A 144,179-nucleotide genomic window follows, 5' to 3' on the forward strand; every position below is an offset into this window, starting at 1 on the left:
GTGTATGGCGGTTCCCGACCCATACCGCCCTGCCCAGCAGTGCAGCCAAGTCCATCCCCACCATCTGGGGCTCTAGTGAACACCATTGTAGGGTTGGAGTGGATGCGGCCTGGGGGGTGTTGGACACACAGTTCCATATTAACCATTTTGATCAGTGTGTCTAGTGCTGGTTCTCACTATTGGCTCAGATCTGCATCTGTTTCCCTAACAGTCCTCCTAGGCCCGTGATATCACCTAGGAGCCCAGAAGAGTCCAATCCTTTCATTAGTGATCATGTGCCTAATTATACCATGGGGGTCCTATAGCTTTGACTTTTTTGTGTGTTTTGTGGGGTGCTGTAACCATCACAGCTCTGTATAAGGAATTTGACATTATTATTTGTGTTTTTTTTTTTTTTTTTTTTTTTTTTTTAATGTAGATTGTGAGCCCCACATACAGCTCACAATGTACATTTTTCCCTATCAGTATGTCTTTGGAATATGGGATGGAAATCCATGCAAACATGGGGAGAACATACAAACTCCTTGCAGATGGTTTTTTGCCCTTGGCGGGATTTGAACACCAGTGCTAACCACTGAGCCACCATGTGGCCCCTTATTATTTGTGTTTTTGCAATAGTGAAAAGGACACTTCCCACCTCTATAAAGTAGGGCTGGATCCCGCCATCATTTTATCACATCCACTTCCATGTAGTTCCAGCCATATTGATACATTGGCACAAGTATTTCACACCATGTCCAAGTGTTTGCCTTTCCTTCCTCTAGCTCTAAATATTAATTTGATAAAACTAAATTGTATTCAGACTGCTTATTTATAACTGGTATTCATACAAATAATATTCTATTATTTAATATCATATACTATATTATAATGTGCTATAATACATCTTTTATTATTCAAATAAGATATCCCATTCTACCCAGTTTTACCTGACTTTAGGTTTTCTTATCTACTTTCTGTACATGATTAAGGAGCTGCCATCTTGCCTGAGCTATTGTTAACAGCATTAAGAAATATAAAAGCAGCCACTTGGGCCATAGACACAACAGACTTCAGATGTTAATGGATGTCTATGGGAGAGGGCATCTATGTGACCTGTGCAGACGCCACTGTAGGGGATGGGGGATATGAGCTGAGTGCCCATTATCTAATGTGAATAGTGAGATACTGTGTTATCTATTTATAGGCGCTATCTCTCAATGTAATCCTGACTGTGGAAATGAGATGACTGATGAAATATGTCCTCTTATAGAATAGGAAGTGACATCTTGTCATTAACCTTAGTAGCCAAAGTGAAAACTGATGGGTTTTAGATTTTTTTTTTATATAGATAGTGACATAGAAAATAAAAAAAATACCAAAACAATGTTTAGCATAAAGACTTGAATATTAAAATAGGTAATTGTCTGAAAACACATTGCCTTTAAATTTTACATTGCCTAGCCCCAAACCTTAAAAACTGACCAGCCTGTGAGATACTGACTAATCTGGATGAACAATACATAGAAAAAAAACATGTCCTCTTTATATGTCATTATAATCCTCATAAAATACGCCATGCTGGAATGTAGGTAGTCGCTCTCTGACGCTGTCGTCCATGTTGCCCTGCTAAACGCTAGCCTCTGGCCAGCTCTCATGTTGTGTGTTGCGATCGGTGTGTATTGCACATTCATTGCTTCCTACAGTCATATGCTATAGATTGGATTATGGCTGGTAGACTTTCTTAGTCTTATTTCTCAGACATTTTACACATTTTCTTGCCCTTTTCCATTGCCCTTATTATTCCCTTGGAAAATTCAATGTTTCCACTTTACTGATTGCTTACATGAAACCATTAGTGAGAAGTCTTTTCTTATCTCCTGAGACATGACTACAGAGGATTGATGTGGATTACCAGTAAATGGGATCAGTAGAGTGATAGCATGTTATCTAAAAGTAAAATCTGGGCTTCGTCACAATGCAGACTGGTTAAGTGCTTTAAAACATTTTCTATTGGAATTAGCTTCCATGTGGCTAAATTGTTATTAACATCCAAAGTTTTATGGGCAGACATGGGATGTGACAATGGCTCACACTTGCTGTATTGTAGGCCAATGCTGGGGTAACTGTGCAGAACAAAGTGTTCTAGATAATTATATACAAGCAACACAATACAGTTTTATTTAACAATATTCCTGATTTGCCCATATTAGTATTAGACTTGGAAAGTTTCTATTGCACTGTCCTTAAGACTCCGCATTGTTGTACTTTTCCTCTGTTATTACTTTTGGAAGGAGATCAGTACATTTTCAGCTAAATATTACTGTTCTTCACAATAGAGTGTGCACCTATACAGTCTGACCACATCAGCTATAAATTTTGGGAAGACTAAGGCCTTATTCACGCAACAGTGCCGTTTTTGACGGTCCATAACAATGGCGTGAGTTTCCCTTTAGACAGCTGTTGTGTATTTCTTCTCGTTCTTCAGTTTTTGATGGCTGAATGTCATCCGTTTTGTAATGGTTTTTAATGGGCTGTTCAAAAAAAAAAAAAAGAATTTAACTTGTCTTTCTTTTTTGAGCCAACCCATTGATCCATTTTTTAAAGACGAAACTTGGATGCCAATCTGTTAGAAATGGAACCATTGATTTCTATTGGGCCTGTGTGTCCAAAAAGATAGATCATGTCAGTTATTTTTAACTGAAAGTTTTTTATTGTCCTCATCCCTTCTCGTTTTTAAATGGCCACTTTACAGCTGTTAAAAAAAATTCTATCGAATGGCCGATTTTCACTGTCGTGAATAAGGCCTAACAGTAAATCTAAAAAAATGCTAGGACTAGTAGTCTGCTGGATTTCTTCATAAGAAAATTATACAAACAGAAAAAGTAAAAAGTATTATATACAATAGACTATGCCAAATTAAGGGGGTTGTTGATAAGATGAATTGCCTCCCACCCGTCTCAGTGGTGATTGACGGGCGTGTACAGTATATCCAATATATCATGTCTCTGTAATTACAATTAATAAATGAATAGTGACAAGTTCTCTGTAATCTTTTCACTGATGATTTTGTATATGTAGGTAATGAGCGGGAGGAATATTCTGCATCACAATTACCAGGCTTATAGGGTATATATACACTGCTCAAAAAAAAAAAATAAAGGGAACACTCAAATAACACCTCCTAGATCTGGATGAATGAAATATTCTCATTGAATACTTTATTCAAACAAAATCACACAAAAATCATCAATGGAAATCAAATTTATTAACCAATGGAGGACTGGATTTGGAGTACCCCCTCCAAAAAAAAAAAATTAAAGTGGAAAAACACAATATAGGATGATTCAACTTTGATGGAATGTCCTTAAAACATGTCAAAATAAGGCTCAGTAGTGTGTGTGGCCTCCACGTGTGTATGACCTCCCTACAATGCTTGGACATGCTCCATATGAGGTTGCGGATGGTCTTCTGAGGGATCTCCTCCCAGACCTGGACTAAAACATCTGACAACTCCTGGACAGTCTCTGGTGCAACATGACGTTGGTGGATGGAGCAAGACATGATGTTCCAGATGTGTTCAATCGGATTCAGGTCTGGGGAACTGGCGGGCCAGTCCAAAGCTTCAATGCCTTCATCTTGCAGGAACTGCTGACACACTCCAGCCACATGAGGTCTGGCATTGTCCTGCATTAAGAGGAACCCAGGGCCAATCGCACCAGCATATGGTCTCACAAGGGGTCTGAGGATCTCATCTCGGTACCTAATGGCAGTCAGGCTACCTCTGGCGAGCACAAAGAAATGCCACCCCACATCATTACTGACCCACTGCCAAACTGCTCATGCTGAAGGATGTTGCAGGCAGTAGATCGCTCTCCACGGCATCTCCAGAACCTGCTTTCATCTGTGAAGAGCACAGGGCGCCAGTGGCAAAGTTGCCAATCCTGGTGTTCTGTGGCAAATGCCAAGCATCCTGCATGGTGTTGGGCTGTGAGCACAACCCCCATCTGTGGACGTCGGGCCCTCATACCATCCTCATGGAGTCGGTTTCTAACTGTGCAGACACATGCACATTTGTAGCCTGCTGGAGGTCATTTTGCAGGGCTCTGGCAGTGCTCCTCCTGTTCCTCCTTGCACAAAAGCAGAGGTAGCGGTCCTGCTGCTGGGTTGTTGCCCTCCTACGGCCCCCTCCACGTCTCCTGGTGTACTGGCCTGTCTGCTGGTAGCGCCTCCAGCGTGTCACGTTGCACCACAGACTGTCCAGGAGTTGGCAGATGCTTTACTCCAGGTCTGGGAGGAGATCCCTCAGGAGACCATCCACAACCTCATCAGGAGCATGCCCAGGCATTGTAGGGAGGTCATACAGGCAGGGGGAGGCCACACAAACTATTGAGCCTTATTTTGACATTTTAAGGACATTAGATCAAAGTTGGATAAGCCTGTAGTATGCTTTGGTTAATACATTTGATTTCCATTGATGATTTTTTTTGTGATTTTGTTGTCATCACATTCAACTTTGTACAGAACAAAGTATTCAATGAGAATATTTCATTCATTCATTCATTCATTCATTCATTCAGATCTAGGAGGTGTTATTTGAGTGTTCCCTTTATGTTTTTTTGAGCAGTGTAGTATGTGGCAAGGGAACTAAAAAATCTCTGCTCTCTCTCAGTACTGATGTCTGGGAGTAGAACTGCTACCATGATACACAGGTTTGTTTAAGGACTGAAATGGTAAAGGAAGAACATAATGTAAGCAATCCTGCAGCCTCAAGGGTGAGATATTGAGAAGTCTATTCTGTATTTACACTGCCCCAGTTGGGAATACTAGTTTCCCAATACCAGTATTAGAGAAGAATGAAACTCCTGAGAATGGAGTGGGCTATTAGATTTGTTTCAGTTGGAATCATTTCATTAGACATGAGTAGAGCTCCAGTTACAGTAACTGTGATGTATGACACTCCGAGGTCTCCATAAGCTCTTTGCCACTAAAGTTGGCCATACACATTAGATTTTAGATTGCTGAAGTGGCAGATTTGGGAGTGTCTGCTACTGATTAGTCATACATACCATAGTGTTTGGGGGGGGGGGGGTGAAGCTTACTAGGTGCTTTTCATAGTTCTCGCATGCCTAAATGTAAGCTCTGGGTTTAAGGAAATGTGATCACAAAAATATTGGTCTTCCCGTAGAATATGCCAATGGGTGTTAAATATTTTCTTGATCACACTGTGGGATTGGTTATAAGTGGTTAATAAGTGAATTCTCCACTTACCTTCTACCTCTGTCTCGGGGCCCAACACTGTACTTGTGGCAGAGCTCTCATCCGTTCCATTGCAGATTTGATAACATTTCTTGGGTATCCTTCTTTAGAAAACGAAGTAAATATTTTTTTTGTATATTCTGCATTGCGATATCCTTTTCCAAAAAGTAGAAGATTACCTGGATGCCTTTATTATATGGAATACTGTGGAATAAGGAAATGCTGAATCTTATAAATATGATGGAAGAATAACAATGTATTTTTGAAGATGATATTCTGAAAGGTTACTCGTCAGGGAATTGATTCCTGAGATAATCAGGCGACCAGATGGATTTTGGGCATCTTTATGTATTTTTGGGAGATGATATTACCGTATATACTCGAGTATAAGCCGACCCGAATATAAGCCGAGGTCCCTAATTTTACCACAAAAAACTGGGAAAACTTATTGCCTCGAGTATAAGCCTAGGGGGAGGGGGGAGGGGGGGAAATGCAGCAGCTACTGGAAAATTTAAAAAATTAAAATGGTCGGAGTTTTTGGGTGCAGTAGTTGGTGAGTACTGGGGAAGGGGAGGGGGTGTAATGGTTGTCTGTCTGCCCCTTCCCTGAGCTTGAGGTCTGTTTTTTCTTCCCCCACTTGGAATTCAGCCTGGCTGAATATAGGGTATCTGCAGTGCTGCTATTAACCCCTTCCCGACGGAACAGGAGCACTGCAGATCCCCTATATTCAGTAGACCGGGCACTTTCAGACACAGGGATACCTAATGTGTATGTGTTTCATAGTCATTTTCTACTTTCATATGTATTCTAGGGAAAGGAATGATTTAGAACTTTTATTTTTTTTTAAATATCCTCTTTTTTTTGTGTGCTATGTTATGGGAGATTCTATTCATTGATATTGTGGCTGGTCATAGCCCCTCCCCCCCCCCCCCCCCCCAACAAAAAAAAAAAATATTTTTTTTTCCCACTGACTTGAGTATAAGCCGAGGGGGCTTTTTTAGCACAAAAACTGGGCTGAAGAATTCGGCTTATACTCGAGTATATACGGTAGATTGCCATGATGTTTTTTATTTTATTAGTTACTAGCTGGTACTCGCGACTTCGTCTGCGGTGATTGTAGAAGTGGGTATATACAGGCACGGGTAAGGTTTTCGTACTGTGTATAAGGTATGGGATATGAAATGTAATTTTGTATCTTGTTTTTGCAAATTGTAATTCAGAGAATACGTGAGACTGTTGTGTTGAAGTTAATTTGTATTTGAGCTGCTATATATACGGTGTTGTGAGAAACTGTACATAATGACTTTGGGACAGAAGTATTTGAAGTTAACCCTTTCCTGCCGATGGCATTTTTTGATTTTGGTTTTTCGTTTTTGACTCCCCTCCTTCTAAACCCCATAACTTTTTTATTTCTCCGCTCCCAGAGCCATAAGAGTTCTTAATTTTTCTGGGACAAATTTTTCTTCATGATGCCACCATTATTTATTCTATATAATGTACTGGGAAGCAGGAAAAAAATTCAGAATGGGGTGGATTTGAAGAAAAAATGCATTTCTGTGACTTTCTTACGGGCTTTGGTTTTATGGCGTTCACTGTGCAACCAAAATGACATGTCCCCTGTATTGTTTCGTTACGATGCCGGGGATACCAAATTTATATGGTTTTATTTACATTTTGACCCCTTAAAAAAATCCAAAACTGTGTTAAAAAATTTTTTTTTGAAAAGTCGTCATATTCCGACAGCCATAACTTTTTTATACGTCCGTGTACGGGGATGTATAGGGTGTCTTTTTTTGCGGGACTGGGTGTACTTTTTAGTTCTACCATTTTCGGGAAATGTTATTGCTTTGATCACTTTGTATTCAAATTTGTATCAGAATCAAAACAGGGAAAAAACGGCGGTTTGGCACTTTTGACCATTTTTCCCGCTACGGCGTTTACCGAACAGGAAAAATATTTGTATATCTTTGTAGAGCGGGCGATTTCGGACGCGGGGATACCTAACATGTATGTGTTTCACAGTTTTTAACTACTTTTATATGTGTTCTAGGGAAAGGGGGGTGATTTGAATTTTGAATCCTTTTTATTTGTTTTTATTTTTTTTTCTCTTTTTTTGAAACTTTTTTTTTATTTATTTATTAGACCGCCTAGGGGTATTGACATGGGTGGGCGGTGTCGCGGATTGTCAGAGCGGTGGGGGTCGGCAAACATGGCTGCTCCGGAGCGTTATAGAGCGCCTCCTGGAGTATCGTTAAGGTGAGGGGCAAAGTGATAAAGTATATGTATATGTGATTGTGTGGGGTTAGGGGCGAGGCTGTAGAGGGCAATATGAATTTTGTGGCTTGCTATGGTCCAAAGTGTGTGAGATTGCAGAGATGGTGGTGTGAGTTTGGGTTTTGTGGGGGTCCTGGCACAAACGTATGTGCGCTATTGTGATGAAAAGTAGCCTATTGCGCAATCGGGTGTATTAACTATGTTTGTGGAAATTTTCAGCCAAATCGGTCGAGCAGGTTTTGCGTGATTGAGGAACAAACATCCGAACATCCAAACTCACAAACCCACAAACTTTCACATTTATAATATTAATAGGATTATTATCAATACATAAGGAATTTTAATATATCTCACATGATTTTATTCTGGTGTGATTAATATGTATGGTGACCTCTGTTTAGCCCGGTTACATTTACATAGCGAGATATTGGATTATTGGATATTTTACAATATGATTTGTATTGATCATTATATCAAGTGTATTTATTATGTGTACGTTTTAGGCGGAGGCCCCATATTGTGGAAACACAGCTTTTTTGTTGCAGATTTTGCTGTGGTTTTTTTAAGCCAAAGCCAAGAGTGGATTGAGCAGAAGGGAAAAGTATAAGGTCTGCCAGGATGAATGGGCCTAATCAGGAGGGAGTCTCGAGCCACGGACCCTACTGGCAGAATCCGCAGCAAGATCGAGCAGGACGTTTCTTTTTTCTGTAGAAAAACAAAAAGAGAAAGCACCGCGCAACACCTAGTGCATTATCACTTGGTAACAGAAGATTCTAATAACAAGTGTAGGGATAATCACCTTATTCAGCTGGGATATGTCACAGCCCAAATATAGCTAGAAAAATAACACAGGGTAATCTCAGCAGCAGATCCAGCCGTATAGAAACGTAACAGACCAGAAAAGTAGGACCAACTTCATATAAACTCTATTTGCCACAATATGAGTTAAGAAGTAAAAGATCCGCGTTTACCCTCAGGATAGTTGAATAATCGCCTTCATTTAAAAATCACAAACAGGGATCTTCATCACTACGTGTTACGGGACACCCTGGTCCCTTTTTCCAGTGCAAAAATAGATCAATGTGCTTCTTTTTTCTGCTCCCTGCTGTGATCTCTGCCTCCCAATGAAAACAATGGGAGGCGGATTCCGGGAGGAATATGCTCCGGATTCAGAGGTGAAATCTGCAGCAAATTCCTCCGTGTGAACAGACCCTAAGAGTTTCATATATATTTCCCATTTCTTATGTGGCCATTCTTGGCTTTAACTCGAAAAAAACAAAAAACAAAAAACAAAATCTGCAACAAAAAAAGTTGCGTTTTTGCAACATGGGGCCACAGCCTAATGGAGATAAGTAATATTAACATCCCCTCTCTTCCTGCACGTCTCGCAGCAGTCTGCTCTGTGAAAGGTGGTTATTCTGGATTTTGACAGGTGATCACATTAATGTGACTGGACTGTGTAGATTTCAGGAGACCAACAGATTATTACCTTTTGGAGTGGTCCACAGCTGAACAGGTAGGTAAGGAGTCATGGTGTAGAGCACCAAGGGGACAGACAAAAGCAAAGTCTGAAAATTTGCTGATGTCAGGACTGATGTCAGATGGAAGGCATATACTCAGGGCAGGCAGAGTTCATGCAGCATAACAGGCAAGGGAATTGGGGCTAGCAACACAGCAAGTCATTGTGCAGAAACACTCCAGGAAAGGATAACATGCTGGTGGGATAGACTGTCTTCATGACAGGCAACATCTGATTGTTCTCCCCATTTTCCACATTTGAAAAAACTAAAATACTTAAAAACTTGTAAAATTGAAATGCTTCCTATAAAATTGACCCTAGTGTTTGTGTATCCAAGAAATAGGAACAGCTGCAGCACTTGTCATAAAAAATCCATTTTATTTGCACTTCATCTGTTACACAATCCATCATACAATAGGGCTTGGATGTGAAGAGAAACAACAGCAAGGGCCTTTTTGCATCTGTTTGGTGCTTCTTCCAGACTTGCATTTGCCTTTGTTCTTACATCCAAGCCTAATGTATGATGTATTGTATAGAGATGAAGTGCAAATAAGATGGATATTTTATGGGGAGTATAAGCCGACCCAAATATAAGCCAAGGCCCCTAATTTTACCACAAAAAACTGGGAAAACTTATTGACTCGAGTATAAGCCTGGAGGGGGGGGGGAATGCAGCAGCTACTGGAAAATTAAAATGGTTGGAGTTTTTGGGTGCAGTAGTTGCTGGGTACTGGGGAGGGGGTGTTTTGGTTGTCTGTCTGCCCCTTCCCTGAGCTTGAGGACTGTTTCCCCCCCCCCCCCCACTTGGAATTCAGCCTGGCTGAATATAGGGTATGTGCAGTGCTCCTATTAACCCCTTTCCGACGGAATAAGAGCACTGCAGATACCCTATATTCAGTAGACCGCGGCGCACTTTCAGACACAGGGGTACCTAATGTGTATGTATTTCACAGTAATTTTCTACTTTTGTGTCTATTCTAGGGAAAGGAGTGATTTAGAACTTTAATTTTTTTTTAAATTTTTTTAAAGCTTCTTTTTTCCCCCACTATTTTATGGGAGATTCTAAACATTGATATTGCTGCTGGTCATAGACCTCCCCCCCCCCCCCCCTAAAAAAAAAAAAAAAAAGCAGAGTATAAGTCGAGGGGGGCTTTTTCAGCACAAAAACTGTGCTGAAAAATTTGGCTTATACTCGAGTATATACTTTGCTGTTGAGTACCAGAAGTCCCAGATATATTCTGCAGCCTCCTGCTGTAAAATTTTATATATTTATGTATCCAACAACAATGATGTCAATTTTATTTTTTGGATCTAGTGTTTGTGTATGATAGGAAAGTTATATTGTGACCCCTGTACAAGACATACCAGTGTGGTTGGTGAAAATCGCTAAAATAGTAGAAATATTTCCCAACTATCAATGGGTTAAGGAGATTACTTTGCATTTTGTTTATCACAAACATCTTTCTCCTCATTAGAATGAAACATTGTACTTTTACAGTTACTGACCTGAATCGCGGAACATATGTTTTAAGTAGACAGATAAATAAAAGAGAAGCTAGGTGTTTGGGAAAGTTGTGTGGCAGCGGCAGCTGTCAGTAAACAGCAGTAATTAAAAGCTTTACATGTTTAGCATTCTCTCTGCGCCGCTCACATTTACTTTGTTGAGAAAACCTTGTCAAATTAAGGAAAATACCACAGGGAAAAACAATCTTCACCATCCTTGATTTGATGCTCTTTAATCCAATAAACTGACATCTCTTTGATTCTTTCCAGGATTTTTTTTTCCTGTTTTTCTTCTGCTCAAGATGGAATATTGTTGATAATTATAGGTTACACAAGATTTAAAGAACAAATATATGAGGGAATTATCTGCACTCTGGTTACGTTTTATCATTCGGTTAGCCGTACTGTACTAAGTCACTGTCTCCCCAGTCACTGCTGTGCAAGTGGGAAAGTGTGTTGCAGTCGATTCGATGCGTTTAACCCCTTGGTGTTTGGCCGCTTACATGCATTCCTATGCCGGCGAGGTATTCGACGAATACAATTCGCTCAACACTACTGAGGATGTGTAAGCTGCCAATATTTATTGAAGACTTGAAGGGCACAGTATAGAGAAAGTGTTTTGTAGCAAAGAGGTGCGTATAGAGACATTCAGAAGAAGGTCTTATAAGTGTCAGCAATGAAGAAGGAGGTAGACGCCTGTCCATGTCCACAATTAATGACAATATCGAGTATGCACATGAACGGATTCTGTTGGATAGGCAAGTGATGTTGGATTATCTGAAAGAAGATTTTATAATAGTATCTCTGGAGCAAATATCAGAAATGGCAGGAACTGGCTGACAAGAGGTGTTGGGAGCAGTGGGCATGTGTACATGGCAAACAGACTCGAGACGTCCCAGAAAGACTAACAGTAGAGAGGATGGTTTATCTGCTGTCAAGCACAAGCTGCTCCCACAGTTTTCTTGGCCACCATTCAGACACAGGTGGTACTTTCATTACACACCCGTCTTTGGACCATTTTGAGATGCGTAGCAATAGGAAATCTGGTGTCATGGCACCCATTACATATCCTGCCATTGACAGCCAGCCACAATTTCTTTTGTCTGCTTGTATCCAGAGCAAAAAACCTGGTCTGCTATGGACTGGAACTGTCGCTTTTATGGATGAATCCAGGTTCTGTTAGCGATGACCATGGTCTTGAGTTTGGAGGTCTTGTGGCGAGCACTTCAATCCTCCCCTTGACACATTGCCACAACTGCTAGTGTGATGAATATGGAAGCATACAACAGCTGATGATCCCTAGCAGTGATATGAGAGACACTATCAGCTCAGTGTTATCTGCAGGAAATTAGAGATGAGCAAGTAGTATTTGATCGAATACCTCGCCGCCATAGGAATGCGTGTAAGTGGCCAAACACCAAGGGGTTAAGCGCATCGAATATTTGATGCGCTTAACCCCTTGGTGTTCAGCCACTTACACACATTCCTATGGCGGCGAGGTATTCGATTGAATACTACTCGCTCATCTCTACAGGACATCGTGTGTTGCGTCTCATGGCAGAGCTTCCTAATGTCATTTTTCAGAAGTTCCCACTTGCCCACACACAGCAAGCTTCTCCAAGAAGTATCTTTGGCCTGTCTGGCCACCAAATTTATCACCAATCATCAGTCAAAGAGTGTGCAGACTATACAGGCCCAGCTCCAACATTTGTAGGCAAATCTACCATAGGATACCATACAGAACCTATGTTTCCACGCCCAGCGTAGCCTTGTCAGCTTTGACAGAAATAGAATAATTACCGTATATACTCGAGTATAAGCCGAATTTTTCAGCCCAGTTTTTGTGCTGAAAAAGCCCCCCTCGGCTTATACTTGAGTCAGCAAAAAAAAAAAAAAAAAAAAAATTTTTTTTTTTTTTTTTTAAGGAGGGAGGGTCTATGATCAGCCACAACATTAATGTATAGAATCTCCCATAAAATAGTGCAAAAGAAAAAAAAAAGATTTTAAAAACATAAAAGTTCTAAAACACTCCTTTTCCTAGAATACATACAAAAGTAGAAAATGACTGTGAAACGCATACACATTAGGTATCCCTATGTCTGACAGTGCCCGGTCTACTGAATATAGGGTATCTGCAGTGCTCCTGTTCCATCGGGAAGGGGTTTATAGAAGCACTGCAGATACCCTATATTCAGCCAGACTGAATTCCAAGTGGGGGGGAAGAAAAAACCCAGTCCTGAAGCTCAGGGAAGGGGCAGACAGACAACCAAAACACCCCCTCCCCTTTCCAAACAACTACTGCACCCAAAAACTCCGGCCATTTTAATTTTTGAAATTTTCCAGTAGCTGCTGCATTTCCCCCCCTAGGCTTATACTCGAGTCAATAAGTTTTCCCAGTTTTTTGTGGTAAAATTAGGGGGGTCGGCTTATACTCGAGTATATACGGTATGTGATAACTCAATAGTTTTTCTTCTCAAAGCTCATACTCATCATGGCATATCTTCAACAAAGAATAAAGATGAGAGCGGACACATTTATTTTTTAGATTGGCAACATTTCCTTTGCAGTTACAGGCTGGCTCCCTCCCAGGTCTGTCATAATAATATAGCTATTGAGGCTGATCTATGACCAAAAAAAAAAATCAAAAGAGCCAAACCACTGTTTTTTGGCCATTTCACTTCCCATAAAATTTTGAATAAAAACTGATCAAAACATCAGACATTTCCCCCAAAAAAGTACATCTGGCCTCGCCATGGTGACTTCAAGAAATTTTTATTTTTTGCAAAGTTTTGGATTTTTTTAAGTAAAAAAAAAAAAAAAAGATATAAATTTATCCTCGGAATCGTATCGACCCATAGAAAACAGGTGACGTCATTTTAACTGCACAGTTTAAAAACATAAACAAAATCCTAAGAAAGTTGTAAGAACAGAGTTTTTCACCCCATTCTGATTTTTTTTTCAGCTTTTTTTTTCCATTTTTCTTTTTACATCATACGGAATATTAAATGACTATGAAATGCAATTTGTCTCGCAAACATTGAAAGGGTTTTTGGGATAATTTTTTTTTAAAAAAATCTTTGTTAATGCTATTAATGGGTTAATAAATGCACCCATATAACTTTAGCATGTTTTGAGTTATTTCTGGGTGTCTCTGGGAGCTCCTGGTATCTCCTGCTTTTGTTTACTTGCTTCATCTTCCTGCTATGTAACTTCCTCACTAACCCCTCTCACCTTACTACCCCCTCCTTCCTCACTCCCTCCTATCCATACACCCCCTTCATGTCTTTCTCTAGCTATCCCGCCCTACCTACTTAGCCTAACCTCTAACCCATAGTATATACTCATCCTTCCCATTTCTTCCTGTGAGACAGTCCATCCTCCTGTATCGATTCAGTCTGTACTGAAATGTATCACCACCGGATAATCAGAAAATGTCCCTGGGGTGGCTTACATGCCTCAGGAATATGGGTAAATATACATTTTTGATTAATAATGTTATTTAGATAGTAGGAGGGGGGAGGGTGTTTAGATTAGTGTAGGGATTTCCAGTTATCCCAGACCACCCCTTTAAGCCCTCATATAGCTCTGTAAAAGGAAAAATAAAAAAGGTATGGAGTTTGAAAAGCGAGGAGTCAAAAACTAAAGAAAGAAAAACGCCTTTGGTGGGAAGGGGTTAAAGCAAAGATACTCAATGAGATGTTTCAGCCAGAAGATCTGCAAGTCAAGCATGTTGTATGATCATCTTAGCACATAATCGCAGTAGAAGCTAAGAAAGGTGTGATAAGGAAACACATCTTCTAAATTTTAGAAAGGGTAGATCATCCTTGTAAGGCTGAGGCCCCAAGTTGTGGAAACACAGCTTTTTTTGTTGCAAGATTTTGTTGCAGTTTTTTGAGCCAAAGTCAGGCGTGGATTGAGCAGAAGGTAGAAGTATAAGAACTTGATATATATCTCCCATTCATTTTGTAGCCATTCTTGGCTTTGGCTCAAAAAAACACAACAAAATCTGCAACAAAAAAAGTTGCATTTCTGCGATGTGGGGCCTTAGTCTTAGGTGAAAAATCGCTGTGTTTTACAGTACTTGCAAAGTGGATGGGATTCATGCGAATCCCATGCCCACTTTGCGGAAAAAATCGCAGCATGGACACTGCTGAGATTTCCAAAACTGGTGCAGTTTTGAAAATTGCAGCATGTCCATTATATCTACGGAAACGCCGGTGGCTTTCCCATAGATATAATTGTAACAGAAAGTCCGTGGAGGAAAACTCAATGAACTTTCTGTTCAAAGCGATGCGGGAAGAACCGTGGCAGTTCCGGCCCATGGGGCCTTAGCCTAAGAAAGCATTATCCAAGCCTAATGTAACGTGTGTAGCATTCAGGGATGGACGCAGAAAGCTGAGGGCCCCTGTGCAAGAACAGTTATGGCCCCCTTATTTGTCAAAGTCTCTGTATCAAGAATCTTCCTCAGGTCTTTCAAACAATTCTTCACACAAAGTCTATTAGTTTAAGCATTTACCTGCAATCTAATAGACAGTAGAAAGCTAATATTGAGGTGATGGCATCGCCTCCTGGGCACCTGCACAGGCTACACCAATAGTATGTCTGTCCCTGGTAATCACCATAAGAATTTCTTTGTAGATCTTGTGAATGAAGCTCTGCACCTCCATAACTCAGGACCGTCAGAAGATAAGTAATGCAATTTATTTACAAAGTGATATAACCATTTATGTAGATCAATTTTATGTTTGTAAGATCTAAAATAATCCCGCGTGAGTTTGATGACATTAGACTGTTGTCAAGTAATAACATTGTGACCCTATTTGTGTACTTGAACCAGTTTTTCCTTCAAAGCACACAATCTGTAACACTAAGAACGTGAGCAGTTTAAAGAAATATACTTTATTATATTATAAAAGGTGCAAAACCGTTTTTAAGCATTACATTTCAGAACGTAATATAATATGGTTTTATATACTTTTCTATATCTGTAATTTTTTTTTGCTTGTTTCACATCTTAATTGAATTTACAACAATAGTGACAAATCCACTTTTACAGCGCAACAAAGTACATCCATTTGTGATAATATAACAAAAAGTCTTGCTAAAGTTATAATGCTGAACTTCCTAGCAGTGAAAAGAAGATGGCTAGACTAATGCACAAAGCACTTACATAATCTTAAATACTGTACTCGTTTTATTGTTAGACATACATTTAAAGGGAAATACAACTCATATTTCCATTTTAATAAAAGCGCCAGCAATTCCCATCATGAAAATTTCCAAAAATCAAAGTGCTATCAAATAAATAAATCTAATGGAAATTGCTAGAATACTGTAAGTTATTTGGTTTGCAGATATTCAGATTGAGTTGAGGACAAAGCACAATATATGCCAAATGCTAAACTGAAACAATCGGGCTTGAGTTGTGTATGGAAAGTCCTGTATTTATAGACTGAGAATTATAGTGCGCTTGCTTTTTGGTTAGTAAATTTTTTTTGCACTACAAAAAATTTACATTTGCTTAAGAATTAGTAAATGGTCAATTCTGAGCTGCAGTGCAGTTACTTTTGAGACGTCTCTTCAATATGTCGGAGACTAAATAATACAGGTATATAGTCAAGATCTTTGACTGATGTGGCATGATGGAAAAAATCTGATCCTTTTGATCTAGCTCTTTAAGGCTCCACGTTGCGGAAACGCAGCTTTTTTTTTGTTGCAGATTTTGTTGCTTTTCTTGAGCCAAAGCCAGAAGTGTATTGAGCAGAATGGAGAAGACTAGACTAGTTCACACGTGGGATTCCGTCTTGGCTGCCACGACGGGATGCCGATGCAGTGCATGGCATCCCATCGTGGCTTTCCGCTCTGGAGGGTGCTGTCGTGAGGCGGACGCCATGGTTGAATCAGAAGAAAGGGCAGCTCGCTTCTTTTTACCGCTAGTGGGACAAACCGCTAGCAGAAAAAAGAACGCTAGCAGTCTGCATCTGAGGAGGTGGATTTTGAGGAGGATTCAGGGCCAAAATCTGCCCCCTCTTGCCCCGTGTGAATAGCCCTATGAACTTCCTTTATATTGCTCATTCCTTTTGAAGCCATTCTTGGCTTTGGCTCAAAAAACCGCAACAAAAAAAGCTACATTTCCGCAATGTGAGGCCTTAGCACAAGTCAAACTGCACCAATACTAAACCCATGTTCTTTGGGTGCAATCCTCTGTCCATCAGACCTTCTATTCTGGCTGTTGATCAAAACGGACAATTATATTGGGGGCCACTCAATATGGCAAATGGAGTTGAAAGCTTGCCTCTGAAGGATTAGGATATGTATGTCTTGTTGTATCAATATAGCATCTTTGGCATAACTGGCACCCCAACCAATTACCTTATTGTGTTGAGACATCAAAACAGCCACAGTGCAAAGGCAAATGGCTTAAATCTAGCACCATCTGAATGCTGAGCTTTGTTGTTTAAAGGAAATGAGATTGTTGGCCTCAATTTTACATGAATAAACAGGTATGAGACAAACGCACATACATACACGTTATAAATATGTCCGTATATATTATAGGTACTGAACTTTTCCGGGATATCTGCTCTTAGGACTTGAATTGAACTTTAAAATGTAAATTCAAACCAGTAAGCACTTGAACGGAGCCCGATACACGCAGGAAATGTTATAGCTTAAGAGATGTATTATGGACCCAGCAGCACAATTGAGGTCAACTAATCTCTAGCATACAAAGGTGCAGTCATACTTGCAAAAAGTGCAAAGAAAGCTTTAAAGCATAAAACAACCACAAGCAAAACGTAGAATGTGTTGAGGATCTCTAGCTGTCATTTTTAAAGGTTTCGATTGTAGAGGAGACTTCCAATAGTGGACATTAGATATTACACACACCAGGAGTGAACGAGACAAGTAAGACAATAGGATGCTCATAACGTGACCACAGTTAACAGAAAGTTTGGTCTTTCCAATTGATCAAGGCCCCAATACCACTTTTATAAATATCTGTGTGTGTTATATAGCCCTGCGCTGGATTCAGTGCACATTCAGTACAGATATCAGTGCCGCTACATTCGGTACTGATAGCACTAAGCTGACTCATTGTGCTGGCGCTGAATTGTGAAGCCGGCCCCTCCGACCGTGCAGTGATATTGTTACCACAATTAACAGCTCCAATATCTCTGCAACCCGGATAGAGACTGGCAAAACTGACAGCTTTGCAATGGTATATAACATACACAATGTTAGGTGTCTTGAAAGGTCCCCTTTACAGATGTATACGGTGAAAGAGTTATAAATGTTATTAGGCCGGGGATATGCAACCAAAATATACAAAGCTGTGTATTAGAATTCTTCTTTATACTCCTAACAACTTTCAGTCCCCAAATGTATGCTGCATTGCTGACAGCTGACTTCACCCAAGATCATTAAAAACACAAATAATCTTGAGATAGTGTAATTATACACTCTGGAAACCTGATCGAAATCTGCAAGACCCAACTGAAAGTCAATACGATCTCTTAGGATTTCTTGGCTTCCATTTGAAAACAAATCATCATACCAGTTATGGCTCTAATAGTAAGAAATTCATGATAGGAGTGTGAATAGAGCCTAATTCCTATGTATTTTTTGTTGTAGAATCGATTGGGTTCTCTGTGGGGATTGAAAAAAAATATAACGTTTTTCTTTTTTATATATTTGTATTTATACTTGTAATATATTATATATATTTACAAATATATATATTTACATATGGAATAAATTCTCACCTTTTTAATTTATTTTTGGAGTACTGCTTGTTGTAATATATACAGATATATATATAATTGAAATTTCCCCACTGTGGGACTATTAAAGGATTATCTTATCTTATATATGAAATTTACCTTATGAAATTTGCATTGCCTAGAGTCCATCAGCAGTACACACATATGGGCTATTATTCCCCTAGATACAATTAGAAGAGACAGGTTAACAAGCAATAGTCATTATTTAAACTATTAAGACCCTCCTATAAGAGGAACCCTGCCCTACTCAACATCTGAAATTTCCCCAATGTGGGACTATTAAAAGATTATCTTATCTTATCAGTATGGTACCTAAGCAATAAGCAACAAATAGGGCTGGCGTGCGGTACTGTCTCCGGACTCCAGGAAAAGCAAATTTCATAAGGTAAATTTCATCTTTCCTGTTTGTCGGCAGTACACACATATGGGAACTTACAAAGCAATACTACTTGGGTGGGAAATTTGTTGAGTAGGGCAGGGTTCCTCTTATAGGAGGGCCTTAATTGTTTAATTAATGACTGTTGCTTGTTAACCTGTCTCTTCTAATTGTATCTTGGGGAATAATATCCCATTTGTGTGTACTGCCTCCGGGCTCCAGAAATGACGAACAGGAAATAGGAATATATATATATTTATATATATATTTTATATATATATATATATATATATATATATATATATATATATATATATATACACACAGTATAGATATATATATATATATATATATATATATATATAGAGAGAGAGAGAGAGAGAGATGTGTATAATATATATATATATATATATATATATATATACAGAGAGAGAGAGAGAGATGTGTATAATATATATATATATATATATATATACAGAGAGAGAGAGAGAGAGATGTGTATATATATATATAATACACATCTCTCTCTCTCTCTCTCTCTATATATATATATATATATATATATATATATATATATATATCTATACTGTGTGTGTATATATATATATATATATATATATATATATATATATATATATGTACACACATGTATGTATACACAGTATATGTTACTTTGGTGGTTAAGGCCATAATCTGGATAACTCATTAGATACTTTTCTGTACATGATCCCCTAAAACACATGAATCCACTATAACATATGAATATATGATTAAGGTCATAGCAAAGAAATTGACAATATAAAAGCAAGTAAGTTTGACTGCACCTTTTGCTATATATTCTTTAAATGACTTGCCCTTTTAATGAAATATTCCAAGTTTGGACACAGTAACATAACACGTGTGCATTTTCATAACCAGTAAAGAATACTCTGGTACAAGCACAACCCATGCAGTTTTACTTTTCTCAGCAGTAAGAATAAATGCGTTGTAATAAATAGAATTGTCATGCACTCAAAGCTCTTCAAAGGACGGGGATTTAGGAATTACAAACGAAATGATAAGCCGAGAACATTATCATTTGCCTTGTCAAAAAGGGAAGGGACAACTTCAGCTGAGAGCTCATGCCCATTTTGCATTGTTCTTTTATTGGGACACAGTTTTATACTTCCATTATTTAAAAAATGGGCGACTTGTGAAGCCCCATCGTATGGCACAGTAAAACTTCCCTCTCAGAACTTCTCATGCAAAAAATAAAATCTTATTTTTCCTCAAGTGTAAAGTTTGATACTGTAAACAACAACTACCGCCTTTACCTATAAGTATTAAACCCGCCACCAATTCTGTACATATTTTCTAATGTCTATACAGATTCTATATCTGTACTGTGTTATTGCGCACTGAGCACCATAACATCTATGACACCAAAAAATAGAAATACACAGCAAATACAAGTTCATTTAGGAAAAATAGTTCTACTACAGTATTGGTATCTGTAGCCAGAGAATAAAAAAAAAAAAAAAAATACTAGGAAAATTTATATTTTTCCCATTCTTGGAAAAAAAAAAACAGAAAAAATTTATTTTTTGCTACGTACATATATCATTTAATAACTGAGAGTCATCTCACCGTTATTTATTTGGCGAGCAGATAAAACCAATATGAGTTTAATAGAGAATAGCACAATAACATTTTTCAGTCAAAACTTTTTATACTAAAGAAATTATTGTAATAAATATTTTTTTTTTCACTTTATCTACAACGGTATAAATAATAACATCTTAAAAGTGCTGAATATTCAATTCACAATATTCAGTAGTCTCAGTGTAAACAGAATCTATTCTTCATCTATTTTTAATTTATTGTTTCTTTAAATGCTATTTTTTTTATTTTATTTTTAATACTAATATAAGTAAAATATTTGCATAGGGAGCGTATAATAGCCCTTTATATCCATTTCTCCTGATTTCTGTACAAGATACAAATGTAAAGTATTTATGGTACGCGTTGTCCACGGAGGTGAGATCATGCAAACGAAAATGTGACGCTTCAAGTAAAATTATTAAACCTGTATGAAAAAATAAAAAGAATTTAAAAATAAACTAAAAAAATAGAGGTAGTAACATGTCGTTAACAATAACGTCCGAAACAAAGTAAGGCCTAGTCTGCCACTTAAAAGTCATGCAATTAATATTTGAAGCCGTTATTGTGTTTCACCATCTTCGACAGTGAAAATCGAAACGCGTAACTGTATTCTATCGTTGCTTTACTTAAAATACTAGGTTTGTCAAAAAGTAAACATCAGCAGTCAAGTGTGTCGGTGTGCGCGGACCTAGAAACGCAGATCTACGCACACGTTAACCTATAAAAATCATGTTGAAAAAACCAGTGATAAAACCATAATTTAGACAGTACGAGTACAAGCAAAACACTGGTTTTCTGCTCTGTTTTTTTTTTTTTTTTTAATTTTGAAAAAAAAAAAAAAAATTTAAATTTGGTTTTCTTGCTGACCTCTACAACTTCCCCTGTTTTCAAGGAGAGGTACAATAAGCGAAGAAGCTGTGAGATTAACTTTTAAGTTTATCTGTCGAAAAGGTAACTTCTTAGTCGTACTTAAACCAAGCATTCAAAGCATTGTTCACACAGTATTATTCATTTAAAAGACAGATTTTTTTTTTTCATTAAAATGTTTCAAATGCTACATATAGGTAAACATTTTATTATATTTTATTCAAAATATTAAAGTATCAAGCTCTTTGTTATTTAATCTTTTTCCTTTTTTTTGCTGAAATACATTATGTTAGACAACACTGTTAAAACTGGATGACCAGTTTTATTAAATCATCTTATGTATATGACATCTGAAATGTACATAAATATGCTATTTTTTTTATAACAACAATAAACAATGTCAGCTCAGAGATTTGGTCATCCAGACATATATCCTTTATGTGGTTTGTGCTTCTTTGACATTGCAAACTCTGTAACAAAAATAAAAAAAGCCACATTTGGCAGTGAATATCTGTGAGTTATCCAACTTCTAGCTCTTGTGTATTGGCTTTGCAATATCCCTTGTCTTCTACCACTGAAAATAGTAACATTGAATATTATATTAGTCTCATCAATACACATCTGTCAAGTAGGAAAATGAAAACCGAGCCAAGGTCTCTTTCCGCTTTAGACGGAGGTCCACACAACATAGTGCTAAGTACATGTTTAATGTAATTGCCTATATATTGCAACGTGTGTGTGTGTGAGTTAAGGAGAATGTCTATTTGTACACATGCAGAATGAGATAAAACAATTTGTATTTTCATAGTCCATCAAATAGATCATCATGTCCTACACTCAAGTGAACTATGTAGAAAACAAACGTGGCAATTCCAGTGTTGTTTTTTTTTTCGTCCTCTTAAAATCAAGCATGAAAGACCTTGGGGAAATGGAGACAGAAAGTAGTTTTCTTGTATATTTTTCACAGTAGCCTGAGTAGTGCACAACTAGAGTTCTCCAGGAACTCAGTGTCTGATGTTATTAAACTACGTATTTGTTCTTCTGAGACAAAACCCTCATATAAGTTTGTCCAAAGATTTCAACTAAGAGTCATTGGTAGATTCTTCTGTACTCTCAAGAAGAGTCTTAAATAGTTGTGAGTTCAAAAACCTTGGAAATGAGTCTCTGTGCATCAGTGTATAAATCTGAAGTTGGGCATCTTCATACATGTGAGGTGTTGGGTCTAACAAATTCCTGTTGATCACTTCCCGGACTCTGGAGTCAAGACTGACCTGTGGATAGAGACAAGTTAGGGGCACTGGGTTTGCCATTAAAAGTAATGTGTAGGAACATACAGTTATCATTGTAAGAAAAAAGGTAAAGTGTATGTGGTTTATGTGGTCATCACTCATATGACCGGCTTGTACAATGATTTCTATCATAATATATAAGACCAAGGTTCAAGATGGACGCGCAACTCCAGCTACAAGTAACACAATCACAATATAGTCATAATTATTATTATTGTTTATTTACATAGCACCAATAATTCTATGGTGCTTTACATTTATATTAGTCGTCTGAATAAGTGACAGTCATGCTTACAGAAACTAATGTCTTGAAAAAGAATGGTTTCTGTGATGTGACATCACTTTTTTTGATCATATAGGCATGTAACACATAGGATGTTTAGTCCCGTTGAAATGAACTGGGCAATCGATATCATAGTGTTGAAAAACTCCTTTAAGACTATTAAGTGGCCAGGGCCTTAAAGGTTATCTATCATTAATGGCCGGTCAATGTATATATACTTAATCATTTATATACTGTGAGCTGCACTGCTCACTCGCCATAGAAAAACTGTAGTGGTGAGTGTAGGTATTGCAGCGCTGTTTCATAGATTTTAGTGGCCTAAGGCTAGATCATCAATGATAGAAGCCGGATAAGCCCTTTAAGGGCAATACAAGGATCTCTTTATTCAATTTACTCTGTGTAATGTATAAAGCTTTCTTGAAGAATAAATTGAAATATTGCGGACTGACACATTCGTATATAAACATACATTACACAAGAAATGGATCACTTTGTGGCTATGCTGTGATCACATTTACTGTGATGTTATTTAAGGCTGTGATCATTCTGCGACTTCACTGACTCTAAAAGCAGTCACTTTGCAGAAAAAAAAACCATACTGTAGATGTACCAATGTAATGTACTTGTCTCTGCTCCTCACCTGTATATTCCATTGTATTCCACTAAATGCAACAAGACCCCCATCTTCCATACACACAGTTATGGAGCAATTTTATTTAGGTCAAAAAAAATCTGTACTCTAGTGGAGGATTCATGAAAACCGTCTACAATAAGTCAGTGTTGCCAATAGCATATTTGTAGCCTATAGCAACTGAATACTGGGGCTCCAAGCACTGGGACGCACAGTGGTTATGAGAAAGGGGTCCCTGAAAATGAAATGGAGCAGTGATATCATGTGCTCTAGGGTCACATTCACACAGGAGAACCACTGAGTTCTTCAGTGGCTGGAATACCAGAAAATGGGTCTCCCAACACTACAGCACAACTAAGTGCAGAAACAGATAGAAAATAAATACATATCCAGTACTTACCTGTTACATCTCCCATGGACCCAGTATTAAAACTCCTGTGATCCCCTCCTATCCTGCTGCTGTGATGTCAAGTACATAACTCATAGAATCACTGCAGCCAATCATCGGCCTCGGTGTACAGCACATGAACACTGAGACCAATGATTGGCTGTAATTATGTACATGATGTCATCGCTGGTGGATTAGTGGGCACCGCTGGAGCAGTAGCACTGGAATATTGGATTATTTGAGAGGTGAGTTATGGTAATTTATTTTTTTTATTGTATAACATATCCTGTGCTTAGACAACTTACAGAAATTCCTGGACCACCACTATAACACATGATTTCTGATACTGCTGCATTATTTTAGCATTTATACCAGATCCTACATTCTTTTAAGTCAATAGCAGGCTTGTTGGCATTTGAAAGTACTGTTTCCACTAAGGCCTCGTTTACATCAGCGTTTGGATTCTGTCCGGGGGAGTCCGCATGGAGACCCCCATGAACAGAATACCAAAGGCAATTGCAAGCGCTGGTGCAGTAAAAGCACATGGACCCCATAGACTATAATGGGGTCCGTGTACTTACCGTCAGAACTACGTAGGCATCGTGCAGACAGGAAAGTAGTTCACCATCTACTTTCCTGTCCACATGATTCGTGCGAGCAGTGCGCGGCAAGCACACGGACCCCATTATAATCTATGGGGTCCATGTGCTTTTACAGCACAGTGCTTGCAATTGCGTTTGTATTCCGTTCGTGGGTCTCCATGCGGACTCTCCCCAGACAGAATACAAAAGTAGATGTGAACGAATCCAAAGCTGTTAATAATGGAGTTAAAAATTCCAATCCTTGCAGACAGGTAAACCTGCTTTTGGGCTTGTTAACCTAGTTAAGCCCTTGGGCCCTAATGCAAAATGTAGCAGGGCCCCCACTTATCATGTGTTATAATACTGGTGTCTTCTTATGTTGTAGAGAGGCAATTGGGCTCCCTGAGGATCCAAGGCCCGGTAGCAATATTTACCTCTGCACCCGCTACATCTACACTCTTGCTAGTTAGCATGCAGTCTTAACTCTTTCCTTTCCAAAGCAAATACTGCTTGAAAGTAATAGTTACACTTCTCACTGTCAATGGATCAATGAGGTGGGATATTATTATGACCATGCATTCACCATAATAGTGAATGTTTGGAAAGGGGCCACACGGTGGCTCAGTGGTTAGCACTGCAGCCTTGCAGCGCTGGAGTCCTGGTGTTCAAATCCCACCAAGGGCAGAAAACCATCTGCAAGGAGTTTGTATGTTCTCCCCGTGTTTGCATGGATTTCCATCCCGTATTCCAAAGACATACTGATAGGGAAAAATGTACATTGTGAGCTCTATGTGGGGCTCACAATCTACATTTAAAGAAAAAAAAAAAAAAATAGTGAATGATCGGATATATTGAGCTTTATGCTTTAGCTACTATTTGGTTAATTACAAAATAGGTTTTACCAGGAATGTACATTACAATCCAGAACCATTTTGGCATCACACAACTACACAACAGTAAGGGCTTACCTCTTTTGGTGAAAGAATGGAGATATAATCTTCATATATATTCCTAGCTTTTTCTTCAACAAGTTTCTTGTTTTGTTCATTCTTTAAATCTTCACATGCCAGCCAGAAAAGTAGATTTTCTTCACTGTATTCTGTGCGTAAAAATTCTCGGAAGAGATTTCGTCCTGCCGGACTCCTCATCATCTTGTCAAAATTGTGAGACCAAGATACAATTTCTTCGGTGGTTGGAATTTGGCTGGAAGTCAAAATGTCTTATTAGTACCGGTATATCCTTCTACAGAGAGAAATGGTTGTATGACAAAAAACCCAATAGTATTACAATATTAGTGCTGCCTAGATGAATCCTACAAAGATATCTATTGGAATTATATGGGCTTGGTATCGGAGCATCGCAGAATCTGCTGTAAACATAATAAACCATTGCATTTTCTCTCAGTCTGTTCATAAATTCGGATGGACGCACATGCCATAGAAGTAACCTATGCACCTCCAATGAGTGTATAGGAGAGTCCCTGATCCTGTTCAGAGTAGCTCTATATCTTTTTCCAATGGATTGTATGAACCTACACAGAATTCACCCTTAGAGAGAGGTTAATGAGAGTGACCCATTACATCTAATTATGTCCACAAACCCTCTTTGCACCTATGGACAGTATTGAAATAGGTACCATGATTTTCACCCCCCGGACAGTCAAGAAGTCTGATACATGCAGAGGTTACAATAATGCCTGTACAGGTCAATGACACCAGCCATTGATGTCTGAAAAGGCATTTTTAGGCCAAGGCCCCACGTAGAGCAAATGCCGCGATTTGGGCGTGGCGGAAAGCCAGGGGCAAAAACCACAGCTTTTTACATTAAATGTAATGTGGATGGGATTCTGGCTAATGCCATCCACACATTGCAGAAAATAATCCACATAGAAATGCTGCGATTCCAAAAATAGTTGCGTTTTTGTAAATCAAAACATGTCAATTATACCTAAGGAAATGCTGGCGTTTTTCGTATAGGTATAATTAAAGTATAAAATCCTCAGAAGAAAACTCAGTTTCTTCTGCAGTTTTTCCCACAGTGCTTTTTGGCTGCGGCTTGCAACGTTAGACCTTAGCCTCAAGCACTGAAAAACGTCTCAAGCGTATTAAGCGCCATTTCAGCATCTAAGCTCCGTTTCTGGGGCTTAAACTTACCCCATGCACTAGTGTCCTTAAGTACTTACAGGGAGAACTGCAGAACAGAGGAGCCATACTGCAAGAAGGTATATATTACGTTGCTGGAGCAGTGTAAACATGTGGACTCGTAGATATTGTTGCAGCAAAGGAATACGTCTAATGGTGTTAGTATGTCTTCTCTGAAGCCCTCCAAACCTCCTACCTGCGCCCTCCTACCTGTTGCTGGTACTGCTCTGGCGCTACATGACCACGCGAGCAGTACGGTGCCTATGACAACCAGGGGCCTTATGATGGCTCCCAGGCCTGTCACAGAAAAATAAGTATTGAGGCTTGCCTGTAGCCATCTATGGGACAAGCAATCTAATCAGGTTCATACTCCATGTGCGGGGCTTAAAAAAATTGAAATCCCTGCCCTTTCAATAGATCAGAGAGAAACACACAGAAAACGAATTAGTCATTCCCACATCCAAAAAATGGTCAAACCATAAAAATATAGGAACATTTATTCCATATAGTGGACACTGCAGCTGTAAAAAATATTAAAATTGCTATTTTTTTTTTCACTGTTTCAAGTGACCAAAACATCAGCTATTCCCCCCAAAAAAGACGCCTTAGACACCTGCATGAAACATGAAACAGTTACAGGTATTGGACTATAGTGACGAATAATATTTTGCATTTTTCATCATTTTGGATTTTTATAAAAGTATTAAAACTGTAGGGTGATCTCTGGTAACAAGGAACCTTATCCATTTGCCTTGTCTTGTATTATTTTTAATATATGCAAACTCCTCCTCTATTACACTTTACTCTTGTGCAATCCTGTTATATCTTACATTACATTACAGTTAGAATCCATCTAATTATGTAACATGATGAATCCTTTTCATATTTAATTCAAAAGATTTTTTATTGATTTTCAAATATATGGGGATGGGAACAGAAAGGAAAAGAGAGTAACATGCATAACACGAGCTGCACATGCTAAATTGCATCTTCAATAAACAGTAACAAGATAACAGTTAAACATCGAAATAAAACCTGAGCCTCAAGACGACCAATTGTATGAGAATAGATAGAAAGGGCAAGAGGTAGTATAGATTTCATGTTTCTAAATCAGGTCATAATACTTCCCGTATCTTTAGCATTAGCCCTCCAGGATTACATGAGTATCGGTAGTTGGAGATCTCTGCTAACATGAGTAATAAAGATCTACATACCGGTAAAAAAATATATGAAGTACTGTACAGATATTTCAGTGACTTGCATCAGTTCCTATCTTTAGCAGTAGGGTTGAGCTGATCTTGACTTTTCAGGATCGATTTTAAAATCCGATTTCCGATCATTTTTCATTCGAACCCGATCTCGATCCCAATTCCGATACCAATGCAAGTCAATGGGATTTTTTTATTAATCGGAGAGTGGATTTTAAAAGCAATCCTACCCCCTGGTGTCCACTTACCTCCAGAGATGGCTGGTCCTGTGCCCCGTGCCTTCATTCTTCACCTCGCTGCTGCTCCATGCTGCTTTTCTTCCTTCACTGCCCCCTCCCTGCCAGGTTAGGAGAGTGTGGGCGGGTACTGGGAGGGCAGACGTCACGTCTCCCCGCCCTGTACCCGCCCACACTCTAAGGCACAAGCCCCGCCTACCTGGCGCTTTAAACACTAACCTGGGAGGCGGGGCAGCGAGGCAAGAAGAAGGAGGGCACCGGAGCAGCCATCTCTAGAGGTAAGTAGCTGCTAGAGATTTAGTTTAGCCTTCCATTCGAATGAATGGAGGCAGCCGGCGCGCAGGAGGTTAAGGCTGTGTGTCGGCTGCTTCCATTCATTCCTATGGAACTGCAGCGGAGCCTTCACACTGAATATACATGGTATACTCAGTGTGAAGGCTAAGCAATGCATTGTGGGAAAAATCACCGATCTCGATCCCACATAAAAAGATCGTGTTCGGAACTCCGATGGCGATCGTGAAATTTTCTCGATCGCCGATCGGAATCCGATCTTTTCCGAACACGATCGCTCAACCCTATTTAGCAGTCTACGGGAGCCTTCACACGGAGTTATGCTCTGCTCATTCTCAATGTAAAACTCATTCAGAATGAGCGGCGTAAAAACAGATGCTATTGATTTCTATGGGTGCCGGCATACGTGTGTATTACATTGAAAGCAATAGGTGAAAAAGCCTCCCATTGATTTCAATGGGGAGCGCGCGTATGCCGCCACCCATAGAAATCAATGGGATCTGTTTTTACGCCGCTCATTCTGAACGAGTTTTACGTTCAGAATGAGCGGGGCGTAAACTCTGTGTGAAGGCTACCTTACATTAGTTTTCCAGCTATTTAATATAAACTGATTAGAAGCCAGAAGAGTCATATAAAAAAGCTATACTCATCTGTTTATTTGGCTGCTGCTCCAACACCACTGTTCTGGTGGTCCTTGACGGTCCTTGTTTACTGGCTTGCAGTGATGACACATGACCAGTGACTAGTTGCCGCACGAGTCACGAGCACATATATGTATGGCTCATCACTCTTGCATTCCAGCAAAACAGAGACTAAACAGCACTGAATTATCCTGAAGATTTATTTTTTTAAAGCATTCCCAGCTTGGTCATTTTTTTACCCTATCAGTATGCTTTTGGGGCGTGGAAGGATTGCAGAGTAACTGAGAGGAAGCCATTGAAGTATGGGAAGAACATATGAGCTTGTCCCATGTTGCTAACTATCGACCTGTCTTTAACCTCCATTTCATGTAAAAAATCTTGAAACGCTTGGTCTATTCTATTCTATTCTATCTCTCTTCTTGACCCCTTAAAATTGACTTCCGCACTCTGCACTCTACTGAAACAGCCCTCAAAAAACTGTCCAATGATCTCCTGATGGTTAAATCCAATGGTGACTTCTCTCTTCTTATTCTTCTGGACCTCTCTGCAGGTTTTGACACTGTTGACCATCAACTCCTCCTCACTATGCTCCACTCAGTTGGCCTCAATGACACTGCGCTCTCCTGGTTCTCCTCTTATCTCTCAAACCACATATTCAGTGTATCATTTGCGGCTCTGTTTCCTCCCCTCTTTCCCTTGCTGTTGTGGTTCTTCATGGCTCAGTCCTAGGCCCCCTGCTCTTTTCTCTCTACACAGCCCCCATTGGACAAACTATCACCAGATTTGGCTTCCGGTACCATCTTTATGCTGTTGACACCCAATTATACACATCCTCCCGTGACATCACCCCTGCATTAATACAGAACACCAGTGGTTGCCTCTCTGCTGTCTCAAATATCATGTCTTCGCTCTATCTGAAACTGAATCTCTCAAAGAATGAACTACTGCTGTTTCCACCATCTAATCTGTCCCTGATATATCCATTGCAGTCTCCGGCCTTACTATAACTCCTAGGTAGCATGCCTGCTGCCTCGGGGTTGTGTTTGACTCAGACCTTTCCTTCACCACCATATCCAATCACTCGCACTCTCATGTCATCTCCACCTCAAAAACATCTCCAGAATATGCCCTTTCCTTACCAGAGATACACTAAAGACACTTATTGTCTCTCTGATTCATTCTCGCCTTGACTACTGTAACTCCTTACTAATCGGTCTTCCCTTTACTAAACTCTCCCCTCTACAATCTATTCTGAATGCAGCGGCCAGGCTCATCTATCAGGCTAGACGCTCTGTGCCAGTCACTACATTGGCTGCCTATTCATTATAGAATAAAATATAATGCTGCACCTCCCTACATTTCCTCCCTCATCTCTGTCTACCGCCCAACCTGTGCTCTCTGTTCACTCAATGACCTAACACTTACATCCTCTATTATCAGAAAATCCCATCCTCGAACACAAGACTTTTCCCGAGTTGCACCACTTCTCTGGAATGCTCTATCGCAGACAATCATATTAACTCCCATTTCTACAGCTTCAAGCACAAACTAAAGACACATCTTTTCAGACAGGCCTATCACAGGTCCTAATGTAAACCCTTCCAAAGTTTGAATCCCTAAATCTAACCCTCCTCTGTTCACGCTCCCACATTATCCCACAGGATATGATGCCATTTCAGACTAACTTTATATATCTGCACGTTAAAGGACACGACTGATGAACTGTCCGCATGGCTAGCCGCGACGGGATGCCAATGCAGTGTACCGGCATCCTGCTCCTGATTAGACTGGAATGAATGTGCCTAATTGGGAGTGAGTCTCGGGCCACGGAATCCGTGGGAAGAAAGGGCATGTCGCTTCTTTTTCCCGCTAGCTGAAAAAAAAATCGCTAGAAGGAGAAAGAAGCAAGTGGCTCCCATTGAAATGGCCTATTATGCAGGCGGATTTTGAGGTGGATTCCGCCTCAAAATCTGCTTGCAAAAAACTCCGTGTGAACTAGCCCTTAGGATATAATGTTCCTAACAGCACAAGAGTTACATAATTCTTATGAATGTCCTTCCATGTATAGCTATAGAGGATACAACAACTAAAAGGCAAATTATTTTACAGCCATCTATAGTTTTACCAAAACTTCAAACAGATGATTGAAACAAAGGCCTATTTACAGTATGTCTCTTTAAGGAGAATTTTACAAAGAAGCAGCGTAATATTATATATAGAGTTAAAATAATTTAAAAGTAAAAAAATCTAAATTCCAAATTACTTTTTAAACAGGATTCCCAAGGCGATTCACAGGTTAAAATAGGGACAGTTTATCCTAAAATAGTCAATATCAGATTAGTGAGGGTCAAACACCTGTCACTCCCATCGATAGAGAATGGAACAGCAAGCAGACAGCTCCCTTCTCTGTGTGGTGGCCAGACAAGGCTATTGCAGATCAGCTCTCTGTAGTGACTACACTACAAAATGGGAGCTGAACTGTCTGCTTCGTACTGCATTTCCGTGTAACAGCTGCTAAGAACAGTCGATCAATGTGGGTGTTGGGTATCAGACCCCAGTGATTTGATATTGCCTTTAACATGTGTTGTAGTTCTGTAATGTTTCTATGAAGCTACAACCTTTCACCATTATCTTGGTCAGTTCTACTACAATAGTTCTCCTACCCCATCTCACACATAGGTTAAGGCCCCTCATGCCCTACTCACCAAACTACTGCTGCCAGTCCAGTGAAATATATACTTACCTTCTCTTCTTAAATGGCGCTGGCTGTGCGCTTCTTCTATTGTCCTCCCGGCTCCTTCCCTATGGTACTACTGAAAGCAAAATCTGGGAAGCTGAGAGGATAATAGAAGAGAGGCGCAGTCAGATGCCACATCAGCATTGTCTAGGAGGAGAAGGTGGGAGCTCCATGCCATATGGACGCTGTGACCCCCTATAGCTATGATACTCCTTCTTCAGTGATCACTTCCATGAGCATGCAGCTAACTGGTATACATTACATTCTTCTGCATGAGAATGTTTTCCCACCAATGATTTTCTTTCGGTGGGCACATAGCTTAAGGTCGTGCTTTGTAAACATATATTTGATTCCCAAGAAACGCTGAGTTTAAAATAGCTGTTCTTAAACAGCCTGATCTCTGATTTTTGGCTGCTTTTCTATATGAGGTTAAACTGAAATTGGTTAAAGGCCAAAATAAAGATGTGCTCTACCTTCCCAGAGCACGAGGATTTCCCAGACTCAGATGCTGTGAGAACTCGGAGGAATTCAGATACATAATGTGTGCCTCCACGAATTCCACACAATCCTGGTATGTACTACATTGTATGGCAGCGTGTGTTCACCAGAGGACAGGTGAAATTGATATCAGTAGATTCTGCGCCTCTAATTTTCTACATTCTAATTGTAATCAATAAAAAAATAAATTAAGTATAAAAAATGTATGTAAAAGATATAAAGAAGGGAACTTAAGAAGGGCCTAGACAATCTTAGTTATAAAGAAAGAATAAAAGAATTACCAGTACATTTTTTTAGAATTACATTTTTTTTTACATTTTTGGACAACCTAAGAAGGGACCTAAAACAAGTATGCTGTTCTTAAAGATGGGCGAGCTGGATTTGATCCAAATTTCTCCAAAAAGTTAGGGTAAGTTCACACGGGTTTTTTTGGTCCGGAACCTGAGGCGGCCAGACCAAAAAATGGGTAGCCGCAACTGAACCGGCATCCAGTCGTGCACTCCGCTCCAGATTAGGCCCAATGAATGGGCCTAGTCGGGAGGAGGGAGCGTCTTCAGGCCGGTTCGCCTAAATAAGCATGTCCGTTCTTATTTCAATGGGAGCTGTCTTTTTGATCAGGATATTGAGGCAAATATGGCCTCAAAATCCTGACCAAAAACCCCATGTGAACTTACCCTTAGTTTCCAACAATACTGTTACTTTTCTTTTAGGCAAACCGACACCATACCTTACTAAAACATCATCAAACAGATCTCTTCTTGTAAGTTCTGTAAGTTCTTGTAAGTACATGTGCCTCAGCTGAACGAGATGTATCCCTGACCCTATTCACTTCAATGGTAGTGCCAGAAGATGCTGTACTTCCATTGACGTGACTGGGAATGCATATGTGTCCCACTCAGCCCAGCTGCATTCATGGTAAAACACCCTCATTCTCAGGATCGTTGGGGGTCTCAGTGGTCAGACCCCCACTATTTATCTATTTACTCTCTATTCTGTAGATAAAGGGTAACTATCCTTAGTTTTATATCGCCATTAAAAAGTTGATACTACATACTCTACTGTTAGAAAATCACAGTGACCTACTGGAATCTCTGAGAAAGAATACAATCTCTGGAATCTCTAGATACAGTTACAACCACGTGGAAAGAAAGTGTTTCACAATTTCTATTGAAATCAGTGGCCTGTCTGTGTAATGTAGCAATGTAGCAGCCTTTAACATAAGAGCTTCAGGGTTATGTTGTCCGAGAAATAGGCCGCTCCAGTTGTATTATAGTAACATCATGGGGCAGATTTAATAAAACTGTCTAAAAGCAAAACTGTCTTAGGGTCCTTTCACACCTGCACCCGGCGTACAGTTTGTGCATTCTGCCTGGTTACCATCTTCAGCACCGGCGAAACTGGACAGGGGATGGAAACCCGGCGGAAAGTTTTAAAACCCATTCACTTGAATAGGTTTGTAAAGGTGACTGTCTATGTGCACTTTCTGCCTGTCCCAGACATAAAGTCCTGCATGTTTGCCTGGGCCTGGGAGTGACTACATCTTCTGCACCCCCTCAAGTTACACCCATGGGCACCATGCTATTCAGGTGAATGATTCAGAAGAACTTTTCTGCCAGTCTCCTGATTGCTTGGGATCCTCTGTTAACAGACATTTATCCCCTATCTTATAGATGGGAGATAAATGTCAATAATGGGAAAACGGAGATAAATGTCATTACTGAGAAAACCTTATTCGTTATCTAACATGATGCCTTGTCCTGAACTCTCTCACATCACGCTGACTTTTTAAAAGTTTTTATTAGGCTGCATGCACACGGAGTTACGCCGGGCTTGTAAAAATCCTCATTCACAGCCGTACACGCGAGCGCTGCGGAAGGCTCCCGAACACTTCCCATTCACTTCAATGGGAGCGCTTGTAACGCCGGCGTTACGAGCGCTCCCATTGAAGTGAATGGGAAGTGTTTGGGAGCCGTCCGCAGCGCTCGCGTGTACAGCTGTGAATGAGGATTTTTACAAGCCCGGCGTAACTCCGTGTGCATGCAGCCTAACACAGCAATAATATTTAATTTTTACAGCTACTTGTTGACAACCATTTTTTACATACACCGTTTCCCCACACAGGGTTATAAATTAGATGAAATGTATTACTGGTCAATACTTAAGTTTTTTTCCTAGTCGTACAGCAAACTGTCTTTTGCAACCTGTGTCAACCTTTCTTGTCAACGCGCTCCATGTAGCAGCCCCAGGCAACATCCAATATTTAGCGAGATTCAATAGAATGCCTGTCCCTGTCGGCTATGGATGAACCATACAAGGGATGCAAGACAGTTACTGCATAATTAGAAGGCAAAACGACTTTAATATGATGCAGATATTACAGTAAACAGGCAAAATATAAATAATTGAGAAAAATAGGATTCTATGAACACCATTTGCTCGTATTGACTTGTCATTACAGATGCATTTCATATGAGCTAGCAAGAATTTTGCCACTAGACTCCTGTAACCAAGAGCATGTGATGGGTTCAGCAGCGAACACTGCTGAATGCTCCGGCTGAGAACAGATTTTCAAGTCTTTCATCTCTCTGCACATGCCTAAGGGTTAACCTAAAAAAAGAACTAGTACGGGAAAATGCCCCTGAAGACTTGAATTATTAGAATTGTTGATATACTGCATAGTAGCATTGAAATAGAAACTCACCATTCTTCTACAACTTGTATATTCTCCAGCTTTGTTGTGTGCGACGTTCTTCCTGAATTTTCACCTCTATCTTCATTCCTAACAGTGAGGCTGCAATGTAGTACAACACTTTATTTTGTCTAGAGAAAGTTAAGCAATTTAAACAAAATCATTAAATGCACATTTATAGATTTCTATCCCCAAAGGATATTAATTCACCAGTTCAGCTCACCAGATATGACTTAAATAAAGCAAAAGAGACCGTATATGATTATAAAATATTGTTGCCGTGTTCCACTGTTGTTCATAGGCTGGATGTTTAATAAATAAAAATAAAATAAAATAAATAAATAAATAAATAAATAAATATATATATATATATATATATATATATATTCATTAGGGGGCATAACGAATATAAGGAGAATTAAGAATATAAGGGGTATTATTTATATAAGGGGGTGTTGGGTGCACTATGAATATAAGGGGTCATTAGAGGGATGTATAAATATACAGTATATACTCGAGTATAAGCCGACCCGAATATAAGCCGAGGCCCCTAATTTTACCACAAAAAACTGGGAAAACTTATTGACTCGAGTATAAGCCGAGGGCGAGAAATGCAGCAGCTACTGGAAAATTTCAAAAATTAAAATGGTCGGAGTTTTTGGGTGCAGTAGTTGCTGGGTGCTGGGAAAGAGGAGGGGGTGTTTTGGTTGTCTGTCTGCCCCTTCCCTGAGCTTGAGGACTGAGGGTTTTTTTTCCCCCCACTTGGAATTCAGCCTGGCTGAATATAGGGGATCTACAGTGCTCCTATTAACCCCTTCCCGACAGAACAGGAGCACTGCAGATCCCCTATATTCAGTAGACCGGGCACTCTCAGACACAGGGATACAGTACCTAATGTGTATGTGTTTCACAGTAATTTTCTACTTTTATATGTATTCTAGGGAAAGGAGCAATTTTATTATATTTTTTTAAAGCTTTTTTTTTTACTATTTTATGGGAGATTCTATACATTACTATTGCGGCTGGTCATAGACCTCCCCCCCACCCAAAAAAAAAAATATATATATTTTTTTTTGCTTGACTCGAGTATAGGCCGAGAGGGGCTTTTCAGCACAAAAACTGTGCTGAAAAACTCGGCTTATACTCGAGTATATACGGTAACTTGGATCATTTATATAAGGCAGCATTGGGGTATTAAATTAAGGAGCACTTGGGCTTTATTACAGGACTTTTCCAGATAATTTTTTATTGATGAACAGTCTTCAGGATAGTTCATCAATAAGAGATCAGCAGGCTTATCACACTTGGGACCTCCATGATCAGCTATTTGAAGGGACTATGGTGCACGGCAAGCAAGGTGATCCCTTTTCTGCTCATATTGCACGCTGTCTTGCTTTATAGTGATTGTGCAATGTAATTACAGCTTTGTTCTATAGAACTGTATAGGATGAGTCTGTAGTTACATTGCAGGCCACTATGAAACTAAAAATACAATGTAAACAGATAAGGGGTCACAGCGCTTGCACAAGTTCTGTGATCCCTTTAAAACAGCTGATCAGCGGGGGTCCCAGGTGTTTGAACTCCAGTGATTTTTTTTTTTTTTTATTGAGAAAGGAGCCAAAAATATCTCTGTTGCAAACTTTACAGAGACAAGTCACAGCTGGAAGAAGTGGTCATGGCAGCCCAGTCCAGACAGACAAAAAGGAACGATGAAACTCAGAGGCGTCTCCTGTACGTCATGAAATGTTTCCCATGCAGTATTCACTTAAATTGTTCGCAGAGCTCTGTGCAGAGTCTTTATTTACCACTATACAGTCACTGTATACTGATAATATTGGTATAGCAGAGTTGGGGTGCCACTTAGATGTATATGCCCCCCCTTCCCCCTGTGCTGAATTCTTAGCTAACGCCTCTGACCTCGGAGATCCTGCACGACTATCCGGTGGGCCCTACGATGTTTGCTTACTTCCCTGCAATGATAACATCCACATCTCTCATTGGCCTCAGCGGTCTGGTGCTGTACATGGAAGATTCATAGCTGAGACTAGTGACTGACTACGGTGCTTACATACATGTATCACATCTCATCACTGCAGAGAAGTAAGCAAAGACCCTCAGGGGCCACCAAAGTGTTGGAGCTGGGAAGAGGGGAGCTGAACAAGTAAGTATTGGTCATTTTATCAAATTCACTATTGTTTAAATCCTCAACATCCCCTGTAATGCTGTATACAGCCTATAGACAACTACATTAACTTTAGTGAGGCTGAGCTGCAATATCACACAAAAAAAATAACATGCATGTTTTTATAAAGTCACAAAACCCTCTAAGAAGTCTCCCATCACTTATAAATCCTATTCTGTAAGGTCCCAACATGTATATATCTCAGAGGGTCTCTAGGTCTTTTTTGTCTGTGTGATGTCATGGTCTCCATCTATGCTTTGTTCATTTGTAATCTGTCATCTGTATGAATACTCATATTGATTACTTATGAATTTATATTACAAATGACAGGCCAGATCATATAGCTGTATCTAGGCATCAAACTCCTGGCAAATATTGAGAACTCCACATAAAGGTATTTCCAGTAAGCAGTGAAATGGGCAAATTTATGCTTGCTCAAAATATCAGGTTATGTTCAAATAGGCGGTATTTTAGGAATATACATGTCTAACCAGTGTGCATGAACCTTGAAGGATGACACATTGAGCCCTTAAACGGGTTGTCCATGATGTTTTTTTTTTATGGCCAATAAACTTCTGATCAGTGGTGGGCCAACGAGCAACCACAACAATGAACAGCTGTTCGATGGTGGGTTCCGTACTATACAGTGCATGGAGCCTGAAGCATATGGTTCCCATGCCCTGTGCTCATGGTGCTGTTACTGCAGCTCTGCTCCCACTAAAGTCCAGATCTAATGGCTGGAAAGAAAAGAGGCAAAATACATACAAATTTTTGATGTTAAGTGTAATTAGTAGAAAAAAGTACTAGCCTCTATAATTTTTCTGGCTATTTATTGACCATTGTTTTGCCCACTTTAACTGTGAAGTTTTCAGAGCACATCATTACTTCCAAGATGATGCTTCGCAGGGCCTGCCCATATAATAATAATAATAATAATATTATAATGAGAAAAACTACATGATCATCTGAATGGTGTAACAATGTACAGCACTCCAAGGAAGGTCTGCTTCATGTAAGTTTAATTGCTTCATGTTCTTTCCAGACTGCTTAAAAGTGAATCTTGTACAATTGTAAATGGTCATTTTGGGTCAAGTACCCTTCATCATGCATAAATTCCTGGATACAGCAGGCAGGTAAAAGAAGTGGTAAAAAGTCTATCCTGGCCAATATTGTGCAAGCAAGGTGAAAGTAAATCCAGCCAAAGATAATATCTGCCTTTAGTTTGTATGTTCTGCATTGCTCGTGTGGGATACCTTGGGGTACTCTGGTTTCCTCCCACACTCTAAATACATACTAATGGAGAATTTAGATTGTGAGCCAAACTTGGGATGGCGAGTGATGACAATATATGTTAGGGCCCGTGCACATGGAGTTAAAGCGCGTGCATTTTAGCATAATACACGTGTAAAAATAACACTCCCATTGACTTCAATGAAATTTTTTACACGTGTAAAAAACGCGTCAAAAGACGCGCCAAAAACACAATATTCTATGCATGTGTATTATGCTAAAATGCGCGCGCGTTAACTCCGTGTGCACGGGCCCTAAAGCTCCATGGAATATGATGTCACTACATAACCAAATAACTACATAAGTAAGGAGAATAAAGAGAGCCGGTGATCCTTTGTAGTGATCATCTGATCTCTGTCTTTTCTCCCCCCAGTAAGTGCCAACCCCTTAAAGACTACAAGTCTGTGCAGAAGTAAATGTAGGGGACCGAAGAACAAGAACTGCGCTTCACCTGTTCAGATAGGTTAGATACACAGATTTATCATAGTTCACACACAACGCGTTTGAAGTCAAACGACCCTTTCTCAAGTGCATAAGAACTTTATGTAGTATTGTATTCAACTAATCCATATCAAACAAGCGTACTACTTTCACAAGAACCAGGGCTGGGTTTGCCCAATGTTGGAGAATATTCTACTATATAGCACCAGCCCATATAACCATTGAATGTAAGTATTTTCCCCAGGAGTAGACAGGCTCTGAACTCTGAACTATAATAAATCTGTGTATCTAACCTATCTGAACGGGTGAAGTGCAGTCCTTGTTCTTCGGTCCCCTACATTTACCTCTACACCATTGGTGATTGGGCACTGCAGCTGAACACCCTCCAAGGAGGAGCCCCCTAGTAAACGGTTCCATTGCCTTATTGACAGTTGTGATCTCTCACAACCTAAAAAGGTGAGAGTAAACACTATACTGAAATTATTCACCATTTTATTAAACCTACTACACCATATACAGCGCAGTGCCATCTACTTTTTGTTTTCACAAGTCTGTGCAGGTCATTGTGGGGTTGCCTCTGTCGCTAACTGAAGCCTTTCTGCTAATAACATTATATTAAGGAATTATTAAACGGGTTCTCCGCTTTCTACAATTGACGGCTTTTCCTTACAGGATATCAATATTAGATCTGTGGAAGTCCAACAGTCAGAATATGGAAGATCAGCTACTCCAGGACAGCCTGGTACCGGGTAATGCTGGTAAGGCAACCAGCTACTGACTGTCATTGTCATGTGATGTGGTAGAGGACAAGAAATCATACCACAACATTGACAACAAGATCTCTGATGGTAATGGTATATATATATATATACAGTAACAATAGAGATGACAACATATTGGAAGACTTATTTGTTACTTAGAAAACCTACAGATTTGCTGCCTTATCACTTTGCATCTTTCATTTTTTATGAGAATTCTAGGAAAGTTGCTATGGGCAAGAAGTCTGATTCTTCCTCTTCGTTTTGATAAATGAGGGCCACCATACTAATTCTACAGACCATAGAAATAAGAATATTGGATACCACAATGCATTTACTTGGAAGGAAGCCAGAAAAAAAACCATGTACTGCTCATTTGCTGGAAACATCACAAATACTAACTTATGTCTTCTGGAAATTGAGTGGGGTCAAGTTCAGTCCCTTTTTAGGAAATTGTAAAACAGAGATAAGCCAGAAGTGGGCATGGTAATAACTATAAATATATAAGTGGCGTGTATTTTTAGGATTCTTTAACCAATTACTCTGATTCTCCAATTTCTCAGTAGCAGGAAAGATGTATTATCAAATGTTTCTAAACTAATCCCAAAAAGCCTTACATGGTGTATACAGCATCAGAGCTCTATAAATGTATACTATCTATAATGTACACACCAAATGCTGCTATCTATAGAGTCTTTAGGATATCCATCAATAAGAGGGAACCAAAGTAATTGTCTTCCATCTTCCTCAATCCACGGACATGTAGCAGCAGAAATAACCATATTCAGATGTACAGAATAAAAATCTGCAGTGTTATTAGTTATTATAGTCGTAAACTGGCCATGACCATCATGTTGCTGTACCCAGTGATTTTTTGGGGGATGGCTAACCATATAATATGTCAAGGAGAGAAAGATCAGGCTATTGGATTTCATAATGTCCAATACTTTTTCTCAGGGAAGACAAACCTCTGCCAAACAAGTGTTTAGTCACCAGCTATCCCTAATGTGTATGGCTAATGTGTATGGCCCACATAAAGGGATCCTATCATTCAATCACAATTTTTTCTCATTAACACGTCGGAACAGCCTTAAGAAAAGCTATTCTTCTCCTACCTTTCGTTGTCTTCTCCGTGCCGCCATTCGCTTGAAAACTGAGTTACTGTCGGTATGTAAATGAGTTCTCTCGCAGCACTGGGGGCGTCCCCAATGCTGCCAAGGAACTTTCCAGTGTCGCCTCCATCTTCTTCTGGAACGAGGTCTTCACCGCGTCTCCTTCCGGCAGTGGCTTGTAGCTTCTAGACCTCGGGCCTAGGGCAAAGCTGACTGCGCATGTCCGCAGCCACAAGAAAAATGGCCACTGACACAGTATTTTAAGCGGCCATTTTCTCGTTGCCAGCGGGCATGCGCAGTCAGCTTTGCCCTAGGCCTAGAAGTTACAAGCCCCGCTGGAAGAAGATGCGGTGAAGACCTCGTTCAAGAAGGAGATGGAGGCGGCACTGTAGAGTTCTCTGGCAGCATTGGGGACGCCCCCACTGCTGTTTGAGCGCTATGGGCCCACCACCAGTGCTGTGAGAGAACTCATTTACAAACTGACAAAAAACAGATTTTCAAGCGAACGGCGGCACAGAGAAGACAATGAAAGGTAGGAGAAGAATAACCTTTCTTAAGGCTATTCCAACGTGTTAATGAGAAAAAATTCTGATTTAGTGATAGGATCCCTTTAAGTCTGGAAAAGATCAAATTTCAGCATATACTTAGATATTATCCCTTATATGATGTTGGCAAGCTGACAAGTAGTGGACATCCCTAGGATATGGCATTGGTATGAAATTGTTGCAGGTTGAACCACAAAGACCAAGCACAAAGATAAAGGGACCGAGACGCTTGACAGATTCTTCCAGAAGTTTTACAGATATCAAACCGTTCTGATTCAGGTATTGCAGCTCAACCTTATTAAAGTGATTTGCTTTTTCGTGGGGTTAAGACATCCATAGGGATATGGCATAGGGACATGGCACATCTGATTACACAGTATGTTGGTCTCATTATGGGTGCAGATAGTGGGGTGCATGTGCTGCTCCACTCTTTATGAGGTCAAGATGACCCAATAGGTCAGAAATGTGTTGACCAACTGTGACTTGTGCTATATCTGTATATCAGCTTTTGATGTTGGAAATAAAGCCTTAAATATATTTTAACTGGAGTGTTGGCAAAAACTTTTCCTTTTGGATTATTTATGGACACTTGCAGAGTGAAGTTCCTGTGCTCCTGGGGACGGGTGTGGGGGAAGACCTTTTTGCAAGTTGTTCTATAGTTAGATATTTTTTTTTATTAAAGGGGCTCTATCATTGGGAAAAGTCATTTTTAACTAAACATGTACTTGCATAGCCTTTAGAAAGGCTATTTCACACATACCTTTTGTATGTTAATCCCCTCAGTCGTTTTTGAATTAGCCCATTTTTATTCATATGCTAATTAGCTTCCAGTGTGCACTCCGGAAGTCTCAGCGAGCACTCCCTGCTATGTGTGTGTGAGAGCATGAGTAAGCAACAGCAGCCTGTGCTGTACAAACATAGCATAGGGTGCTCACTGCGGCTTCCGGGTGCTTGTGTGAACATATCGTAACAAGGTTTCCCAAGTAGTTTTAGCTATTCCCTCCATCATTGGACATGTTGGAACTGCAATGCTGTATAAACTGGGTTTGATCGCTCCCCTGTTGGCACACAGATATCCCACTGATAAAGGTCTAGTGGGACCGAAATGCCCAGGATATGTTTCCCTTTATTTACTAACCTTTCTAACACTGCTAATCCTCATCAAGATATGGAATAATTAAAAATTACTTAAAGAGGACCTTTCATGGTTTGGGGCACAGGCAGTTCTATATACTGCGGGAAAGCCGACAGTGCGCTGAATTCAGTTAAAGGGCTCAGGATGTATATGTTTATCTCAGCATCCTGTAGCATGACTTGGGGTAAGTGGGATACTGAGAACAACTGCAGTTATTATAGGAATTTTCAGATTTTGAGTTAAGCTGGAGCTGTTTTCTATATGACCAAAGACAATGAATAGCGTTTTCTTTATTGTATTTACCTGTATTAAGTAAGGTAGCAAATATACTGCAAGACATACCATGAGCAGCTGCAACAACAGCACCAGCAAAAGCAGCAAGTATTCGGCCTTTGGTTCCCACCAGGAGATTGTGGTACCGTTGAGGTTTCTTCATTTTGTGACTGCTGCCTCTTTCTCATTTCAGCTATTCCTCTGTAGCTGAAGGACAAAATGACATAAAAGCATTAAATCACAACATTTCAAGGGGTCCTCTGGTTTTATATAAATAAACATTACTGAAATGAGCACATGATGTGTCTGCACGAAGGAAGGGGTCCTCTAGTTCTATATATAAACTTTATTGAAATAAGCACATGATGTGTCTGGACTCTGTATTATATGTAGTTGTAGTAGCAGACGGCTGAGTGTTACATGTACGGTATGTGAGCAACAGAGGAGTACAGCTGTATACTAAAGAAAAGGAGCATTGTTGCTATATCACATCCTGTATATTAGTAAGAGCATTCAAAGAACTTAGGCTGCAAAACTTCAGCATGCGGGAGGAGACTTGTATTCACTGCAAAGTCTCCTCAGTGCCCTCAATATTAAGGAGGAGGTTGTTGGGGGTCCCCCATCTTTTTATAGGGGTTTTCTCCTGACATAACGCATAACCACATTTAAATTAGAAAGCAATTAAAGTTAAACATTCTTGCAAATATAAGTAGATAAAAGAATTGCTTTGGCCTGGTTCACATCTGCATTCGGTATTCTGTTCAAGGAATGGAATACCGAATGGCTTGGCTAAGCGGTGAGCTTATTAAAGCACACGGACCCCATAGACTATAATGGACATCGCACGAAACATGCGGACAGAAAAGTACTTCATGAACTACTTTCCTGTCCGTATGACTTGTGCGGACTCTGCGTGGAAAGCACACAGACCCCATTATAGTCTATGGGGTTCATGTGCTTTCACTGCTCACCGCTTGTCAATGCATTCAGTATTCCGTTGGGGAAGGGGGGGGGTCTTCATGCGGACTTCCCGGATGGAATATCGAACGCAGATGTGAACCAGGCCTTATCTTTAAAGATATTCTTGAATCATTTTAGTGGTGACAGCGGTGATAGGTTGCTAACAGATATGACCATGAATGCAGACACTTTCTATGGTCTGATAATTGTCAGCCATGATGCCTCATTGTGACTTATGCATGCAATGTCCTTGTCTGATAAGCTGTCTACAATAAGGAAATTATGGCTGGGTTTCAGCCCATACAAAATTCCTGGTTGTATCCACCTCCGCCTCAGTTTCCGGACCAAAAAACCCCATGTGAACCCGGCCTGAAACTTCCAACACATGGATCCCATTTGTAATTTTTTTGTAAAGTTTTTTCAGTTTTCTTTAAAAAGTGGGAAATTACAGGAAGTTTATTTTAGTAATACACTTTACTAATAACCGTCGTAAAACAGAGGTATTTGGAATCACCGTAACACAATATTTAATGTGATCACTGAATGGCATAAATGACACAACTGTTTATTATATGTAACCAGTAACCGCCTGGAGACCAATATTATTATATGGGGTCTGAGTATATTATTACAAACTTTAATCCCTGTTTATTTCCAAAGGAAAGGTCTCACAATTATAAATTGAACAGAAGATACACTTGTGCAATTTCATGTCTCGTTTTCCTTTAACTATGTTGAAAAATGTAGTTGACATATATAAAATTGAATTTCTGATGTCTGCTCTTTATTGATGGCTGGACCAATCTGCACCAAATCTGGCACATAGATAAATCCGGAGCCTCTGGAGATTTGGACTGGGTTTCAGCCAACATATTCATTAAAGGAAATATAGCACCACTGGCTTCCACATTAAGGAACTTCTTCCATATCACATTTCCCATATTAGCCTATAGAAGCTTACAGGTCCTTCACTCAATAACCTTACCAAAATACAGCATTATCAAGAGATTGCAGCACTCACTACTGTTCTCTGTTATCAGCCATTATCAGAAGAAAGCACGCACATGACTCGTATTAGCTAAAAAGAAGCTCACAGGTCCTTCATTCTTAATAGCCCCACTCACCATTATCAAAGGATTTCAGTACTCACTCACTGTTGTTCTCTGTTATCAGCCTTTATTAGAGGATATCACTCATTTGACTCTTATTAGCCAGTGGAAGCTTGCAAGTCCTTCATTCATGTCCTCACTGACATACACCAATTATCAGAGAATTTCAGCACTGACTCACTGTTGTTTTCTGTTATCAGCTAATATCAGAAGACAGCACTCACATCACCAGTATTAGCTAATACAAGCTTGCAGATCCTTCATTCTTAATAGTCTTTCTCACACACATTATTATCAGAGGATTTCAGCGCGAACTCACTTTTTTTTAATTCATTATTAGCCATTAGCAGAGGACAGCACTCACGTGGCCCAGTCATATTATTCAGTAAATGCAATTGAATAGTATAATATTTCAGTCTAGAAGTATAAGGCTGAGTTCACACGGGGTATTTTGGTCAGTATTTTGAGGTCGAATCCTCCTCAAAATCCTGACCAAATATACGGCTCCAATTGAAATCAATGGGAGCTGGTCAGTTCTTTTTTCCGGAGCCGTTTGTTCCGGCTTCCGGAAAAAAGAAGCAACATGCTCATTCTTCAGGTGGATTCGCCTCACGACATCTGCCTGAAGATCCCGACTAGGCCCATTCATTTGGACCTAATCCAGATCGGAGTGCCGCGACTGGCTGCCAATGCATTGCATCGGCATCCAGTTGCGGCTACCTGTATTTTGGACCAGAACCTGAGGCGGCCTCCGTGTGAAATTCCGGTCCAAAATACCTCATCTGAACCCGGCCTAACCGTTGTCATATATGGATCACAAGGACCAGAAAGGAAGCAAAAAAGCTAAGAAAAAGTGTGGGGAAGCGGAATTGGTGGCCATGGAGGAGGCAGGATTTGTGGCCACAAACATGGGCTGTATTATATCGGTAAAAAATCAGCTGGTGCAGTTTCCAGTATTTGCCCGTTTTATTTTTTACATTCGTAATCTGCCAGTAAAAAGTTGTACACTTTACTATATAACTCACTTCCATACCTTATACCCTGCCAACACCGGGTACTTTCTCTAGTCAATGCTTATATATAGGGGCATGAGATCACCAGACCACTTCTGAAAACAATGTCGGAACTTGGCATTAGTTTAGCTTTACTCTAACTTATTTGGATATGCTCCATAAAGTCACTTTGAAAACAGAACTTAAAAATCATTATCACATTGTGTTTCCATTCCTGAAAGAAATACAGATCTATTACAAATCTATTTGTACATGAATAAATATTTTACAAGGCGAAGGCAAATGACCAGAATGCTGTGTAACATTCTAGGTTTTATTTTGGCACTTCAGTTGGCAGCTTTACTCATTTCCCACACAGCAGGCACCCACATATTAATTATAAGCACACAACAAACTATTATGTCATCACAAAAATTACATTCCATGTCTTTGATTTTTTTTCATCATTTATTCTTTCTGTATAAGACCCAAGATTGGAGGGAATGAAATATGCCTCGCAGACCGGATTCATTGCCTCCAAATTTCAGCTGCTAATTACATCATTTTTTTCTAGCAGCAAAATGCTGGTTCGCTTCTAAAGAAACATTTGTTGAGCTGTTTTGTGGTTCTTATAAATAATGATTTGGGGTTTAATTATGATGATCTATAGCGAAGAAGAAATGCAATACACATATTTTTGGTAAATTCAATGCCTTTGTACATAGATCATGGAGCCCACAATGGTTTCTTTTTCCTCCGTCTGATGAATAAAAAGCATATGTATCCATCGTTATCAGTCTACTGTATCAGTATCTACAGCGGGTGTTACAATTTGGCCCCTGGATGGCATACAGTACACGTCTGGCTGCTTTAGCTGAAATAGATAAGGGGGCATTCACACTTGCGCCCCTGTGCGCCCTGTGTCAGTCCGCGGGGGTTTCCATCCTAAGCCCCGGAGAAACTGCATAGGGGACAAGTTCCCGGCGGTCAGTTTTAAAACCCATTCATTCACTTTGCAGAGCTGGTTAGTCTTTACTAGGAGTCCTGTTAAGATTTTATCTGCTCTCACTGCCCCGCCAGGCCTGGGGTATCCTCTATTGGGTCTACTCTTCCACCGGTTGGGCCCGGTCATCAGCACTGCACTAGCAAAACTGTAATGGAGCCCCTTCACACCAGCACCAGTGTTCTGAGGAACCGACAGAGACATTGGGCAGATTTACTAAAACTTTAATAGACAGTGCAGACTTGATCTTCTCCAGTTTAAGACTATCTAGTCCAATTTTGTTTGTTAGTTTACTTTACAACGACAAAATTGTTAAAAAGTTATTGTAAGCTTGACATACAATTTTACATATTAAGCCGCCCATCTTATCGGACATGGCACAGAAATTGACTTTTTTGCAATTTGCAATAGAATGCTGACTCTTTTTTTAATAGTAAACTTGCCCAAATTTCTTCTACATTATATGGAAAGAAATAATTCCCTCTATTCTCAGTCACTAAGGTCCGGCATTCCCAGCCCCTGTAGCTAGGCCAGACAGGAAAAAGGGAGGGGGAGTCACTGCTGAGAGTAGGATAGGAAAATATATTAGGATCAGGCCTGTCCTGCATTAAACTCTTCAGCTAGTCCACATAAAACTTAAAGTTGTCCGGGGTACCCTGCATAATGATCAGGACCATCTGCAGAGAAGGTACCGGTATATGTGTCAAATATATGTTTAATATGAATCTACTCTATATGTCTGTAATATGTGTGAAATATACATGCACTGTAAATATGTGTACTATTTTAATATATATATATGTAATGTAATATATACTGTAAGCTGATGGCTGGGCAGGTAATGGAGGGGAGTACATATCACCCAGACTACTAAGGTGGGTGAGATGAGAAAACTCCAGAAAGAATGTCTCTCAGCAGATAACTATTGTCTGCTGAGGGTTATTTCAGAGTTCCGGTCACTGGGCTGGATTTTTTAGGAATGGCAGGTAGGTTGGTAGTGGGACCTGTCATTCCACCCCTCTCTAGTCCACACTATGGGGATGTTCCGACAGCGACTCAGCTGCAGAGACTAAAGAAACTGGACTTTTGTGTCAATGCCACCCCACCTAGCAACCCCAGACCCTGACAATACTTAAATCTGTGTATAATGTCCCAAAATTATTGGGATCCTTATATAATACACCTACAGATTTCATGACGCTATATTGTATCTAAGACACCTTTCTCTCTTTCTCCTGTGGGAATTTTTGGCCCATTCCTTCAAAAGAGCATTTGCGAGACGCTGATGTTGGACAGTAGGGCTTGGCTTGCAATCTCCCTTCTAGCTCATCCCAAGGGTGTTCAATAGGGTTGAGATCAGGTCTGTTTGTGGGCCAGTCAAGTTTTTCAACACTAAAATCTCACAACCAGGTCTTTATAGACCATGCTTTGTACATTGGAGTAAATTAACATAAGTAGTCTCTGTGGGCAGGGAGTAGCGTCAGCCTAGTCACGCTGTCCCCTGACTAATCGCACCTCCTTGGCATGGCTGACATCTCTCTCACTCCCCGATGTTATAAGGGTGATATCAATCATGACCAGGAGTAGCAAAATCAAAGGTATAGTTGCTTTAAAGGGGTTGTCCCGTCACAAGGATCCTATCTATACTGCTTATTAATGTGAATGTAAGACTTTTCCTAAATACATTGCTTCAGCAAAACTGCTTTGTTTGGCCACTATATCACTTTATTCATTTTTTTTGTGGCCACAGCCCTGACCTAGCTGCTCCTGAGTCAAGTGATGTGTCTGCCTGCTCTGAGGGGGGAGGGAGGAGGGGCTAAGTGCACGGGAGCGAGCCTGGAGTGTGTGTGTGTGTGGGGGGTAGTTTACCCTTTGGGGGAAGGGGCCGCCAATACAGTGTTAGACGCCGGTACAGGTGAAGCCAGCAACATCGCTATGCTTCCGCCCTGCAGGCTTCATGCAGGGCAGAAGCATAGCGATGTTGCTGGCTTCACCTGTGCCGGCGTCTAACTCCCCAGCATCCGCTGTAATAGGCGGATGCTGGGGACTGTTAGACGCCGGCACAGGCACATCTCTATGCTTCTGCCCTGCATGAAGACAGCAGCGGCCGGAAGATTTTAGAGGAACGAAGACGGGTGAGTATGCGACGTGGGAGTACCCCTTTAAGTTAAAGCAATTCTCATTATAAATATGATTTGATAACTATAAATGCAGGGGGTAATGACATTCTGATTTACAATAATACAAGGTTCCTGCAGTAGTAAACAATGGTGCTACTACTGGATTGTCTTCTTGGAAATGACCATCAGATTCTCCTTATACTTATTTTCAAATCATGAAAGTCATGGTGTGTAAAGGGTTATTACCTTATTCATTTATTGCTTATAAAGAGACACTCAGTCACACTATGACTATCTATAACCATAAACAATGGTTACATTTAATGGCAATTCCTACAAGTGATTCCGATGGATTGAGAGTCAATAGTTATTGATCTGGATCTGACATATGCTTTAAACTGCTATTAATATTGGTAATGGTAGTTATCTCTGAATGGATAGACTTTGCTTAAGAAGAAGAATGTTAATATTTAATACAGTAAGAGTTATAGTTCCCATACACATCTGCAGTTAGACACCATTTTTTTATGTCCTACTAGTGCATGTTCGATTTAAACATATGGGGAGGAATTAAAGGGGTTTTCTTGCCAAAAATCATTTATCAAAAAAGGTCTCAGTGCTATTAGTGGGTTATATGTGCAACCAAATTCCTTTAGGGTGCATTCACACTACGGATACGCTGACTAATTCTGAACGTTAAAACACATTCAGAATCAGTGCGTATAAAGCAGATCCCATTCATTTCAATGGGAGCCGGCATACAAGCGCTCCCCATTGAAATGAATGGGCTGCTTTTTTTCTCTACGAGTGCCCCCAGTGAAGTGAATGGGAAGCGCTCGTGTGTATGGCTCGCTCGGCTCATTCCGAGCCGTACACGCGAGCGCTTCCCATTCACTTCAATGGGAGCGCTCGTAGAGAAAAAAAGCAGCCCATTCATTTCAATGGGTAACGCTCGTATGCCGGCTCCCATTGAAATGAATGGGATCTGCTTTATACGCGCTGATTCTGAACGTGTTTTAACGTTTAGAATCAGTCAGCGTATCCGTAGTGTGAATGCACCCTTAGCAGTGTTTTGAGAGATTTCTGGGTTTCTGTGGGAGCTCCTGGCACCTTCTGCATTTGTTTACATGTGTAGCTTCATGTTCTGTTTTCCTACAACTGCTATGATGCATTGCTCTTCACTCAGAGCTGACTCCCTCCTCCCTCCCTGTTTCTCTAGCTAATCCGCCCACTACTAGCCCTTCCTAACTAACTACCCCCCAACCCATCATGCTTACCTGTCTTTCCGGACAGGAAGTCAGAGAAGTATGATGTGGTGAGGGGAGTGGTTTAGTATTAATGACAATCTGTCGCCGGAAATGGGGAAAATGTGGTCACCGTCCCAGCGATCTAGGTAAATATAGCTTTTTGTGTGTGCAGGAAAGTGGGCTTGGTTATCCTGTCTCGCTGTCTGTACACCAGATATATCAAATGCAACTTTTTAAACAATAGCAAAAATATTGCCAGTAAGCAAGTAATATTCCAGCAAGTTCATGCAAATAAAGGAGAGTAACATCTCAGGACTTACAGATGTGCCAAATTTATCAAACATCATGTGATATTTGATCAATTTAGCACAAATCACACCATAGCAAACTCCAATAAAACTGGCTTTAAACATTTCCCTTACAAAAATCTCCCCCATGGCTTCGATACTAGACAATTTCAAGAAATGTCAATGTACTGTAAAAGAAGTAACAACTCTTGATACCACTAGACTACAGTACATTCTCATGTGTAACTACTGTACATAAACAATTTTGGCACAAATGTTATTAAAAATGGGATAACAATGGGTTCAGTACTGTGCCATACCATACCATCATATTAGTATATACAAAACAAATATATTTTTTTCTTCATTCAGATCCATATTCTTAGCCTTAAAGGGGTTTTCCCACTTCACCTGCTCACCAACTGTATGCTGTATGCTGTTCACTTTCTGGTTTTCTCTCTGGTGGGCGGGGTTTCACTTGCTCGGCTAGCTCTCTTCATAGCAGCACGTTTGCAGTCAGTAATGAGGGATGGTTGTAAATAACTTAGCACTGTATCACTGGAAGATGCACAATATGAAGCTGATGTAACAGAGCTGGATTTGATAGGTGATGAGAATCCCAAACTTACATGCTACAGGACCAAGAGTCAGCTTGCAATAAACTCAGTTTTAGGTCTGTGTTACATAAAGAGGTAACAGACTCCCTGTCTCAGCCCTTATCAGCAAAAATCAATTAGCCGACCTGATAACTGGTAACTGGAAGAGGGAGATAAATAGCTCAGAAATACAAGCTGGCTCCGAGCACTTAGCCCCCCCTTCCTCCTGAGAGCAGGGAGCTATGTCACTTGTCCTGGGCGGAGAGATAAGATCATCCCCAGGTGGTTATGGAAACGCAGAGTAAACAATGAAGTGAATAATCTCAGATAATAGCTGTAACATCTCTGCCTGTTCAGGTCTCTGTGCCACCCTCTGCTCGCATGCTGCGGAGCATGAGGTGTGTGCAGTTTGATAATTTGCTTAGAGTTTTTAGTTGCACTTTGTGAATACGGCTCTAGTTCTGTAATTGAATTTGCACCACACCCGTCTTCTGCCCTTGCTGCCTCTGTCCATTAAGTGGTTAAATTTTGTCTTGCCTGTGATTGACAGCCTGCCTTCCTGTCAGGTCCAGGGCAGGTTCATTCTCCTCTATTTAGTCTTGGGTCACATTCACACTGGTGCCTGTTATTGCCTTGTGCTAGTTTCCTCTCTTGCTGTTAAATTACTTGTACTCTTATCCTTGACCTCTGACTTTCCCTACTGACTATTCTTTTGGACTTTGATTTGACACTGCATTGCTCGACTGTTACCGTACCCTGGCTAGCTGACCTCCCTTTGTGTTGTTTGTCTTGTCTGCATTTTGTGTATCACATATATAGGAATGGATCGTCTTTGAGTTGCCACCTATTACATAGGATAGGGCCTGGCAATAGGAAGAGACAGTGGGGGGCTTCAGCTTAGGGCTCACTGTCCCTTGTGCCTCTTCCTCCAGGGTTCTCCAGCAGCTTCTGGGGAATTGTCATCTAGAAATTCCCTAACAATAGTCAAACAAAGTGGTTTTGCTGAAGCAATGTATTTAGGAAAAGTCTTAAATCCACATAATGTAGCAGTATAGGATCCTTGAGCTGAGACAACCCTTTTATGATATAGTATTATATGGGGTTTTACAATATTAAAATGTTCTCCAGGAGCTTTAAAAATTAAGTAAAAAATAATCCAAGGCTATGTTCACACCTTTGTTGGAAGCTCCATTTGGGAACCTCTGTTTGTCAACTCTATAAGGCTGGATGGGAGGCGTAGCACTGCAAAAAAAAAAAAAAACCCTCAACAGACTCCAATATAAATCCATGGAGCCCACTGGAGAGCTACATGTTATGTTCCATAATATAGAACATAATCTATATGTGTACTGTATTTAAAGGGGTTGTCTGAAATTTCTTTTTTATTGCCATAAATATGTGAGGCACATCTGAGGCCCCAAAACAGAATGGCGTAATTATGGCAGATTGGCGTATAAATACACTGTTGCATCCTTTGCCATTACTTGCTTTAGAACATAAATCCATGCGTTTTGCAGTAGTTTTGTGAATACACAAAACTAGGTGAAAAAGTTAATTGTCTAGATGACAGCCATCGTACACAATAATTTCTGACATGGCCTCTTTGCTAAAAGCCTTCAAAGTTTCTTAAGTGCAGTAAGAAATCCTTCAGAAAATTTACGGTGAAGTATTTAAAAATTTAATGACACGTATAAACATAAAAGGTCAGGATTTGAGATTTCTCAGTGGAACTGTGTAAATCCCCGCTCTCTAAGCCCTTGAATAGCATTAAGGCAAATATCATCCACATCTATTAATACAGACGTAAAATACTGCAGACCATTAAGCTTTTATTTTCCACTGTCATGAATTTACTAAGCTAAAAATTATGTCAAATTTTTTGTTATTGGCACTACACTGTTCAGTAAGTTAAGTACTCCGGGCATGATAAATGTAGAAGTGCGCATAAAACACACTGCAGAGTTACTATGCAATGAAAAGGCGACATCTCTCAAAATAGCTCTATATTTTTCTTTTATAGGGCTGTATTCTACTGGACATAGAGTTATGACTTATTCTAGTGTACTCACCCATACGGATGGCCTATTGTCTTGTACAATGCATGCGAAAAGTGTCGCTAACTAGATATTGTACAGAAGGAAATATGTTCTTGCAAATGTGATGCGGATCTGCCAGCCGAATATGATAGCGAGATAGATGGTGAAATCTGTGACATGTACCGTATATACTCAAGTATAAGCCGACCCGAATATAAGCCGAGGCCCCTAATTTTACCCAAAAAAACTGGGAAAACTTATTGACTCGAGTATAAGCTGAGGGCGAGAAATACAACAGCTACTGGAAAATTTCAAAAATTAAAATGGTCGGAGTTTTTGGGTGCAGTAGTTGCTGAGTGATGGGGAAGGGGAGGGGGTGTTTTAGTTGTCTGTCTGCCCCTTCCCTGAGCTTGAGGACTGGGATTTTTTTCCCCCACTTGGAATTCAGCCTGGCTGAATATAGGGTATCTTCAGTGCTCCTATTAACCTCTTCCTGACGGAACAGGAGCACTGCAGATACCCTATATTCAGTAGACTGGGCACTTTCAGACACAGGGATACCTAAGGGTGCATTCACACTGAGTAAACGCTAGCTTATTTTGTAAAGTAAAATTACACTTGTAAATTTTGCTATCCCATTGACTTCAATGACATTTTACAGGCGTATTTTTACAGGCGTATTTTTACAGGCGTATTTTTTACAGGCGTATTTTTACACTTGTAAAAAAATATCATTGAAGTCAATGGGATAGCAAAATTTACAAGTGTAATTTTACTCTACAAAATAAGCTAGCGTTTACTCAGTGTGAATGCACCCTTATGCGTTTGTGTTTCACAGTCATTTTCTTTTGTATGTATTCTAGGGAAAGTAGGGATTTAGAAATTTATTATTATTATTTTTTAAAGCTACTTTCCCCCCCCCACTATTTTATGGGAAATTCTATACATTGAAATTGCGGCTGGTCATAGACCCCCCCCCCCCCCCCCCTCAAAAAAAAAAATTAAAAAAAATAATGTTTTTTTTTTTTTTTTTTTTGCTGAATCAAGTATAAGCCGAGGGGGGCTTTTTCAGAACAAAAACTGTGCTGAAAAATTCGGCTTATACTCAAGTATATACGTAAAAAATATGCAAATCTATTCTCCTGGATGGAATTAGGAGAGCAGAGTGCACTCTGTACACTGCCCTATAGAGGGCAGCATCCTTAACATCATGAACGACTCAGTTATAAAGTCTTTTAATCATAATGTGCATATTTTTTACCCATAATCCCTAGCAGAGCAGTAATGACTTGTAAGTCTCCGTACTGCCTATGTAGGCAAACACTCTCCCTAATGTGGACCAGTGCCCCCTGACCCTGGTCTATAGTCTCTCACTCTGCTAAATCAGTATCCCTACGCTATGCTGAGGATGGCCCAATAGGCCGAAACAGCGCTGTCCATAGCTGGGAATCTGTTCCTTTTGGGACAGAAATACTGATTTAGCAATTAAATCCACATTATGATTAAAAGACTTTATAACTGAGTCGTTCATGATGTTTAGGATGCTGCCCTCTATAGGGTGGTGTACAGAGTGCACTCTGTTCTCCTAATTCCATCCAGGAGAATAGATTTGCATGTTTTTTACCCATAATCCCTAGCGGAGCAGGAATGACTTGTAAGTCTCCGTACTGCCTATGTAGGCAAACATTCTCCCTAATGTGGACGAGTGCCCTCAAGTATATACGGTAATTGACATCTGTCAATCACTTTACTTTAATCTTTTGATGTGCACTCATAGGGGAAGCTGTCACTTTTTAGTACTGCCCACTGGACTCCAAAGCATGGAAAGATAGGAATGAATAAATTACTAGCCCTACTGAATCTTTTCTTATATCATATATCTATATCAATTCGCTCAGCTCATGTAGCTCTAAAACATGGTGCCTGCAGATCAGACTGCATTTTTAATGCTTAGGTGACCATAAGCCATTCATGTTTCTGACCAGTTTATATTAAAGAGCTGGTCCCAGTTAATCAAACCACATACAAGCACTCTATCAGGACATCTAGTCATCGTAGAGGGGGTCAAGTACAGATAAAATTCCAAAGAACTGCAAAGAACTGTTCTCGTGTTGACGCCCTCCTCAAAAATAACAGCTGGTGACTGTGGGCTTTCTGTGCATCTGTGTAAAGGGGGTTCCGCGTGAACAAATTCCGTTGCGGCTGCCGCGACCGATTGCCGGTGCAGTGCACTGGCATCCCGTCGCAGCTTTCCGCTCTGGATTAGGCCCAAATGAAAGGGCCTAGATTGAAGGGTGCTGCCGCGAGGCGGATGCCGTGGCTGAATCAACCGCGGAATCCGCCTGAAAAAAGGGCAGCGGGAACAAACTGCTCGCAGAAAAAAGAGATGACCGGTCCCATTGATTTCAAAGGGAGACGTTTTTTTGAGCAGGATTTTGACGCAGATTCTACGTCAAAATCCTGACCATTTTGCCCCGTGTGAACTAGCTGTAAATGGTTGTCCTAAGGAAATAACCAAACTGCAAAAGTGTACCCACTCTTCTATAACCTCAGCAGTAGTTAACCAATAACATTGAATATCATGTTATGAGGTAAGCTGCAAATATATGAATGAAAGTTATTTTTATTTATAAATAGCATGGAAATCTGATTTTTATTTTTGAGGAATTTCATTTGCATCACACTATTCTATAACAGGTTTAGAAAGTGACATCTCATTTACTAACAAATATTGTCTGTACCACGACCATAAAGATGGCTGTTATCAGTAAGTAGGGAAAATGTGAATATGCATGGTTATTAGCAAGATCAGGATGTTCCTACTCCTCACAAGTAATATTATAGGGGTGTAATTTGTATCATCTTAGTTACATTCTGAGCCCTTTCATTATATGGAGATGTGTCATGTGATCACCAGCCTGACCTGTGCGTAAGACCTTTCCTATGTAGCTGACATACTATAAACTACAGGCTTACTGTACATTATCATCAAATTTCTCCTGGTAGCTCTAAGTTGCCTCCTCTTTCCACTAGGTTCCTCCCTTCTCATTCCTCTGTATTTCCCTCCAGTGATGCTAAAGACATAATTTCTGCAATATCTATGATCATGATTGCAGTGATATAATAGGTGAGTCCTTACAATGATTAGCCACAGAGTTATAAAACTCCCATAGATCACGTTGCCTGTCTTTGATATCTGTGTGCAGAGTTTCCAGTGAACTTCTATCAGATGCAGCTTCACACTGCTCCTCCTGTCTCCTGCATATAAAAGCTAATAAAGAAAAATCTAAAATATGCAGCAGGCGGGATAGATAGGCTAATGCTACACCACCTAGAGTACACCAAGACTGAGTTAGTGAGCTAGCTATCTGCTCTAAGGCCAGAGCATAGTGCAGTATGTTAAGGCTCTGCCCCTCTGTCTCTGCATGCACAAAGGTATACTAGGACATTTGGGCTGATTTAGGTGAACTATACTGTATGTAAGGGGAAGAAGGAGCCAAGATGTCAGACAACTCAAATGTGGCACATTAACTGTACAGCATAAACAAAAACCTCTACATCATTCTTTAATTTCAGACTGTACTACATTATACAGGGGAAAAAAGTTTACCAGAGTACTTCTATGATAAGCTTCAACTTTGCAATGTACTTCATTATTAGTCATCCCCTTTTCTGAACTGCAGCAACATATGCACTTCTGCTGCACATCTCAGCAACAGCAGTAAGGCGGGAGCTACATGATAACTCTGGTCGTAACGCCTGTGGTGTGGCCAAAGATCGCTGTGTTGCCTTCCAACGCCTTCACTCATGTTAATGAATGGAGTTGCATTGCAACCCAAGGGTGCCACAACTGTTGCAAAAAACTCCCCATAATAAAACCTTCTGAAATGTTATTGTGATACTTTGTATGTTTAACAAAATGGATTGGTGTGTCAGTGATTGGGACTGTAACCTGGAAGTGTTGGGGCTCTGTATCCAACCAAGGACATGGTTTATAATATTTGCGTGGGTTTCCTTCCATAGTCTAAGGACATACTTATGGGTAATTTAGATTGTTAGCCCTACTAAGAACAGTAAGCGATGATAACAGCATCAAACTGGCCCACCGGAGGATCCTTTGGTGAACCCAGGCTGGGCTGGGACCCGTCCATATCACTAACAGAAAACGTTCCAGGGAAGGTGTGTAAAAATAACAAACATTTATACTCACCTCTCCTGGGTGTCTGGCATTCTGGCATCATCTTCTAGCCTGTGGCTGATGTCACACATTCCAGATGTCACAGGCCTCAGAGGTTATGTCATTATTAGAGATGAACGAACACTTAAACCCCCCCCCCCCCCCGCTTAACCCCCTGCGTGCTAGCTGCGTCCATTCATTCCTATGGGTATGGGTATTCGAAACGGCAGTTTCGAATAGTGTTCGCTCATCTCTAGATTATGTCTGTGTGCCTCACGTCACCACTGAGGCCCAATCACAGGCCTCAGCGGTGACATCTGGGACGAGTGACGTCAGTCACAGACCTGAAGAGGAAATTGGCAGATACAGCGGAGCAACGCAAGGATGCCTAGGAGAAGTAAGGGAAGATGAGTATAACTGTTATTTTCCATCGCCAACCTGAGTTTAATAAAAAGCACCGAAATCAATCATACGCCTAAATTTGTCAAAACTAATTTTGAGGGGTTTGCCTGAAGTGGCTTGAAGCTCCTGAGAGCATTATTTACTTTGTGGGGCCATTCTGTGGAACATTATACTGGGGAACCCCCCTGGTGAGCCTATTATACTGTGTGGGGGACAAGCTCTGTGGAGCATATTATACTATGTGTGGCCACTGTGGGGTATTATGCTGTGTGGGATCTTTGTGGGAATCATATTATATTGTGTGGGGCCACTGAGAAGCAACATACTTGGAGGGGAACTGTGCAAAGCCTGTTATACTGTGTGGGGCATATTATATTGTGTGGGGCTGCGGATCAGCATATCATACTGTATGAGGCCACTGTGGAGAATTATACTGTGTTGGGACGTGGGCCCTGAGGAGCATTTTATACTGTGTGGGGCCATTGTGGGGCATTATATACCATGTGGAGCCACTGTAGGGGGCTCAGGAGATCATTTTATACTTAGGGTGCACTGTAGAGCATTAGATATTATGTGTAGCATTATAATGTGGGGAGGCTTCAAAGTTCCTGCTGGCAGCTCTGTATGCTATGCCTGCATCACAGCTCACTATGATCTTGCGCATATGTGTAGTGATCCATGGCCGTGTCATTCCCCATACAGTACTGTGTATGAACTGGCCACGGAGTTATTGGGGCATGCACAGTACTGTACAAGATGACGATACTGGGAAAATGCTCGGTAAGGCTGGAGATATATCTGCTTTGAAGTCTCATGCAAGAAGAACTCTTCTTTCTGATGGTTCCAGTATAAAACCGGCAGAAACCTGTTAGGGTAGAATTGTACGCCTGTATCTTATTTTCGGCCATGTAACTTGGCTGCCATAATTTTTCATGGCCAATTTTTCAGTAATCCCATAGACTTAAGTCTATAGGAAATCCCTGAAGAATTCATCAGAATAGGACATGCTATAATTTTTCTTGGATTGGCCTGTTAAAAAACACATATTAGGCTAAATGTATTTACATCAATGGGATTGTGTGTTGTCCATCAAATACTGTTGTGTGAATAAGCCCTTGAACTTTTCAATAAAATGACTCATAACACAATTCCAAGTAATGTATCAGTGTTCCTAAATGCAATGTATAAGAGTCCTACTGACAATATAGTTCTGTGCTACAGCCAAAATGAAAATCAGACAATTGTGAACATTTACGGTAGTTACAAAATACTGACCAGCTTGGAAGCAATGACAACTGCTATCCAGCTATACAGAGTAGCTCAGTCTACAGGAAGCTGGTTGTGGAGCTAAAGCTGGAATATTTTCAGTTAAGAAATGAAACTTCTTTGTCTACAAGGGTGGATACACTGTAAAACAAGATTTATGGAATGCTATAGGATTCTGTTTCAAGCGTTTCAAGTTTGAAGTTCATAATAAAAAGTTAATTTACTTAGAAATAATCATGCCGATTTATGTGAATTAAAAATGCAGGCATTCATGCACTATAAGTATATGTATCCAACCCAAATTCACCATAACTGACTTGCATAATACTTAACCCTTAAAGAGAATTAGATAAAAAAGACCACCATGCCAAGCACTACAGACATAATAATAGTATCTGGAATTAGCATACACATATCCAGCATACCATACTAATGTCTCCTACAAATTTAGCAGCTATAACATAGTCTAGAATAGATAGCTGTCCATCAACCCCAATTACAAAATGACAAATATATAAACAAAGGGAACAGCCTTTCCAATGTTCATATGATATCCTTCATGTGGGTAAAGTGAATGTGTCAGATGATGCCACTATTGGGAATATGCTCTCACCCTAATGCACCCTGGATTGTACCCTATACATCCCACATGAATGACAGGATAGTATCAAAAACTAGACCCTAGGTACACCTTACTAGGTAGTGTCCTGGATGCAAGGACTCACCAGGGAATCTAGGAGGAAACAGTGAGGCAGAGCCAGGCTTAGCCCCCCATAAAATGAACTTGGAGGGTAAGAAATCGTAGTCCTATCAGTTCATTCAATGCTACTCACTACTACCTCACAGTGGTGAGATGCGCTTGAAAGGATGGTATGTATACACATTCAGAATCCCATCAATGTTTTGTGGGTGAGGCCCAGCTAACACAACTTATCAGAGGTACAAGGCAGTTACCTTATTGGAGCAATTGGGTCTATCAGGGCAGTGGATATGAGGTAGGTGAGGTGGAGGCACATCCTTTTGGCTGTATGCCTGCAAAGGCCCATAACATAAACCATCTCCCGGACCTCCAACTCACTTAACAACTAAGCCTATGACGAATGGCCATACAGGGAATTTAGTCTCCGTACTGTCAGGAGGGCGGTGTCAGGCAGGAGCAGACAAGGGGTGTGACTCTGAGCTCTGACACTGGCTGCCTCTTACTGGAGCACTGAGTTAGTCCCCCTCCCTGCCTGAAACCTCCCTTCTGACATCACAGAGCTTAAATCGCACATCAGGTACCAAAGCTAACAAACTTGGTGCTCGGGAATGGTGGGGCTACAATAAAAATTCTAACGGCACTGGAATCAGTGGAGAGACACCTATTAACAGATGTTAAAAACTGGAATTGGTGGAGCTGGTGAAAGTTTCTCTTTAAGCTCTATGTATTTAGATGAGCACTCTAAGGGCTAGTTCACACGGATTTAACGCGCGCGCATTCTGGCACGTATACATGTGTCAGAATGTGAGCGCTCAAAACAGATCCCATTCATTTCAATGTGTCGGCTTACGGGCGCTACACAATGAAATCAATGGGAGGCTTTTAGCCTTCACACGGAGTAATGCTCCACGCATTTTGCCACATATTACACATGTAAAAATACACATGTAAAATGTGATAAGCCATTAGTTCAATGGCTTTTTTTTTTTAAATTCGTATAATATGCGTAATTTTGCACCCGCAAAATTATGCGCATTATACGCCTGTAAGCCGACACACTGAAATGAATGTGATCTGTTTTAAGCGCTCACACACCTATTCTCCGTTTCCGTGATGCCAGTGACATAACATGACATAACGTAGCACTGGAGATGCTGACTGTAACTAGGGCTTATTTTGGAGTAGGACTTATATTTCAAGCGTACTTCAAAAACCCTGCAAAATCAAGCTAGGGATTATTTTCAGGGTTAGGGTTTATTTTTGGCAACCTTATGTTACTCCCTTTATCAAGTGGTTTTAATTATCTCTCTGTCCTGTTCCAAGATCCTCAGTCTTCATTTCTGTCTTACTACAATTATACAATGTTCTACATGCAGGAAGATTCATTAAGTCATTTATTACCATGCTCAGGAAAACTTCACTACATGATACATTTCATTGGGGTAGCATTTTAGTACTCGTATTCTTAAGATCAGTGTTAGGAGCAGGGCCGGAGGCTCCGCAGCGCTGTGCATAGTCTGCTGGCCCTCTCCTTCCTGTGCTCGCGAGTCCCTGCTTCTGGGTCTCAGGAGGCAGGCCAGAACCTCCACAGAGTTGCACGGGGCTTGCCGGTCTCCTCCTTCCGGTTTTCTGCCTAGTGGCGGGCCAGAGCCTATTTACGGAGGGCTCTGGCTTCGGACCGCCACTGGCTATTCAGTTGTACTGTACTTAAGTGTCCTGGTAGTAAGCGTTTTTCCTGTCCTGCTTGCATGTGCTCTGACCCTCTTGCCTTGACCTCTGACCCTGCCTTTGCCTCCTGATTTTTGTACTGTGCCTGCTCCTGTTTATGACCCTGGCTTGCCCTTAGACCTCTGCTTCCTGAATACCGATTTTGTACTTCTCCACTGCTCCTGTTACTGATAAGGACTGCCTGACTTTCCCTTTGGATTTCCCACTGCACTGCGTTGCCCTCTTGTTGATGACCCAGACCGTACAACTACACGTTGACTCTCTGCTCCCACCTGCTGACCACCCGCCACAGCCTTCTGGATCCTTGACCTGCACCGCTACATGAAACATCTGCTTGTAAGAGATCTATTGTGATTTGTAGTGCGCTGTGTGTTTGACGTTTCCCAATCCGTACCGCTCTGCCCAGCATTGCCGCCAAGTCCATCTCCACCATCTGGGGCTCTAGTGAACACCATTGTGGGGTTGGAGTTGGTGCGGCCCGGGGGGTGTTGGACACACAGCACTGTATTAACTATTTTGACCAGTGTATCTAATACTGGTTCTCACTATTTGCTCAGATCTGCATCTGTTATCCTAACAATCAGTGAACAGACCCTTCCCATGTGTTGTCCCATCTGTCCATATCCCCAAGTGTCAAGGAGTTGTATGTCAGGCAGCAAGTCCAATGGGAAACCCAGCTCTGTACATAGTTTTTAAGATAAGATAAGATAATCCTTTAATAGTCCCACATTGGGGAAATTTCTGAAGTTTTTAGTCCTGTTTTATAGTATTTGCACCATCTCAATTTCCATGCGACATAATTTACATCTTTAGTCCATTCGAATGCATTAAAATTCTAACCTGGTAGAAATGACAGTCCTTTTTAAGGATACACATCTCACACTCACTTAGGATTCTGTCCGATAGATTTATTACTTGGACATTGTGATGTGTATTTGGGTCGGGTTGAGGCCCTGGTTTAAATTTTTCAACAATTTCTAGGGAATCATGCGACACCGAACATCTCTCTCTAGTACATCCTCGACCTCTCTGCCGAACCCTACTGGGTTTAGTTCTTACTTCAGAGTCAGAGAGGTGATCTCTCAGGGGACGATGCTCTAGTATCACTGTCTTTAAGGATTGGTTTTACAGATAGTCAGAAATAGACTCTATTGTCCTTAAAATCCTGTAAGTCCCTCATGAACTGTTTGTGTTTACAATCCTTAAAATGACATTGGAACCTTTCCAAATAATCTTATAGCTGACTCTTATTCACGGCAAGTCCTTGGTTTTATCTTTCTTCAAGTAGTAAGCAGCACACTGTGGCTTCCTTGTCCCATTTACTTAGTAAAGCCGTGCTCCTACATCTGGCTGCAGGGCTCAGTGTGATCCTGACTCCTTCAGGCACAATATTACGTAGAATTTAGCTTGCCAGACATTGAATTCCCCACCAGGAGACTATATGCTCTTTGTAGGCTTTTGTTAGTTCTTTTAAGTCTGTTTTGTATGATTGTATTTTTTCTGTATGAAAACTTTATCAGAAAAGACCTCCTTTGCCTCACTTAACCACTGTTACCGTATATATTCGAGTATAAGCCGAGTTTTTCAGCACAGTTTTTGTGCTGAATATGTCCGCCTCGGCATATACTCGAGTCAAGGTGGGCGGCCGCTGGAATTTCAAACTGCAGAAGTACTTTACGGTACTTCTGCTAGCAGGCCAGGAACTCAGTCTCCGCTCCCTTGCTCTCCAGACCCTGCCTCCCCCACCGCTCCATCACACGCCAGGTGACGTGGCCACATAAGCTCAGGCCCACACCCTATCTGTGTTCCTGGCCTGCTAGCAGCAGTACGGTAAGTACTTCTGCAGTTTGAAATGAACAGCATCGCCAAGCTCCTGCCGCCGCTGGTTTCCTGCAGTGGCAGGAGCGTGGCGATGCTGCGGGCCCCTGCCCCGTGTCTGTATGCTGGGTCCAGATGTCGGGTCTGTAACTATAATGGCGCCACTCTGCCGCAGAACGGTCGCCACAGTAACCGGCATCAGATTGCAGGCATGAGCTCTGTCATCTCCGCTGTAAGAGTTACAGCATCTATTGCACCCAAAAATTCCGGCCATTTTAATTTTTTAAAGTCTCCAGTAGTTGCTGCATTCCCCCCCCCCCCCCTCCAGCTTATACTCGAGTTAATATGTTTCCCAGTTTTGTTTAGATAAAATTAGGGGCCTCGGCTTATATTCAGGTCGGCTTATACTCGAGTATATATGGTATGTATTCAGGCCTACTTTGAGGAACCCTCCATACTAGATATAAAAAATTCAATTTGTGCTGCAATGATCATACAAATTTGTGTGGGCTCACCCAAAAATGCTAGGATTACTTAAGTAATTACTTAAAGTTTTATTTTAATGTAATGAAATGGGCAGTAGAATTCAGGCAATATTCCTGATACAAATGTCGACCTGGCACGAACAGATGTTGTACACGATCAGTTCTCAAAGGAACGGAACTAAAATTGATTCCCTTCAAATTTGTAATACATTTTTAACAATCCACATATATGATATATCCGGATATACACTACCCTTTAATAACTCAGTTTAGTAAAGCGGGAAGACACTAGGTGGCAATGTTAACAAAGTATCAATCCAAGCTCTACAGGTTTGTACCTCCGCATTTGGCCTGTTCTGCTTTTTAGTAGGTGAAAATACCTGAGCATTCTCTAATCAGCTTATATTAGCTAGCTACATGCAATGCAGTATTTCACTTATGGAGAGAATGGAAACATTCACGACTTCTATGGCTATCGGAAACATTTTTGGCCACTGGTTACACTAGTTGTTGTCCTATGGCATATGAAAGCCACAGAGCTGCTCTAAAAGGCAACACTTGCAAGGTTGGAATTGTCATAATCATGTATTACATTTGGGAAAAATAACTTCCGAGGGAGTCTGCCCACCAATACCAGCTGATCTCTGGGGTACCAGCAGTTGATCCCTAAATCCTGGGAACTGCCTTCAGAGGAAAGAGTGTTACCCTGCGTAAACAACCGTATGAATCCGACAATGTAATGTTTAGTGGTTGAATTGATCAAGTATCAGATTCAGAAATATTCTCTGCCTACTTAAAGTTATTGTATCTTCATGCTCTGAACCTTGGCTGGATCACTCTGTCGTGTTTAACTCCTTAAGGCACCATAGCAAAACTCCACATCATAGATTGTGCTACATAAAGGCACCTTGAAATTCAGGTATGTCAAAATGATTTTTCTGGTACAGAAGCTCTGCCTGGCTGTGACTGACAACAGGGCATCAGCAAAACCTCTCGCGTGGGCTGTTTTTTTTAAAGCTTTTAGATACCAGGGTGAAGAGTGACAGAGGGAGGGGGTTATTCTATCAACCTATTGCTATCCCCCTTGCAGAATGACCAAAGGGTGCTTATGAGTTACGATAGGTTCACACCCTAATGAAAACCTAAACCACTTAAAAAAAAACAGTTACCTACGGAAATCCGCAGACCCCGCAGACTATAATGGGGGTCTTCCGGATTTCCAACCGAGAAGGGCAAAAAACGCAGAGAGAAAGGCGCTGCTTGCAGGACTTTTCTCTCCACTTTTAAAATGGAATGGGGAACAGAATCACCAGGCAGAGAACAGGCGCAGGTGTGAACCTAGCCTTAGCATAATAATAGGGGCTATAACAAAAGCCCACAAACCTGCCATTGGACCTGCCTGTTAGGTAGCATGGAGTGTTCTAAAGAATAATACAGTAAATATAAATACTTAAGTAAATTAATTCTTCATTTAGAATATCATTTGTAAAAAAAAAACTCCTTTACATTAATATACCGATGGTCTGTCCTTTAGATAGACAATCGGGAAATCAAAATTTACAGGTCACCTCCGACGAATGTACAAAGATGCACCAAAGTGGTTACAGCCTATATTACTTACTATGTGCTGTGACATTGATCCATCACTTTCATCAGGTCCATGCCATACAGTGGTAGACCCAAGACTAAAGAGATATTGCACTTTCAATGCCCATTTTAAGCAAGTAAGCAATTCACCAAATGTTTGCGTGTTTTCATATTATTCACAGATTGCACATGATGAAGTGCTGTGGTTCTTTTTATTTTCCATTCAGTGATTATTCTTAGGATAGGACATCAATATGTCAAATTGTGTTCTGACTTCTATCCCGTGGATAGGGGATACGTGTCTTTAGTGGCAAAACCCCCGCATGGACCCCCCGAACGGACTACCGAACGCATTGGCAAGCGGTGTGCAGTGAAAGCACACGGACCCCATAGACTATAATGGGGTCCGTGAGCTTTCTGCACGGTCCCCACACGGAACATGCAGACAGAAAAGTACTTCATGATCTACTTTCCTGTCCGCATGACTCGTGCGGAGACCGTGCGGAAAGCACACGGACACCATTATAGTCTATGGGGTCTGTGTGCTTTCACTGCACACCACTTGCCAATGCGTTTAATAGTCTGTTTGGGGGGTCCCCATGCAGACTTCCCGAACGAATTGCCAACGCAGATGTGATCGAGGCCTTAAGAGAAAGAAAGTGTCATATTAACTAGAAAACTATCATCTTGTTCTAACCATTCCCAAATCTATAATTAAATAGCCAAAAGAAACATAAACTTTCAATAGATTACCAAAAAAAATGTGAAAGCATGGCTAGGACCGCCCATGACAAATTTGCCACAGAACTCTTCTTGCACTGCAATGGGAACCTTAGGTGGAATCTGCCGGAAGATCAAGCAGGAAAATTATTTTTTCCAGTAGCTGATTTTTTTAGCTAGTGGAAAATGAACTGTCTGCTTCTCGGAGAAATTTAGCTTCGGGTTTTGCTACAAAAATTCCACTGTGTGAATGATGGTTTGGCAGGGGCTACTTATGTTTTACTCAAGGCAAACTGCGGACAATATACGAGGTGTTTAATAAAGATGCACAGTGGAGCCGCATTGTTTTTAAAATCGTGGGCACAATGTGAGAATGTCGGTTTTGTATAATTAATTACATTAGGGGCATCATCATAATCAGAGGGCACAATGGAAGAAATTTCCTAATTAAACAGTGATTTTACTAACCCCACCAATATCTTTGGATCCAGAGCAACTACCTGAAAAGTAAATACATAGTTGGATTCAGCAGATAAGAAGCTGTATAAAGTATTCCTAGGAGGTTTGAGGACATGAAAGATCCTTTTTTAAAGTCTTGTTACAGAATTGTGATGGAAGTCTTGGGCTTGGCCACTCTTGTTTCTTGTGAGCTATTTGAAAACTTGCTTTTGTGCTCTTGATTACTGTCTTGATCTTAAAGGGGTTGTCCCATCACAAGGATCCTATCTATACTGCTAGTTTATGTGGATTTAAGACTCTTCCTAAATGCACTGCTTTATCAAAACTGCTTTGTTTGGCCGCTATCTTAATTTATTCACTTCATTGTTTACACTCCGTTTCTATGGCGCTTGGGATTATCTACTCATTTGTCAAGTGATGTAGCTGCCTGCTCTCAGGGGGGAGGGAGGGTCTGGGAGCAGCTCTAAGCTGTTTGTGTCTTTTATGTAGCGGAGCTTCTCAGAGAACTCCGGGATTTCTGAGCTCGGTTTAATTGAATTTGGCTGATAAGGGCTGATAGGGAGTCCGTTACCTTTGTATGTAATGTAAACTGACTCAAATCCAGCTCTGCTACATCAGCTTCACACTGTGGTAATTCATTTACAACCAATCTTGTGCAAGTGAAACCCCACCCACCAATGTGCCGAGAAAAGCAGGAAGTGTAGAGAGCACAACAGCCTGCAGGTTAGTGAGCAAGCGTCATGGGAATACCCCTTTAATCTCTTTGTTTGAGAAAATTGTAGATTGTTGACCTGACATCAGGGTTTTCTGGTAGAATACAGAACTAACAAGGTGTTCTGGCCATGGTAGGTCATCAGTATGTAACTTGTGGGGGTCCGACACCCAGACCCCGCATATATGAGCTGTTGCAATGGCCACCTGGGTTCCTTAATCTTCTAATAGGAGCAGTGCAGCAGCCCCATCCACTGTACAGCGGTTCTTGTATGTATTTATATTGCAGGGTACTTCTGTGGTACCACCAATGTTTAGTATCAATGTGTGTGATATGATTGTGGTCCCTAACGCGGGCTACATCCCTTTTTACTACTGCTTTTATGTCCAAACACAATAATAGTGTTCTTCAATGAAGTGGCCTCTCACACAGTATGATACCACCTTAGTGGTCCCTACCACTTTCAGTAGCCCATCACACAGTGTAATAAAGCCCCTCACAATATAATACATGCGAATAAAAAAATAATAAAGGGCAACAGTGTTCACCTAAGGCTATTCCCATAGAGCGGTCTGCAAGCGCCATTTCTCGGGCTGATTGAGGACGAAGGTAGAGATGAATTGGTACCTGCTTCCTGGGTCAGCAGGACACCATCAAAAATGAGGACAGGTGATAACATGTGGGAGAAGGAAAAAGCAGGCAGTAAGGAGTTAATATTTAAATAATGGTAAAAATGAACCTTTATTGAGTTTACTTATTAAAATAGAGAAGTAATAAAAATAAGTGTGTTGGCAGTGGATTAGGTAATACAAGAGGTCACCCACCACTAATATATCTGCAGGATAGAAGTGGCCAAGTCCTGCTGCATAGTATATCATTCTTCTATCACGCAATAGTTCCTACCGGCAGTGGTTTGGACAATACAAGGGGTCGCTCACTACTATTCGCTATTGTCACAGCCACACACTTATTTTTAGTGTTTTCACTTTCCTATTCTATTGAGTAACCTCAATAAGAGTTACGTTTTTCTATAATGTAAATACCAACTCCTTACTGCCTGCCTTTTCCCTCTTCCACATGTAATCCCCTGTCCTAACTGATATTAATGTGGAGGTGCACACGTAGGCAGATGACATTGGGGAGACAAGCTACAACTAAAACCAAAGCAGTTTTTAAAGAGGACCCTTCATGTCCTCCTGCACATGCGCTTTTATATATCGCTTGAAAACCTGTCGGCTTTCCCCTTATGTGCCCCCAGGCTTGAGATATTGGTGCCATTAGCTTCCCTAACAGTACTAATTCATAGATTTGTACTCGGGGGGGGGGGGGGGGGGGGGGGTTCCTCACAGCTCAGTATCATTCCTGGGTGGTAAGCAACGCCCCCTCTGACCATACAGGGCTATGGACAAATATTGTCAGGGGGAGTGTTCCTCACAGCCAAGCTAGACTGGCAGGAACGCCCTTCTGATAGTGGGCAGAGATCAGTGCCAAAACTAATGGCACCAATATCTCAAGCCCGGGGGGGGGGGGAAAGGGGAATGTCAACATTGACTGAATTCAGCTCACTGTTGGCTTTCAAGGGGTATATAAAAGCGCACTTCCATGGGGACATGAAAGGTCCTCTTTAACCCACAACATGTACCTTCATTTATACCTTCAGGTCTAGCCACAGTTTCAACCTTCTAAAGGTTTAAGGCTACAGAAGACTGTGATTCCAGGGGGTATGCTGTAGCAACAACCACCCAACTTTGGATGTTTTTTTCTTTAGAGTGCCACAAAGGAGCCCACTGAGGCTCTGTCATCCACATATACCTAGAGACAATCCTTACATTAATGTTTTGCATTTGCTTTGTTTAGAAATATCATTCAAAGCACCATCGGACAATATGCACTGGGCAGACACTCAATGACAAAAAATGTCCAACTGCAAAACTCATGCATGCAGATATATACTGTAAATGATTACAGGTGCGCTCTGGTTAGACACGCTACCTCTTGGTGAGAGATCATTGACTGCTGGACTAGACCTGCATCTACTGTGCACTCAAACACATTGTGTCCATTTGACAGACATCGATGGTTGTTCTGATGAACCATGTATGCTGTTGTGACTTAGCTATAGGACATATTCAGAGTAGTGTGGATGTAAGGGCATGCAAGTCCACAGACTCTAGGAGGCCTAGACACATCACCAGTAGAGAGGAATATTTGATCCACCAAGTATGAGCATCTCCTTGTCCACCATTAAGCCACAGAAGGCACCTTCATTATACACCTTGTCTCTGCCTGGTACAATTCAGCTTACCACAGCTTAGCTGAAGGAAATTTGGTATCACAGGCACTCATTTCAGTCCTGCCACTGACTACAAGCTGTCTCCTTTGTTCGAAGTGTTGTCCTGAATGGGAAGACTGGGCTGCTTTAGTCTAGAACCATATCATTTTAGGGACAAATCCAGGTTCTGCGTTCGATTTAACAACTATGGGGTTCAAGTCTAGAGAATGTGGTGAGGGCGTCATTCCTGCCTTTGCTATTGAGTGACACACTGCCCCAACTGCCCCAACTCCTCTTAATTTTCCACTGTGTGGACATAGCCTTACGGAACCTAAATCCCTCCATGCCGAACTGTATCCCATCTTCTATTCAGGCTAAAGATAGCCCAAAAAGGTGCTAAAGGGGCAAATGGAGATTGCAGATTCTTTTCATGTATCGCCATTGTTACTGTTTTGCCCCATCCATCCATGCAAAAGTGAAGAGGTCGATGTCCAGGCCAAATATCAAAGTCAACAAGGTCTATAAGCTGTGGTGCGACAAACACGGCAATGTACTTTGTAACAGTGAGATCACAGTTGTCCATGCAAATAGTGTGCGACACACGTTATATAACTCTGGAATGGTAGCCCGAAATACGGTGAAGAAGTCTCAACTTCAAAATCATCATAAGAAGCGTCGGCTTGAGTTTGCAAAAAGGTACGAAAAGTGGACAGTAGAAGTTTGAAAATGGGTGATTTGGTGCTACGGAATGAAAGTCAATACACTGGGCTCTGATGGGTGTATATGGGTCTGGAAAAAACAAGGGTAAAGAGGAGTCCAACCTCTGAGATACACAATGCTAGTGTAGAATTGTGGAATTTTGCCTCCTGTAAAGTCTACCTGCACAGTGGTGCATTCTGCCACCTGACTGAACAGTGAACTGCCCCCATCCCTACTCACTTTTATGGGAATTTCTAGCACATATGCAGTAAGGCTAGATGAATGGTCCACAGCTTCAATGGCACAATGCACATACCCTTGAAGCTGCATAATGACATGCTGGTGGTTTAGTGGCCCCAAACCAAGTGATGGGTTCCCTTTAAACGAATCTATTAACCAATCCTTCTACCAGCAGTCATATAATTGCATCCATTTACACATAAGTGTCATATTCAAAAAATCTATGAATAAAAAGCACCCACACGCTAACAAATCTATATCTAACACATTCTTCAGTTACTTTTAGTTTTTCACAGTTAGACTCCTATCACAAGAGGTATATACACCCTCACTTTTTGTGCTACTCTCTAATTATTAGTAGTCCATCATCGTAGCACTGCCTATGGGATGTAAAGTGCGGCATACAGCTATTCTTCTCTAAGAATCAAGTATATTCTATTTAAAGAAGGGATTATTTTATACTTTTACTTCACAGTGAGTTTGGTTTTGTATAATTTTACCTATTCATTTACTTTGTGCAGAGCAAGGTGTTCACATTCGCCACCTGTAAAATTTATGATAAAATGTTTTCATTTTCACTTACAATACTAATTCCCATTGCGCATATCCAGGATATTTCTTTAAACTAATGTTCATTTCCAGCTCAGAGGTTATAGTTCTTAGGCCGGGTTCACACGGAGTTACGTGCCGCGAGATTTGGCACGTAGACGCCGCGTGACCCTTTGCGTGCCGTACACGCTCCCATTCATTTCAATGGGAGCGGGGAGCGTATGCGCCGCGCTAGTTTGCGGCCGTGCATTTATTCACGGCCGCAAACTAGCGCGGCGCATACGCTCCCCGCTCCCATTGAAATGAATGGGAGCGTGTACGGCACGCAAAGGGTCACGCGGCGTCTACGTGCCAAATCTCGCGGCACGTAACTCCGTGTGAACCCGGCCTTACCCTTGACAAGCTCCATCCTGTCCTGCTAGCCCCAGTCTCATGAAAAGCCTGCTAAGTATGCCAAACCAACCTGGCACAAAGCTCACGGCCTGCCAGCCAATCAGAATTAAACAGTAGCCATAGTACCAGGCAGTAGCGTAACTAGGGATGGCGGGTCCTGTGGCGAACTTTTGACATCCCCCCCCCCCCGACCGACACCGAAGACCCCGACCAACCCCCCCCCATTCCTGCGGGCTCTATTATACCCCATATTGGCCCCTGCACACAGCATTATGCCCCATAGTGGTCCCTGCACACATTATTATGCCCCATAGTGGCCCCTGTACATACTATTATGTCCCATAGTAGTCCTTGCACATATATTATGCCCCATAGTGGCCACTGCACACACTATTATGCCGAAAACACCCATACTCAGACCCCAGTGTATAATAATCGGAGCCTGAGAGGGGATACCAACATAAAAACTGTTACTTACCTATCCTTGGCTCCGCTGCACTCCTTGGTGGCATCGGCCATCTTCAATGACGTCTGGGATGTCATATGACCTGGGACGCACGCCCCGGTCAAGTGACGTCAGTGATGTCACAGAAGTAGGCCTAAAGCCTGTCTGGAACCCAGAGAGTTAAGTAACACTGTTTTTTATGTGCCCTTACCTCTCCCAGGCCTTTGATCATTATACTCGGGGGTCTGGAAAGACTCCCGAGTACAATAATAGTGTTTGTGGGGCCCGTGGAGTCACTTACCGATCCCGGCCCCTGCCAGGATCGGTAAGTAAATAGGGCCCGTTACTGGCTGGAGTAACTCCAGCCGGTAATGGCCTATTAAGAAAAAAAAATGCAGCGGTAGCGGCTGTCGCCGGGCCCCTAATGTCCCGGGCCCTGTGGCAGCTGCTACCGCATAACTACCCCAGTAGTTACGCCCCTGGGTTTTGTCCTGCTGGTAAGCCTGTATAAATCTCTGGTTGTGGTATAAGTTATTGAACCACTATCCTGGTTCTACGTACCTACAGGGTAAGGGGTCTAATGGCAAATAATTGCCCCATAAAAATCCAACCTTGTATCCAACTGTATTGGAATCTGCTGTTGTGGGGCACAGGAGTCTACTGAAGGTATCTCCTTGATGAACTTTGCAAGATTCGTCTTGTGAATATTTATAAGGTTCTCCCGAACATGTTCAAATCAGATTTGCTAATATTATATCCTGGGGTTTCTTCATACTCCAGAGTATAATAGCATGGGTCCCCATCCTCTTTGGGCTTCTTCAGACCTCCTGAGTGATTTCAGGGACTGCTCAGGTCTGTTATTGGGCCTCATTGGTCACAGGGGTCTCACTGGTGTCATGGCATATAAACTCAAGCATCTTAACGATGCATGAACCATGTGACTGCTGAAGCCCAATCACTTCTCAGTGGTCTCTGACGATATTCAGTTGTTCAAATATTTTGGATTTTGCAAACTCAAAGTTTTGAAAGTTCAAAACAAATATTAGTTCAGTAATCTATGTACTTTTTTCACTTTATTAAAGTAAGGGCCACTGTGGGATATTAAACTGCATTGAGGGGCTACTGTGGGACATTATAGTGTACTGTGTGGGGGGTCCAATATGGGACATTATACTGCATGGAGGGCCTCTCTGGTACCATTATGGGCTAACCAACAAATATTATACTGTGTATGTTATCTGTGGCCACTTAGGGCTCGTTCACATCTGCGCCCGGTCTCCGTTCTGCAGGTTTCCGTTTCCTGCACAAAACAAAGGCAGGAGACGGAAACCTGCAGGACTCTTTCATACCCATTCATTTGAATGGGTTTGAAAGATGTCCGGCGGTGAGTGGCGGTGAGCGTTTTATGCTCTCTGCTGCGAAACCGTTTTTTTTAATCCGAACACAGAGTCGGACATGCAGTACTCTGTGTCTGGTTTTAAAAAAACGGTTTCACAGCGGAGAGCATAAAACGCTCACCGCCGCTCACGGCCGGATCTGGTCTGTGGTTTCCGTCTTCTTGCATGCAGAAGACGGAAACCACAGAACGGAGACCCGAACGCAGGTGTGAACCTAGCGTTAGGAAGAATATAGCAACCCTTCACAGAGTATAATGTCCCCTATACAGTATAATGTTTCTTGGGCAGCCCTAAATGATTTAATACCCCACCACACATTATAATACCCCCCAAATGTCCCCACACAATATTATGTCCATGAAGTGGTCCATCACACAGCATCATACCACCTTAGTTTCCCCTACATAACATAGTGTACTTTCAGTGTCCCATCGCACAGTATTATAATGACCCCTCACAATATAAGCTATCGATATAAGTTAACCTCCACTACCCCTCTGTCCCCTCTGACGTTACTGCTGCAGCCCAATGAAGTGCTGTGCCTATTCCATGGAAGTGAAGCTCTGCACTGAATCCGGGTGTAAGCCAGATGGATGGATCAATTAAAGGAGTGAAGATCAATGGTGCTATGTGACGGGCACTAAGGCTGCTTGATCGTTGCTCTATTTACTGTTGTGGTGGTGCCCAGACTGCAAGATCCAGCAACATCCACTGTCCCATAGAAGAGAAAAGCACGCACGGTCACGCAAGCACATTAGAGCTGTAGTCACATAGAGGCTTTAGGGGGCCCAAAGTAAGCCAATTTTGGCGGTCCTCTGACACTTACAGTCCTATGAAAAAGTTTGGGCACCCCTATTAATCTTAATCATTTTTAGTTCTAAATATTTTGGTGTTTATAACAGCCATTTCAGTTTGATATATCTAATAACTGATGGACACAGTAATATTTCAGGATTGAAATGAGGTTTATTGTACTAACAGAAAATGTGCAATATGCATTAAACCAAAATTTGACCGGTGCAAAAGTATGGGCACCTCAACAGAAAAGTGACATTAATATTTAGTAGATCCTCCTTTTGCAAAGATAACAGCCTCTAGTCGCTTCCTGTAGCTTTTAATCAGTTCCTGGATCCTGGATAAAGGTATTTTGGACAAACAATTCAAGTTCAGTTAAGTTAGATGGTCGCCGAGCATGGACAGCCCGCTTCAAATCATCCCACAGATGTTCAATGATATTCAGGTCTGGGGACTGGGATGGCCATTCCAGAACATTGTAATTGTTCCTCTGCATGAATGCCTGAGGATTTGGAGTGGTGTTTTGGATCATTGTCTTGCTGAAATATCCATCCCCGGCGTAACTTCAACTTCATCACTGATTCTTGAACATTATTCTCAAGAATCTGCTGATACTGAGTGGAATCCATGCGACTCTCAACTTTAATAAGATTCCCGATGCCGGCATTGGCCACACAGCCCCAAAGCATGATGGAACCTCCACCAAATTTTACAGTGGGTAGCATGTGTTTTTCTTGGAATGCTGTTTCTTTTTGGACGCCATGCATAACGCCTTTTTTTATAACCAAACAACTCAATTTTTGTTTCCAAAATGAAGCTGCCTTGTCCAAATGTGCTTTTTCATACCTCAGGCAACTCTATTTGTGGCGTACGTGCAGAAACGGCTTCTTTCTCATCACTCTCCCATACAGCTTCTATTTGTGCAAAGTGCGCTGTATAGTTGACCGATGCACAGTGACACCATCTGCAGCAAGATGATGCTGCAGCTCTTTGGAGGTGGTCTGTGGATTGTCCTTGACTGTTCTCACCATTCTTCTTCTCTGCCTTTCTGATATTTTTCTTGGCCTGCCACTTCTGGGCTTAACAAGAACTGTCCCTGTGGTCTTCCATTTCCTTACTATGTTCCTCACAGTGGAAACTGACAGGTTAAATCTCTGAGACAACTTTTTGTATCCTTCCCCTGAACAACTATGTTGAACAATCTTTGTTTTCAGATCATTTGAGAGTTGTTTTGAGTAGCCCATGATGCCACTCTTCAGAGGAGATTCAAATAGAAGATCAACTTGCAATTGGCCACCTTAAATACCTTTTCTTATGATTGGATACATCTGGCTATGAAGTTCAAAGCTCACTGAGGTTACAAAACCAATTTTGTGCTTCAGTAAGTCAGTAAAAAGTAGTTAGGGGAATTCAAATCAATAAAATGATAAGAGTGCCCATACTTTTGCACCGGTCAAATTTTGGTTTAATGCATATTGCACATTTTCTGTTAGTACAATAAACCTCATTTCAATCCTGAAATATTACTGTGTCCATCAGTTATTAGATATATCAAACTGAAATGTCTGTTGCAAACACCAAAATATTTAGAACAAAAAATGATTAAGATTAATAGGGGTGCCCAAACTTTTTCATAGGACTGTACATACTTTTTTCCTTACCAAACCTTTCATGTCCTATTTATTAGTTCATAGTTGTCCTAGTAAGGATTATAGCTCTAAAGACTTTAGATTAAGCTGGAAAATCAAGAGATCATGTAAGGGATTAAAAATACTCAAAAATGGATAAACTTGCTTTCCAAAGCAGTAACATTTTCAATAGCATTTGTCAGTGTCTAAATAATCTGCGGAAATCGAGTTAATGATAGAGATGGATGAACCAGTTCCTAATAAAGTGGATTTGACCCAAATTCCTGAAAAAAAGGTTTAATTTGTAACAAAACCAAAACTTTTGGGATTTGACTTGGACGTCCTGAGGTGACTGCTGAACATTCCTTAATAGTGACCGGAACGGCCATTCTCTAGACATTCATTAGGACTGTGTAGCAACAGCCTAATGTTTTGTTATGGCAACTATACACATATACCCTAACAAACAATAGGACTGCTATATTGTACTACTGCTATACACCACCCATTGTGCCGACACAGCAATCATCAATTCCATCTAAGTGACTTTGTTATGATATTATTAGCAAACGTCAAAAATTGCAGGATCTGGCTGACAACAAAGAGTAGCAGAATATTCTTTCTAAATCTCACACAACACTATGTGAAGACAGATGGACTTGTGCCGAATCTGGACCCAAGTTATCCCCACAGAAAGTATTATAAGAAATAAATGTTCTACAAACTGAAGTCAAACCAGAACCCACTACAAACTCACAACCTAAACCAGAGTTATAAACCAGAAGCGTGAATGTATCCAAACCAAAAGGTCAATCGATAGGTGCTGTCAGAGTCAAAATCAGAAGACAAGCAAATATCTAGTAATAGGCCAATGGTCAATAATACAGCAATTCAGTACAAACGATCTGAGTTCAGATCCTCACAAATTACGAACTAATAGCAGGCACCTGAGTGGGCAGAAACAGTTTAAATATCCCTCCTCAGCTGCTGGATGTCTGAAAACTGTAGAAGCTTCATATGTTGGTTTTGCTACCTTAAGGAAACAGCTGCTTGATATTTAGCATATTGAAATTTCTAACAGATTTCCAAAGAAGGGGTTAATTGCAGTCTTGTCATGACTGTTATTAACCCCTTTCGTGTAGGGACTTCTTCAAAAGGAGGAGTCCCAACATTCTGTTGCCCCTGAGATGAATCACATTGTGGTACATTTGTGGCCTTTGTGCGCCAAAAAAGGGATATTAGAGTTCATTGCCTAAAAAAACTCTTGTAACCCCATTTCAAGATACAAACCAGACAATAAGATTGGCTGGTTTACTGCAGGAGAGGAGGCAGCACTGGACTAAGAAGGGTAAGATAATGGTATTGTATTTATGTTTTACTAATGTGTTTTTTCTTTCCATTCTCCTTCTAAAATTACCATTTAAGCTGAGTTTTTCAGCACAGTTTTTGTGCTGAAAAAGCCCCCCTCGGCTTATACTCGAGTCAAGCAAAATACTTTTTTTTTTTTTTTTTTTTGGGGGGGGGGGGGGGGCTGGTCTATGACCAGCCGCAATAGTAATGTATACAATCTCCCAGAAAATAGTGAAAAAATAAGCTTTAAAAAAAAATATAATAAAAAAAATCAAATAAAAGTTCTAAATCCCTCCTTTCCCTAGAATACATATAAAAGTAAAAAATGACTGTGAAACACATACACATTAGGTATCCCTGTGTCTGACAGTGCCCGATCTACTGAATATAAGGTATCTGCAGTGCTCCTATTCCGTCAGGAAGGGGTTAATAGTAGCACTGCAGATCCCCTATATTCAGCCAGGATGAATTCCAAGTGGGGGGAAAAAAAACAGTCCTCAAGCTCAGGGAAGGAGCAGACAGACAACCAAACCCCCCACCCCCCCTTCACCAGCACCCAGTAACTACTGCACCCAAAAACTCTGACCATTTAAATTTTTTTAATTTTCCAGTAGCTGCTGCATCCCCCCCCCCTCGGCTTATACTCGAGTCAATAAGTTTTCCCAGTTTTTTTGTGGTAAAATTAGGGGCCTTGGCTTATATTCAGGTCGGCTTATACTCGAGTATATACGGTAATTGTCAGAAGTATTTTTTTTATTTTTAAATGTTTATGTTCCAGTTGTGTGAAGGTAGGGCCCAACCCGTCTTAGTAGAAGAATAGACATCCCACGAATATAGTGAACTTGATCACCGTTTATTCATAGGTGTGTACAGTGTAGATGATAGAGTTAACGTTTTCGGTCAGTAATAACTTCCAGAATACAAACCCCTTTCATCAAGGTTGGCCATACTCTCCTGATACTTGAGTCTGGGATTTCAGACTCAACACCCCTCCTCAGAAACTGGAGTTCAGTGTGATAGCTGTCAGTTAGAAAATAGCTCACAATTTCAGCCTGGATTAAGAAACATTCATAATTGGCTATGATGCATGCATATTGGCTTTGCTGTGCATGTACCTTTGTTTATAACTGTTCACATAACGTGTATATATAGTCATATCATATCACAGAGGACGCGACACAACATCCCCTTGGCTGTCAAAAGCATAATCGTTTACTATGTTTTACCTCCCCGTTAAGTTAATGGCATCCCAGAAAACTGCCCACTCCGCCTACACCTTGATCCAGTTGTCTTATAGCTGAGACATACACTAATGAAACACTAACCAAAGATCGTCTTGGGTAGGCCAAATTTTTGTACTGTAGTTTTAGTGAGCAAGTTGTATTATTAGTCTATTGTTGCAGCCTTACTTCCAAAGTACTTTCAGTTTGCACCATTTTTGGGTACATATAACATTTTGATTAACTTTTCTTAGCCCTTGTTCACATCTGCTTTTGTATTCCGTCCGGGGAGAGTCCGCATAGAGACCCCTCCGAACGGAATACAAACGCAATTGCAAGCGCTGTGCTGTAAAAGCACACGGTTCTCCATAGACTATAATCGGGTCCATGTACTTACCGCCAGATCTCCGCAGGGATCGTGTGGACAGGAAAGTAGTTCACCATCTACTTTCCTGTCTGCATGACTCATGTGGGCAGTGCGCGGCAAACACACGGATCCCATTATAGTCTATGGGGTCCGTGTGCTTTTACAGTACAGCGCTTGCAATTGCGTTTGTATTCCGTTCGAAGGCGTCTCTAGGTGGACTCTAACCGGATGGAATACAAAAGCAGATGTGAACCAACCCTTAACATATTTGAAGGGTCCATGTGAAAAATAAAAATGTAAGCCTGAGGACCCACATGATGTTTTACAGTCTCTGCAAATTGGATAAGATTTTAGTGAATCTCATCCACACATTGCAGAAAAATACACGCAGCAGGCATGCTGAAATTTCCAACCCCGTTGCAGTTTTGGAAATTGAAGCATGTTAATTATATTTACGGAAACATTGGCGGTTTCCCTATAGACATAATGGAAGCAAAATGATGCATTGCCGCCACGGTTTTTCCCGCAATCATTTTATACTGCGACCTGCTATGTGGGGCCTTAGCTTTAATGACATAGCAAATCTGACTGGCAAATGATGATGATTACAGAGCTACCATATTTATATTGGTTTTATCATGTTTTACTGCTTTAATTAAATAAAACACTATTTTCCAAAATAAACTATTTTCCTCGGGACACTATTTTGACATCTCTAATATTTTTAATGTTGTGTTGACTGGAGCTATGGGAGGGCAGTTTTATTGGTAAAATTATTTATTGTTATTTTTGGGGAGATGAGATTACCAGAACACATTAAATTGTGCATTGTGAGATATATACAAATCTATCTATCTATCTATCTATCTATCTATCTATCTATCTATCTATCTATCTATCTATCTATCAGCTTACGGGATAAATAACGTTATCTTTATGTAGTGCAGACTTATAAGCACACAAGGATAGCTATTATGTTTATTTTATTTTTACTGTCCCACAAGAGACTTGAACCTGGGATCTTTTCATCCCCAGTACAATGTACTGCAATACTTCTGTATTGCAGTACATTGCACACAGCCTTGCTATATGCAATAAGTAAAGGAGCCTGTTTACTGGACTCCTAGTTACCATGACAACCCCTTTAATCTAACCAATCTAATGCCTCGGTCCGGCTTGCGCTTGCTGTCTGTCGCAAATCTGCCGAAATTGCAGAAAAACAGATTGGGAACGGTTTGCACAGTCCGTTTAAAAACCCATTCACTTCAATGGGTTTTTAAAGCAACCCGCAGGTGTCCGTCTGCAGCCTCTCCACAGTGAATCTGCTTTTTTTGGACGGACACAAAGTCTCACATGTCCAACTTTGTTTCCATCCAAAAAAAAGCGGATTCACGGTTGGAGAGGCTGCAAATGGACAACTGTGGATTACATTAAAAATGCCCCCAAGTGTGAACGCCCCCTAATTGTGGGGGATCCTAGAGTCTGAAAGGGAAAGTGATCTCGTTCCCTAACCACCCAAACAGTGATCACTTTGATCATGGCACAAGAGGAATAAGGGTAAGTTTATACAGAGTATTTTGGTCTGGAACCTGAGGCGGAGGCTGCCTCAGGTTCCGGACCAAAAACCAGGTAGCCGCGACTGAAAGCCAGTGCACTGTACCGGCATCCAGCCGCGCACTCCACTCCGGATTAGGCCCAATCAATGGGCCTAGTCCAGAGGAGGGTGTGTCTTCAGGCCGAATCGTGAGGCAAAACGGCCTGAGGAATAAGCATCTCACTTCTTTTTCCGGGAGCCAGAACAAACCAGCTCCTGGAAAAAAGACCTGAGCGGCTCCCATTGATTTTAATGAGAGCCGTCTATTTGCTCAGGATTTTGAGGCGGATACGGCCTCAAAATCCTGACCAAAAAACTCAGTGTGAACTTACTCTTAGGTTGCTGGAGTCATAGTATTACACAGCCGGGACCTGGAAGCCATGTAGCAGTCACAGTCGTCATTTATATAGTGGGGGTATCTATACCAGATGTCATGGGTGGGTCTAACATTTAGTATAAGTGTCCATTCACACAGAGTAAACGCGAGCCCATTTTGGCAAAATACACGTGTAAAGAATACACGTGTAAAAATAAGACTCCCATTGACTTCAATGACATTTTACACGTTTATTTTGACGTGTTTTTTTACACGTGTAAAAAAATGTCATTGAAGTCAATGGGAGTCTTATTTTTACACGTATATTTTTTACACGTTTATTTTGCCAAAATGAGTGAGTGTTTACACTTCCTTTACTCTTCATACTCCTTTGGAAATCACTTTTGACTTTGGCTCCTTTGGCAGCAAACTCTACCACAAAAGTGCAGTTTTTGTGTAATGTGTAGCCTCAGCCTAAGGGCTAGTTCACACGTGCACAGAGGGGGCGGAATATGGCACGGAATCCAAGTCATAATCTGCCCCCTCACAATGGTGGTCTGTGGAGACCACTAGCGTTCTTTTTTCTGCTAGTGGCATATTGTCGCTAGAGGAAAAAAGAAGCGAGTAGCCCTTTCTTCAGGCGGAATCCCCAGCTGATTCGCCTCACGGCAGCACGCTCCGTACTAGGCCCATTCATTTGGGCCTAATCCAGAGCGGAAAGCCGCAACGGGATGCCATGCACTGCACCGGCATCCTGTTGCGGCAGCCGCAACGGAATATGCACATGCGGAATTGCATGTGAACTAACCTTAAAGTGGCCATACACATTAGATAAAACTAGGCTTGAAAAGCCATTGGATATATGATCACATGATCACTGTCATACTAATGCAGCCATACACGTTAGTCCATATTACCCATTACGGCTTGTTTCACTTTAATAACTATGAGAAATAATTCATGTATTCAACTGTTCATCTTTTTGGAGTGACAGAAAAAACGTAAATTATAGAACTAACATTTACAATTAGTTATAGAACGGACAGTTTCTATATCTGTTAATTTTGACTGACACATGGACCAAATAGAAATTAATGGATCCATGTCTAATGGATGTAAAAAAGGATTGATATTCAAGTTACGTCTGAGAGCACATGAGTGGCCAGGGAAAAAAAAAAGAACAATGAAATTCATCTGTTTTTCTAAACATTCGGCCATCCAAAACAGACAGACAGTCACGTTATTAATGAAAAACAGACTGATTTGCACACAGCATAGCCACTGGGTCTCCTCTACACACAGGACTCTGATCACAGGCATTAATCCTTCAGATGCTTCGGTCAAATGTGACCGAGGCCTCTTAGGGCTGTTTTCACGAGGCCTTCCTGGTTAAAAACGGCCTGTGTGTGGACTGTATTTACCGGAATGAACTCAGCCGTCATTGTATCATAGTCAGTTATGATGCAGTGAGCACCCAAATGGCCTGATGACTATAGTAATGAACTAATAGTTATTAATGGAAGGAATTTGGGCCCTTAGACTGCTGCCATTTTAAAAAATATCACCTCTTTTTCCCTAGATCACAATTAAAAATCAATAAACATAAACACATTAGGCATCCCCATGTCCGAAAATGTCCATAACACGCAAAAAATCTAAATCGTCAAAATGCAATTTTGCTCCCCACCCAAAAAAAAGGAATAAAAAAAGATCAAAATTTCATTCAATCCCAAAAATGGTATTGATATAAATTAGGATTTGCCGCAGAAAAAAAGTCAGCTTAGGGGGGTTCACACTTGCGCTCGCTGTCCAGTTTCTGCATTCCGCCGGATTTCCGTCTTCTACCCCAGCGAAACTGTACAGGGGACGGAAACCCGATGGTCAGTTTTAAAACCCATTCACTTGAATGGGTTTGCAAAGGTGACCACCCATGAGCGTCTTCTGCCTGTGCGCGGAGAAACCATTTTTTTTAGCCGGACACGAAGTCCTGCATGTCCGACTAAAAAGCACAGCTGCCAAACAAAAGCACGCCGCACTGCTTAGTAAGTTTCAGAGGCCGCAGTGACTAACGCTGCAGTCTCTTCAAACAGCTGCTCAGCAGGGGTCCAAGGATAGATCATCAATTACTAAGCCTGGAAAACGTCTTTTAGGCTGTGGCCCCACAGGTCTGAAATGCAACAATTTGCTTGCGGCGGAAACGGTGCAGGAAAAATTGTGGCGTTATACAGTAACTACAAAGTGAATGGGATTCATGTGAATCCCAAGCCCACTTTGCGGTAAAATCTGCAGCAAAAACACACCGCGGTTTCCAAAAACAGTGCAGTTTTGAAAATCACAGCATGTCAATTATATCTACGTAAACTCTGGCGGCTTTCCCGTAGATATCATTGTAACAGAAAGTCCGTTGGAGGAAAACTCCGCAAACTTTCTGTTTAAAGTGCTGCCAGAAGAACCGTGATGCGTTCCCGCCGTCCCATGGGGCCTTAGCCTTAGGCTGGGGCCCCACATTGCGGAAATGCAGCTTTTTTTGTTGCAGATTTTGTTGCGGTTTTTTGAGCCAAAGCCAGGACTAGATTGAGCAGAAGTTAGAAATATAAGTACTTCCTATGTATTTCCAATTCCATTTGTAGCCACTCTTGGCTGAAAAAACCGCAACAAAATCTGCAACAACAAAAGTTGCATTTCCGCAACGTGGGGCCTTAGCCTTATAGTAAGGCCCCACATAGCGAAATGAAGCTAAAAACTGCAGATGAAAAAAATGTAGCAAAAACACATTTTTTATTGCATTTTTCTCTGCAGTTTTTCTTCCCTTATTAAATCTATAGGGAAAACACAGCTTTTCTACAGTTGTTATTTTAAGCAATGTGTGGATGGAATTAGCTAGAGGCTAAGGTAAACTTTACGAAAACACATAAAAAAACGCTGCATTATACAGGATCAGTAATGTGAATTTAGATTTTAGTTAATTTCATTCACACATTGCCAAATAAAAGAGCTGCAGAAAAGCTGCTTTTTGAAAAATATAGAAGGTCAATGTAAACTATGAAAACAGAAGTGTGTAATAAGGGAAGAAAAAACTTATTTTTCTTAGTTTTTTCCACATTTTTTAGCTGTGGTTTATTATGTGAGGCCTTAGCCTAAGACTACGACTCCATGTGGCTTAAACAGTGTTTTTTTGCAGTCATGCAATGTGGATAGGATTCTAGCGAATCCCACTGCAGAAAAATTTGGTCAGCGGAAATGCTGCGATTTCTAAAAACCAACGCATCTTTGGAAATGGCAGCATGTCAATTACACCTACATACATATAGCGGTTTCTCTATAGGTATATTTGAAGCAGAAAGTCTGTGAAAACTGTGGTGGAAAAAAACACGCTACGTGAGGCCTTAGCCTAAGGCCCCACGTTGCAGAAACGCAGCCTTTTTTGTTGCAGATCTTGTTGCGTTTTTTTTCAGCCAAAGCCAAGAATGGCTACACATAAAATCAGAAATATATAGAAAGTTCATACACTTCTAACTTCTGCTCAATCTAGTCCTGGCTTTGGCTCAAAAATCCATAACAAAATCTTCAACAAAAAAAAGCTGTGTTTCCACAACATGAGGCCTTAGGCTGGGCTCACACAGGTTTGTTGGACCAGATTTAGAGGTGGAAGCTGACTCAGAATTCGGTCCAAAAAATGGCCAGCTGTGACTGGATGCCAGTGCACTGCATCGGCATCCAGTCGCGGCATTCTGCTCCGGATTAGGCCCAAATGAATGGGCCTAGCCAGGAGGGAATTGTGTCACGCCACGGACTCTGCCGCAGATTCCCCCACGGAATCCATGGCAAGAAAGTGCAGGTCGCTTCTTTTTTTCCGCGAGCGGGGAGATACAACTAGCGGAAAAAAGGAAGTGACCGGCTCCTACTGAAGTCAATGAGAGGCGTTTTTTTGGACCGGATTCTGAGGTGGATTCTGCATAAAAATCCAGTCCAAAAATCCGCGTGTGAACTCAGCCTTAGGCTAAGACCCCATGGAATGACCCGCAAAAAAAAAGTTTTGAGGGAAAAACCGTGGTGGCAACGCATTGCGGTTCTTGCTGCCATCAGTGCACTATCATTTCCCAGTTTTTCCATTTATCTTTTCTATTTTGCACCACCACCCACTGTGCGGATCGGTGTTTGGGAAAGAGTTGCAATTGGCCTGGTGGACTCCTGACGGGAGTCCATTATTTCCACCAGATGGGCGCCAGGTCACCATTTTCATATTTCTTTCCCAGGCATAGTCATAGAGGAACTATGCCTGGACACCCATTAAGGCTGACGCCACACACGGCGTAAAAGCTGCATTTTTTTGTTGCACATTTTGTTTTGTTTTTTTTTGATCCAAAGCCAAGACTGGCTTCAAATGGAATGAGAAATATGAAGGTGGCACTTACGGTATATGTCTCTCTTGTACTAAATTCACTCCAGGCTTAGAAAACGGAAAATGTTGCTTTTCTATGCTATGTAACCCCAGCCAAAGGACTAACTAGACATTGCACTTATTTCCAATCATAAACTCATCTAGCGCATTACTTGCTGGTCTGTCGGCCATGTTGCTAAATGCCGCAAACACTTACCAGACGCAGCACATTTTATAAGACAACTCTGTGTGTGTGAGATACAGCGAGATCTCTCCTACCAACAGCCTAAACTCTCATATTGTGAGGACATCGCATTGATACATACAATATGTTATACTGAACTCTGTTCAAAAAAGAAGCAAAGAAACAAGTTATAGAAGTCTCATTAACTCTATCATCTCCGCAGAACTATGGAGTACTGCAGAGAACATATTTAGGCATACTGAGGTCCTGGGGACCATTCAGCAGTGCTATAGTAGCCACTAAAGCACATTACTATGAGTATCTTAAAAGGGTTGTCAAGTTCATTTTTATTGATGACTTATCCTGAGGACAGAAGTGAATGGGACAAGACTGTAATTACAGGAAACAAAACGGCGTGCAATGTAAACAGTAAAGAGGTCACGGCACTTGCACAAGCACTATGGCTCTTTGTAATAGCTGATCAATGGTGGTCCTCACCAATCATAACCTATCATGAGGATAGGTAAAAATTTAAAAAACAAACTGGACAACCCCTTTAATTAAAGGAATCATGGCTGCGGCCACATGGAGCTTCCTAGCAAAGCAGACTGGGTGGGCAATACAATTAGCAGGCATATAGGTTATGATTTACACCCACTGACGGATACTACTTTAAGCATCTTTTGTATAGGGTCTGACTGATGATAGATTCCCTTCAAGGGTCTCCATCATCAGGTTTAGGCTGATCTATCTGAGGGCAAAGACAGAGACCCTGATTTCAGCGCTGTCACGTCTCACTATAAAGTCATATTTGTCAGGAGCAGTGTGAGCCAAGTGACGTCTAAATGATATGCATGTTGTCTCCAGTCTATTTTATTCATTTTTTTTAATGTAGATTGGGAGCCCCATATAGGGATCACAATGTACATTTTCCCTATCAGTATGTCTTTGTAGAATGGGAGGAAATCCACGCAAACACAGGGAGAACATACAAACTCCTTGCAGATGTTGCTCCTGGCGGGATTCAATCCCAGGACTCCAGTGCTGCAAGGCTGAGGTGCTAACCGCTGATCCACTGTGTTGCCACGGTCCACTTTATTTATAAGCCAGCGCTAACTCTGCCCACTCACCACTGAGCGCACAAGTTGTGTGCTTTGATTCAGTAGTCTTTAGTAGTAGTCCTTTAGTTTATGACCACATGTAGCAAAATCCAACTAAGATCTAGTTCACACGGGGCAAGTTGGCAGCGGATTTTGACGTGGAATCCGCCTCAAAATCCACTGCACCCATTGACTTCAATGGGAGCCGCTCGCTTCTTTTTTCTGCTAGCTAGTAGAGGAAAAAAGAAGCGAGCTACTCTATCTTGCAGCGGATTCTGCGACTGAATCAGCCGCGGCGTCCGCAGAGCGAGGCTCCGGCCCATTCATTTGGGCCTAATCCATCGCGGAATGCCGTGACGGGATGTCAGTGTACTGAATGTGTACACGCAGAACTCCGTGTGAACTAACCCTAAGGGGGTATTCACACTTGCGCCCGTGTCCGCCCGCCGGGTCTCCGTCCTATTCCCCAGAGAAACTGCATTGGGGACGGCTTCCCAGCGGTTAGTTTTAAAACCCATTCATTTGAATAAGGTTTAAAAGCAAACCGCCGATGTCCGTATGCAGCCTTTTTTTTGGCACGGACACAAAGTCCGACATGTCCAACTTTATGTCTGTGCAAAAAAAACGGTTTCCCGTGGAGAGGCTGCATACGGACACCAGCGGTTTGCTTTAAAAACCCATTGAAATGAATGGGTTTTAAAACTGATCGCCAAGAAGCCGTCTCCAATACAGTTTCTCTGGGGAAGAGTACGAAGACCCGGCAGGTGGACACGGGGCACAAGTGTGGACGCCGCCTAAAAAAATGCAGCCGATAAATTGCAGCGAAAATGCATTTAGTTTGTTCATTATGTCTTGGCTGAAATTTTCTCTGCAGGTCCCTTATTAAATCTATAGTGAAAACGCTTGTGTTTCTGATGCTAAAGTTGCATATCGCATTATTCAAAAATTCACATGTTTTTGAAAACAGCTTTTTTCTGCAGCTGTTTTTTGTGGATAACATTAATCCGAATCTCATTCACTTTGCTAGTACTGTAAAATGCAGCATTATTTTCTGCTGCGCTTCTGCATCAGGCAAAAACGCTGCATTTTCACAACTTGTGGCCTCAGTCTTCGTGTACATAGGGAGAAAGCTGTCAATCAATGGCAGAACAAGAGGAAGAGCCGGCAGATGATACATCCTGAGAACTCCTACCTTACAGTGTTCAGCGTGGGCTGTACCCCACAAAACGTGATTTTCTCATACTATACCATACTGCCTGGTAAATGAGGGAGCATGTCACCACATTATGCTGTCCCCAACATAAACTTAATAGCAGATCCCTTTCTTAGTATGGCAATTGATGTGCCACAATTTACCCTTTAAACCATATTATTTTTTTAGATTTACATTACGTTCAGTCTGCTGGAGCAGTTGCTAATCTGAATAGACAAGTAAATTGGTCTGCTCAATTCGCTATTCTGCAGGTTTATCTAATATCCCGTCTCATAGAATACAATGAAAGAACCAGTTTGTCCAAGTCAACCCTCAAATAATGATTTTTTTTACCCAATATACTTGAATGACAGAGAAACCGTAAATCACCACTTACATTCTGAGGACTTCACCATCCTATATAAACTGTGTGCATGTATAGGTATATAATTTATACGTCTTCGTGAATGTATTTCACCCCGATTTACAACGAATTCATGTACAATCCTCAATTCACCCAGCTAAAAAATATCCTATTTATGGCTTTCATCTATAATGGATCCCTGATAAAATGTGACAACATGCCTGGAATCAAAGGCTTCTTACAATGTATCAAAGATCTATGGTGTAGAAGGGAGGTAGATCAGATCTCCAGCTCATTCCTTAAGAGGATGCGGCGTCCATAGAACGCAAATCACTATGTAATTAGTAAACATCTATCAATATTTACATACTGTACGCTCAATGTGCAATGATCAGACAGGGATTTGCCAACATAGTGTAGTAGATCCAGTAGGCGTTCCTTCACTTTAATTGCAATGCATTACAGAAGACATAAATATTATGCATCTCTCCTCCCCCGGCTCACTAGGATACACTAGGAAATCGACAATGACCTTAATTCACCGTCAGAGCCCTGCAATATATACAGATTATTGATCGCCCTGTATATTATAAAGGAGGTGGACATCCTTCTAGTGTATAGAAAGCGATATGGCACACACTATATACATATATACAGTATATATAGATCCACATCATTTGGAAGCTTTTCCTCCTGGATTCCCGCCTCCCTTCCTTGCTTCTTCTCCCCTCTCCTCCTCCTCTTCCACCTCCACCGCCTCCAGTTCTCACGTTTTGATAATGTTTCCTGATGAGGGGGATTCTTAGCCCCCTCCCATATCTGTTGCAGCTGCTGCTAGTATCTACTCTTCATCCATCCCTGGCCGCTGCCGCCGCTGCTGCTGCTGCTGGTGTGATGCTGGGAAGGCAAATCCGGCTACTGCACCAGCAGACAAATGCACAATCCAGATGTCACAGTGAACACATAGACTCCAGCCATAGCAATGGGGAGATACCTGTTACATAGCAGCCTATGCAGTAGGATGGGGCCACTACCATAACACTGCAGTGACATGCTGCCATTTGCTGCCTCTGAGGTGATTCTTGCCATGGCTGATGCCAGCTTTCTAGCATGAGGAGACACACAAGTGATGGCAAGGTGGACGAGGATTGTATGGAGGTCTTACCCACTGCCTGTGGATGCGGCTGCTGCTCGTAGCTGTCCGGGACAGGCTCTTCTCCTCTCTAGCCGAGATGTATTCTTGCCATCCGCCCAACTTCAGCACCCAGCCGGCAGAAATAGAGGAAGAGAGGAAAGAGAGAGAAGCATAGAAGATAGAGGGAGTGATAGAGTGTGAGAGAGAAGCTGAGGGAGGGGGGAAAGAGAGGACCATTTACGTTGTGCGCCTGCGTGACCAAGCAGCAGGGGAGCAGCAGAACATCCTTTGCTAGAAGGTTACAACCATTTCTACATGAATATCAGGGAAGGGAGAGGAAGGCATAGCAGGCAATAAACACAACTTCATTCATGTCATGACAATAACCAGACCATAACAATGTGCATTATACTGAGAGGGTCACAAGGAAGGAAAGCTGCTGCTACTATTGGGCTTATGTATAGCCTCCCCTAATATCTTCTACCTGATCTCCATCATCTACCAGTATGGCTGTCCACCATTTTATTGAGAGATCGGATGTGTTTTATTCATGGTGTGGCCATATTCAATAATGTAACTGAGAATAAGTCTTGTACAAAGAAGAGAATGTTTTATTTCAGCAAACACCCCACCTTGTATGTGTGCAAATAGTCCCAAACCACATAGGGTTAACAGCAGTCTCACCCTCGCAGATCTACTTCAATTATCCAGCAGAGCTGAGAGGGTTACAACTGGTTTATTCCCCCCCTGTCCCAGTGATCTGTGAGACTCCAAAATATATGGCAGGTCACAAAGCAAGAACTGCTGCTAAAATACATACAATACCTTGTCATATGCAGCACTGAACAAAAACTAACAGGTCTAGGCACATGTAGTGTTATATACTATAACTATGTTCTATCCCGACTGCTGCTGTATACACAGATCTAGATACCGTCCTGACTGGTGCTATATACAGAGATCTAGGTACTGTCATGACTGCTGCTGTATACAGAGATCTAGGTACTGTCATGACTGCTGCTATATACAGAGATCTAGATACCGTCCTGACTGGTGCTATATACAGAGATGTAGATACCGTCCTGACTGCTGTTATATACAGAGATCTAGATACAGTCCTGACTGGTGCTATATACAGAGAGCTAGGTACTGTCATGACTGCTGCTGTATACAGAGATCTAGGTACTATCCCAACTGCTGCTGTATACAGAGATCTAGATACCGTTCTGACTGCTGCTATATACAGAGATGTAGATACCGTCCTGACTGCTGTTATATACAGAGATCTAGATACCGTCCTGACTGCTGCTATATACAGAGATCTAGGTACTGTCATGACTGCTGCTATATACAGAGATCTAGGTACTATCCCAACTGCTGCTGTATACACAGATCTAGATACCGTCCTGACTGGTGCTATATACGGAGATCTAGGTACTGTCATGACTGCTGCTGTATACAGAGATCTAGATACCGTCCTGACTGCTGCTATATACAGAAATCTAGATACCGTCCTGACTGGTGCTATATACAGAGATCTAGATACCGTTCTGACTGGTGCTATATACAGAGATCTAGGTACTGCCCTGACTGCTGCTATATACAGAGATCTAGATACCGTCCTGACTGGTGCTATATACAGAGAACTAGATACCGTCCTGACTGGTGCTATATACAGAGATCTAGGTACTGTCATGACTTCTGCTATATACTGAGATCTAGGCACTGTCCTGACCACTGCTATAATCAAATCAAAGAAGCTATATTGGCACGTCCGAATAGATATTTGGCATTGCCAGAGCAAGTAAAGTGTGTGCGTGTGTGTGTGGGGGGGGGTGATTTGGGTTATAATAGTCTTTGGGGTCTCATCTTCCTCTTAGTTGGTGGCAGGCTGACACCTATTGGGCAGCGATCTCCACAGTCGACTCCTCTTCTCCCAGTAGGATGTAGAATTTCCTCTCCTCATCATCCAATCAGATTAAAACAAGTCAGAACAGCTCTATTGGTGCATAAGGGAATGGTTGGTATGGTGGGGGGGGGGGTCTAGGACATGTGGGAGTGGGTAATGGGGGGGGCAGAAATGTCTGGGGGTGAATGGGTGATTAGTGGGTATAACAGTCCATGGGGTTTCTTCTTCCCCTCATTTGGTGACAGCTGGACACGTATTGGGCAGCGATCTCCACAGTGGCCTCTTCTCCCAGTAGGATGTAGAGTTTCCTCTTCTCGTCTGTGGATGTGAAGTCAGGGATGTGGGCAGAGAGTCTTTAGAAGTAGAAGGCCCTCACAGCTGAGTATTTGGTGCAGTGTAGCAGGAACTGTGCCTCGTCTTCTAGGGCCCTTTGGTCAGTGTTAGCACAGTCTGTTCTCCCGTGGCTTATACGTCTGCCTGTGTCGTCCCGTCTCCATCTCCAGGCTGTGGGCGCTCAGTCTGTACTGGCTCAGTGCCTGTCTTTGTTTGGGGCGGGGTGTTTTTTCCAGGTAGGTGGCCATGGTGTAGTCCCTTTGCAGTGAATGGTACACTGTGAGTTTCTTGGAGTTATTTATTGCGCTTCTCCATTCCTCGATGTACTGCTCTTTGTCACTCTCAATGGCCCCTTTTATTTGAGCCTTGTTCAGGGCATGTTGGGGGTTTGGTTTGGCAGATGGCTTATGCTTGGTTGGGGGGCGTCGGGTTTGCACAGGGCTCTGTGACGCAGCCAGGCTTGGTGGTGGTAAAAACCGGGGCTGCTTCCCTGTATGTGTGTCCAGAATGATAGTGCCCTCTTCTGCATGGTGAGCAATATGGGGAGCCTGTCTAGCTCTTCCTGGCATCCCATGTTGGAGGTGCTGCGATGGACATGGAGGAGGTACTTGCAGAACTCTAGGTGAAAGGTCTCTGTTGGGCTGGAATCCCACTTTGACTGGTCTGGGTAGGTGGCTGCGCCCCAAACCTCACTGCCATAGAGAAGGATTGGAGCGATGACGGCGTCAAATATCTTCAGCCAGACACTCACCGGTGGTTTGAGGTGGTACAGCTGTCTTCTGATGGCGTAGAAGGTTCTGCAGGCTTTTCCTTTCAGGGTTTCTTTTGCTGCTTTGAACCTCAGTGATTGGTTGAGCTCCAGCTCCAGGTAGGTGTAGCTGCTGGTTTTCTCCAGGGTGGGGGCTTTATTGTGGCCCTTCTTCTGAAATACCATGACTTTGGTCTTCTTGTGGTTGATGGGTAGAGCCCATGTGGTGCTGAATTTTTCCAGTACTGTCTGGCTGTCTTGGAGGTCTTTCTCGGTAGTGGACAGAAGTAGGAGGTCGTCGGCATATAGCAGGAACTTCACCTTGCAGTCGTTCAGGGTGAGGCCTGGTGTTGGTGAGGCCTCTAGGACTGTAGCCAGTTTATTGATGTAGATGTTGAAGAGCGTTGGGCTCAGGCTACAGTCCTGTCTGACCCCTCGGGCCTGTTGGAAATATGCTGTCCTTTTCCCGTTCACCTTCACACTGCACTGGTTTCCAGTGTAGGAGCTCTTGATGACATCATAAGTTCTTCCTCCTATTCCTCTCTCTAGGAGTTTCAGGAGCAGACCCGGGTGCCACACTGAGTCAAACGCCTTCTTAAAGTCTACGAAGCAGGCAAATATTTTGCCTCTGTTGGTGTTGTGGACGTGGGTCTTGATGAGGCTGTGCAGGGTGTCCTCTTGCTGAGGACCTCGTATTGTGTGAGGAAGGTGAGGATTCTGTTATTGATTGTTGAATAGAGATAAGCAAGTTGTGAAATATTCAAGATTCGATATTCATTTCGAGTAGAGCCTCAGTATTCAACTACTTGATCGAATATCGAATCCCATTATAGTCTATGGGAAAATGCTCGTTTCAGGGGAAACCACTATTCGACTAAAGAAGAGTCACCAAGTCCACGAGTAGCAGGAGGAGAGTGTTTAGGAGGAGCGCTGTGCAGTTAAAGTGCACGGACCCCATTATAGTCTATGGGGTCCGTGTGCTTTAACTACACAGCGCTTGCAGTTGCGCTGATATTCCATTCGGGGGGTCCTCCTGCGGACTCCCTCCGGACGGGAGGCAAACGCTAATGTGAACCGTCCTGCAGAACCAGCATTGATTAGCTGAATGCTATACACTGCTTGTGTTTATGCAGGAGCTTACTTTTTCTCATAGGAATGCATTGACCAGCGTTGATTGGCCAGTGTACAGCATTCAGCCAGTCAACGCTGGTTCTGCCGGAGGCTCATCTGTGAGAAGGCGGAGTATAAGATCGGGCCACAGCAGTCTCCATTGTGGCCCAATCTTAGACTCCGCCTCCTCACAGACGAGCCTCCGGCAGAACCAGCGTTGATTGGCTGAATGCTGTACACTGGCCAGTCAACGCTGGTCAATGTATTCCTATGAGAAAAAGTAAGCTCCCTCATAACCGCAAACTGCCAGCTCTCCCAACTACCAAAGACGAGCCTGTGGCAAATCAACGCTGCTTCTGCAGCAGGCTCGTCCTTGCTAGTCGGGAGAGCTGGCAGCTTGCGTTTATGTGGGAGCTGACTTTTTCTCATAGGAATGCATTGACCAGCATTGATTGACCAGTGTACAGCATTCGGCCAATCAACGCTGGTTCTGCCAGAGGCTCGTCTGTGAGGAGGCAGAGTCTAAGATCGGGACACAGCAATCTCCATTGTGGTCCAATCTTAGACTCCGCCTCCTCACAGACGAGCCTTGGGCAGAACCAGCGTTGATTGGTCGAATGCTGTACACTGGCCAATCAACGCTGGTCAATGCATTCCTATGAGAAAAAGTCAGCTCCCACATAAGCGCAAGCTGCCAGCTCTCCCGACTAGCAAGGACGAGCCTGCTTTTTCTGAATCGAATCTTTACTTCGAATAGTGATAGTATTCAAACAAGTACGAGTATTTTGAATACCGTAGTAATCGTTCGAATACCTACTCGGTCGAATACTACTCGCTCATCTCTACTGTTGAACAGTTTCCCCAGCGTGCTGCTGACGTAGATCCCTCTGTAGTTGTTGGGGTCGTATCGGTCTCCATTATTGTAGATGGGGGTTATGAGGCCTTTGTTCCAATCTTGAGGGAATGTCCAGTGTTGAGGACGAGGGTGAATAGTTTTGGCAGTGCCATATGTATGTTCGGGGGAGCTGTATTTGATCACCTCTGGTAGGATGCCGTTGGGACCACTGGCCTTTTTGCCTTTCAGCAGGGCGATTCTTTCCTGTATATCTTTTATGGTGATTGGTGAGTCCAGAAGGTTCTGGAAGTCCTTGATGACTTTCTCCATATCCCACAGTTTGCTGATTATCTGTTGCTGTTCTGAGGTTAGGTCTTCTTCAGGGATATTTTTGTAGAGGTCTCTGAAGTACCGTATATACTCAAGTATAAGCCGAGTTTTTCAGCACAGTTTTTGTGCTGAAAAAGTGCTCCTCGGCTCATATTCAGGTCATTACAGTAGCAGGCCAGGATAGCAGACCCCGCCCCCCCACCGCTCCATCACACGCCAGGTGACGTGGCCACGTAAGCTCAGTCCCGTACCTGGCGTGTGTCCGATTCCTGGCTTTTAATGTACAGCATCGCCACGCTCCTGGCAGGAGCGTGGCGATGCTGTGGGCCCCAGCACCCGCCCCGGTGTCTGGATGCCGGGTCCAGATGCCGGGTCTGTAAATGTAATGGCGCCACTCTGCAGACCGGTCACCATAGAAACCGGCACCTCCACTGTAATGCTTACAGCAGAGATGCTGAAGCTTATGTCTGCGATTTCCAATTGTAGGCATAAGCTTCGGCATCTCCGCTGTAAGTGTTACAGTGGAGGTGCTCTCGGGAGATGTCCTCCCCCCTTCGGCCTGCCCCATACCTTTAAAGTTGCAGGCCGGCTCCTGCGCAGCGAGCTCGCAGGAGCTGACCTGTTCCGACGACAGCCGGGAGCCTAATGAAGGCTCCCAGGCCTGTCATCGCTATAGTACTATAGAAATACAGTACATATATACTATAGATATACATAGACCAGCCGTAACAGTAACGTAGAGAATCTCCCATAGACAGCAATACACTTGTATTGCCGTCTGTGGGACTTGCAATCAAATGACTGCAGGTTCAAGTCCCCCAGGGGGGGCTAAAAAAAACAGTAAAAAAAAAAAAAGTTTAAAAAAAATATAATAAATAAAAGTTCTAAATCACTGCTTTCCCTAGAATACATATAAAGGCGGGTTCACAGCACCTGATCTCGGTTATACAGGTTTCCGTTTTCTGTCGGCAGAAGACATTCAGTGTCTGTCGGTGAGTGTCTTCTCACAAAACCGTTTTTTGGTTTTTTTTACCGGACACAAAATCCTGCATGTCCAACTAAAAAAACCCAAAAAACTTTTTGCTGCGGAGAGCAGAAGACGCTTACCGGCGGACACTTTTCAAACCCATGAATGTTTCTCGGGCAGGAAACGGAAACCTGCATAACGGAGATTGGGCGCTGGTGTGAACCTGCTCTCAAAGTAGAAAATGACTGTGAAACACAAACACATTAGGTATCCCTGTGTCTGACAGTGCCCGGTCTACTGAATATAGGGTACCTGCAGTGCTTCTATTCCGTCGGGAAAGGGTTAATAGGAGCTCTGCAGATACCCTATATTCAGCCAGACTGAGTTCCAAGTGGGGGTAAAAAACCCAGTCCTCAAGCTCAAGGAAGGGGCAGACAGACAACCAAAACACCGCATCCCCTTCCCCAGCATCTACTGCACCCAAGAACTCGGCCATTTTAATTTTTGAAATTTTCCAGTAGCTGTTGCATTTCTTCCCTAGGCTTATACTCGAGTCAATAAGTTTTCCCAGTTTTTTTGTGGTAAAATTAGGGGGGTCGGCTTATATTCGGGTCGGCTTATACTCAAGTATATACGGTAGTTGTTCCGAATATTGCCGTTTTGTATATGGAGGGAGTTTTTCTTGGGCTTTGTGCCCATATGGTGCCAGGTCTCCCAGAATGAGCTGTCCTTGAGGGAGTCCTCGAGTTGCTCCATTTTGTGAGAGAGGTACCTCTGTTTCTTGTCTATCTAGGTACCGTCCTGACTGCTGCTGTATACACAGATCTAGTTAACATCCTGACTGCTGCTATATACAGAGATCTAGGTACTGTCCTGACCGCTGCTATATACTAAGATCTAGGTACCGTCCTGACTGCTGTTATATACTGAGATCTAGGCACCGTCCTGACCGCCACTATATATGGAGATCTAGGTACCGTCCTGACTGCTGCTATATACAGAGATCTAGGAACTGTCCTGACCGCTGCTACAGTGGGGCAAAAAAGTATTTAGTCAGTCACCAATAGTGCAAGTTCCACCACTTAAAAAGATGAGAGGCGTCTGTAATTTACATCATAGGTAGACCTCAACTATGAGAGACAAAATGAGAAAACAAATCCAGAAAATCACATTGTCTGATTTTGTAAGAATTTATTTGCAAATTATGGTGGAAAATAAGTATTTGGTCACCTACAAGCAATCAAGATTTCTGGCTCTCACAGACCTGTAACTTCTTCTTTAAGAGTCTCCTCTTTCCTCCACTCATTACCTGTAGTAATGGCACCTGTTTAAACTTGTTATCAGTATAAAAAGACACCTGTGCACACCCTCAAACAGTCAGACTCCAAACTCCACTATGGTGAAGACCAAAGAGCTGTCAAAGGACACCAGAAACAAAATTGTAGCCCTGCACCAGGCTGGGAAGACTGAATCTGCAATAGGCAACCAGCTTGGATTGAAGAAATCAACTGTGGGAGCAATAATTAGAAAATGGAAGACATACAAGACCACTGATAATCTCCCTCGATCTGGGGCTCCACGCAAAATCTCACCCCGTGGGGTCAAAATGATCACAAGAACGGTGAGCAAAAATCCCAGAACAACGCGGGGGGACCTAGTGAATGAACTGCAGAGAGCTGGGACCAATGTAACAAAGCCTACCATCAGTAACACACTATGCCGCCAGGGACTCAGATCCTGCAGTACCAGACGTGTCCCACTGCTTAAGCCAGTACATGTCCGGGCCCGTCTGAAGTTTGCTAGAGAGCATTTGGATGATCCAGAAGAGTATTGGGAGAATGTCCTATGGTCTGATGAAACCAAACTGGAACTGTTTGGTAGAAACACAACTTTTCGTGTTTGGAGGAAAAAGAACGCACAAACCCACATTCCTGCACACACTATTATGCCCCATAGTGGCCCCTACATGCAATGTTAATTTGTCCCAGTATTGTTTACATGCCGGGTGCTGCACTGCTCACTCACTGAATTCTTGATAACTGCAGTTGTGGGTACTAAAGCTGGATCCCTTTCAAGTATCTGAGATATCACTTCAGCGCCCGTAACCGACACTATCAAGAATTCGCTCTATGAATGGGATCTGGGGTCCCAGACAAAAGTTTACACCCAGGCCCACATGACTTTAGTCACGCTACTGCACTGAGCTCTAGGTACTGTCGTGACTGCTGCTACAGCGTTGGCCAAAAGTATTGGCACCCCTCAATTCTGTCAGATAATACTCAGTTTCTTCCAGACAATGATTGCAAGCACAAACTCTTTGGTATTAATATCTTCATTTATTTTGCTTACAATGAAAAAGCACAAAAGAGAATGAAAAAAAAAAAAGTCAAATCATTGATCATTTTACACAAAACTCCAAAAATGGGCCGGACAAAAGTATTGGCACCCTCAGCCTAATACTTGGTAGCACAACCTTTAGACACAATAACTGCGAACAACTGCTTCCGGTAATCATCAATGAGTTTCTTACAATGCTCTGCTGGAATTTTAGACCATTCTTCTTTGGCAAACTGCCACCATTAATTATTCTGTGTAATGTACTGGGAAGCTAGAAAAAAAATTCAGAATGGGGTGCATTTCTGTGACTTTCTTACGGGCTTTGATTTTATGGTGTTCACTGGGCAGCCAAAATGACATGTCCCCTGTATTCTGTGTTTTGTTACGATTCCAAGGATCTTAAATTTGCATGGTTTTATTTACATTTTAACCCCTTAAAAAAAAATCCAAAACTGTATTTAATTTTTTTTTTTTTTCTAAAAGTCGTCATATTCTGACAGCCATAACTTTTTTATACGTCCGTGTACGGGGATGAATAGGGCATCTTTTTTTTGTGGGGCCGGGTGTGCTTTTTAGTTCTACCATTTTCGGGAAATGCTATTGCTTTGATCAGTGGTGTAACTAGGAATGGCGGGGCCCTGTGGCGAACTTTTGACATGCCCCCCCCCCAACCGACGCTGAAGACCTCGACCGACCCCCTCCTCCGCAGTCTATTATGTCCCTTAGTAAGCCCTGCACACAGTATTATGTCCCTTAGTGGCCCCTGCACACAGTATTATAGCCCATAGTGGCCCCTGTACACAGTATTATGACCCTTAGTGGCCCCTGCACACAGTATTATAGCCCATAGTGGCCCCTGCACACAGTATTATCCCCCATAGTGGCCCCTGCACACAGTATTATCCCCCATATTGTCCCCTGCACACAGTATTATAGCCCATAGTGGCCCCTGCACACAGTATTATCCCCCATAGTGGCCCCTGCACACAGTATTATAGCCTATAGTGTCCCCTGCACATACTAGTATTCCCCACAGTGGCCCCTACACACAGTATTATCCCCCATAGTGGCCCCTGCACACAGTATTATAGCCCATAGTGTCCCCTGCACATACTAGTATTCCCCACAGTGGCCCCTACACACAGTATTATCCCCCATAGTGGCCCCTGCACACAGTATTATCCCCCATAGTGGCCCCTGCACACTTTTCAGACCCCAGAGTATAATAATCGGAGACCCGGGGGAATAAAAACATAAAAAATTACTGTTATTTACGTGTCCCCCGGCTCCTACGCTGTCTTGTCCACTGTCGGCCCTCTTCTATGACGTCGGACGTCACATGACCCGGCCGCAAAATTACGGGCGCAAAATAACGCGGCATATACGATCCTAACTCACATTGAAATCAATGGGAGCTTTTACCGCGCGCAAACTCTGACACGCCGTATACGTGCCAGATAACGCTGCACGTTACATCGTGTGAACTTACCCTAATAGTTGATGGTGTAGGAGCCTTCCTATACAATAGTATTAGCACCATTTTTTGTGACCCTTTCACTAAAATGGACATTTTTAGGTATAGTTATTTCAATAAAATGAAAGTTATCTTTTATTACATCCCATTCTCAATATTAATCCCTTCCTGACATGCTGGGTGTTTGAACATGGCGGAAGCTTGGGAGCCAGGCGGCCGCCATAGAGGTGGGGTGTCTGCTGTTTTATACAGTAGATACCCAGAACTAATTCCCACGATTGGTGCCTGCACCGATTGTGAGCATTAACCCCTCTGGTCAAAGCTGACCAAGGCGCCATTTTTCTGGCGGCGTGTGGGCGCCGTCATTTTCCTAGCAATCATCGGGATCCTGTTGCCATGACAGTGGGGAGCCTTGTGAAGGCTCCTCGGCCTGTCATTCAATGGATTTTATTGCAGGCTACTCTATTTAACCTGCAATAGAAATGCAGGTATTTTGCAATGCATCAACATTGTAATGCATTGCATTAGTGATCAGACCTCATGGGATTCAAGACCCTAGGGCAGTGATGGCGAACCTTTTTGAGACCGAGTGCCTAAACTGCAACCCAAAACCAAATAAACTATCACGGAGTGCCAACACGGCAATTTAACCTTAAAACTCTGTGGGTCCACAATTGCGGACCCACAAATTACAGTCATGTGACTGGGGCTTTACAGATCTTGTACTGAAAGGTAAAGGTCTCTGCATTCTGTACTTTTAAACAATTAATTTTCACTATTTACATCGCACAGGATCTGTTTTATAGTTACCGTGCAATGTTATTACATCCTGTACTAATTTCACGTCTGCTATAAAACAAATACTGTGTGATATACATAGTGAGGGGACCCCACACAGTACAATCTGCCCCTCAGTGGCCCCCCCACACAGTACAATCTGCCCCTCAGTGGCCCCCCACACAGTACAATCTGGCCCACAGTGGCCCCCACACAGGATTATACCTGTATACTCCACAGTAGCCCCCTCCCACACAGCATGAACTGGTCCACAGTAGCCCCCTCCCACACAGCATGAACTGGTCCACAGTAGCCCCCTCCCACACAACATGAACTGGTCCACAGTAGCCCCCTCCCACACAACATGAACTGGTCCACAGTAGCCCCCTCCCACACAACATGAAATGGTCCACAATAGCCCCCTCCCACACAACATGAACTGGTCCACAGTAGCCCCCTCCCACAGAACATGAAAGATCCACAGTAGCCCCCTCCTACACAACATGAAATGGTCCACAGTAGCCCCCTCCCACACAACATGAAATGGTCCACAGTAGCCCCCTCCCACACAGCATGAAATGGTCCAGAGTAGCCCCCTCCCACACAACATGAACTGGTCCACAGTAGCCCCCTCCCACAGAGCATGAAAGATCCACAGTAGCAGCATAAAATGGTCCACAGTAGCCCCCTACCCGCACAGCATGAAAGTCTACAGTAGCCCCCTCCCACACAACATGAAAGGTCCACAGTAGCCCCCTCCCATACAGCATAAAATGGTCCACAGTAGCCCCCTACCCACACAGCATGAAAGTCTACAGTAGCCCCCTCCTACACAACATGAAATGTCTACCGTTGCCCCCCTCCCCTGACAGTGCAAACAAACACAATATAGTTACCTGAAGAGCTGCCGGGTGTTCTCTCTTCTGTTCACTGCGCGCGCTGATGACTTACGTCATCACGCCCGCGCTTGTTCAGAGGTCACACTCTGTAGTCAGTGTAGGCCGCGTAGTACGCGTGGCCTACACTGAGCTACACTGACAGCTTTCAGCTGGATGCGCATTTGCACAACCAGCTGAAGGCAGCGATCGCTCACTAACGGGGAATCCTGCATCGGATTCGCCGTTAGTGAGCGATCAGGGCGACAGCACGCGTGCCAGCAGAGGGGGCTCTGCGTGCCCTCTCTGGCACGCGTGCCATAGGTTCGCCATCACTGCCCTAGGGTGTCTAATAAATGCATAAAAAAATGTAAAAAATATTAAAAAAATAATAAAAGTTCAAATCATCCCCCATACCCTAGAACACATATAAAAATACTTAAATACTATGAAACGTATGCACATTAGGTATCCCTGTATCCAAATACGCCTGCTCTACAAATCCATAAAAATATATTTCCTGTACGGTAAACGCTGTAGTGGGAAAAAAAAAATCAGAAGCTCCAAACCAACATTTTTTTTTATTGTTTTGCCTCTGATAAAAATTTGAATAAAAAGTGATCCAAGCAATAGTAAATCCCCAAAATGGTATAACTTAAAAATACACCTTGTCCCGCAAAACATGACGCTCTATAGACCCTCTCAGTACACAGAAGTATAAAAAAGTACGGGTGTTAGAATATGGCGACTTTTAGAAAAAAAAAAACTTGGCACAGGATTTTTGTTAAAAGGTTAAAATGTAAATAAAACCATATAAATTTGGTGTCCCTGGAATTGTACCAAAACATCTCTGATGCAGCAGAGCTGAGTGTGCAGCAGGGTTCAGCGCACACTCAGCTCTGCTACATCTCTGATGCCGCAGAGCTGAGTGTGCAGCAGGGTTCACATCTCCGGTGTAGCAGTGCTTGCCGTGCGCTCTGCTCGGCTGCATCTCTGGTGTAGCCAAGTTGAGCACACGGCCAGCACTATTACATCTCGGCATAGGAATGCATTGACTAGCGTTGATTGGCTGAATGCATTCGGCCAATCAACGCTGGTTCTGCCAGAGGAGGCGGAGTCTAAGATTGGTCCACAGCAGTGTCCATTCTGGTCCAATCTTAGACTCCGCCTCCTCATAGACGAGCCTCCGGCAGAAACAGCGTTGATTGGCCAAATGCTGTACTCTGTATGGCACTCGGCCAATCAATTCTGGTCAATGCATTCCTATGGGAAAAAGTCAGCTCCCGCATATCGCAAGCTGACAGGGATCCCGACATAATACAGTGACTTGGGCATGTTGGAAGCCCCCAGACATGCTTCCCCTGCTGTCCCAGTTGCTTTCCAGGGTGTTGGCATCATTTCCTGGGATGTCATAGTGGACTTGGTGACTCTCCTGAGTCGCAGAGTGGGATCCCCTGAAACGAGCATTTTTTCCCCATAGACTATAATGGGGTTCGATATTCGTTCGAATAGTCGAATATTGAGGGGCTATTCAAAACGAATATCAAATATTTTACTGTTCGCTCATCTCTAGTTGTTTCCAAACTTTTTCAAAAACTGATCAAACACCTGTAAAGCAATCGGGTCTAAACATCTAGATGTGCCATATAAAAGTATACAATGCAAATCACTTACAAGAAAAATAAATAACCAAAGCCAGCTAAAAATATATTTCAACCTTATTGAAATAATCATACGTTAATAAAAAAAATAATAAAACAGGCCATCATGCATAACTTTTGGAATATTTTAGTAAAGATGATGGTATATATTTTCAATTTGATAGTGTATTTTTCTTCTAGGTGGTTTGCCATTTCATTTTTGTCATCTAGGAACTGGTATGGCATAAGACAGATATACTGTGCAAGCAAGTGTAATATCTGTAATAAATGAGATGTGGCTAATTGTTCTTACAAGTCATAATGTATTTACTTAAAATGTATTACTTATTCATTCCAAGTGCACTTATTGAACTATGCTGGTCCTTTTAGACTATAAAAGTTTTACATTCATTCATTTTACATTCATTTTTAAATATTGTTTTGTAGATTTTATAGCAATTCATGTAACACTGCTTCTCCAACAGTAATAGAAAGGACGTCTGTGTGGGGGCTTATTTAGCAATTGAAAGTGTATGGTCATAGTAATACCAAGGCTCATAGGTCCCAGTGACATATCTAGTGGTGGTGACTGGGATACACTTTAGCATTCCAATATACAATACTGCACAAAAGTTTTAGGCATGTGTGGAAAAAATACTGTAAAGTAAGAAAGCTTTCAAAAATAGAAGTGCCAATAGTTTTTGTCAGTTATTGAAATGCAAAGAGAAGGAAAAAAGAGCCTTCAAAACATCATCAATGCCTCTAGGTACACTAAGGCTAAGTTCACACGTGAATTACATGTGGCAAAATTTGGTCCGGAAAAAAACGGTTTCCTAATTAGGAAGTGGTTTTTGGACAAAAGGCATTATTTGGAGCGTTTTCTGGAGTGTTTTTTGGTTGTGGTTTTTTGGATTCTGTTTTTTGGATTCCACGCCATAATCCGCCTCCTCTTTGCCCGTGTGAACGGGCCCTAACTCTTAGTTTTTGAGTTTAGCTAAGGCTGTATTCACATCTGCATCAGGGGACTTTGTTAGGAGCCATCAACAATCATGAGCAAAAATGTCCTGCAAGCTACACTTTTCTGTTTGACAAAATGATGGACATTATAACTGAATGCCAGAGGACCCCATTATAGTCAAGATTGGGCTCTGTTGGAGTTCCCAGCTGGCAATCCATTTTTTCTGTTGGCCATTAGAATATGCTGAAGGAAGGCAAGAAATGTGATCTAGACATGGACAAGTTGCCAAAGAAGCCCGACAAACCTTCAGAAGTGTCTATTTAGAGTGTTAGCCATAGAAAGACATGTTGGTGGCGTAACATGATCTAACTCATTCTATTCCTATGTGTATTTAGTTTAAAAAAGGGTATTCTAATGATACAATCCCTTTAGAGTGTGAATCCAGTTATGAAACAAAGACATGAAACACTAGAAAAAAATAAGAAAAAAGCACCGATCTTTGGAGTTTTTTTGGTGAATTTTTTCAGCACAGTGTTGTAGGTCACGCCCCTTTACTGTGAGTCCAAACCCCTTTTTTTCCACAAGTTTTAAAAGTATTTAAAACACTTGATAAATGTGGTGCCCAACATGTTACAGAGTTTGTTTGGCGAACATTATGCCAGAATTATGGAGCATTTCACTTGATAAGCTTCCACCATTGTATGTGCTGGCTTGTATGTGATGTCTGATTCTCATCTCTGACTAAGTCACAAGTCAGGTAACAGGTCTCATTTGAGATTCTCAGTTTGCAGCTCCTATACACTGTATCTTCTAATCCTGAGTGTGATCAGGGAGCTCTGTAATCCTGGCCAATCATTAGCAGGCATATTGTATGTGGTAACTAGCTGACTGCTGACTTGTGACTCAGTCAGAGATGAGAGTCAGAAATCATCTGAGTTTTTCAACCAGCCCACAAACTGCACAGTGTGAATGGGACCTGTTCAGATCTCATTCACTATGATGTGGCACTCAGGTTTCAAGTGTCAGTAGTCAAGTATCAGGAGTCAGTAGTCAGGTGTCAGTAGTCAGGCGTCAGTAGTCAGACAAATCAGATGTCAGAAGTCAGGTATCAGAGCTATAAACTAGCATTAATCTAATGTTTGATTCTGCTATCTGAGGATGTCCTAATATGGACACTGTACAAATACAGTATATACCCTGATCAATCATGCACATCACAACCAGTCAATAACATTCCCCTATATATATATATATACAATCTAGGGAAGGTTTTATAAGGGTATTAGACATCAGTGGATAAAATACACGCAGATATTGGATTTAAAGGATTCATGTATATACTGCAGTGAGGGTCAACAATATAGCTTAGCTATACTGGTGATCCATTTACATCATAAAATGAGCAAAATAAAATACAGCTTTAATTTCAGGCAAAAACAAAACCCTGCTCGTCTGAGCAACTAACTAAACAGAAGAAATAACCTAACTATATGTGTGGCTTACTTCCAGCCACATGAGCAAAATAAGCGCAATATTGTCTCATCGGACTCAGGGTTACAGGACAGACCATACCCAGGCGCCTCCTCTGACTCCCTGGATCTGCACTGGAATACAGGATCTGCAGCCTTTTCTGGCCCAGTAATGAGCCAAGGACTCACACCTGGAGCTGAGGCCTACTCGAGACCGGCACTGGACCACACATGAGTTACAAACCTGGAGGAGATATAGCGTGATTCCAGCATTCTGCCTGTCACCTTCTCACAGTCTATCTATGCCACCTAGAGCAAAATGTATGACAGTGACATACCCCCAATGGAGTCAGACCATGTAGCTGCTACGGCCCCATTCTTCCCATTCAATAGCAAGCAGGGATGCACCGTTCAGGACCACGGGGTGTAAATTAAATTTCAAACCATACACTGACTTGCATACATCAGTTTCTATGGGTAATATTGTAACAATGCAGTTAATTGATCTTTACAGACACCAATGTGAACAGGAGCCTCATGTGTAGTATTTATGTCCCTGTGAGGTTACGACATTTAGGGTGCATTCACACTGAGTAAACGCTAGCTTATTCTGAACGTAAAACACGTTCAGAATAAGCGGCGTCTAAAGCAGCTCCATTCATTTCTATGGGAGCGGGGATACGAGCGCTCCCCATAGAAATGAATGGGCTACTTCATTCACTCCGTGCAGTCCCATTGAAGTGAATGGGGAGTGCCGGCGTGTACGCTCCGGCATGAGCAGAGCTTGCCGTATACGCCGGCACTCCCCATTCACTTCAATGGGACTGCACGGAGTGAAAGAAGCAGCCCATTCATTTCTATGGGGAGCGCTCGTATCCCCGCTCCCATAGAAATGAATGGAGCTGCTTTAGACGCCGCTTATTCTGAACGTGTTTTACGTTCAGAATAAGCTAGCGTTTACTCAGTGTGAATTCACCCTTACAGAGGTAAAGATCAGATTACATGACAAAGTGATTCTCACCTAAGAGGAATATCCAGATTCTGGGCAGCCTGTGATAAGAGCTGTGTATATTGAAGCACTTCTGCATACTGTCAGGGTCTGGGGTTGCTAGGTGGGGTGGCATAGACACCAAAAGTCTAGATTCTTTAGTCCAAAACAAAGGTAGAGTTTATTTTCACTCAAAAAAGGCAGAGCAGCAACAAAAGGAAACAATACAAACATAAATACATTTCCATCTAGGCTCTAACTAAACATAGAATAGGTTACCTCACCTAGAATAACAGAAATCAAGAGCCAGTAGATTCATTCAGGACACAGCTCCAAAAATATGAAAGCTCTGCTGCCCCCAGTCTGCTGCTGGAGCTGACTTCTTAAGCCTCCCTTGATGAGCAGACTCTCTGCAGCTGAGTTCCTGGCGGAACATCCCCAAAGTGTGGACTGGAGGGGGGTGGAATGACAATCCAGCCCAGTAATTGGAACTCTGAAATAACCCTCAGCAGACAATAGTTATCTGCTGAGAAACGTTCTTTCTGGAGTTTTCTCATCTCACCCACCTTAGTAGTCTGGGTGAAATGGACACCCCCTCCATTACCTGACCAGCCATCGGCTTACAATACATATACATATATTATATACAGAATATAGAATGCCATGTTTCTTATCCTGTATATGGACACTTCACATTATGATTTCTCATTACAATTTGATTCAGGCAGCTGAGATTCAAGACACTGACTGGGAGGATTAAGATATGGAGCACAAGATGCTTTTTTTTTCTTTTTTAATCAATGCAGGTAATTTCTGAATATTGCACTCATTATAAGAACTTTATTTTTAGGGATAATATAGAGAGAGGGAATTGTGCCCTCTCAGATGCCATATGTGTTTCCATGATAAAAGCTGTAATTCATACCAGACAACAAAATTGTTGCAAACCCTAAAATTCAGACCTAGGTTTGGGAGTCTGTACTAACACTATCTTTAGCTCAGTGATGACTCCTAATAATACTATTACTAAAGCAAACAATGTATACTATATAGAGTGTATGGTACACATTAGATTTCACAGTCTGTCGTGCAGTGGTCCGTATCACTTTTGAAATTGCTACTTTGTGTACAAAAATATTATCCCATTCCAACATCATAAGTGATTTTGTCCTGACAGAGAGCAGGTCCAGGGCGGATTCATCCTCCCCTATTTAGCCTTGGCTCACATTCACACTGGTGCCTGTTATTGCCTTGTACTTGCTGGCGTTTTCTCTTGCTGTTTTGTTACTTGTATTCTTAATCCTGACATCTGGCTTTTCCTATTGACTATTCTTTTGCACTTCGATTTAGCACTGCATTGCTCGACTGTTACCGTACCCGGGCTAGCTGACCTCCCTTTGTTGTTGTTTGTCTTGTCTGCGTTTTGTGTATCACTTATACAGGAAGGGTTTTGTCGTCCAGTTGTGGCCTATTACATAGGATAGGGCCTGGCAAGAGGAAGGGACAGTGGGGGGCTTCAGCTTAGGGCTCACTGTCTCTTGTGCCCCTTCCTCCAGGGTTCGCCAGCAGCTACTGGGGAATTGTTATCTAGCAATTCCCTAACATAAATATAATAAGAATTTTAAAAGATAAACACAAATATGTAGTAGAGGTCAGTTTGTAACCGGTCTTGCCTCCATATAATATGACAAGGTGGTTTCACATTAAATTGTAGGTAAAGTGATCAAAACACATATTCACTCTGCACACTATGCCACCTAGTACTGCCAGTCATTGGTGCCATTTAGTTCCCACCCTCAGTAATAGTTCACTTGCTTAGTAACAGTGCTCCCTTATGGCCTTTATTGTGTAATAGTGCCCTCTTAGTGTGTTCAGTCAGTAATAGTGCTCCCAGTCTGTAATTGTGTCCACACAGTAATAGTGTCCTCTAAGCCAGTGATTTTCAACCAGTGTGCCGCAGCACACTAGTGTGCCGCGACACATGGTCGGGTGTGCCGCGGGGAAAGTTCCCCAAACGCGTGCCAAGATTGGCACGGGAGACCTATTTTGCTGGCACAGCAGCCAGTCCCCGATGTTCGTGTACTTGTAAATGTAGACGGAGCGTCCCTTCACTGCTCTGCTAGAGCTGAGGTGTAGGACACGCCCCCTTCTCTCCCTGCCCACCAATCAGAGATGAGCCTCTCGCTGCACAGGATAAGGGCTCCTTGGACCTGCTGCTACACGTGAGGAGCTCCTGCCGTCTGCAGCCCTGAGGAGGAGAGGAGAAGAGGAAGCTGAACAAAGTGAAAGTAAAAGAAAACACCAGGTTAGTAACTATTCTTATTAATGTCAGGCATTTGGGGTTATTACTTTAGTTTTAGTAACTCCATGTGCCTCACATTAATAGCAATTAACCCCATCATGTCCCTCATATTAACCCCTGTGTGGCTCACATAAGAGTTAATAACATGTGTGACATATGGGGGTACTATATAATGAAGATATTTACTTAATTATTACCTCCATATGTCTCACATATCAGTATCCCTTATGTAAAGCACACAGGGGGTTAATGTGAGAGACATGATGGGGTTCACTGCTATTAATATGAGGCACATTGAGTTGTAACCTGTAATATACATGACCAGACTTTTTATACACAACTGTGGATAAAAGTACAGACCTATACATTTCTAAGGACCCATATATACAGCCATTCTTTTTGTGGCTGTGTATCTGGGCCAAATTGAAGAGCTGAAAATTATAGAGCAGGTCCTATATCTGTCCTATACGTACCCTATATCTGTCCTATACCTACCCTATATCTGTCCTATATATACCCTATATCTGTCTGCATTTGTGGGCCTGTCAATTAATTTTTAATGTTTATATCAGTGAAAACCACATGCGTGCCACTTGTATGCAGGAGGCGTAAGGCTGAGGCCCCACGTTGCATAAACGCAGCGTTTTTGTTGCAGATTTTGCTGCAGTTTATTTCAACCAAAGAATCAACCATTTAGAATCTATATTATTAACTATATGTATAATATGTACTGTTTTAGTGTCATTTTGTGCCATTTTGGTTGGTGGTGTGTCCCGGGATTTTTTAAGTGTAAAAAGTGTGCCGTGTCTCAAAAAAGGTTGAAAATCACTGCTCTAAGCGCTTCCATTAAATAATAGTTCCCTCTAGTGCATTTGCTCAACCATAGTGCCCTCACAATGCATCTGCTTATTGTCACTTCCCTCTCAGTATATCCACTCAATTATAGTGCCCTCTTAGTCTGCTTTTCAGTAAGAGTACCCTCTTATTGTGTCCAGACAGTAATAGTGCCGCCTTAGTGTGTCAGATCAGTAATACTGCCCTCTTAGTCCCTGCCCACAGTAACAGTGCCTCTTTAGTTCTCATCTCAGTAATAGTACTCCCTTGGTACCCCCAATCAATAATCATGTCTCCATTTAGTAATGGTGCTATCTTTGTGGATCAACTCAGTTAGTATATACACTGAGAGGGCCCTTTTAGTGCTTTCACTCAGTAGTAGTGCCCTCTTGCACTAGGTTCACACTAGTGTTCAGGTTTCCGTCCTTTAGGTCTGCTTGGGGACCCGAAAGATGGAAACCTATCTGCTTAAAAAGTGGTTACATGTGGAATCCGCTGACCCCATAGATTAATGATGGGGTCCACTGGGTTTCTGCCAAAAAAGATGGAGAAAAAAGTCCCTCTTGCAGGAGTTCTCTTATCACTGGTTTTATGAGGAATCTGGGAAGCAGAGGCTCAAATGCTAATATGAACCTAGCATTAGTGTGTTCACACTGTAACAATGCATCCTATCGTGTCCACTCAGTAATAGTTCCCCGTTAGTATCTCAGCTCATTAATATAATAAGAATTATTCTCCTTACTACCTCCCAATCTTGTGCTCTTGTCAACTCAACCTCTTCCCCTCCTCCTCAAACTAGTACATCTGCTCTGACACTCAGATTCTAAAAAAGTTTAACCCCTTCCCGACATGCGCCGTAATAGTACGGTGCATGTCGGGTCTGTAACTATGGCGACCGCCCGGGAGCCGGGCGGCCGCCATAGCCGCTGGGTGTCTACTGCTTTAACCCCTCCGGCGCTGCGATCAAAGGCGCCTTTTTCCCGGCGGCGCATGGGCGCCGCCATTTTGGCTGGGATCGCCGGCTCCTGGAGCATGCTCCAGGGCTGACGTCCCGTTGCCATGACAGCCGGGAGCCTTGTACAGGCTCCCAGGCTTGTCTGCAAAGCCTCTCTTTTGCAGGCTGGTCTATGCAGCCTGCAAAAGAAAGGATGCTTTTTTGCAGTGCATTGCAATGCATTAGCATTGTAATGCATTGCATTAGTGATCAGACCCCCTGGGGTTCAACACCCCTAGGGGGTCTAATAAATGCAAAAAAAATAAATAAAAAAAAAAGTAAAAAAAAATATAAAAAGAATTAAAAGTTCAAATCACCCCCCTTTCCCTAGAACACATATAAAAGTAGTTAAAAACTGTGAAACATATACATGTTAGGTATCCCCGCATCCGAAATCGCCCCGCTCTACAAATCTATAAAAATATTTTTCCTGTTCGGTAAACGCCGTAGCGGGAAAAATAGTCGAAAGTGCCAAACCGCCGTTTTTTCACTGTTTTGATTCTGATAAAAATTTGAATAAAAAGTGATCAAAGCAATAACATTTCCCGAAAATGGTAGAACTAAAAAGTACACCCGGCTCCGCAAAAAAAGACGCCCTATGCATCCCCGTACACTTACGTATAAAAAAGTTACGGCCGTCGGAATATGGCGACTTTTAGAAAAAAACATTTTTAACACAGTTTTGTAATTTTTTTTTAGGGGTCAAAATGTAAATAAAACCATATAAATTTGGTATCCCTGGAACCATACCGAAACACAGAATACAGGGGACATGTCATTTTGGCTGCACAGTGAACGTCGTAAAACGAAAGCCCGTAAGAAAGTTGCAGAAATGCATTTTTTCTTCAAATCCACCCCATTCTGAATTTTTTTCCTGCTTCCCAGTACATTATATAGAATAATTAATGGTAGCATCATGAAGAAAAATTTGTTCCGCAAAAATTAAGACCTCATATGGCTCTGGGAGCGGAGAAATAAAAAAGTTATGGGGTTTTGAAGGAGGGGAGTCAAAAACGAAAAACGAAAATCAAAAAATGCCATCGGCGGGAAGGGGTTAAATGCTGAAAATTGACTTCAAATTTTAAAGGGGAATTCCTACAAACATAATGCATACCTCAGTCATTATGGAGACCCAACTGCTAGTAAAGAGCAGTGGGTCCCTTTTTTCCCCCTGCACAATGCTGTTCATCTTGATGATATACTCTTGAAATACATTGTGCCTGACCACATTACATAACAGCCAGGAGTCCCTATGGGTTCATTTTGTCTCTGGGAATAATGCTTTTTAAATAAAATATTAACAAAATAAAGCCTGGAATGCAGTACACAGATACACACTATGGGTCCTAAAAAGGAAATAAGCAAATTGGTGAACTTGTAAATTAGTGTTAATCAGCAGACCTGTCTCTAGACCTGCTGTTTGTTGTCTCCTTTATTAACCCCCTGAATAACTGCAAGTACACATTATTACGATTAGGCTGAAGCCCCACGTTGCGAAAACGCTATATTTTATAGTCCACCTATAGTGGAAGAGATTCTGGCTAATTCCTTCCACACATTGTGGAAAAAATTCTGCACAATTGTAATGAAAAGCACTGCATTTCTGCAGGGGTTTTTTTTGTTGCACTTCATTACGTGGGGCCTGTGTATGTATATGTTTTTGCCTTTGGAGCAGGAGTAGCCTAACCCCTGCCTAACCTCTTCATCACCACAGTCACAAGTCATGCTATAAAGATTGAGTCTTCAGTAATTGATACTTTTTTAATGGCTAATAGAGATAGCTATTCGATCGAATATCAGGCTGTTCGAGATATTTGATTCCAATCGAATACCACGCTGCAAACGCAGTAAAAATTTGTTTCCCCTCCCACCTTCCCTGGTGCTTTTTTGCACCAACTGTGCAGGGGAGGTGGGACAGGAACTACGACAATGTAGGCATTGAAAATACAATAGGAAAAAGCCATTGGCTGCTGAAATCAGGTGACTACTGATTCATAAGAATAGTGTCAGCCATGTTCGTCTCAGTTGCAGTTTGGAGAGATAGGGAGAGATTGTTCTGAGGGTGATAAAGAGAATTTAGCTTTTTCTAGGCAGGAAAAGATTCTGAAACAACAGCTCTTTTCAAAGCTACACTGCAGGAACAGTGTACACATACAGTGAACTTGCCAATGATGCATCAGGGTAGCAGCAAGGGACAGGGGCGAGAACGTGGACGTGGAAATCCAGCTGGGCATCCAGTCCACAGTCCAAGTACTGGAGAGGGGCTGCCAGCAGTGCCCCTCATCAGTAGCAGAAGGGGGCGAGGACGTGGACGTCGAAATCCTGATGGGGATCAATTCCACAGTACCTCGACTCCAATTATATACTTGAGAGGGGCAGTCAGCAGTGCCACAACATCAAGCGGGGTGCAGGGTGTAGTGCTACCAGCACACAATTTACTTGTCTTCCTCCTCCAACACCACCTTCACCGTAATTTAATAATTAAAAAAGCCCATTAATGTTTTAGGGCTCCCCCCAAGGGCCTGAAAATTAATGTATTAGGGCTCCCCCCAGAGGCCTGAAAATTAATGTTTAGGGCTCCCCCCAAGGGCCTGAAAATTAATGTTTTAGGGCTCCCCCCCCCCCCAAAAAAAAAAGCCTGAAATCTAATTTTGTAGGGGTCACCCAAAGGGCCTAAAACTCTGCTGCTACAAGGCTCAAATAAATTTAAGGGCCTAATATTCTGCTGGTACAAGGCTCAACTCACCCCAAGGGCCAAAAACACTGCTGGTGCAAGGCTCAACTCACCCCAAGGGCCAAAAACACTGCTGGTGCAAGGCTCAACTCATCCCAAGGGCCAAAAACACTACTGGTACAAGGCTCAACTCACTCCAAGGGCCAAAAACACTGCTGGTGCAAGGCTCAACTCACCTCAAGGGCCAAAAACTCTGCTGGTGCAAGGTTCAATTCACCCCAAGGGCCAAAAACACTGCTGGTGCATGGCTCAAATCACCTCAAGGGCCAAAAACACTGCTGGTGCAAGGCTCAACTCACCCCAAGGCCCAAAAACATTGCTGATGCAAGGCTCAGCTCACCCCAAGCTGCTGGTGCTAGGCTCAACTCACCCCAAGGACCCAAAACACTGCTGGTGCAAGGCTCATGTTAGGATTGTGCAGTAACTGCGGCCATGATATGGGCGTCGCTGTCTGTTCCTCTGCACAATCCAGGGTTGCAAGGGTTAACCTGCCTTGCAACAGCCGGGCGTGGTCGACTGGTTGATCGACGTGTGTCGACCAATGGACGCTCGGATTGGGCAGCTGGGCTATCTGCTGGTGACCGCCCCTTACCTATATAAGGGGGCTGGTCCGGACGCCCGGTGCTCTATGATCTCATTCCAAACCTGAAATGATGTGTGTGTTTGTATGTATGGGTTCCAGCCTGTAAACTAGAATTGCCCTAGTTAGCAAATGGCCCCTGAGCTAGCAATTCCACAGTTAGTCAGGCAGCATGCTGCCTTGTATGTGTGGTACAACTCTGTAGGGGCAGCTAGCAATACTTCCCAGACAGGGTGACTGGGAGTGGGCTTGGCAGTAGTTGCCTGTGTGGTTGGGTGGAACTACCACACACAGGGTTTACTTGGTCTCTGGCTAGTCCTGGAGTTCAGGCTAGCCAGTCTGTTTATTTGTGCGACTGCTCTGACTGCAGGCCTCTGTGAATGTTAACAGAGCGCACCTGGTTCTTTATTTTAGCTGGCAGTGACAGGAACTGTTAGCCTGTGTTCACACCAGGTTGGTTAGTAGTCAGTGGCCCAGAGGGCTCCGTAGGGTTTTCATTTTAGTTTTTTTTAAATAAACCCTGCTGACCATAACAGCTCAACTCACCCCAAGGGCCCAAAACACTGCTGGTGCAAGGCTCAACTCACCCCAAGGGCCAAAAACACTGCTGGTGCAAGGCTCAACTCACCCAAAGGGCTTAACATTCTGCTGGTGCAATGCTCAATTCAATTAAAGGTGCAACGTTTAGATGGCTTCTTTCCAAACCGAGGGTGATTCCTTTCGGTAAGATCTGATGGCTGTTTCCAGCCCTGATTATCCTGGTTGATCGTGTTCAGTAATGAGGCCAGCTCAGCATGAGGATCATGTACATTAGGTTGTCCATGCCCACTAATGTGCATGAAGACTCGATCACAGTAAATGTTCTTATTTTTCTCCAATTCAATCTCTGAATGAACTGCTCTGAAAGATGGCCTAGGCATTGCTGCAATGGCAATCACTGAGTTTTCCTGTTCTAGTTCCAAAGAATCTTATGTCTTACTTGAAGAAGAGACAATCTTAGTCTGACTGCTCGTTGCTTGTGCTGCAGCATTTGGAGTTGGGTCAGCCTTGTGATGAACTCCTCACACACACACACACACACACACACACACACACACACACACACACACACACACACACACACAATGACAGTTAAGGGTGGGTACTGTTGGATTTCCATTGCCTATTCCATCTGTGGTTGTCATGGGCAATGTGATTTAAAGGGGTGCTTGGTAATGTTTCTTTAGCTTAAAATTTGGGTTTCTGTGCCAAACAATTGGGGAGGAAAGAAGGTTTCCAGGTATTTTTCCACGTTCATAGTTTTTTTGAGTGTGGAAAGTGTCTAGTTGATAGGCTGTGATGGTGGGGTAAAACTATGACTTGGGTGTGTTAGATGCCCCCAGGCATGCTTCCCCTGCTGTCCCAATTGCATTCCACAGGTGTTATCATTTGCTGAGGTGTCATAGTGGACTTGGTGACCCTCCTTAGGCGAATAGTGGTTTCCCCTGAAATGAACATTTTTTCCCCATAGACTATAATGGGATTCGATATTTGTTCGAATATTTTGTTTGCTCATCTCTAATGGCTAACAAAAACATTTCCGTGCAGACAGAAAAAGTGCAAAACATGCCCGCACATACTGACTAGTGACAAAATAAAGATCCCCAATTTTAAACAGGACTACAAGATCCCAGTTACGGCTAGTTCACATCAGCGTTGTGAACTCCGTACTTCAGGTTTCCGTTTCCTGCCTAAAACAGAGGCAGGAGATGGAAACCTGCAGGAGTCTCTCTCACCCATTCATTTGAATGGGTGAGAGAGATGTCCGGCCGTGAGCGGCGGTGAGCGTTTTAGGCTCTCCGCCGCGAAACCGGGTTTTATAATCCAGACACAGAGTCGGACATGCAGTACTCTGTGTCCGGATAAAAAAATCCGGTTTCGCGGCGGAGAGCATAAAACGCTCACCGCCGCTCACGGCCGGACCCGGTCTGTGGTTTCCGTCTTCTGGCATGCAGATGACGGAAACCACAGAACGGACAGGAGAACGCAGGTGTGAACCTAGCATTACCTTCACCTGTAGCACACCTAATGTGGTGTATTTAATAATATGTACCAAATGCCCCACGGGCGGCCTTTATGTAGGAGAGACAAGGCAGACACTCAGGAGGTGTATGAACTCACATCGCCATACGATTACAGAGCAGAGAATGGACCTCCCCGGGCTTCTTCTTCTTCTTCTTCTTCTTCCACTTCTGCAATCAAAATCATAATATCATCAATGACATGAAAATTATGGTTTTAATGGGAAATTTCAAATTGAAGAGAGACAGAAGAATATGGGAATATAAACTCATGACGGCCTTTGACACATTCCAGAGGGGGTTAAATCTGTTCCATGGTTTTATGTCATTTTACAACTACTAGGCTTCACATCACTAATCAAAGGGATCATAAGACTCAGAGATCCTTCCTGTGAACTGATAATTTGTTTTTTAACTTATTTATTTGTGTGTGTACTGATTTCCATCGCTTGTCACTTGCTTCCTTTGCCCTTTTTGTGTATAAATATGCTTGCCTTCAGAAATTGAGCCATACTATGCCTGATGAAGAGACCTAGTAGTCTTGAAAGCTTGCAATCTTTCATAATTTTTATTAGCCATTAAAAAGGTATCAACTACTGAAGACTCAATCTTTATATTTTATATCCACTGGCTAATACGGTACAAAGATATATATTTCCTTATAAGTCATTCTATGGCATAGCATGATCTTACCACTTTGTTCATGTACCTAGTTTTCTGGAGATGTACTCATGGACTGGCAAATACCTTTGAATTTGAAAATCCTTCCGGACATATAAAGCGTCTCTGTATTGCAAGTTTGCTGTTAAGAGGAACTAAAGGACAGATTTATGATAATCTAAAAACCTGTCTGATACTCTAAGCAAACAATCAGGTTCTGCTTTTATTTTTTTGCAAGCACTATGAGAAATGAACGCTGCACTGTGATTGGTTGGAGTGATCAACAAAGACGATTAACATAACCTCGGTTTCATATCAATGAAAAAAAAAGTTCAATATACAAAAAAATATTAAATTTAGGCTCTTCATGCATTGGGCAACCCTACCCTTTTCGTCCATGACACTAGCGCTAAAACTTATCAAATTAAAATCTAGGGATCGGCAATAGTGGATTATAGGCCCTTACTTTAACCACTTCAGTACCGGGCCAATTTGTGGTCCAGGACCAGATACATTTCAGGTTTATTTTGTATGTGCGGTTTTGAGGGCTGTAACATTTCTCTCGTATGTCTCATTCAACTAATTTCTGCGTCTTTTTTCGGGGGACACGTAGGGCTTTATTTTTATGTTGTTTTTATTTTTGAATGTGTTTTAATTTTTTTTATATCCAGGAAAATATAAACAAAATAGGAGGGAAATTGTGTCTGGTTTTTACTTTATTATTATTATTTTTTATTTAATAACACAAAGTGCTACTGAAAAACTTTATAAAATAGTTTATATAGTTTATATAATTTCTGTTACGGTAATCTTTATTTTGTATGGTGTTGTCGGGGGTGGGGCTATAACCTTTAATAACGGCATTTTATTAGCATATTATTTTATTTATTTTTTTAAATTATTTTATTTTTATTTTTGAAACTTTTTTATTATATATATATATATATATATATATATATATATATATATATATATATATATTTTCCAGATTGTGTCCCCATAAGGTCATAAGAGACCTTTGGGGACATCTGATCACTTTTTTTTTGTTACAGAGGCTAATTTCCCCTATAACTGAGGCTGCTACATTTAGCCTCAGTTGCAGGAGGAATCCAGCCTCCTGCACACTGTTCATTACACTTACAGAGCTGATCTGGGTCCTGTAGGACCCAGCAGCTCTTGTAAGACACTGAGCCCGGCGGATCACGTGACCACTGGGTCAGAGGGCGGCCGCATCATGGCGGCGCCCATAGCCATGTATACAGCGCTCATTGAGCGCTGTATACACAGCGATCGAGAAGGCAGAGACGGGAATAAACCTTCCCTGTCTTCTCTCTGGGATCTCCAGCTGACGTTACAGCTGGCTCCCAGCTTCAGCAGCTGCACGATCTCCGTGCAGCTGCTGTATTCTGATTGGACGTACCCATACATCCTGTTAGAACTAGGCAACCACTATCCGGACGTTTATAGTCTATCGGCGGTCCGGAAGTGGTTAAACAGTGTCACAGTGTTGTGTCTCATGAACTAAAACGAGACGGATTGCTCGTGCTTTACTTTTGCAGGACCTGCAAATAGCAAGGTTATGTTGTTTTACAGAACCATTGACACTTTATAGACAGTCCTTAATCCACATTACTTTGAACCCATTCACTAAGAAGTCAAAAATGTTGGTGAAAAACACTGCAAAGGAACAAAAGTAAAAATACTACCTTAAAAAAATAAATAAAAAAAAATATAGTATTATAAACTCAGTATTAGAATTCTATCTAAAATAAAGCATACTGATATTAGACATTCAATTTACAATCATCTGAAATCCTGTCAAGGCAATGATAGCAAGTGAATAATTAACATTATTAAGAACTAATATTATAACATTAGCGCAAGTAGTAACTTTTTGACAATGAGTACTGAATACCTACAAAACCATTTTCACTAATCTAAGACTAGGGTCACACCAGAACCTAGCACCAACTACTAATACTTCTGAATGTCAGAGTCAGGGGTACTCCCACCAGAAACAATATTCAACTTCCCACAGGTAGCCAGAAAGATGCCCTATTTTCGTCGTATGACACCAGCTAGGAGGACTTTTAGAGGAGCCGGGTGAGGCACAAATCCTTCATCTCCAAAGCATATTGTATAGACTAAACATATAAGATTGTTCAAAATGACAGTCCCAAAGCTTGAGGTTATACTACTTGTGTAGACATATTTGTCACTAAGGATGGAGAAAGGTATTAGGTCAAATTCTTCTCTTTTTGAAACCCATTGTAACAAGTTATAGTTTTACTACATCAGATGTGTTCTTTACAATAAGTTAGTAGAGATGAGCGAACAGTAAAATGTTCGAGGTTCGATATTCGTTTAGAGTAGCCTCTCAATATTCGACTACTCGAATCGAATATCGAACCCTATTATAGTTTATGGGGGAAAAATGCTCGTTTCAGGGGTAGGCAACGTTCGATCAAATTATACTTACCAAGTCCATGAGTGAGGGTTGGGCTGGATCCTCCGAGCAGTCTCCTCCTTGCAGCGTCCCCGCAGCATCTTCCGGCTCTTCATTCACTCTGCCAGGCATTGGGCCTGGGCAGAGCTGACTGCGCATGCCCGCACTACAAGCGAACATGCACAGTCGGCTCTGCCCAGGCCCGATGCCTGGCAGAATGAATGAAGAGTCGGAAGACGCCGCGGGGAAGCTGCACGGAGAAGACTTCTAAAGGTAGGAGAAAAACCAGCGATGATTGGCCGACTGTATAGCATTCGGCCAATTAATGCTGGTTCTGTATCGAACTTTTACATTCGAACCGCGAGTGGTACTCGATCAAGTACGAGTATTTCGAATACCGTAGTATTCGATTCAATACCTACTCGATCAAGTACTACTCGCTCATCTCTATAAGTTACGCATTTGTTGCAATGGCCTGCCATCCTACAGTCCCAGATTAGTCTGTTGTCTTTTTCTGTATTCATAGCAAGCTTTGCAATTTATTTATTAGACTGTAAGCCTGAGCAGAAACTTATGTTTGGAGGCTTTGTTTGAAGGTGACCCAGAATTCTTTTGAAAAACGAGTCAATACCATTACACTCTGTGTTTTCCTGGAAGGCCTGTAATCTTTAATTTGTCCAGTTTACCGTATTTGTATTATCTATGTTATTGATTACAGTGTTGGCCAAAAGTATTGGCACCCCTTTAATTCTCAATCTCAATGGGCACTGACTGCTACAATTTTTCCATAACAAATTACACTTAGCATAAAACATAACCTTTAATATAGTCAGCTAAAAACATTGAACAATGTAGCTAGGGCTAAATAAAACAAATAACTCAATAAACACATAAGGACACTATAAGGGTGTTTCTTTCCTACAATGTCCCTACTGTTATATACCAAAAATATAATAGGGTAGTTGAGCTTTGGGGAATAATGTCATCAACTTTGCAGGTACTGGTTTACGCTGATAATGCGCCCCAACATTAATAACCTGACTAATGCTGTTGGTGTATAAGGTAAATGCCTCTTATCCCCCTGCTCTGATATCGTTTAAACTGCCCTAGAGCGTCCGCTCATTTACACAGTTCTCTTGACACTTAAGCACATTGGCTGTGTCCCTGCCTGTTTAGATAGTAAGCCGTTGTTAGGTAATCAGGGTTCACACTAAATGTGCATCTTTAGTAACTAGTCTCTCTACGCATTTCAAATACACATTCTCATCAAGAGAGGATGATAGTGTCCATTAAAATAATAAAGAAGATATTGTGGTTAAAACCGCATTTCCCGGTTCCCTGATGGTGGGAGCCAGTACTGAGTGTCAAACGCTGACTGCTACCACGCTGGGGTTTAAATAGAGCCCTCGCGCTCATACGGGCACGCCCACTACGCGTCATTCAGATCTCCGCCAATCCGCTCGCAGAGTGTCCGAACAGGGGAAGAAACTCCCCTCCTGGGGGCGTGTTCATGTTCCCGTGGTGCTCGATTACACAGCGCTTCTACTGTATTATGACGAGAGAAGACCAGGAGGTAAGTAATTATACGTATTAATGCAGGCAGTATGCTGGACTCAGACTCTCGGTGGGTAATTAGACCCTACTATTGATGGCATATAGATACCTACTTCACATGTATGCCATCTTCCTGGGTATCCTACCATACAGTCCCTTTTCATTCAGACGCCGACGGATAGTATAGGTGTAACATCTCTGCCTGTTCGGGTCACTGCACCACCCTCTGCTCGCGTGCTGCAGGAGGCGGGTGCAGTTTGGTTCTTGGATTAAAGTTTTTGGTCGCACTGTGTGAACTCGTTTCTAGTTATGTGATTGCATTTGCACCACACCTGTCTTTTGCCAATTTTGCCTCTGTCCATTAAGTGATTGACAGCCTGCCTTCCTGTGAACTCCATGGGCGGGTTCTTCCTCCCTATTTAGCCTTGGTTCTCATTCACACCAGTGCTTGCTATTGCCGTGTGCATACCTGCTCTTACTGTCCCTGTTTTGCTTATACTATTATCCTTGACCTTTGGCTTCCCTCATTGACTATTCTCTTGACTCCAATTTGGCACTTCATCACTCGACTGTTACTGACCCCTGGCTAGCTGACCTCCCATTGTTGTCGTTCGTCTTGTCTGCGTTTTGTGTTTCACATATTCAGGGAGGGACTGTCTTCGTGGTTGTCGCCTATTACCTAGAATAGGGTCTGGCAATAGGAAGGGAAAGTTGAGGGCTTCAGCTTAGGGCTCACTGTCTCTTGTGCCCTGTCCCAGGGTTTTAACAGTTACTGAGGAATTGCTGTCCTAGCAATTCCCTTACAACGGGTTGACACTGTTGTACCCTTGGACTGCAGGGCAGCTTGAACTTGAACTTGCGTTGAAATCTCTCGTCAATTTTTCTTTTCCATCCACATCTAGGGAGGTTAGCCACAGTGCCATGGGCTTTAAACTTCTTGATGACACTGTGCACGGTAGACACAGGAACATTCAGGTCTTTGGAGATGGACTTATAGCCTTGAGATTGCTCATGCTTGAGTCAACTTTAATCCATTTCAACTGGCTGCAAGTGTGATTTAGTTATTGCCACTACCTGTTAGGTGCCTCAGGTAAATAACAGGTGCTGTTAATTACACAAATTAGAGAAGCATCACATGATGTTTCAAACAGTGCCAATACTTTTGTCCACCCCCTTTTTTATGTTTGCTGTGGAATTATATCCAATTTGTTTTTTTAAAAATCCTTTTTGTGGTTTTCCATTGAAAACAAATTAAATGAAAATAATAATACCAAAGAATTTGTGATTGCAATCATTTTCTGGAAGAGAATGAGTATTATCTGACAGAATTGCAGGGGTGCCAATACTTTTGGCCAACACTGTAGGTTGCCTGGTCTGCTCCTGGAGTTAGAATGGGCTGAGGTTTTATGGGCTCTTTCTTTTTCTTTTCCTCCTCTCCTTTGCTCTTAATTTCAGGTATTTTCTTTTAGGGTGGGTTCACACCTGCGCCTGTCTACGCTTTTCAGGCTTCCGTTTCCTGCCCGAGAAACTGGACAGGAGACGGAACCTGGCAGGCAGTTTTCAAACCCATTCATTTCAATGGGTTTGTAAAGTTTCTGGCCATGAGCACCTGTGAATGTTTTGTGGTCTCCGCGGCAAAACAGTTTTTTTTTGACTGGACACAAAGTCGGACATGCAGGACTTTGTGTCTGGTTAAAAAAAATCGGTTTTGCCGCATCGACCACAAAATGCTCACAGGCGCTCACAGCTGGACACTGTCCGAAGACGGAAACCTGAAAACGGAGACTGGGACGCATATGTGAACCCGTCCTGACTTGTACAATGTTTTATCATTATTTTGGTTGTTCAGTACTGATGTAGCTTCCATGCTTTTGTAGTAAATATCCCAATTTGTTTCTGTAGTGTTCACATGGTTGATTTTATGAGAAACTGAACTTTCAAAATTCTTGTTTGATAAAGAATTAAAAAAGAAAGCTGTAATATGGATACTAGTGATAAATACTTCTACAAATGCAATTGTCACGATATGAGTGGATACGCAGGAGGCCAGTGGTCCGGTTTCAGTCCTTTATTGCAAATCTGACACAGGATAGATAAGCAGACAGTGAGGGCCGGCTGAGAGCGGGAAGGCGGTGCGTAACCAGGCAGAAGTCAAATGGATGTCAGGGCAGATAGAGTCTGTCGGTGGACGGGAATCCCGGAGAGCGGACCAGGTGGACGAATAGGCACCGGGGTCTTCAGCGACAGCAGGCGCAGACCTTTCGCACTTCCGTGCGGGCAGCGGAGTCGCCAGGTGCAGCAGCTAAGCTGAAGGACGTGTAGTCAGGTGACTGAGTCGGGGAGCCCAGCAGAGGTACAGCAGCAAGTAGAGATGATCCTGAGGTGGACTGCAAGACCCAGCAGGATTGGGGAACCAGCGGGATAAAGCCAGCTCCAGGAGCTTGAGGACAGCCAGAGGAAACTCCAACGGAATACACAAGCAATGTGCAGAAGATATCACGCCCCTTAAAAGGCATGTGACCAGAGGCATGTGACCAGGAGTCCAGCCCAGCTGCAGGAAACAGGAAACTTAGTTCAGCGAAGCCCTTCCCGCCATCTTGCTTCAGGGCACCTGATTCCAGTACACACGGTATACAAGGCAGAATCCTAACACCCAGCAGGATTGGGGAACCAGCGGGATAAAGCCAGCTCCAGGAGCTTGAGGGCAGCCAGAGGAAACTCCAACGGAATACACAAGCAATGTGCAGAAGATACCACGCCCCTTAAAAGGCATGTGACCAGAGGCATGTGACCAGGAGTCCAGCCCAGCTGCAGGAAACAGGAAACTTAGTTCAGCGAAGCCCTTCCCGTCATCTTGCTTCAGGGCACCTGATTCCAGTACACACGGTATACAAGGCAGAATCCTAATAGCAATAATCTACATTTCCTTAAAACATTTTAAAAGCAGATGTTCATGAAAATTATACATCACATTAGCAAATAATATATATTGATCAGCAATTGAGTAAATATCAGTGCCAATCATCATTTGTCCTTTATGGGTATTAGATACCTAGGGACTTGGGTGCAACCTCAATGCCAGGCCCATTGTTAACGGAAATGGGCTTGGCATGTGGCCGGGCCAGTTTCAAATAGATGCCACCCCAGGAAAGGTGATTAAAAATAAGAAATAATTATACTCACCTGTCCTGTTGCTGACATTTCCTATTATCCTCACCAGGGCTCTCCCAGCCTGTCACTAAGGTCACGTGTCCAGACGTAACTGCTGGGGCCCATTATTGGGTAGTGTGAGCATGCCCCACGTGACCTCTGAGACCAAATCACAGGAATATGCATTTACCTCTGTCACAGGGAGAAAAGCACCGAAGAGTATGCTGAAGAGAGCCAGGTGGAGTGTCGATGCCCAGGAAAGGTAAGGTGAGTGTAAGTGTTTGCTATTTTTAATCACTTCCCCTGGGCCTTTACATCTCTTCTGGGGTCTTACCACTTAGTGGATTTCATTGCCTTTTGCAAACTGCATATGCTTAACCTCACTTGAGGATACCTAGCCACCATTATTTCTCTAGGAAAGCTATCCTTGCTTTATATTGCCATGTTTCATAAAATGTGGGCCCTTCCTTGGATATGTCAGTCTGGGGAAAATTGCATGCCGGTAGACATATGGTTTTCATAGCCTACTGAATCAATGTTTTGAACGACAGTGGGCACCAGAAACTAAATAAGACCAGATGCTACTTCCACCTTCCAGAGTGGATGAGAAGGTGCAAGATTCTCCATTAGATGCAGTTGCAGCCCTTGATGTGTCACAGGCATAGCCAGGGGAGGAGGCTGACTCTTATTTCTTTCAAGATGATGATGACGATGACTATGCTGGTCAAGAATATCAACAATAGCAGGCTCCTGGGTCTGTACGTGTGAAAGCAAACATGCCAAGCTATACAGTCCTATGAAAAAGTTTGGGCACCCCTATTAATCTTAATCATTTTTAGTTGTAAATATTTTGGTGTTTGCAGCAGCCATTTCAGTTTGTTATATCTCAATATATTTCAATCAAACTTAACTGAACTTGAATTGTTTTGTAGAAAGAAATGGTCCAAAATACCTTCATCCAGGATCCAGGAACTGATTAAAAGCTACAGGAAGCGACTAGAGGCTGTTATCTTTGCAAAAGGAGGATCTACTAAATATTAATGTCACTTTTCTGTTGAGGTGCCCATACTTTTGCACCGGTCAAATTTTGGTTTAATGCATATTGCACATTTTCTGTTAGTACAATAAACCTCATTTCAATCCTGAAATATTACTGTGTCCATCAGTTATTAGATATATCAAACTGAAATGGCTGTTGCAAACACCAAAATATTTAGAATGAAAAATGATTAAGATTAATAGGGGTGCCCAAACTTTTTCATAGGACTGTACATTCTAGATTTGTTGATGCAGTTTTTGAAGCTACTTTTGATCCATCTCTGGTTTGTATTCTACTACAGTAAAAGTCTATCATAGGATTGAGAGCCACGGGCATTTATAATGATGGTGTCAATGTCCCCTAACAAATAAAATGCTCATCAGTTTTCATATGATTTGCATATAGTAAAACTTGGTTGAGATTTATAGAAGAAACAGTTCCTGAGAAAAGATTGCTTGGCTGCCACTGAAGTACCATGCTGAGACAAATGTATATAGAATATTAATATGTAAGATGCTATGAAACAGAATTTGTAGTTGACATTACATTTTCTTTTCCGTCACTCTTTTGCACATGCAGAAATAAAAAGGAATGAAAATATAACATGTAAAATGCAACTATATTGTATTACAGAAATAATAATGAAATACTTTAAAAAGTAAAAGTAAAGCAAGTCTAGTTATGAAAGGTGGCAACTGATATGCAATCAAATGGCCTGTTCATTTTGTTCATTTTATGTATTTTATTTAGTTTGATGCTGATTAAAATAAGTCCTTGGTACAACATAAAAGCCGAAGCATAACTATATGATAATGAAGACATAAAGATACTGAAAGATTAGTATTCTCTTGGCTGAAACAACTGCAAAGGTTTCAAACCAGCCATATGTAAAGATAGACAACAGAGCAGATTAAAACAAATAGCAATACAGTACCGTCCAACATGGGCTAATGCAGTACTATGATGCTCTATACAACACTTGTTCTTAAAGGGAATCCGTCAGGTGGTTTTTCCACCCTAAACTGATCCCAGCAAGTGAAGCATTGATTAATCAGTAGGGTTGAGCCGATCTTGACTTTTCAGGATTGATTTTGAAATCCGATTTCCGATCATTTTTCATTCGAACCCGATCTCGATCCCAATTCCGATCCGAATGCAAGTCAATAGGACTTTTTTACTAATCGGAGATTGGATTTTAAAAACAAAACTATTCACTATACAGCATGGAATCTAACAATTGAAAGCTTTAATTGTTAGAATCCACGCTGTGTAGTGATTTTTTTTTAGTCAGCCAGACTAAGTAGCCAGAGGATTTTTTTTTAATCCTCTGGTTACTTAGTCCCCCCTGGTTTCCACTTACCTGCAGAGATGGCTGGTCCGGTGCCCGGTGTTCTCATTCTTCTTCACCTTGCTGCCCCCTGCCTCCCAGGTTAGGAGAGTGTGGGCGAGTTAGGAGAGTGTGGGCGGGTACTAGGAGGCGAGACGATGCTAGTATGTGATAAGGTTATCTAAGATCATGCATACAGTATTGGGCATCTGATATATGATGTCTAAGAACACTGCCATGAATAAAGAATGATATCTAAATCTCATCCAGGAGCATCTTCTCCCAATTATCTTGGAGTAATTTTGGTGTGAACAATGCTTTTTCCAGCATAATGGAGCACAATGGAACAAGGCAATAGTGGCTCAGTGAACAAAGCATTGAAATGTTGTGTCCATGGGCAAGAAAATCCTTAGATCTCAATCCCATTGAGAACCTGCAGTAAATCCTCAAAAAGTGGGTGAACAAAAAAAAACCCAAAGAACATGGGATGCCATCAGTCACAATTTGGCCAAGAAGCTGATATCCAGTGCGCTATGGCAAATTTCAGAAGTCTTAAAAAATAAGAATCATCACTTTAAGTATTGGGGCAAATTTATTATCGTCATTGCAAAGCTCCCTCTTCTCAGGAGTGCCTCCTCCCGTGTATACTTTTAATGGATTTTTTAAAATAAAGTTGTAAAGTTTTATTGTATCCTCTTGATGGTGAGTGCCAAGTTTTTTTCTTCTTCTTTATATTTTATATGGACTATGTTGTTTACTGAGAGCACCACCATAGGATTATTCAATAGTGTATTCCCCTTATCCTACCGTGTTACTTCAAACCTGCATTAAGTAGTGCCACCTATCTCTTTTTGTATATTGAATGTCAAACAAGCCTGGGAGCCTTCAATAGGCTCCTGACTGTCATGGCAATGAAACACTGTTTCTTTCTTGGCCGAAACCTACTAGGGGGCTGGTCCATTTTCCTCTGCATTTATACGTCTGAGTGACGCCTACAGCAGCTGCCTTGGACCCTTAAGTATAGGGTGTTACGAGCTTCTTGAGTGTTGTGTTATTACACAACCTCTCCAGGTGAGGGGGCATTTGTCCCAACCAAAATAGCTCATTATTGAAATTTAATACATGAGGATCCACTCAGTGTGGTCTCTTCTCTTGTCTTCTCAAGATCAAAAACACAGTGTTGGGGAAACCAGCTCAACGCGTTTCTCTGGGAGGCCTCAGCTGGAGGTGTAAAGTTAAAACACAAAGACCAATATATAGGGTACTTGGGCCACACGGTGGCTCAGCGGTTAGCACTGCAGCCTTGCAGCGCTGGAGTCCTGGTGTTCAAATCCCGCCAAGGGCAAAAAACCTTCTGCAAGGAGTTTGTATGTTCTCCCCGTGTTTGCATGGATTTCCATCCCATATCCCCAAAAAAAGACATACTTATAGGGAAAAATGTACATTGTGAGCTCTGTGTGGGGCTCACAATCTACATAAAAATAAAAAAAAAATATATAGGGTACTTGACCGATATTATAGGAACGTTCTGCATCCTCATATCTTCATTGCCCAATTGCTGGTGTCAGTATGTGTGGAAACATACTATAAGGGAATTGCAATACGAGCAATTTCCCAGTAGCTACTGGTGAACCCTGTGAGAAGGGGCACAATAGACAGTGAGCCCTAAGCTGAATTCCCCCCACTGTCGCTTCCTGCTTTCTGGTCCTATCCTAAGCAATAGGCGGCAACTGGTCGACGGGTCCTTCCTATATAAGTGACAACACAGAATGAAGACAAGACAAACAACAACAAAGGGAGGTCAGCTAGCCAAGAGTCCGGTAACAGTCAAGAAATGCAGTACAAAAATAAAATCTAAGAGAATAGTCAAAGGGTAAGCCAGAGGTCAGAGGTCATTAATACAATAGTAGCAGACAGAGGAGCTTAGCAGGGACAAGGTCTAAGCACAGAGTCTCAATAGCGAGCAAGTCAGTGAGGGACTATCTCCTGTATATAAAAAGCCCAAGACCCGCCCTAGGCTTGATTGGTAGAAAGGTTGTCAATAACAAAGGCCAGACTAGAATTAATCATTTGATGAACAGAGGAAAACAAGGTGCAGGGGATGGGTGTGGTGGAAATTCAATTATAGAGATAGATCAGTGTTCACACAGTACAACGAAAAACACTAAGCAAAGAACCAAATTGGCTACGTCTCCTGTGCCGCAGAGACCAGAACAGGCAGAGACATTACACCCACCCACGAGGAGCATGATAATGTGCATTGTCAGTTTAGTCATACATTTCCAGGAATGTCTCGATACAGAGTTCTTGAAAAAAAATATCTTTGATATCAATTACTGAAGACTCTCAATCTTTATACTTCCTAAAAACTATATGAAGAATACATATATTTAACAAAATGAGAAGTGAGATTTTCTATAAAAATTATTTCATAATAGAATTAATTACATTTTTGATGCTTTTTGTCAAAAATTAAAAAAAAAAAATGGAGACAAAAATGCAAACATTGCTTGCTACTACTTCCTATGGTTATTAACCTTAATGGATTTTAGGCACATGTGCACACTGACATTCATTGAGGCGTTCAATTTTTGATGTACTTAATGATTAACTTAATACTTTCTGAGATTGTCAGATGTTCTAAATTTGTATAAGTTCATCAAATGATTTTTGCATTATATTTTTATTTGTGTTAGCTCGGTGAGAGATTACTGAAAATATGACTGGTGTTTATCCAGCTTATTAATCATTACACTGAACATACACCAGACTGGTGCCAACACCGATGAAAATACCATTTTAATTAATGTGAAAGTTGAACTGATACTGATTTGTCTGCTGACTATAGAGCATTGTGCAAGAGCCACAGATGATCCTTTACTTATTCACTTTCTCTTCTCAAAGAGGAGATAGAGGGTAGGTTGCTTGGCATAGTAGGGAACGGACAGGGAGTCCAGGTAGTTTAGGGAAGTGAGTCACTGATAATGGCATAAGGGGGCCATTATACTTGGGGTAACATAAGAGGGCAATATTCTTTGTGAGTTTTTTAAAGGGCCATTATACTTTGTGGAGACCTAAGAAGGGCAATAAACTTTGTGGGGGCATAATGGGCCATTATACTTTGTGGGGGCATAATGCGGTCAAAATAATGTTGGCACATAAAGGAGGCCAATTTATTGTATGGGAGCATAGAGAACCATTATAGTGAGCAGGGACTTAAAGGGGCTCTATCAGCAAAATCCTGCAGATAGAGCCCCACATATGCGTGCATAGCCTTTAAAAAGGCTATTCAGGCACCGTAAAAGTTAAATTAAACTACCCCCCTCGTTTTAAAATAATAACTTAAAAAAGAATGTTCTCTACTTTCGGAACGTACATGCTGGGCGGGCATTCAGGGTGCGCCGTCTTCTTCTTCCCCGCCTCTTCTTCCTCTGACGTCTTCGGGTCCCGTCCTCCTCCAGCGCTTGCTCGCGGACACTGATAAAAAAAAATAGCCCGAGCGCATGCGCAGTAGCCGTAGTAGAAGCCGCGTGCTACTGCGCATGCGCCCGGGCTATTTTTTTTTATCAGTGTCCGTGAGCAAGCGCTGGAGGAGGACGGGACCCGAAGACGTCAGAGGAAGAAGAGGCGGGGAAGAAGAAGACGGCGCACCCTGAATGCCCGCCCCGGGTGCACGTTCCGTAAGTAGAGAACATTCTTTTTTAAGTTATTATTTTAAAATGGGGGGGTAGTTTAATTTAACTTTTACGGTGCCTGAATAGCCTTTTTAAAGGCTATGCACGCATATGTGGGGCTCTATCAGCATGATTTTGCTGATAGAGCCCCTTTAAGAGGACCAATACATTTTCTGGGTGCATGTTAGAGGAAATAAGGAGTTAATTTTCTTTGTAGGGATATATCACACATTTGTAGGGCCATAAGAGGCATTTGCAGTGGAAATAAGGGTCCATTTACTGTGTGAGGGCATAAGGGTGCCACTGGGGGTATTAGGGGGCATTATATGGTGTGGGGGTATAAAGGGAACATTATACAGTGGAAAAATAAATGGAACACTAAACAGGAAATTACACTGAATGGGTGTAGGGGTACTAAGGGGTTAACATCCATAGTAGCAACAGGGTGTATGAGATAACTACAAATCTCATGTACATGCTGCAACTGAAAGCACCATGGTTTAAACCCAAAATAAATCAATTATTGCTGCAGGTCTCACCCATGATCTTCAGACTTTGTAATGAAAGATGTGGCCCTTCGGCAATTCCAGAAGGTATACTGCCGAAATAATCATTCAATCTCATGAATTTTTTGCTCATCTTTTAGAGGAACACACTGCAAATGGGCCTGCTGAGCCCACACAAGCCTGAAGCCAACCCCATATCCTGATGAAGGGTCATGTGTAGAGATGAGCGAGTAGTACTCGATCGAGTAGGTATTCGATCGAATACTACTGTATTTGAAATACTCGTACTCGAGTACTACTGGCTGTTTGAAGTTAAGATTCGATGCAGAACCAGCGTTGATTGGCAGAATGCTATACATTGCCAATCAACGCTGGTTCTACTCTTATCTTTAGAAGTCTTCTCCCTGCGCAGTGTCCCCGTGTCCTCTTCCGGCTCTGAATTCACTCTGCCAGGCACTGGGCCTGGGCAGAGCCGACTGCGCATGTGGGCTTGTAGTGCGGGCATGCGCAGTCGGCTCTGCCCAGGCCCGATGCCTAGCAGAGTGAATTCAAGGCTGGAAGAGGACGCGGGAACGGTGCGCAGGGAGAAGAATCCAGCCCGACCTTCACTCATGGACTTGGTAAGTAAAATTTGATCGAATGTTGCCTACCCCTGAAACAAGCATTTTCCCCCCATAGACTATAATGGGGTTCGAAACCCGTTCGAACAGTCGAACAGTGTGCGGCTGTTCGCAGGGCCGCCGATAGGGCAGTACTACCGCTACTGGCGTCAGGGGCCCGGCCAAATTGAAAAATTGGGGGGGCCCGGCCCCTGGTGCCAGCAGTCCAAGGGCTGGATTGGGGGACGGGGACCGATCGGGGCCCTGACATTTCGATCGGGCCCCCTGCAGTGCCCACTGCCCAGGCCCCAGGTCAGAGGAGGTTGTTTAAGCCAGTGTGCCGGGTGTGCCGCGGGGAAAGTTCCCCAAACGCGTGCCAAGATTGGCACGGGAGACCTACTGTATATTGCAGGCACAGCAGCCAGTCCCCGTGTACTTGTAGACGGAGCGTCCTTACACTGTTCTGCTAGAGCTCAGGTGTAGGACATGCCCCCTTCTCTCCCTGCCCACCAATCAGAGATGAGCCTCTCACTGCACAGGATAAGGGCTCCTTGGACCTGCTGCTACACGTGAGGAGCTCCTGCCGTCTGCAGCCCTGAGGAGGAGAGGAGAAGAGGAAGCTGAACAAAGTGAAAGTAAAAGAAAACACCAGGTTAGTAACTATTCTTATTAATGTCAGGCATTTGGGGTTATTACTTTAGTTTTAGTAACTCCATGTACCTCACATTAATAGCAATTAACCCCATCATGTCCCTCATATTAACCCCTGTGTGGCTTACATAAGAGTTAATAACGTGTGACATATGGGGGTACTATATAATGAAGATATTTACTTAATTATTACCTCCATATGTCTCACATATCAGTGTCCCTTATGTAAAGCACACAGGGGGTTAATGTGAGGGACATGATGGGGTTAACTGCTATTAATATGAGGCACATGGAGTTGTAACCTGTAATATACATGACCAGACTTTTTATACACAACTGTGGATAAAAGTACAGACCTATACATTTCTAAGGACCCATATATACAGCCATTCTTTTTGTGGCTGTGTATCTGGGCCAAATTGAAGAGCTGAAAATTATAGAGCAGGTTCTATATCTGTCCTATACATTCCCTATATCTGTCCTATACATCACCTATATCTGTCCTATACGTACCCTGTATCTGTCCTATATATACCCTGTATCTGTCCCATACGTACCCTATATCTGTCCTATATATACCCTATATCTGTCTGCATTTGTGGCCCTGTCAATTAATTTTTAATGTTTATATCAGTGAAAACCACATGCGTGCCACTTGTATGCAGGAGGCGTAAGGCTGAGGCCCCACGTTGCATAAACGCAGCGTTTTTGTTGCAGATTTTGCTGCAGTTTATTTCAACCAAAGATTCAACCATTTAGAATCTATATTATTAACTATATGTATAATATGTACTGTTTTAGTGTCATTTTGTGCCATTTTGGTTGGTGGTGTGCCCCGGGATTTTTGAAGTGTAAAAAGTGTGCCGCGGCTCAAAAAAGGTTGAAAATCACTGGTTTATTGTCGCAAAATGAAGTAGTCTTAAAATGGTGGTGGTGGGGGGGCCCAGACACTTAGGCTGTATGGGGCCCCAAAATTCCTCATGGCGGCCCTGGCTGTTCGAATCGGATTTCGAACCCCGAACATTTTAGTGTTTGCTCATCTCTAGTCATGTGACCCAACCCATCCATCTGCAAGTTTTATTGAATAGCTTGACACACAGCAGAGAAGAACGGGACCTGCTCAGTTCTTCCCTAGTATTGTTCAATGGAGGCTGCTAATGGACAGGTGAAGCCACATGACTCTCCATCAACAGCCATATTGGGGCCACAAGCCAGTTCTGAACGCAAGTAAAAAGTAGCTTGCACCTGACTAATGAAATGAAGCTATTGGCTTTGATGGTGAAGATATTAGATTTCTGCACAATTTGAAAAAAATAAAGAATGATCAATCCCTTTAAGAGGTTAGAGCTTCTGTATACAAATGGATTAAGACTGGCTCCAGTAAATCGTCCCCTTCTAGTTTTCAAGTAATACAGGCTCTGCTAGTTATGACAAGAACATCATGTTCTAAACATGGCACGCAGATATTTCTTTGAGCTTGTGAACAAAAAAATCTTGACAATAGAAGTCTACATAAAGACTAACGGTGAAATGTGTTGGAAAGTACGGCTGTCTTCACAGTGCCTCTTTCTGTAGAGGACTCATTTTATAGCGCATTTTACAACTGTACACGTTTCCTTCCAAGGGTTATCGATTATGAAGCTAGTTAAGAAACAAGTATTTGTTTGGTGATAGAACGGCCATCGCAGCCTGTACCTTCTGCCTATTCTGCTGAAAACAGGTTCTGTCATTGTTAGATTCAATTCGAAGTTTAAATATATTTTACACTTCTTAAAATGAAAAGTTTCTTTAGAACTTGCAGAACTTTAATGTGGCATTAGAGATAATCTATTTCTACTGGCATGTATATTTAAGCTGTGCAGTAAGATACAAAGACAGCTGAATAAATGTAATATTGATGTGTTCCAAACAAAGCCGAGCATCCATTGATTTTTATCATTAATTCATTATGCTTGTGGTGTTCTGTTTGACATTACCTTCTTTCTGGAAAATCATAAAAATAGTGACTACTGACATATATACACAGAAGAAGAAGAGGTGAAAAAACTCAATATTAAGCATAAATATTTTTGTTAGAAGAGTAGTGTCTTAAAGGGATTATTCCAGATGCAACATGTATGCACTCTCCATAGTATAGGGGATAAGTGATTGACTACTGGGACCCCCACTGATCACAAGTACAGAAATCACTTGGTTTAAAAAGGGCTGGTGGCCAGATAACGCTGCTGACACTTAAAGGGGCTCTATCATTGGGAAAAGTCACTTTTAGCTAAGCACATACTTGCATAGCCTTTAGAAAGGATATTCCACACGTACCTTTTGTATGTAAATCACCTGAGTAGTTTTTGAATAAGTCTGTTTTTATTCATATGCTAGTTAGCCTCCACTGCGCACCCAGAAGTGTCTGCTATTCTCTATGTGTGTGAGAGCAGGGAGATGAGTCATCATCATCATCAGCTTCTCTGCTCTCACACACATAGAGAATAGCAGAGGGTGCTCACAGACACTTCTGGGTGCACAGTGGAGGCTAATAAAAACAGACTTATTCAAAAACTACTCAGGTGATTTACATACAAAAGGTAGGTGTGAAATAGCCTTTCTAAAGCCTATGCAAGTATGTGCTTAGCTAAAAATGAATTTTCCCAATGATAGAGCCCCTTTAATTTATGTCTATGGGATTGCTGAAGATAGCCACATTATATAATAAGCCACCTTCTTTAGTTCTTAGGATTGAGTGGAGTGGCAGCAGACATGGTTATTCATGAAAGAACCACTTGCAAGCAGAACTTTTCTCTTCCCATTTTTCAGGCAGAAACCCAGTTGACCCATTTATAATCTATGGTCTGGGAGTTTCCGCTTTTTAAGCAGATTAGGTTTCCGTTTCTCAGGTCCCCAAGTGGACCCGAGGAATCAAAAGCCAAACACAGGTGTGAATCTAGCATTAAGGGGGCATTCACACTGCTGCCCCTGTCTGCTCTTAGGTTTCCATCCTAAACCTTGGGGAAACTGGACAGGGGATGGCTTGCTGGTGGTCAGCTTTATAACGGGTTCATTTGAATGGGTTTTTAAAGGTAACCGCCAGTGTCCGTATGCAACCACAAAGTCATACATGCAGGGCTTTGTGTCTGTGCAAAAAAACCAATGGGTTTTAAAGCTGACCGCCGACAAGCCATCCCCTGTCCAGTTTCCCCAAGGTTTAGGCTGGAAACCTTTGGGGCGGACTGTGGTGGTAGTGTGAATGCCCCCTAATAGTATCCTAGTTTTAATAGGATTCTGGTATTAGGTAAACAGGGACTCCTCATTTTTATATTAACCAAGGAGAAACCTTGTTAAAATAAATTGACCTGCTGTATAACTAGAAAATATTTCAGATGCACTCAAAGAATAAGTTTTTTTTTAACTTTTTTTTAATTTGTGTGATAGCACCCTCTTCATTTCTGGACTTTTTGGGTAAGGAAAATGACTATGAAAAAGAATGTGCTAGTTGGTGTTCTGGGTGTCAGACGATCATCAATCTGATATCAATGACATAGTCAAAGGATGGATAATCAGTATCAAATGGCTGGACAACACCCTTACATAAGCATTGACTTCATCGATGATTTAGGAGTATATAATGATATGAAGTTTATTGAGTACATGACTGTTTTAGTACTGCTTTTACTTATACGTGTTTGTAAGTGATCTTTTATGCATTAGTATTTACTGTCATTAACAGTATGAATACGAAGTGCATTTATAATTTTGCCTTCAACATCTTCTATATCCTGTTAAAATCAACAATTAACTATGTTTTATTATGAATTATTCAGCTATATAATATGGGTAACAAATACATTTTACCATTCCCACATCCTGCACTTTACTTGGAATTAAAAAAAATCTGAGAAAATGTTTTCTTCGCAAAGTTCTGATCTTAGTTATTGAGCTGTTCATTAGTTTAAACTTTACTTTATTAGTTTTTTACATTGCATACCATTTCTCTTTATGGTTCTTTAGCATAAAAAAATATTAAGTCTCATAAGACCAGTTTCATCACATTTATGAATAGTTAAATATTACTGTACATTGATTTATGGCACAATATATCTACATGGTGAGTATGGTATAATAGGTTTGCCACATCTCTCTAGGCTTGTTAAATACATTTCTATTCCTTTCCCCATCTCATTGTGTGTTCATGAACGCCAGTGAATTGTGCATGATAATAAATATGGGGGGAATTTATGACACTTTTTAGCCACATTCCCATAACACTTTTTATATGCCAAAAGAATAATACATTACTACAAATGGTTTGAAGTTTTACAATTTGCAATAGAGTTCTGGCACATTTCACTTAGTAAATCTGCCTCCAGTGTTTCTTGCTGGTTGAAATACAGAACGTCCTGAAATGTATAAATACATTCCAACATTGTGGATTCTGCAGAGTTGGACATGCATAGAATGTGAATACAGCATAAACATACCGCCATAGTGACAAACAGGCCTTGAATTAAAGGTGCTGTACAATCCCCCAGGTAAGCATATTGCTGGAAATTGTCATATTTAACTTAAATACAGGTCCCGATTATTGGTTAGGGTTATAGATGAGCGAATACCTCCCCTCCATAGACATTGGTGTTAAAAAAAAAAGCGCCAGGGGAGGTTGGAGGGGAAACAAATATTTCCCGCCTTTCCGCGTGGTATTCGACTGAGTACACCAATAACTATGCAAATGGGAGTTTTTGATCAAATACTACTATTCTATCGAATAGTAGTATTCAATCGAATACTATTTGCTCATCTCTAGTTAGGGTATAATGCTCAGAGGGTGTCTTAGATGGGGGCATAGTGTATGCTACATTACGACAGAGTCAAAAGGTGCCCCTGTAGTGCAGCATTATGTGCAAACATTGCTTTCCCACTGAGCAATAGAGCCATACAGTGGTCGTGTGCCCACACAGAGCCAGATAGTGACAGGTAGGCCCAGACAATATTATACTTTTCCCTGATAAATAATGTATGCTATACTTATTTAGTGACCATCATGCCCTAACAAACTCAGAAACTGCAATCCTCATCATAGAGACAGTTATCGCTCTAGTTTTATTGCATTGCCTAAAAGTTCTTCTCTATATGAGCATTACAGTAAATAGCATTTGGGTGGGCTAGGGAGGACACTACTTGACACTGATGACACACTTGCCTTATGTAAGGAGCTTAAAGGAAGTATATCACCACTAAACTCTACAGTGTTGACAAAAAGTATTGGCACCCCTGCAATTCTGTCAGATAATACCCATTTTCTTCCAGAAAATGATTGCAATAAGAAATTCTTTGGTATTATTATCTTCATTTAATTTGTCTTCAATGGAAAATCACAAAAAGAATTGTCAAAAAGTCAAATTGGATATAATTCCACACCAAACATAAAAAAGGGGGTGGACAAAAGTATTGGCACTGTTTGAAAAATCATGTGATGCTTCTCTAATTTGAATAATTTACAGCACCTGTTACTTAACAGAGGCACCTAACAGGTGGTGGCAATAACTAAATCACACTTGCAGCCAGTTGAAATGGATTAAAGTTGACTCAACCTCTGTCCTGTGTCCTTGTGTGTACCATATTGAGCATGGAGAAAAGAAAGAAGACCAAAGAACTGTCTGAGGACTTAAGAAGCAAAATTGTGAGGAAGCATGAGCAATCTCAAGGCTACAAGTCCATCTCCAAAGACCTGAATGTTCCTGTGCCTACTGTGCGCAGTGTCATCAAGAAGTTTAAAGCCCATGACACTGTGGCTAACCTCCCTAGATGTGGACAGAAAAGAAAAATTAATGAGAGATTTCAAAGCAAGATTGTGTGGATGGTGGATAAAGAACCTCGACTAACATTCAAACAAGTTCAAGCTGCCCTGCAGTCCGAGGGTACAACAGTGTCAACCCGTACTATCCATCGGCATCTGAATGAAAAGGGACTGTATGGTAGGATACCCAGGAAGACCCCACTTCTTACCCAGAGACATAAAAAAGCCAGGCTGGAGTTTGCCAAAACTTACCTGAGAAAGCCAAAAATGTTTTGGAAGAATGTTCTCTGGTCAGATGAGACAAAAGTAGAGCTGTTTGGGAAAAGGCATCAACATAGAGTTTACAGGGGAAAAAAAGAGGCCTTCTAAGAAAAGAACACGGTCCCTACAGTCAAACATGGCAGAGGTTCCCTGATGTTTTGGGGTTGCTTTGCTGCCTCTGGCACTGGACTGCTTGACTGTGTGCATGGCATTATGAAGTCTGAAGACTACCAACAAATTTTGCAGCATAATGTAGGGCCCAGTGTGAGAAAGCTGGGTCTCCCTCAGAGGTCATGGGTCTTCCAGCAGGACAATGACCCAAAACACACTTCAAAAAGCACTAGAAAATGGTTTGAGAGAAAGCACTGGAGACTTCTAAAGTGGCCAACAATGAGTCCAGACCTGAATCCCATAGAACACCTGTGGAGAGATCTCAAAATGGCAGTTTGGAGAAGGCCCCCTTCACATCTCAGGGACCTGGAGCAGTATGCCAAAGAAGAATGGTCTAAAATTCCAGCAGAGCCTTGTAAGAAACTCATTGATGGTTACCGGAAGTGGTTGGTCGCAGTTATCTTATCTAAAGGTTGTGCTACCAAGTATTAGGCTGAGGGTGCCAATACTTTTGTCCGGCCCATTTTTGGAGTTTTGTGTAAAATGATCAATGATTTGACTTTATGTCATTCTCTTTTGTGTTTTTTCATTGCATGCAAAATAAATGAAGATATTAATACCAAAGAGTTTGTGCTTGCAATCATTTTCTGGAAGAACATGAGTATTATCTGACAGAATTGCAGGGGTGCCAATACTTTTGGCCAACACTGTATATCACACCAGTGACGGTGCATTAGAGGGACATTATACTTTAGTGCATACCATCATACTAATTGATGAATCACTTGCTTGAATGTTTTAAGAAATGTGCAAATCAGGTGCAAGAACAACGGGCCATGTCAGAGCCTCAGGTTTTCAAACATGGATACAAAATCCTTGAAAGCTCTGACATGTCCTCATTGCAGTTGAGCTACATGCATATTTCTGAAAACTGCTTTTTCAAGAACATTGGACTGTCTAAAGGGCTGGTGTTCAGCATAACGTCCTCTACATTGCATTGTGGCTGTATTGCTATAATGATTCCTGATGACAAACTCCCTTCATTCTCTGAAAAGCTTGTAGTATTGTGCTCAGTTAGCATACATTTTTCACATTGTTGCAAAGACTGTGAGAAGGTGAAAGGCAAAGTTCTGGAGTCCTGCTGTATCAGCCTCATATTCCTGACTTATGTGTGGTTCAGTGCAGGTATGAAATAGCTTTCAGTCACAAGTCTGGGTCCTGAGACTCATTATTGGCCTATAAAAGGTAGCAGAGCTTGCACTTCAGAGCAGTTCCAGGGAGTGAGAGGAGGTGGCTGGATCTGTCCTATAACTCAGAGTCTGGTGAGACCAAATTATGCTTGTGTTTTTCGTGTGACGGTGATGTGTCTAGGATAATTGCTGGATATTATGCTAATATTGGATTGGTGGAGTCCAAACCATGTAGAGATGACTTTCTAATCTTGACCAGCCTGATAAGCGTCAACAAATCTTCTTTTGAGGACCTCAGTATCTCCTTTGTTCTTTCCATGAGAGCAAATTGTCAGGATACCAATTTTGTGACTGTGACCTATTGGGAAAACAGTGGAGAGTTCGCAATTTTTTAAACTATCACTGAGTATAAGTGGCAACTGGTGCTTGGCTGGGACTTCAATCTATCTACTTCCCGCATGGACAGAAAAATCTATTTTTTAATACAAATTCCCTGCGCTTTGGATCCATTGGTTGCCTCCACAATTGGACTCCTCATCCTTTGGAGGTAACAGGCAGGCATTTGCATGTCCATGAGCAGGCTTCATAATATTAGTTGCCCAACTCCAATGTATCTGTTTTATACATCTGGCCATGCACACAATATATATTTGTTCCATGAACAGCACCCAGCAACCCTGCAAAATATTTGTTAATCAGAATAATATAGCCTTAACTATTAAGCCTGTAAAACTGGGTGCAGCACAGACGTTGCCACTAAGGTTGAGCCGATCTTGACTTTTCAGGATCGATTTTAAAATCCGATTTCCAATCATTTTTCATTCAAACCCGATCTCGATCCCAATTCCAATCCCAATGCAAGTCAATGGGATTTTTTTATTAATCGGAGATTGGATTTTAAAAGCAATCCTATTCACTATACAGCATGGATTCTAACAATTGAACGCTTTGTTAGAATCCACGCTGTGTAGTGAATCACTAAGTAGACAGAGGATTTTTTTTTAATCCTCTGGCTACTTAGTCCCCCTGGTGTCCACTTACCTGCAGAGATGTCTGGTCCGGTGCCCGTTGTTCTTCTTCGCCTCGCTGTCGCTCCACACTGCTCTTCTCGCCTCGCTGCCCCCTGCCTCCCAGGTTAGGAGAGTGTGGGCGGGTTAGGAGAGTGTGGGCGGGTACTGGGAGGGGAAACGTCTCGTCTCCCTGCCCTGTACCCACCCACACCCTCCTAAACACTAACCTGGGAGGCGGCGGCAGCGAGGCGAGAAGAGCAGCGTGGAGCAACAGCAAGGCGAAGAAGAACACCGGGCACCGTACCAGACATCTCTGGAGGTAAGTGGCTACTAGAGATGTTAGTTTAGTCTCCCATTAGAATGAATGGAGGCACCCTGCACGCAGGGGGTTAAGGCTGTGGATTTGTGGATCATGGATCCACAGTGGAGCCTTCACACTGAGTATACACTCTGCTCAGAATGAGCGGAGCATATACTCAGTGTGAAGGCTAAGCAAAGCATTGTGGGAAATAGTACTGATCTCGATCCCACCTAAAAAGATCGTGTTCGGAATTCCGTGAAATTTTCTCGATCGCCAATTGGAATCCGATCTTTTCCGAACATGATCGCTCAACCCTAGTTGCCACTGCATAACCTCTTCAGTACCGGGCCAATTTGTGGTCCAGGACCAGACACATTTTAGGTTTATTTTGTATGTGCGGTTTTGAGGTCTGCTAATTTTTGCGTCTTTTTTCGGGGACACATAGGGCTTTATTTTTATGTTATCTTTATTTTCGAATGTGTTTTAATTTTTTTTTTATCCAGGAAAATATAAACAAAATAGGAGGAAAATTGTTTCTGGTTTTCAATTTTTTTTTATTTTTTTTTTAATTTAATAACACAAAGTGTCACTGAAAAACTTTACAATATAGTTTTTCCTCTCCGTTACGGTAATTTTTATTTTGTATGGTGTCGTTGGGGGTGGGGCTATAACCTTTAATAACAACGTTTTATTAGCGTATTATTTATTTATTTATTATTATTATTTTATTTACATTTTTTAAAAACTTTTTTATTATATTTTTATTTTTATTTTTTATCCCAGATTGTGTCCCCATAAGGTGGTAAGAGACCTTTGGGGACATCTGATCACTTATTTTTTTGTACTTGAGGCTGATTTCTCCTATAACTGGGGCTGCTACATTTAACCCCAGTTACAGGAGAAATCCAGCCTCCTCCTGCACGCTGTATACACAGCTTACTGAGCTGATTCTGGGTCCTGTAGGACCCAGCAGCTCTAGTAAGACTCTGCTCCCAGTGGGTCACGTGTCCGCCGGGTCAGAGGGCAGCTGATTTATGGCAACGTCCATAGCCGTGTATAAAGCGCTTATTGAGCGCTGTATACACAGCGATTGAGAAGGCAGGGGAGCTAATAAATCTGCCCTGTCTTCTCTCTAGGAGCTCCGGCTGAAGTTACAGCCGGCTCCTAGTGAAAGCAGCTACACGATCTCCGTGCAGCTGCTGTGTTCTGATGGACGTACAGGTACGTCCTGTCAGAAATAGGCAAAAACTTCCCGGACATATATAGTCTATGGGCGGTCCGGAAGTGGTTAAAGAAATTACTCAATTTCAGTCCAAAGTTTAGAGACAACTGTTTCTGTTTGTATAATGAAAAGTTGTACAATTTTTCCAATATACTTTCTGTATCAACTCCTCACGATTTCTACATCTCTGCTTGCTGTCATTCATTCTGCTTTTCTAGTAGATAAATAGTAATCCATGGTCATGTGATATATAGTCCATAGTCAGGCAATTTTTCATTATACAAACCATGACATTTGTCTTTCAATATTGGTCTGGAATCAGATAGTCCCTTTTATGTTGGGGCCTACATAATGGAAAGTTACTACAAGCTGAGTAAGATTCAAGTGAATTGAGCTGATCTTGCAATACTTCTCCAGGTTTCTCTACAGTGTACAGAGCTGATCTAATGCCAGTGCAATGCGGCACCTGCAAACAATGACTATGTCGATGTTGTCCAACATGGAAAACTATTTAAGGCCGGGGCCCCATGTGGTGTAAAGGCTGCGGCAAAAAACACATCATTTTACAGTCACTGCGAATCCCATCCACATTGCAGAAAAATACACAAAGTGAGAGCGCTGATTGATTTTCAAAAGTGTTATTTTTTAAAGCGCAGCATGTCAATTATACCTACGGAAACACTGGTGGTTTCCTTCTAGGCATAATGGAAGCAGAAATACTATCTGTGAAAAGCGTTGTGGGAAATGCCATGATACGTCTCCACTAGAGATGAGCGAACAGTGTTCTATCGAACTCATGTTCGATCGGATATTAGGCTGTTCGGCATGTTCGAATCGAATCGAACACCGCGTGGTAAAGTGCGCCATTACTCGATTCCCCTCCCACCTTCCCTGGCGCCTTTTTTGCTCCAATAACAGCACAGGGTAGGTGGGACAGGAACTACGACACCGGTGACGTTGAAAAAAGTAGGCAAAACCCATTAGCTGCCGAAAACATGTGACCTCTAATTTAAAAGAACAGCGACGCCCAGCTTCGCGTCATTCTGAGCTTGCAATTCACCGGGGACGGAGGTTTCCGTCCAGCTAGCTAGGGGTTAGATTCTGGGTAGGCAGGGACAGGCTAGGATAGGAAGGAGAAGACAACCAACAGCTCTTATAAGAGCTAAATTCCAGGGAGAAGCTTGTCAGTGTAACGTGGCACTGACGGGCTCAATCGCCGCAACCCAGCTTTCCCAGGATCCTGAATGGAATACACTGTCAGTGTATTCCCGTATACCCGATATATACCCCCGATACCCGTTCCAACGGTGTGCCCCCCCACCTTCACCCCAGAAATACCCTGCAAGTCCCCTAGCAATAGAATTGGGGCTATATACACCCACTATTTTTGCTACTGCCATATGGTGCCATTGTCTCACTGGGAATTCAAAGAATATATTGGGCTTACATATAACTTCAATTCCAGGGAGAAGCTTGTCAGTGTAACGTGGCACTGACGGGCTCAATCGCCGCAACCCAGCTTTCCCAGGATCCTGAATGGAACACACTGACAGTGTATTCCCGTATACCCCATATATACACCCCAAATCCCCGTTCCAATGGTGTGCCCCCCCACCTTCACCTCAGAAATACCCTGCAAGTCCCCTAGCAATAGAATTGGGGCTATATACACCCACAATTTTTGCTACTGGTATATAGTGCCATTGTCTGACTGGGAATTCAAAGAATATATTGGGGTGATGTGCACCCACAATTTTTGCTACTGCTATACAGTGCCATTGTCTCACTGGGAATTCTTTGAATATATTGGGGTTATGTGCACCCACAATTTTTACTACTGGTATACAGTGCCATTGTCTGACTGGGAATTCAAAGAATATATGGGGGTTACGTGCACCCACAATTTTTGCTACTGCTATACAGTGCCATTGTCTCACTGGGAATTCAAAGAATATATTGGGGTTATGTGCACCCACAATTTTTACTACTGGTATATAGTGCCATTGTCTGACTGGGAATTCAAAGAATATATTGGGGTTACGTGCACCCACAATTTTTGCTACTGCTATACAGTTCCATTGTCTCACTGGGAATTCAAAGAATATATGGGGGTTACGTGCACCCACAATTTTTACTACTGGTATATAGTGCCATTGTCTGACTGGGAATTCAAAGAATATATGGGGGTTACGTGCACCCACAATTTTTGCTACTGCTATACAGTGCCATTGTCTCACTGGGAATTCAAAGAATATATTGGGGTTATGTGCACCCACAATTTTTACTACTGGTATATAGTGCCATTGTCTGACTGGGAATTCAAAGAATATATGGGGGTTACGTGCACCCACAATTTTTGCTACTGCTATACAGTTCCATTGTCTCACTGGGAATTCAAAGAATATATTGGGGTTATGTGCACCCACTATTTTTAATACTGGTATACAGTGCCATTGTCTGACTGGGAATTCAAAGAATATATGGGGGTTATGTGCACCCACAATTTTTGCTACTGCTATACAGTGCCATTGTCTCACTGGGAATTCAAAGAATATATTGGGGTTATGTGCACCCACAATTTTTACTACTGGTATACAGTGCCATTGTCTGACTGGGAATTCAAAGAATATATGGGGGTTACGTGCACCCACAATTTTTGCTACTGCTATACAGTTCCATTGTCTCACTGGGAATTCAAAGAATATATGGGGGTTATGTGCACCCACAATTTTTACTACTGGTATATAGTGCCATTGTCTGACTGGGAATTCAAAGAATATATGGGGGTTACGTGCACCCACAATTTTTGCTACTGCTATACAGTGCCATTGTCTGACTGGGAATTCAAAGAATATATTGGGGTTATGTGCACCCACTATTTTTAATACTGGTATACAGTGCCATTGTCTGACTGGGAATTCAAAGAATATATGGGGGTTATGTGCACCCACAATTTTTACTACTGGTATACAGTGCCATTGTCTGACTGGGAATTCAAAGAATATATGGGGGTTATGTGCACCCACAATTTTTACTACTGGTATATAGTGCCATTGTCTGACTGGGAATTCAAAGAATATATGGGGGTTATGTGCACCCACAATTTTTACTACTGGTATATAGTGCCATTGTCTGACTGGGAATTCAAAGAATATATGGGGGTTATGTGCACCCACAATTTTTACTACTGGTATATAGTGCCATTGTCTGACTGGGAATTCAAAGAATATATGGGGGTTATGTGCACCCACAATTTTTAATACTGGTATACAGTGCCATTGTCTGACTGGGAATTCAAAGAATATATTGGGGTTACGTGCACCCACAATTTTTACTACTGGTATACAGTGCCATTGTCTGACTGGGAATTCAAAGAATATATGGGGGTTACGTGCACCCACAATTTTTACTACTGGTATACAGTGCCATTGTCTGACTGGGAATTCAAAGAATATATGGGGGTTATGTGCACCCACAATTTTTGCTACTGCTATACAGTGCCATTGTCTCACTGGGAATTCAAAGAATATATTGGGGTTATGTGCACCCACAATTTTTACTACTGGTATACAGTGCCATTGTCTGACTGGGAATTCAAAGAATATATGGGGGTTACGTGCACCCACAATTTTTGCTACTGCTATACAGTTCCATTGTCTCACTGGGAATTCAAAGAATATATGGGGGTTATGTGCACCCACAATTTTTACTACTGGTATATAGTGCCATTGTCTGACTGGGAATTCAAAGAATATATGGGGGTTACGTGCACCCACAATTTTTGCTACTGCTATACAGTGCCATTGTCTGACTGGGAATTCAAAGAATATATTGGGGTTATGTGCACCCACTATTTTTAATACTGG

At 42.0% G+C, this 144,179-nt stretch overlaps 1 protein-coding gene across 2 annotated transcripts; it reads right to left on the reverse strand.

Annotated features, from left to right (window-relative positions):
• Positions 1–21,739: 21,739 nt before the first annotated feature.
• RGS17 (regulator of G protein signaling 17) lies at positions 21,740–88,694 on the reverse strand. 2 transcript variants are annotated; one of them, XM_075267650.1, is made up of 5 exons: positions 88,604–88,694; positions 42,618–42,755; positions 34,825–34,914; positions 25,340–25,574; positions 21,740–22,470 (listed from the first exon to the last, which is right to left on the reverse strand). In XM_075267650.1, exons 2-5 carry the CDS (start codon positions 42,734–42,736, stop codon positions 22,282–22,284), a joined length of 633 nt encoding a protein of 210 aa, XP_075123751.1. In that variant the 5' UTR covers positions 42,737–42,755; positions 88,604–88,694; the 3' UTR covers positions 21,740–22,281. The 2 variants fall into 2 exon arrangements, with proteins under 2 accessions (XP_075123751.1, XP_075123750.1); XM_075267649.1 differs by having other exon boundaries at positions 34,825–34,902; positions 88,604–88,616.
• Positions 88,695–144,179: the final 55,485 nt, after the last annotated feature.

Source organism: Leptodactylus fuscus, chromosome 3 (assembly GCF_031893055.1).
Source record: "Leptodactylus fuscus isolate aLepFus1 chromosome 3, aLepFus1.hap2, whole genome shotgun sequence".
In the NCBI taxonomy this organism is placed as follows: Eukaryota; Metazoa; Chordata; class Amphibia; order Anura; family Leptodactylidae; genus Leptodactylus; species Leptodactylus fuscus.

What these genes read in the sequence shown, in the direction of transcription:
- RGS17 (XM_075267650.1), bottom strand. Translation starts at nt 42,736, where the DNA reads ATGAGAAAGAGGCAGCAGTCACAAAATGAAGAAACCTCAACGGTACCA. An exon ending in TGTTGTTGCAGCTGCTCATG is followed by an intron (nt 34,915 to 42,617) that starts GTATGTCTTGCA and finishes ACTACATTGCAG; the next exon opens with CCTCACTGTTAGGAATGAAG. An exon ending in ATACAAGTTGTAGAAGAATG is followed by an intron (nt 25,575 to 34,824) that starts GTGAGTTTCTAT and finishes TTTGACTTCCAG; the next exon opens with CCAAATTCCAACCACCGAAG.